This window comes from Macaca thibetana, chromosome 15 (assembly GCF_024542745.1).
Source record: "Macaca thibetana thibetana isolate TM-01 chromosome 15, ASM2454274v1, whole genome shotgun sequence".
Lineage (NCBI taxonomy): Eukaryota > Metazoa > Chordata > Mammalia > Primates > Cercopithecidae > Macaca > Macaca thibetana.
Window position 1 is genome coordinate 48,271,641 of NC_065592.1, and position 121,896 is coordinate 48,393,536.

The window sequence follows — 121,896 nt, forward strand, 5'->3', positions numbered from 1 at the left end:
GACTGACTAGTAGATAAGGTACCAAGCTACCATGTGGACTACCCACCCACTTGCTGTCTCCCCTGCCTTTCAAAAGTACCCACTTTCTGCTCCAAAAGTGAAGCAGTACCTTTGAGGCTGGAAGCCCATACTTCTTCCCCTAAGCTAGCTTTGGAATACAAAGTCACTTTCTTTATACCAGACCTCGCTCTTGTTAACTGGACTCTACAAGTATTGAGTGACTAAACCTGTGTTTCAGTTACAATTACTTATAATACTTAATACAATGTCAATACTCTGTCAATAGTTGTTATGCTGTATTGTTTAAAATTCATATTACTTTTTATTGGTTTTTTTTTTTTCCTGAATAGTTTCTATCTGTGGTTGGCTGAATATGTAATTGTGGAACCCACAGATACAGAGAACTGACTATTTGCCCTTTTTATTTTACCCTTATAAAGTCTCATTCTCTCACAAATATACATGGGGATTTTCAGAGGCTATACGATGTGTTACACTATCGTGGAATGCAGAGCAGTTATAACAATTCTGCTGTCATTTGTGAAGCAAGACATTAAAGACATTTACAAAAATGTAAAACAATGGCATTCTTCTCACTAATTTTTTAATAAGTACATTGTTACTTTAAAATTTTTAATTTCTAATGCAGTAAACATCAATAGATTTAACCCACATAAACAAAATCTCTTTGGGATCTCCAACAATTTTTAAGAATTTGAAGATTTCTTGGAAGCAAAACTTTTGAGAACTGCTGCTTCAAGCAGTCCTAGTCCCTTTCAATGGAAAATGTACATGAAAGATCACAATCTAAGAACAAAAGATGCTCATGATTACTGGTTTGGCAATTTCTTCTAGGCCATTATCAACAGGTAGAGCTAAGACAAAATGATATACATTTTTTAAGATAAAATACAATATGAGTTCATACTGATTCTTTCTGTTCATAATTTAAGACTATAGGATTTTTACTTAAACACATATAATTTATATACATATCTCCTTTCTCCCATACCAAAAAATACCAGTTTTTAGAGTACTCATGTAAACAGTTATTTTCAGTGTCAGATTAACAATACCACGATCAACACCACTATCCCCGATATGATTACTTAAAACAGGTTAAGATTTTTTTAAGTTTTTCTTTGTCTTTGCAGGTTATCTCACTGTAGATTTACAATAATTCAATGGTTTAAATTTATAGTTGATCTTTGAAAAAAACAGGTTGAACTTCAAGGGTCCATCATATGTGGATTTTCTTCTGTCTCTGGCACCCCAAGACAGCAAAACCAACCCCTCTCTTTGCCTCCTTATGATTTTCTTAATAACAGTTTATTTTTTCTGGCTTACTTTATTGTAATAATATAGTATATAGTACATATACAAAATGTGTGTTAGTTGACTGTATGTTATCAGTAAGACTTCTGGTCAACAGTAGGCTATTAAGTTTTCGGACAGTTGAAAGTTACATGTGGATGTTTGAGTGTGCCGAGTGGAGGGGACTGGCACTTCTAACCCCATAATTGTTACAAGGGCTATTGTATTTAGAATGATGTGTACCTTTGAGATTATGCCACCAAGTGGACCAGTTAGAGCTACTGGTTTTTACTTGATTTTTTTATGGACTGCTTTTTGTAAATTTAATTTTGTTTTATAATGATATTGCTAAAATTAAAATTTTAGAAAAATTAAATTTAGCAGAAATTAATTGAGCAATGACTAATTTGAGAATCAGACAGCCCTCAGAACAACAGGAGGTTCAGAAAGTATCGTTCCACAAAGAGGCCAGGCAGCACTCATAGAAAAAAAACAGAAATGAGATACGGAAACAGCTTGATTGGCTACAGGTTGGCCTTTGCCTTATTTGAACATGGGCTGATCAGTCGACCACCTGTGATGATTGACTGAGACTCAGTTATTTGTTACAGAAGTATATTCCTAAGTTAAGCTGTGAGTTAAATTGCATACTAAGTTGGGTTGCAGTTCATTATATAAGGGCTCAAAATAGGGAGACATCTTTAAGCTAAATTTAGTTTCACAATGTGAAATATTTACTTGGTTCTAAAGTCAAATGTATGAAGTAAGATGTTTCCAGAGATGTCTAGATTCTATCCCTGTCTCCTCTATCCTATTTATTTCCTCCACCATAGGTAACATCTTAAAAAACCTCAATTGTTTTCTTTCCCATTATTTTGAAATTTTAAGAAAATATGTATATATATTGAAATTACCACCATCTTTCTCTTTTTGGGTAAAAGCATACTGTATAAATTCCTATCCATTTTTTTTTTCACTTTATAATGTATCCTGGAAATCACACCACAGATGTATATAGAGTTCTTCCCCATTACTTTTCTCAATTATATTAGCATTTCATTGCTTTGTTGTGTGAAAGTTTTTGGGAAGCCACTGTTTTGGACTAGCCTCATGCACTAGGCCCCAGCAGACCAGACCAAATCAGAATGGAGTCGTTTGTGCTAAGTACAACGTAATCAAACTGAACTTTGAAATGGGCCAGTTTTCCAAAAAATGGGAAATTCCCCTAAGCCTGAGTCAGTGAAACAAGGAAGTTCCTTCTGCTTTAACTCTAAGAGAAAAATAACTTTGAAACGACGAGTCTGCTTTTTGTTCTGTTTCTGCTTTCTTCAGCCCCTATTTGCCAATAAAACCAACCGCCTCTGCTCAGCTGATCAGAACACTCATTCTACTTTATAGAATGGGGTGTTTTCTGAGTCTAGAATCACAAATAAGAGTCAATTAAGATTTTTAAACTAATTCATTGTAACGCTGTCTTTCGACTGTTGTACTATAATTTATTCAAGCATTCCTTTATTTAGGAATTTGGGGGTAATTTCCAATATTTTGGTATTACGAATCATGCTGAATAGTCGTGCATGCCCTTTCATATTTTCACCACACGTATTTTTGGGTGAAAGCATGAATGCATCCATGCAATTTTGCTAGATATTAAGCTACTCTTTTCACTATTTCTGTACAGATGGAGGGACAGATGAGACAGCTGCCTGGGGCACTTCAGCAGTTACTGGCACAGCTGGGATTTGAACTTGGATGTTAACTATTTTCATACACTCTCTAGGTCATTCCAAGGTGGCAGAGACAAGCAAATAATTTCGTATCTGGACAGCATATTCACTGAAACACTTATGCGTATCCTTCCTGCTCCCAGCATACAAGTTCTTCCTTAGCAAAACCTCCAGTCCTCTAATTTAGCATACTTTCGTCTAATCTGTCACTTTCCTCAGGCCTCACAACTAAGAGCACTCCTCGTCCCCACCCGGTAATAATCTGGTCGGGTATAGCGGCGGTGGGCGGAGAGAGAATTGGAGGTGGAGAGCTTTGCGCATGCCCGGACACTTAGGACTCTGGGGCCCCTGCAGAGGCAGGACCAGGATGTGACGTAATAACCGCGCGCGGCGCCCGGCGTTCCCACAAGGTCGCTTTGCAGAGCGGGAGCGAGCTTAAGTAACTAGTCCCTAGTTCGAGGGTGGGTCGTGTCCTTTTGCCTTGGTACCAGCGGAGACATGACGGGGTATACTCCGGATGAGAAACTGCGGCTGCAACAGCTGCGAGAGCTGAGAAGGCGATGGCTGAAGGACCAGGAGCTGAGCCCTCGGGAGCCGGTGCTGCCCCCACAGAAGATGTGGCCTATGGAGAAATTCTGGAATAAGTTTTTGGAGAATAAATCCCCTTGGAGGAGAACGGTGAGTGACAGACCTCTCCGGTCCCCCCTCAACACACCCCACCGCGGCCAGCAGCCCGGACACTGAACGTCCGCTCCCTGCAGCCACACCAAGGACTGATAACCGCTCCGTGCTGGGAAACACTGGCCAGTCCCGAGAGCGCTCCTGGAGTCCCGGGAGGCAGGAGTCCGGGAATATGTATGGCTTTGAGAGAATCATGCCTTTTATTGTCAAGTACAGTGAGACGGGGGCGAATTTTAATACTTAGGTTTTCCAGGACGCTGCACATTTGGTTCTCTTTTGACTGTAGAAATCTTCCCTCAGAATAATAGCCAAGGACTCGCTAGAATTAAAATTCTGTGATTTAAGTATTTGAGGACACTTGTCTAACTTTTAAGTGTGACGTTCTAGAGATCAAGTAACACAGTATCCAACTACCAGAGGGCACAGCCAGCCCTTAGCTGGTAGTACAGCCCCATGTGATCCCCGTAAAAGACAGGGTCCTGTTGGGATGCCTTGTGAGTCACATTCAAGAGCTACCTTTCTAAACTACCGTTCTGTACTTTTAACACAGGGTTTCGTTAAAAAATGACATTTTGGACTTTGAAGAAAATCACTCATTCAAGAAATTTATTTTCAAGGCCTCTGGGTATTTTCTTGAGGTCTGTTATGGGTGATAAACATCTCAGAATTGCTTTCAGTTACCTACAACACTTACTGATAATAGTAGTAATAATACTAAGTAGCACCTGGGTGCTTGCTGTGTACTTGGCACTCTACTGAGGGTTTTACAAATGTTACTTCATTTCTTTATTCCTGCAAGGTAGATATTCCTAATCCTCACTTTAAATGTGAAGAAACTGAGGCCTATAAAGATTCAGTGATTTGCCGGTGGTCAGGGAGCTAGGAATTGAAGGAGTTCATATTGAAATCAACATGTACCTATTTCTTACTGTACTACAAAGTCTAGTGCAATAGAATTGTTGAAAATTTTTTCTGAGAAAGTGGTATTGGATACTTATTTATGGTGGTAAAATTCAACTCTTCTCTCACCCTTTGTATCCCTGACATTATCGGGATATTGGCAGTCACTGATTTAAGTTGACATCCCATCCATCAGCCAGTGATAAAAGGAAGTAAATAAATTATCATGTGTTGAAATTCACCTTACCTTAATGTATTCTTTTATAATCATATCTGTTATAATTCTTAGATTCTTGATTGTCCCTTCCTTGAATGGATAGGTGTTTTGTAATCAAATTGGAGGACATGGGAAAGTTCCATTTTTAGTTCTTTTTTAAAATAGTGTTGCAGAGGGCATTTTGGAGTGAGTTTGGGACACCCATTAGTATGTAAAATGTCCTTTTTCCAGCATTGGTGTTGTCAAGGTTTTCTGCCTTATACTTAAAATAATATGAGTGCCATTGATCAATAAATAAGGGAGATGACTATACCTGAAAAATTATGAGGTTTGATTACTCTGGTTAAATACATTAAAATTATTATTTCATTAATTTGCTCTATTTTATCTTTAACAAACTTATAATAAGGGTATTTTTTAAAGTCTTTAAAAAATCTATAAATGCCTTGCTATAGTCTTGCAAAATACTATTTAAGCATTTTGGTCTGGACTTTGTAGGTATCTTCTAGTGGACTCTGCATTTACTAAGAATATTTGAGTAGATGAGGTTACCTACAAACTATAAGAAAATATGTACCATTTAGAGTTTTGTAAAATAATAATGACATTGTTACATCATTGATGCCTTTTGTTCTGCCATAAATAGGAAAAATGGGATATGTTTATTTTGTGTATGTGTTTTTTCCGCCAGGTCCATGGGGTATACCAAAAGGGTATCTTTATTTTCACTCATATACTTGTACCTGCCTGGATTATTCATTATTACCTGAAGTATCATGTGTCTGTAAGTATGTCCTCTTCAGAATTTATTTTTATATTGTCCAAAATTATTTTCTATGTGGATATCTTACCCTACTTAGTGGAAATAATCTGCCACTTATAAATGGATTTTGAAGTACTTTGAATTCTCTTAGGTAAAAGGTTTAATGAAAGTTACGTAATTGGGTATAGTTTTTTAAAAAAATATTGTGACTAGTTTACAACTTGGAATGGATTTCCTCATAGAAATTGGTATTTAAGAGATAAGAATGTAGTGACCTAATAATACTAGGGTAAATTTGGGGTCATGAATAGGAAAGGAGAAAAGAATTTCTGCTCCTTTTAAAAAACCTATATCTGGTATAAGATAAAAATTCAAAATAGACAAAGCTTATCTTTGTCATCATCCCATTTCTGTTTCCTTCATTTTATCTGATTCTTCACAACTTTTATTTATTTAGAACTCAGGATGTCCAGATGCCTGCACTTTTTCACTGATACAGATCTTGCATGGGCTGATTGAACTCAGCCAGTCATGGTATTTTAAATGCTCAGTCTGGTGCAGGGTGTTGGATCCCAGGCAGAATGAGAAGGGCATACATTTTGGGAAGTGGCGTGGCAGAGGGAGCAGTGGAGTGTTGGAACACAAAAGAGTGAGGAGGGCATTTGTATACCAAGAGAGGGGTGTTAGATCCTGAGTGGGTTGCAGGGGAGAAGGGTGAGTACGTCTGTTTGGGGGGCAACAGTGGCAACAACCTAGTATGGGATATTAGTACCTGAGCAGAGGGAGGAGGACATCTGGAAGAAGGATGGTATGAGGCAGTGAGGCAAGTGGTAACTTAGAGTAAGATGTCAGAACCTGAATGAGGTGAGGCAGGTATTCATGCTGGGATGTGGCTGTGGTGACAGGAGATGGCTTATATATAGGGAGATTGGTCAAATACAGGCATACCTCAGAGATACTACAGAATTGGTTCTAGACCACTGCAGTTCCAAAAGTATTCTTTGGTTCTAGACCACCAAAATGAGTTACACAAATTTTTTGGCTTCCTAGTGCATATAAAAGTTATGTTTACACTGTGCTGTAGTCTCAGTGTGTAATAGCAGTATGTGTAAAAGAACAATGTATATGCTTTAATTTAAAAATACTTTATTGCTGGGCCATGTGCGGCGGCTCCCACCTGTAGCCCTAGCATTTTGAGAGGCCAAGGCAGGAAGATTGCTTGAGGCCAGAAGTTCGACCAGCCTGGGCAACATAGTGAGACTCCATCTCTACAAAAAAAAAAAAAAAAAAAAGCTGGATGTGGTGGTCCACACCTGTAATCCCAGCTACTCAAGAGGCTGAGATGGGAGGATTGCTTGAGCCCAGGAGGTCAAGGCTACAATAAACTGTGATTGCACCACTGCACTCCAGCCTAGGTGCCAGGGTGATATCCTGCCTTAAAAAAGCAGGCCGGGCACGGTGGCTCACACCTGTAATCCCAGCACTTTGCGAGGCCGAGGCGGGTAGATCACGAGGTCAAGAGATAGAGACCATCCTGGCCAACGTGGTGAAACCCTACCTCTACTAAAAATAAAAAAAAAATAGCTAGGCATGGTAGTGCGTGCCTGTAGCCCCAGCTACTCGGGAGATTGAGGCAGAAGAATCACTTGACCCTGGGAGGCGGAGGTTGCAGTGAGCTGAGATCGTGCCTTTGCACTCCAGCCTGGCAACAGAGCAAGACTCCGTCTAAAAAAAAAAAAAAAGAAAAAAAAACTTCATTGCTAAAAAATGCTAACGGTCATGATCTTTTTGCTAGTGGAAAGTCTGCTTCGATGTTGATAACTGCTGACTGATCAGGGTGATAGTTGTTGCAGGCTGGAGTGGCTGTGGCAATTTCTTAGTATAAGACAACAGGCTGGGCACGGTGGCTCACGCCTGTAATCCCACCACTTTGGGAGGCCAAGGCAGGTAGATCACGAGGTGAGGAGTTCAAGACCAGCCTGGCCAAGATGGTGAAACCCTGTCTCTACTAAAAATACAAAAATTATCTGGGCGTAGTGGTGGGTGCCTGTAATCCCAGCTACTCAGGAGGCTGAGGCAGGAGAATCACTTGAACCGGGGAGGCAGAGGTTGCAGTGAGCTGAGATTGCACCACTGCACTCCAGCCTGGGCAACAGAGCAAGACTCCATCTCAAAAAAAAGAAATTATATATATATATGTATATTTGACAACACTGCTGAGGTTTGCCACATCTATTGACTTTTATTTTCATGAAAGATATCTCTGTAGCATGAGATGCTGTTTGATAGCATTTTACCCACAGTAGAACTTTTGGAGTCAGGCCTTTGAAACCATGCAGCTGCTTTATCAACTAAGTTTATGTAATATTTGAAATATTTTGTTGTCATTTCAACAATGTTCATAGCATCTTCACCTGGAGCAGATTCCATCTCAAGAAACCACTTTGTTTGCTCATCCAAAAGGAGCAACTTCTCATCTATCAAGCTTTATTATGTGATTGAGGCACTTCAGTCACATCTTCAGGCTCATTCTAATTCAAGTTCTTTTTTTTTTTTTTTTTTTTTTTTGAGACAGAGTCTGATTGAGGCACTCACAGTCCGCCTCCCGGGTTCACGCATCTCCCGAGTAGCTGGGACTACAGGCGCCACCTCTAATTTCTAGTTTCTTTTGGTTTCGATATCCACCTACATTGATCCTTCCCGTCTCGGCCTCCTGAGTGCTGGGATTACAGGCTTGAGCCACCGCGCCCGGCCCTAATTCTAGTTCTTTTGCTATATCCACTACATTGAGAGTTCCTTCCAGCACCGGTCTTGAACCCCTCAAAGTCATCCACGAGAGTTGAAATCAACTTCTTCCAAACTCCTGTTCATGTTGAAGATACTTTGACCTCCTCCTATTAATCACAAATCTTCTTAATGGCATATAGGATGGTAAATTCTTTCCCAGAAGATTTTCCATTTACTTTGCTTTGATCCATCAGAGGAATCACTATCTTTTTTTTTTTTTTTCTTTTTGAGACAAGGTCTTGCTGTGTCACCCAGGCTGGAGTGCAGTGGTGCCATCTTGGCTCACTGCAACCTCCGCCTCCCAGGTTCAAGCAATTCTCCTGCCTTAGCCTATCAAGTAGCTTTTGAAAGAAAGTGAGAAACACGCAGCTCTTCCTTTTATTTGAACAGTTGGAGGTCATTGTAGTATTATTATTTGGCCTAATTTCAATCTTGTTGTGTCTCAGGGAATAGGACGGTCCAAGGAGAGGGAGAGAGGTGGGGAATGACCAGTTGGTGGAACAGTCACAACATACAACATTTACTGATTAAATTCACTATCTTATATGGGTGTGATTGTGTTGCCCCTAAAATTTATAGTAGTAACATCAAGAATCACTGAGTGCAGATTACCATAACAAATATTAATATAAAATAATGACAAAGTTTGAAGCCAGGCGCGGTGGCTCACACCTGTAATCCCAGCACTTTGGGAGGCTGAGGCGGGCAGATCAGCTGAGGTCAGGAGTTCGAGATCAGCCTGGCCAACATGGTGAAACCGCATCTCTACTGAAAATACAAAAATTAGCCGGGCGTGGTGGTGCACGTCTGTAGTCCCAGCCACTCGGGAGGCTGAGGCAGGAGAATACCTTGAACCTGGGAGAATGAGGTTGCAGTGAGCCAAGATCCTGCCACTGCACTCCAGCCTGGGTGACAGAGCGAGACTCCATCTGAAAAAGTTTGAAATATTGGGAGAATTACCAAAATATTGCACAGAGATGGGAAGTGAACACATGCTCTTAGAAAAATGGCACTGAGTTTCCGGGATTGGGGCCCGGCCCATGCCAGCTTTGCAGAGCACACCTGGTGTAGACCCCAGCAGCCAGGGCCACGACCAGCTTGAGCAGCTGGCCAGCAGGGGCCACTCCCTGCAGGGCCTAGAGGCCTTGAGGACATCTGCAGTGCTCCAGAAGCCCAAGACCGTGACGCTGCGGGCCCTGTGCAGCCAGAGGAAGTTTGGCGTGGTGGGCAGGAGCTGCAGGGAGGTGCTGCGCAAGGGCTGCCTCCGCTTCCAGCTCCCTGAGCATGGCTCCCGGCTGTGCCTGTACAAGGATGGCATGGAGCTGACCAAAGACTACTTCCCCAGCGTCCTCGACAATGCTGAGCTCCTGCTGCTCACCTCGGGCCAGGCCTGGCAGGGATATGTGAGTGACATCGGGCGTTTCCTCAGTGCTTTTCTCGAGCCGCACGCTTGGCTCATCCAGGCCGCCTGACAGCTACTGTGTGATGAGCAGGCCCTGCAGAGGCAGAGGCTGCTGGCCGACCTCCTGTACAACATCAGCCAGAACATCACAGCCGACACCCAGGCTGAGGACCCGCTGTGGTTTGAAGGCTTGGAGTCCCAATTTTGGAATAAGTCTGGCTATCTGAGATATAGCTGTGAGAGCCAGATCCGGAGTTACCTGAGAGAGGTGAGCTCCTGCTCCTCCATGGTGGGTGCAGAGGTTCAGGAGGAATTCCTGCAGGTCCTCTGCTCCATATGCCAGAAGCTCCAGTCTGTGCAGTGCAATGGCATCTACTTCGACAGAGGAGCCAAGGGTGGCAGCCATCTCTACACACTGGAAGGCTAGTTCTCCTGCCAGAGTCCCTTTGACATGGATGGCTGCTTGTCGAGATACTCCATCAACCCCTAAAGTAACAGGGAGAGCAGGATCCTATTCAGCACCTGGAACCTGGATCACATAATAGCAGAAACGTACCATCATTCCTACACTGGGTGGAAGCAATTAAAGAACAAGATGGAAGAGAAATGGACTAGGAATATTTTTATGGCCTGCTTTTTACGTCAGAGAACCTAAAATTAGTGCACATTGTCTGCCATAAGAAAACCATCCAAGACCAGCTATGACCTGAACAGAATCTACAAATCCGAGACAAGGTTGAAGAGGAAATGGCCTGTGCGAAAGTGCCAGTGACACGTACACACCACATTCTCGTCTTTGCTCGAGGCCTGACGTGGGCATAATGTTAACAGGTGCCTTTTTTTTTTTTTTTTTTTGGTCCAGTAGCTCCTGGAAAAAAACCTTAAAAAATATTTCCAGCAAATCTGATTTCAGTACATTTCTGAATCGTTGTTTGTTTGTTTTTTGTAGCTGGAGTTTCACTTTTGTTGCCCAGGCTGGAGTGTAGTGGTGCGATCTCGGCTCACTGCAACCTCCGCCTCCCGGGTTCAAGTGATTCTCCTGCCTCAGCCTCCCAAGTAGCTGGGATTACAGGCATGTGCCACCATGCCTGGCTAATTTTTGTATTTTTAGTAGAGACAGGGTTTCACCATGTTGATCAGGCTGGTCTTGAACTCCTGACCTCAGGTGATCCACCTGCCTCGGCCTCCCAAAGTGCTGGGATTACAGGCGTGAGCCTCCGTGCCTGGCCTGAATCATTTTTTATACCTTCTGACAGCCCAACTTCAAGAGGACAGCTTTGGGGTACTCACTGGACGTATGGTGAGTTGTCAGTAGGGATAAGAATTGTCCTGAGCTCAGGAATTCTTCTGTTCTCTGGTTTTACCAATATATGATTTGCGCATGTGGTGTGGTCACTATACTAAAGCGGTGTTATGGCTGAAGTTAGCCACTCTTGTTTGAGGGACAAGTTGTTTATGCATCAGCCGTCTCTTGGGTCTCCATTTCCATGGCACATGGGCAACTCCATCCTTTTTGACTCTTCTAAATGCCCAAAAGAGAGGTGTCATGCTTTGGGGTTAAGATGTTTGTACTCCATAAAGAACATACAAGGACGTTCACTGCTGGCTTTTTTTTTTTTTTTTTTTTTTTTTTTTTGTGAGACAGGGTCTCACTATGTCTCCTAGCTGGAGTGCAATGGCGTGATCTCGGCTCCCTGCAACCTCTGCCTCCTGGGTTCAAGCGATTCTCCTGCCTCAGCCTCCCAACTAGCTGGGATTACAGGTGTCCACCACTATGGCTGGCTAATTTTTGTATTTTTAGTAGAGATGGGCTTTTGCCCTGTTGGCCAAGCTGGTCTCGAACTCCTGACCTCAGGTGATCTGCCCACTTTGTCCTCCCAAAGTGCTGGGATTACAAGCGTGAGCCACTGCACCTGGCCTGCTGAATTGTTTATAATGGCAAAAAGTAGGAAACCTCCCAATGTCTATGAGTAGGGCCATAGCTATTATGTCGAACTACATGAAACTGCTGTTCTTCTAGGCCAAAAATGGTGAGTGATGATTAACTTCATAATTCAACCTGATACGTTTACATAGTGCTAACTATGTTGCAGTTTCAAGCTTTTATGAAGAAAGTGTTTCTATATAGAAACTGGAAGCTGTTCAGTGCAAGGCAGCTGAACCCTGCCCCTGCTCCATTTGTCATAGTTACTATCATCTCAGATAATATGGAGCTCATGTCAGCAGTGCAAGTGGTGGGTGCACAGAGACAATCTGGAAGGAAACATGCTGATCTGAACAGCAGTAATCCTGGGGGACATGCGGGTGGGACTGAACTACAGAGGACTCATTTTCTAAGTCATGTATTTTATGATACTGGAATTTTTTTGAAATGGGCATTTTATAACATGTTATAATGTACTTTTTTAAAAAAGTCATTTTGTAATATTTGAATTTTTACATTTGTTGTATAATCAGGAAAAGCAATAAAGATTTTTGAGAAAAAAAGAAAAATGGCACGGATAGAGTTGCTTGTCTCGGGGTTACTAAAACCTTCTCTTTATAAGAAAACACAATATATGTGAAGTGCAGTAAAGCAAAGTGCAATAAGGTGAGGTATGCCTGTGAGTACATATGTTGATGATAAAGGGACCCAGGATTCTCACTGCCGGAAAAGGGAGTTATGTATGTGAAAAGGAAGAAAAGCTTGTGGTGGTGGAATGGAATTGGAGGTACTGGTGTGAACTCTTGGTTTTTAAAACGTATTGATAGACCTAGAAATAGATATAGATGTAAATGTGGATGTGTGTGTATCTGCGTGTACATATTCTCTAGTTCTGTCCACTGAGAGGGCCTGGAAACATTGCCACTCCTTAGTAATTAGCACACTTAGAAGCCAGGTCTTATTTTCTAAATACAGATATCCACTGAAAGGACCCAGAGCTCAGAGCAATGGCCGATTCCAGGGCGGGAGGAGAGAAAGTATAAGATGAACTTGGAACATATTATTGTGCCAGAAAGTAAAGAAGTGCTGAAAGAATGATGGGAACATATTTCAAAGGACACAGAGTCAGTTTGCAAGGATTCCTACTAGGGCAATTTGAGCATCAAAATAAATAATGATAGTAATAGATGATAGTCACCTGAATAAAATGAAAATCCATGAGTGTAAACTGATATAAATAAGTGAAATAATAAATGGGTAGAAAAGAAAGCTTTTTGATGCAATAATTTGCTGAATGATGGAAAAATTACCATTTGAGAATCATCATAGTAATATTTAATTCAGCTAAGGAACATCAAAAGATGCTAACATTAGTCTGGGCACAGTGGCTAACACCTGTAGTCCCACCACTTTGGGAGGCTGAGGTGGGAGGACCACTTGAGGCCAAGAGTTTGAGATCAACCTGGGCAACATAAAGAGACCCCATCCCCATCCCTACCAAAAAAAAAAAAAATGCTGAGTAGTCCCAGCTATTCAGGAGGCTGAGGCAGGAGGATTGCTTGAGCCCAGGATGTGGAACCTGCAATGAGCTACGATTGTGCTGCCCACTGTACTCCATCCACCCTGGGTGACACAGTGAGACTCCCATCTCAATCAAAAAGAGAAAATTCAAAAAAAAGGAGGATGCTAATACTAAGTTTAAAGTACTTATCCTCAAAGTACTTATTTGTTACAAAGGGAGAAAGAGTGTCTTTGTAGTAGAGAAATCTGACAGATGACACCTTAGTCAAGGGGTCTAAATTAACATTATCGATAATGGGGCAAACTGAAATTATGTGTTACTTGATAGGCTGAAATAAGAACACAGCATTACTTTTGTGATATTCCTGCCAAAGGTGCATAACCTGAATATAATTTATTGATTAAATTCACATGAGGAAACAGAAGATAAACCCAAACAGAGGGGCTGTTCTGCATCATTATAGGCATTATACCTTCAGAAATGTCAAGAACATGAATGTTAAAGAACAGCTTTAATATTGTTCCAGTTTGAGGAAGAATAAAGAGGTATGCCAACTAAATGCAATTCTTCATTAATAGGCATAATTGCATTATCTGTAAGAACAGTGATGGTGTTGGCAGTCAGAATTTTAAAGAGCCTACACAATCAATGGGGAACATGTCATGTAAGGGGATTTTCTGGTAAGTCCAAACAATTATTGAGACAATTGGGAAAATCTGAATGGATTTTTTTAGACCAGGTAGAGATAGTAATGTATGAGTGTTAATTTCCTGATCTTGATAGTTGTATTGTAATTATTTTAAGAATATTGTCTTTGTAGGACGTACACTAGAGTAATAAACTAGTCAGCAATTTACTATAAAGTGATTCAAGGAAAAAATGCTTTTTTTTCATTCTTGCAGCCTTATGTAAATTTAAAATTATTTCAGAGTAAAGACAGAAGTTAAGGACTGCCTAACAAATTATAGCTAATGCAATGGATATTGGCTTTTCTGTTAGCCTATTGACAGGAGAGTGAAACAACCAAAATTTTGGGGGGTTTTCAAAACACCTCTGCCCCCAACATGACTTATTCTCTCTGATTGTGTTCTCTATTGATTGTGTAGGCTCTTTAAAATTCTGATTGCTGACATCTTTGTTCCGTGTAATAAGCAGATTAAGCCCCTTGATTAACAAATACGGAGTGCCTAGCATGTCCTCTTCCTTTATTGCTACAGAAAGAATATACAAGACCAAATTCCTGATCTCAAAGACTTCATAGTAAAGTTGGAAGATAGGTATAATTTGGGAAAGAGTATGGAGGAAAAAAGTTAATTCCTGTTAGAAGCAAAGATATGGAGTCAGTAATGAACGTGGCCATATGTACTTAAGACTGAGGAGCTGATTAGAATGGAAGGTCTGTTGACTAGGTAGTCTGGAACCAATTTCTGGAAGGTCTTGAAAGTTAGATGAAGTTGAACTGCATGTGATAGACAATGGGAAGCTTTCCATTTTTTAATGGGAGAGTGACTTGAATGTGATACATTGAGGAAAATGAAGAAAAACATTGAAACGTAGGGTGAATTGAAGGGAAGAAAGTTCTGACAGCGGGGCAGATCAGCTGGAGGCTGTTGGATTTTAGTAGATGTCAGTTGAGAATCTGGTTAGGGTGAAGATAGCAGGGATGAAGAAGAATAAAGCCAGAGACACTTGGGAAGGAAGAAACACCTGAAGTTGGTGGTTGATTAAGTTGGGGATAAAACCAAAGTTCACAGTCATTTATCACTGTAAAATCTCTAGCCTTGGAAATTATAAGTAGGGTATTGGAAGGGAGGGCTTTCTGATGATAGGACAGAAGTGAATTTTTTTAGGCCGGGTGCAGTGGCTCATGCCTATAATCTAGCACTTTGGGAGGCTGAGGTGGTGGATTGCTTGAGCTCAGGAGTTCAAGACCAGCCTGGGCAACATGGCGGAACCCCATCTCTACTAAAATACAAACAATTGGCCGGGCTTGGTGGCGTGTGCCTGTGATCCCAGCTACTCAGGAGGCTGAGGCAGAAGAATTGCTAGAACCCAGGAGGCAGAAGTTGCAGTGAGTCGTGATCGGGCCACTGCGCTCTCCAGCCTGGGCAATATAACGAGACTCCGTCTCAAACAAAAAAAAAAGAGTGAATTTTTTAGGAGCATCTGCTGCCATGGCAGTTTTGGAGATGTCCAAATGGACATTGCCTGTCTTATGTGTTACAAACATGAGATTATTAGTTCTAAGAGGAATTAGAGTTGGGTTAGGGGATTTTCACATTACAAACCAACACAAACTCTCTCTACAACCATTGAAAAGGGCTAACAATTTATATCTCTAAGGGTCAGAGAATAGTTTAGATTTCTGTTGTTGATGGGCTTAAAAAAACTTTATGTTCATAAAAAGGCTACTTCATTTCATTATACATCTGTTATGTTTTCACTATTTTGGCATGTAAGACCCTAGAGAAGAAAATATATTACTTTCTGTCACTGAAAGTTTAACATCCAAGAGGGATTTTTATGTGCAGAAAGAACTGGTTACAGTGACTTGAAATACAGATTAATATTCAGTTCTTTAGTTTCAAATATAAAACATAATTTTTTCCTAATTCTTTAAATTCAGTTTTAAAATTCTATTAAACTATGCATCTAGTAAAATAATAATCTCCTTTGTTTTTACCGTCTTTGGATTAATTGAAGTTGAACTCTTCTGAAACAATTCCATTTACAAACATAGCCAAATTCTCTTAAATATTTTCAATTGTATTTATACATTTTGTGTGTTCAATTTTATTTTGAAGTATTTATATGGTAAGTTTATGATTCTAAGAAGTAATTTTTTTAACCTGAAATCACAAATCTAAATCAATTATGCATTGTACCTAGAATCCTAAACCTAATTTTTTAAAACCTCTGTTAGCCAGATTATCTTATACATTACAAACTCTAACCAACAGAATGTATGGAATATACCAATGTTTTCAGAACTTTTAAAAGTTGACACATTCACTTATTTATACTCTGGGTTTAACTTCCTTTATCATATCTAAATTTAACTACATTTTTCTGGGATCTAAAAGACATTTTTAGGAGAAGCAAATTTAACAAGCTGCAGTTACTGGGTTGGCAATTCAATATAGTTATGTGGTTCCTTATCTGAGGGTTCACACTTCCAGGTGATTTTTCCTGAGCCATAGATGGACATATTTAGTTAAACATTTTGTGTCAGTAGAGGTCCCAAAGCCACTCACTTACCTTACTTTTTCTCTTGATTTGGGTATGTAAAGGATTGCATCTTCAGTAAGATTGCAACCAGTTTGCTTCAGCTCACTCCTTTGCTGCCTAATTGAATTTTGCATCTCTCAGATGACTTTTCAGTGTCTTTTTGCCTTTTGGCACGTAAAGACATTTTAAAGTCCTCACATTGTATTCTGAGTTTCTCTCATGTTCCAGTTCTCTATGCTTTATATCATGCCAATAATCTTTTAAATTTTGAGCAGTGGTATCTTGTGCAGATGTATATGCATTAAAAGTACATGTATTCAACAATTACTTATGTAGTACCTCTTATGTGCAAGGCACTGTTTTAAACACCAGGATACAGCAGTGAACAGAGCAGATTGAGTTCCTCCCCTCATGAAATGTTTAGTTTTAGAGACTGGTAATAAGTATATAAACAAAGAGGTATATTATGTTATAGGAGAACAAGTCTATAGAAGAAGAATTAAGCAGGGTAAAAACTAGAGACTGATAGGGCTTGCTATTTTAATTAGGCCTCTCTGAGGGAGTGATCTTTGAAGACAAATATAAATGAAATGAGGATACAGGCCAAGCAGTATTTAGGAGAAGAACATTTCAGGTAGAGGAATCTTGAAGTACAAAGGCCTTGAGGCACAAGCAGGCTTGACTGAATTGGCCTCCTAGGAAGGGAGCCACTGTGGCTGTAGTACAGTGAGTGAAGGAGAAAAGACTGGCTTTTTCTCTAAGAATTATGAAACTTTGAGCAGCATGACCTATCTTAAAAGAATCAGTGTACTCTGCCTTGAACTGTGGAGAATAGACTTTTCATTTGCATAGGAGGGCACAAGTGGAAGCAGGGAGGCTAGTAGGTGCTGTGTGGTAGTTGAGGTGAAAATATGATAAGGCTTGGACAATGGTGGTGATGAGAACTAGTTGGATTCAGATAGATTCAAGATAGAATCAACAGGCTCTGCTGAGGAGTCAAGGTTTCTGGCTTTCATAACTGGGGGAATAAAAGTGCCATTTACTGAGATGAGGGACATGGGGAGGAACAGTTTGGGGATGGGAGAAGTTAAGTGTTAGACCTGGTTAAGTTTGAGATGCTTATTTGATAGCTAAGTAGAGATGTTGAGTAAATAGTTGGATATGTGAATCTGGATTTCTGTGAAAGTTTGGAGCTTAAGTTAAAATTTGGGGTATGACCTATTTCTTATTTTCAGAAGAAACTCAACACCATAATTAATACAGAGTTAACTTTTATTACAGGAAAAACCGTATGGCATAGTTGAAACGAAGGCCGGAATATTCCCTGTAAGTCTTAAAACTTCTGATTTTTCTTTTGTTTATTGTTTTTCTCTCTCCTTTTCCTCCCCTTCCAAGCAATTATTAGATTAAAATGTTCTTTCCTTCTCACTTTCAGTTTAAGTCCCTGTTTTGTGTATTCTTGTTAAAAAAAAAAAAAAAAAAGGAAGAAATAGCGTAAGGTAACAATTACAGTTCAAATGGGAAGTGAGCACATTTATTTTCAACCTGCCTGTAAAACGTGTTTTGTGACCTTGATTGTCCTAAAGGGAGTTGAAAGTACCAAAAGTTTTTCACTGTGTCCTGTTTCATGTTGGGTAAAGAGCTTAGGGCACAAGCCTAAGCAAACATCCATGCATGGTGACAGCAACTGAATTTCTGTTATTAATTCAAAACTCTCATGTCCTATGGCTTTGTACTTCATTTTCAAGATTTGACCTTAAGTTCTCCATCTGTGAATTTAATATCCACTAGTGAGTGTTTTAAATTTTATACTATGGGCTGGGCACAGTGGCTCACGCCTATAATCCCAGCACTTTGGGAGTCCGAGGCGGGTGGATCATGAGGTCAAGAGATTGAGACCATCCTGGCTAACACGGTGAAACACCATCTCTACTAAAAATACAAAAAATTAGCTGGGCATGGTGGTGGGTGCCTGTAGTCCCAGCTGCTCGGGAGGCTGAGGCAGGAGAATGGTGTGAACCTGGGAGGCGGAGCTTATAGTGATCCGAGATCACGCCACTGCACTCCAGCCTGGGCGACAGAGCGAGACTCTGTCTCAAAAAAAAAAAAAATTTTTTTTATACTATGAATGTGTGAGCTATAGTACTAATTTGAAATGAGTTATTTTAGCATTAAAAGATGACTCAGTAGTTGGTATTTTTACTAGCCGTTTGTGAGGTTATTATTTAGCATAGTAGAATACATACTATGTTCTTGTCTATTTCTAGTCACAGATGATGAATGAACTATGATAACTCAAAATTCCTTAATTTAAATAACAAAACTTAGTGTGATTCTTGCTTTAATCAAATGACTTAGTCACAGTAATCATCTTTTGCAACAAGGGAATTTTAGGAAGGGCCACCAAAACTGGCCAACTGTCCCAGTTGGAACGCTGCTTTAGAAAATAGTTGGGGGAGTGGCCGGGCACAGTGGCTCATGCCTGTAATCCCAGCACTTTGGGAGGCCGAGGTGGGTGAATCACGAGGTCAGGAGTTCAAGACCAGCCTGGCCAACATGGTGAAACCCCATCTCTATTAAAAATACAAAAATTACCGTGCGTGGTGGCGGGTGTCTGTAATCACAGCTACTGGGGAGGCTGAGGCAGGAGAATTACTTGCAACTGGAAGGCGGAGGTTGCAGTGAGCCGAGATCGTGCCACTGCACTCCAGCCTGGGAAACAAGAGTGAAACTCCATCGCAAAAAAAAAAAAAAAAAAAAAAAAGTAGGGGGGTATCAGGGGCTCACCTGTAATTACAGCACTATGGGAAGCCAAGGTGGGTGGATCCCTTGAGGCTAGGAGTTCAAGACCAGCCTGGCCAACATGGTGAAACACCATCTCTACTAAAAAAAAAAAATACAAAAATAAACCAGGTGTGGTGGTGCACGCCTGTAATCCCAGCTACCTGGAGGCTGAGGCACAAGAATTGCTTGAACCTGGAAGGTGGAAGTTGCAGTGTGCGGAGATTGTGCCACTACGCTCCAGCCTGGGTCACAGAATGAGACTCTGTCTCAGGGGGGAAAAAAAAAAAAAGAAGTAGGGGCCGGGCATGGTGGCTCACACCTATAATCCCAGCACTTTGAGAGGCAGAGACAGGTGGGTCACCTGAGGTCAGGATTTTGAGACCAGCCTGGCCAACATGGTAAAACTCCATCTCTACTATTAATAAAAATACAAAAATTAGCTGGGCATGGTGGTGCATGCCTGTAATCCTAGCTACTGGGGAGGCTGAGGCACAAGAATCGCCTGAACCTGGGAGGCACAGGTTGCAGTGAGCCAAGATTGTGCCACTGCACTCCAGCCTGAGCAACAGAGCACCCTGCCTCAAAAAAAAAAAAAAAAAAAAAAAAAGTAGGGGATTTCTCCTTTTGTTTTATTGTGTAACATTGATGTGTGTTATAGCCTAGATAGTCTCAAAATAGGAAATTATCTTGCTGGTTTTACCAGTTGGGCAATTTATATTTATTTAGTCTTCCATTTATTCCATTTAAATGTTAATTTATTTTGCCATTACTGTTCAAAGGAAAAGGAGAGCTCTATTCAGAAGATCATATCAGGGATCCTGTAGCATTTCTCATATTTCTGTATTTTTTGCCACTGTGGTTCTTCCTGTTTCTGTGCCATGACCCCTTTGAGGAACTGAAGAATGCTCATTGTATGTATGTTTAGAATAGGACAAGTAATAACAAACTTCCAAATCCCAGTGGCTTAACAAAACAGAGGTTTATTTCTTGTTGACATCACAGAATACTGTGGATCAGGTGCTCCTCCTCAATCTTATAGCCGTGCCTCTCGAATATGAGGTTCCAAGATCGTGATAGAGAGGGCAGGATGTGTCAGGGGATGATTTTTAGGGTCTAAGCTTACAAGTAGCTCACATCACTTCTGCTCAAATTCTGTTAGCTAAAACTCACTGTCATCTTCCCAAATATTATCTGTGTGCTCTTTGCTATTTCCCAGGCCCCTGTTCATGGAGTTTCTGCTACATTCCATATTTCTAGTCACCAAACAGCTCTTTGCTTCTTTCTTTACCCATGCATAACACACTTAGTCCCTCTCCTTAGGGATAAATCCCCAAGTCCCATTCCATCACTGTAACCGGCCTCAAATCCATGATCTCCAGATGATGTACATAGTATGTCAGGTTTAGACACGACTTCTGTTGATCTGAGGATCAGTGAACTAAGAGAGGTTAACTATATCCTTGTTCCCCTACCACACCCATTGTTCAGTGGTATAATTTGGATAGCATAGTAGTCACTGATTCTTGGCAATTCTGAAATCTCACTCGTAACCCCTGTGTGTGAGAAATTACTTGAGTGGGCACTGATTTTGTTTTCTTGAAAGAACACCTTTGTCCATAGTTCTTCCTGGTTCCTGGCTCTGTCCAGGGGGTTTGTTCTTTTCATTATCTACCTAGACCACATCTAAGTGGTATTGGGAAGCATGCCCTTCTTAGGTGCCGTAAGGGCTTCAAAATCTGCCACCTGCTTGCAGGAGGTTGAATGCCAGAGGTGGTTTTAATTTCAGACATTCTGGCAGGATTTTGTAAACTATATGTTTGGTTTCTTTGTCCATCCATTTCCCTTAACATTTGGAAGCATGAAAAGAAAAATATTTGGTAGGCATCTAATGTGTTTACTTCTAGTCAGTTTCTCATGCCAGTATCTGTTTTTCCTATACATAGTTACCAGCTTCTCTCATTTCTTTGTCCTTATGCATCTGCCTCTCTCACCTCATTGGCAGCTATGTGGAGGCCATCTGAGGCAGACTGGTTCAAAGGCTACCTTCATTTTAAACTGATCTTTGCCATAGTGCTGTGTCCCTCTGTTTGAATTTTATTGGGCTTCTGTTGCTTAGATCTTTTGTGTTAACTTACTGTTCAGGAATTCTGAAGTGGTCTGATTTTCCACATCACAAGGTCCTGATTTTTTATTTATTTTTAAGATAGAGGGTCCCACTCTTACCCAGCCTGGTTTTGAACTCTGGGCCTCAAGCATGCCTCCTGCCTTGGACTCTCAAAGTGCTGGGATTACAGGCATGAGCCACCATGACTGGCCCGAATTTTTAGATTCTATTAACTTTCTTTTTTTTTTTTTTTTTTGGTCAGGAACAGAAAGTCTCTAGCGTGGGCCAAAGGTGTTCTCTCTTCCTCTCTATTTTTGTCTCCTCTCAAATCAGCCACTTTTTGCCTGAGCAAAAGTACATGCTTCTTAAAGTACATTCCCAAGGCAGCCAATAGGATCCAAACACATACTATAAACTTTTTTTTCTAGCTACTACTTTTAGAACCTCAAGTTCATTAGGCAGTCTGCTTCCAAGTTGTAGGACATATTTTGCTAAATAGTTTGCCACTGCCTTTTGTTTCCATTTTTATCTTTGCTACCAGACTGCTAAGCCAGTGCCCTATAGCTTGATTTTTATTACAGCAGCATTAGTGCCACTTCAAGGCACTGATTTCTGTTGGGATAATGCTGGCTATGAAAACAAATTGTTGCCCAAATGTATAATGGCTTAAACATAATATATTTTTTCATTGGATTATAATCCTGAGCAGTACCAGTCAGGGAATGGCAGGAATTGGGGTGGGGATGGGGACAATTCTACTCTTCCCAGTCATTCAGGGACTGGCAGGCTAACAGAATCTGTTATCTTAAACACATGGCTGAAACTGAAATTGAATAATCTTAAAACTATACAGCTTGTCAGTGGAGGTCCCAAGATTCTTACCACTTGGTTCTGGCTTCAAAGCCCATGCCTTTTTGCCCACACACTATATCAAGAATTGAAGAGACACCTGGACCAGTTACCTAGCCAAAGTTTGTATTCTGTATTCAATATGTAAGCCAATCAGAAAACTGGTGATTGCTTAACACATTCAGTTGCTGGGGGTACATTACCTCCTTATCTGCAACTGCAGATGTTTCCTTGCAACTTCTTTCTGGGGCCTCCATTTATTGGGGCCATACAAAATAAAAGATTATCCCTTTATCCCTTAGAGAACACAATTTTCGTGCCCTTTTCGATTATTTCGTTTCTGAGTGAAAATTTCCCTATTATTTCAGTGTACCTGAAGATTTTGAATACTGATTGTTCAGATTTAGACAGCTTCTACTTTGTCTAGGGTCCTTTTAAAGGGAATGCCAGAACTCAAGTACATTTTCCATGTGAGATGTGATAAACATGGAACAGAATAGAACTATCACCTCTGTAGACTTAAGATTTTTCTCCTAACTATCTTTGTGTTCCTAGGGTGATACAATTCTGGAGACTGGAGAAGTAATTCCACCGATGAAAGAATTTCCTGATCAACATCATTAAAGATTATGTAAAAACTTAAAAGGCTTATGAGCCTAAATTTGTTCCTATATTACCATATTTACTGAATTTTCTGGAAAAGTAACTTTAATAAAGTTTAATCTCAGAAATTGTCATATTTCTTTTCCAGCATTGTACAATTTGAGACTCTTTGAGTAATTTAATAATAAGTAAAAAGTGGACATGCTAAAAAAAATATGAGAGACCACCTACTGTTTCTGGTCATTCTTGACTTGGAAAACAGGGTATGGAAAAGTATTCAGTTACGTACTAGTTTGTTTGGTTTTTTTTCTTATACAATACTTTAATTTGGTATCAGGGTATGCAACAGTGAATTTTCGCAATAAACAAATATAAGAACAGAAATTCCATGCACTTTTGTTTTAAGGAAATCTTTCCGGCTGGGCATGGTGGCTCACGCCTGTAATCCTAGCACTTTGGGAGGCCAAGGCGGGCAGATCACGAGGTCAGGAGATCAAGACCATCCTGGCAAACACAGTGAAACCCCGTCTCTACTAAAAATACAAAAAAATTAGCCGGGCATGGTGGCGGGCACCTGTAGTCCCAGCTACTCGGGAGGCTGAGGCAGGAGAATGGTGTGAACCCAGAAGGCAGAGCTTGCAGTGAGCTGAGATAGAGCCACTGACTGCACTCCAGCCTGGGCGACAGAGCAAGACACTGTCCCTACCCACCCCCCCCCAAAAATAAAAAGGAATCTTTCCGAGTCATTTTTAAAGAATTTAGAAACTTCATTGAAAAGCTTATTTGCTGTTTTGTCATGAGAATGTAAAATACTAAAATTTCTAAGTTAAAAATTTGCATATTAGTGCTTGTTACAAAAGATAATGCAAAAATAAACTTGGGAACTTTGCATTATGAATTTTATTTTTAAATCTACATAAGCATGAGGGAAAGAACTGTATTTTCAAAGAATTAAATCCAGAGGAGTTACAAATTTTCATTCGTCCCAAAGATTTTGTCTGTGTATTTCTTCCTTAGCTGTCGTCTTGCAGACACCATTGAAGCATAGATGATGCAGCCCCAGTTGATTAAAACGATGGCAAGCAGCAACTAAACCAAAAACTGCAAAAGAGGTGTGAAATGTGCCTGATATTTCTGCAAATTTGCATACTAGTGCTTGTTATAAAGGATAATGCAAAAATAAACTTGGGAACTTTGCATTATGAATTTTACTTTTAAATCTACCTAAGCATGAGGGAAAGAACTATTTTCAGAGAAGTAAATCCAGAGGAGTTACAAATTTTCATTGGTCCCAAAGATTTTGTCTGGGTATTTCTTCCTTAGCTGTCGTCTTGCAGACACCATTGAAGCATAGATGATGCAGCCCCAGGAGATTAAAACGATGACAAGCAGCAACTAAACCAAAAACCAAAAGAGGTGTGAAATGTGCCTGGTATTTCCCCCCGCCGTCAGGTTACCCTGTGCCATTGCTAAGGTGGGAATTAAAGTAACAAAGTCGAATAAATGGGGTTCCAGTGGCGGGTACACCCAGCTGCCCTTACGTAAGAAGCGGAAGATCGTATCCTCCAGGAAGAGGCGGAGTCGAGGTGAGGGAGTGAAATGCTTAATTCAGGAATGGATTTTGGAGTTTCTGGGTGCTGAAGAAGTAGAGCCTTTCTGCCTGCAGGCTCAGTGAGTCGACACGGTGGGGGCCCGCGAGCCCCGGGACTTACCACAGAATAAATCCAGTCCAGCGTGCGACGACTCACTGGCTTCATGGTAAGGAGGCGGCAGCGGTTCGCGGGAGCTGGCGGGAGTTGCGGGCCTTACAGTAACCTCCCGGGCGGTGGCTGCCCGGCGGCAGCAGCCATCTTTTAGCCGGGCACGAGCGGCCGCCCACTCGCTTCGTGCAGAGGTGTCGCCGGCCTCTTCCGCCCGGAGTTGGGGGGGGGGGGGCGGGATCACGTGATCGGGGGCCTTGCCCGCCTTTTAGAGGGGAATAAACGAGAAAATGTTAAAAATTGCCTTTTTTTTTTTTTTCCTTTTTTTGCCAACTAGAGAGATAGGAGATAGGCGTACCTCCACTGGTTTTCTTTATAGTTGCAATGCAGTATTAACGCAGGATGAGGTGCTGTCGTGTCCATTGAAAAGTTTATTTGAAAAACAATCCACGTTTTAAATATTACGTCGGGGTCTAAAGCTGGAAGAATTAATGCTTTCTCCCCCGGCTCCCCCACGCCTCTCCGCATCTGATACCACACGATTTAGATGAACGTTCGCCTGTTCATCTTTGACGTAAAAATACCACCCACTCTTTTGTATGTGACAGATCGTTGTGGGAACCCCTGTAAATCGAGCCGTTCTTCACAAATGTATAGCATGATGTATATCTCTAAGAAGAAATATGTGGGATGCGTTACCCGCCATAATGTACCAGTCAAGCAACAAGTGTTTTCTGAGCGTGTCTGAGGTTCTTGAACGGCCGCGCATGAGATACTGAGCCCCGAGCACGGCAGTTTGGCTGGCAAGCGTACCAGGTTCAGCTCTAGAATGTTTGGGACGCTCACATTTGAGGCCTGAGGAGTAGAATCTGGCAACGGGCCGCTTTAGGCTCTAGACGTTCTTTATACCTCGCAGTTATCTTAAAAGAGTTTTAGTCTAGATTTCAGGGAGTGGGAAGGGGAAGAGCGGAGAAAAACGTGGTCTGTTTAGGGAAGAGTCCAGGCCCTGTTTTGTTAGGTTGTCCTGTTTCTCCCCAGCCTGGAGGGGATCCCTCTCTGAAGATTTTATAGGATACTGGTTGGGCTCTGGTTTTGGATCCCGTTGGACTCCCGGTGTTGCTTCCGGGAGGCGTACAACAGGAGGTGAGAGACTTCAACTCCGTGTAACAGTTCCCTTATTTAGACACTAGAGACAATTTCGTAAGTTCCCGCAGAGTTTGGTGAGGTTGAAACGACATCGAACTAGTTGTCGTGTTTGCCGGGTAAGTTAGGGGCGAACATTCAGTCAGTGTCCCCAGCGGCTGAGTACCAGTAACAAGATGGGGAGGGTCGCACTGCCCTCATCCCGGGTCTGGAGCTGCGGGGGAGGGGCCGCGCTTCGGCAGGCGCGCTGAGCCCCGCCCTCGGGGCCGGCGCCCATCTCCTGCGCATGCGTGGCGAAGGCGGGTGTTGTGTTTTGACGCGCCGGGAGCTGGTGGGTGGGTCTCACTCTCTGCCCTGCTTCCGAGCTGCCATTGGTGATGAGCGCTTTGCGTCACAGGGGTCGCAGCCGCCGCTGGGGTCTCCGCTGTCTCGCGAGGAGGGTGAAGCGCCCCCGCCTGCTCCCGCTTCGGAGGGTAGGCGGAGAAGTCGCCGGGTACGCCTTCGCGGATCCTGCCGTCACCGACCTAGCTTTCTGGGCTGCCGGGAGCTCGTGGCGAGCGCCCCAGCCAGGCCTGCGCCGGCATCCTCCGAGGTGAGTGAGATGCGGAACAATGGGACGTGGGGGTCGGAAGGGTCGGATGAGCTGACGCTCCCGCCTGGAGCGGCGCCTCGGGACCCGAGGGCTGCGGGTTTGGCCTGCGGGGCCGTCCGGGCCTCAGCGGGCCAGGGCCAGGGTCCCCGGGCGGCTTCTGCGCGCACCTGTGGATTGGTGCGGGCGGGCGAGGGTTGCGCTTCCCACAAGCGCTCCCGAGGGGCGCGAGCCTGCCCGTGTACTGGAAAGAGCTTGGTCTCAGGGAAAAACGAAAAAGCAATGAAACTGAATCGTGGCGTCACCCTTACAGGATATGTGACCTTGCCTAGGTCCCCTAAGCCCCTGAGCCTGTCTGTAAAATGGGAATAACAATATTTAAGTTCATTGTAGTTATGTAATGCTCATGGTGCCTATCTTAGGTCTGTCTAGTGGCAGTTCTGAACCAAAGCAAACGACTATCACCGTGGCTTTTGGACTCGTCTGTGCTGGGTTAAACATTCTGAGCAGAAATTGCCCGTGACTTGTTCATTGCATCCAGTTACTGCAGCTTTCCTCATGGGTTGCTGATTGTAGGCTGGAAGGGGGCAGTGCTGAGATGAGCCACATAGTGATTTAAGAGGAAAACGGAGTAGACCTTTTGATAGGTAATTTTCAAGATTATTTAAGATAAATTAAGAAACAGCTGCCCGAGATTTTAGTAGTGGTGAGAACTTTCTGGGTTTTGTCCATGAAATGCAAAGAAAGCTATACAATCAGCTAAAATCAATCATGCTTGTCTGGAATGAGTGGTTTTAGAGGAGAACGGTTCCCAACCAATTCTTATTGCAGGAATTGGAATTCAATTTGATAGGATCTGGTCAGCAGATCGCATAACTTTTGTATCTTCTTTTGGAATTGATTAAAATGTATTTCAGAGAGGTACAGTGATTTCTTTAAGGTGGCAAGAGGTAGCGAACCTGTTTATTTTTAATACTTGGGTGATCTATTTCATCTACTCGTGAACGCTGTTTAGTCACTTTGCCTAGAAATATTAAGTATAATAATTATATTAAGTATGATGATTGTTTTGTTGTTACAGACTATCCTCTGTCTGGGCCCTTATAATCAGTTATGGGTGATGAGCTACCAAAATTCACTTCGTGTTCACGTAACATAGAGAACAGTGTTGAGGTCTTACTGTGCACCAAGCACTGTGCTAAGGGTTTTCATGAAATATGTTCCGTCACACAACCACCTTTTCAATTCCATTTTAGAACTGAGAAAACGTGAGATTTTGAGAAATAACTTCCTCCAGATCACACACCTAATAAGTGGTGGTAATTCTCAGCCTTGGCTCTGCGTCAGAATTAACATCACTCCTGCAAATGTAATCAGCAGATGATTAAATTTTATATACAGTGTATGCCATAGATGACTTTTGTAATAAGTCTGACTTTATTTCCACAGAGCAGTTCTACTTCGTTTATATCATTGTGCAGTTTTTCAAATATCCAGTCTCCTGAAATGTAGATTCGAGCTTCCTGATTCTTTATCTCCCCCATCCATTTTCCCTAGATGTGTGTCCGTATTAATTATCTAAAATTTCCCTGAATTGTGACATGAAGGGTTCTTATCCTTGTTAAAACCAGATTTGAGGATTTGGGAAAGGGAAGTTTTGGCTTAATCAGTTTGTACTAAAGATGGTGAACTTCATTTAGGATTTGAGAGACAGTTTAGAAAGTGCGACTGGAGGAACTGATTGTCTCCTGTGAGGAAATGAATAGTCCTAATTCCTAGAGTGCTAGGATGGAGAAACTTTTACACAGGCTTCTTACAGAACCTGAAGCACTGTGTTTTTCATCGGGTCTACCTGATGAAAATTTAAGAATTGCTACTTAAATTCAGAACTTCTCCTGGAAATCAACCACTCTTGTGTGTGTGAGGCAGAGTTTCGCTCTTACTGCCCAGGCTGGAGTGCAGTGGCACAATCTCGGCTCACTGCAACCTCTGCCTCCAGGTTCAAGCGATTCTCCTGCTTCAGCCTCCTGAGTAGCTGGGATTCCAGGCATGTGCCACCACGCCTGGCTAATTTTTGTATTTTTAGTAGAGACGGGGTTTCTCCATGTTGGTCAGGCTGGTCTCGAACTGCCGACCTCAGGTGATCCGCTGGCCTCGGCCTCCCAAAGTGTTGAGATTACAGGCATGAGCCACCGCGCCCGGCCAGCAAATCAACGACTCTTAATCTGTATCTAGTCATCCCAGTTTTTATGCCTTAATTTGTATTTTTAAACAGCTTTGTTAAGATTACATTTCGGGCCAGTCACGGTGGCTCACGCCTGTAATCCCAGCACTTTGGGAGGCCGAGACGGGCGGATCACTAGGTCAGGAGATCGAGACCATCTTGGCTAACACCATGAAACCCCGTCTCTACTAAAAATACAAAAGAATTAGCCAGGCGTGGTGGCAGGTGCCTGTAATCCAGCTACTGGGGAGGCTGAGGCAGGAGAAGGGCGTGAACCCGGGCGGCGGAGCTTGCAGTGAGCCGAGATTGCACCACTGCCCTGCAGCCCGGGTGACAGAGCAAGACTCTGTCTCAAACAAAATAAAAAATAAAAAATAAAAAAAAGGATTACATTCCATCCATAAAGTTCACCCGTTTAAAGTTTGTAAGTCAATTATTTTTAGTATATTTACAGAGTTGTACTACCATTACAATAATCTAATTGTAGAACGTTTTCGTCATCCCAGAAATAAACCTCATTACTGCCCCAGCAGCAGCCACCAACCAGCCTTATTTCCTCTCTATAGATTTGCCTATTCTGGACATTTCATATAAAAGGTATCATACTATATGTGGGTTCTTGTGAATTTTTTTTCATTCATTTAGCATAATAAAAAGGTTCATCCATGTTACAACATGGTACCAGTACTTTGTTCCTTTTTATTGCCATAAAATTCCATTGTATGGATAGACCACATTTTATTAATCTGTTAATCAATTGATGGGTATTTGAGTTTCTCCTTTTGAGGTATTATGACTAAAGTTGCTGTGAATATTCATATACAGTTTTTTGTGTGGACAAGTTTTCATTTCCCTTGGGTATATCTAGGTGTGTAATTGCTGGGTCATAGTTCGACTTTATTTGCATTTTAAAAAACATTTTAATTTAGTATTTAGTGATGATTTTGAAGAGCTAATTACTTATTTGATGATTTACATGCATTCCAATTGTTTGATGTTTCTTTTTATTTTTTAAAATAGAGACTGGATCTCGCTTTGTTGCCTAGGCTGTCTCAAATTCCTGGCCTCAAGTGTCTTCTGCCTTGGCTTTCCAAAGTGATAGGATTACAGGCGTGAGCTACCGTGCCCCGCCTCTTTGATGTTTCTGATGAAGACTGCTTGTTTTGTTTATTTTGAAGCGGGGTCTCATTCTGTCGCCTAGGCTGGAGTGCAGTGGTGCAATTATGGCTCACTGCAGCTTGGACCTCCCAGGCTCAGTTAATCCTCCTGCCTCAGTCTCCTGAATAACTGGGACTACAGGTGTTCCCATCATGCCTGGCTAAGATTATTCTTTTCAGCTAATGATTCCTGTGTAGAAATATAAGAATGAGTTCTAATTTGTTTGTTTGTTTTTTTTAACCTATTGTGGAGGACATTACCAGTCATTCATTCACCTTTTACTGTCAAAGTGGTTAACAGGCTTGTAAAACTAGAGAAGGGAAGGGTAAGGTTTCATTTTTTTTTTTTAATCATACTTTGTTGAGATTTTATTTTATTTGAACTTCAAGTTTACTACCTAATAATTCCCTTTAATACATTAATTTTCAGCTGTAATTTTTATGTGAAATGGAAGTGTTCAGAAAACACTAAAATTCTATTTCAAAGAACTAAGTGAAGATAACATGTATTAACTTGGAATTCACAGGTATTTTTTCCAAGTCCAGTAATCCCTTCATTATATAGAGGAGAAAACTAAAGTCCAGAGTAATGTGGTTTTCTTCACATTAACTAGAGCTCGTTCTAGGTGAAGCCTGGTCTTCAATCCAGATCTTTTGATAACCTCTTCGATTCCCTCCCAACTTTTCTCTATCCCTTCCCTCCACCACACACACAGTCTCTGAACTGAAAGGTTTTTATTTTTATATGTGTGTTTCTTTAAATTTCCTGAGTGGGCAGATTAAAAAATGTTAAAAGTAGAGGGAAATACTGAGAAGATTGTGCAGTATTAGGGTTTTAGAGTGCTTATGAACAAAAAAGCAGTATGATGTATTTATAATTCTGCTTTTCCAGACCTTCCAGGACAGTGATGATTTTTTGCATTTTCAGTCCAGTAAATAGAAGACTAGAAATACCTGAACCCCTGAAGAAAGACTTGTTTAGCATTAATTGATTCTCTATTAAGTTATGGTTCTGAGAAAGCCAAGATGCCCTAAAGTGAGCAAGTTTAATATGAAAACTATGGTGGAATACTTGTATTTCACAGTCATGAGTTTTTGTTGTGGGTTTTGTTTATTGGTTTTTCTTATCTCTTTAGAAAATTACCATTCTGTTATTTGATTAACTTGACCCCAGTTGACTAGTGATGGAACTTCCTGTGATAAAGGAGGTGGAGGAAGATGAATATTAGGCCCCGGGAAACAAAGGGCCTAGTAGTTTTTTGTTGTTGTTTGTTTGTTTTGAGACGGAGTTTCACTCTTGTCACCCAGGCTAGAGCGCAATGGCACAATCTCGGCTCACTGCAACCTCTGCCTCCTGGGTTCAAGCGATTCTCCTGTCTCAGCCTTCCAAGTAGCTGGGATTACAGGTGCCTGCCACCATGCCCGGCTAATTTTTGTATTCTTAGTAGAGACGGGGTTTCACCATGTTGGCCAGGCTGGTCTTGAACTCCTGACCTCAGGTGATCTGCTTGCCTTGGCCTCCCAGAGTTCTGGATTATAGGCATGAGCCACTGCACCCGGCCCCCCAGTAGTCAATATATTCAAAATGGTTAGTATAAAATGTAGCTTTGGGGTTTATGAGATAAAGCTAAAATGCGTACTAGATTTCAGCTCTAGCAAAGTTTTGAGCCAATGTAAACTGATAAAACAAACTAATCTTTAATATTCTAGTCATCCTTATGGGAAAGGATAATAGGGAAGGGGACCGAAAACATGATTTCAAGATATTTTGTGGCCTGACTTTTGGATTAAAGAAAAAAAGCTAAAGGAAGGCTTATTGGGAATGCTGAAAGGAATGAGAGATAAACTGAATATAATAGTGTAGTAATAACAGTAATACAGTGTAGTAATAATAACAGCTAACATTTACTCAGCACCTGCTGTGAGCCAGGCACTGCCTCTTGGCTGCTTTTTCATTTATTATTTAATCTTCACTAAAAGTTTCCTGTGCTTTTTTAAAATTAGCTTTCTAAGGTTGAAAAAAGAATCTTTCACTAAAAACCATAGGATTGGTTTAAACAGGTGAACTTTCTGGTATGTAAGTTATATCTCACCAAAGTTGTTTTAGAAAAGTACATATAAAATACTATCACAGATAAATCAGTAGTCTGTATTGTTAGTGGCATATGTATATGAAAGGTATAAAGCCGTACATAGAAATAACATCAACTGAGGACTGTGGTGTTTTTGTTTTTTGTTTTCTACAGAGTGATAGGAGGGGAAGATAAGGGGCATAAGATAAGTGGTGGATACATGGATATTTGGTACTTTTTTTTGTCTATGTCAGATATTTCTCAAATTGGTTTTAAAAAGATTAGTAGAGTGTTAAATAATATTTGAGAACTTTACTGTGTACCGGGTGCCTTTTCTAAGGGCTTTTTACATCTTCACAAACCCTGTGAGGCAGATTCTGTTATCACTGACTTGCGGATGAAATTAAAGCACAGATATACTAACTGGCACATAATTACGCTGGTAGTGTGGAACCAGAATTCAGTCTTAGGAAATCTGACTTCAGAGCTTATGCTTTAACCACTACATTGCTATGCTACAGTGCCCCTTTATAATACAACAGAAGTAATGGGTCACTTAAGTATTTTCACCAAAATATGTTTCAAGGTCTTTATTTGCATTTTTTGTTGAGACTATTTAGTCATTCGTCTGTTTTCAGGTTACTGATATATTTCTTTCCCTTTTACAGATAATGGCATCAGCTGCTAAGGAATTTAAAATGGACAACTTTTCACCTAAAGCTGGCACTAGCAAATTGCAACAGACAGTACCAGCTGATGCATCTCCTGATTCTAAGTGTCCTATATGCTTGGATAGATTTGATAATGTGTCTTACTTAGATCGCTGCTTACATAAGTTCTGTTTTCGCTGTGTACAGGAGTGGTCAAAAAACAAAGCTGAATGTCCACTATGTAAACAGCCCTTTGATTCTATTTTCCATTCTGTGAGGGCGGAAGATGACTTCAAGGAGTATGTCCTAAGGCCTTCGTATAATGGTTCTTTTGTCACCCCTGATCGACGATTTCGCTACCGTACAACTCTGACAAGGGAACGAAATGCTTCTGTGTATTCACCTAGTGGTCCTGTGAACAGAAGAACAACAACTCCACCAGATAGTGGAGTACTATTTGAAGGGTTAGGCATTTCAACAAGACCTAGAGATGCTGAAATTCCTCAATTTATGAGACAAATTGCAGTAAGAAGGCCAACTACCGCAGATGAAAGATCTTTGCGGAAAATTCAAGAACAAGATATTATTAATTTTAGACGAACTCTCTATCGTGCTGGTGCTCGAGTTAGAAATATTGAAGATGGTGGCCGCTACAGGGATATTTCAGCAGAATTTTTCCGTAGAAATCCAGCTTGCCTTCACAGATTAGTCCCCTGGTTAAAACGTGAACTTACAGTTCTTTTTGGAGCTCATGGATCTTTAGTGAATATTGTCCAGCATATTATCATGAGTAATGTTACTCGCTATGACTTGGAGAGTCAGGCATTTGTGTCTGATTTAAGACCATTTTTACTTAATCGAACTGAGCATTTTATACATGAATTTATCAGTTTTGCCCGATCTCCTTTTAACATGGCAGCCTTTGACCAGCATGCCAATTATGATTGCCCTGCTCCTTCATATGAAGAAGGCAGCCATTCTGATTCTTCAGTCATAACAATATCCCCAGATGAGGCTGAGACCCAAGAGCTGGATATTAATGTAGCCACTGTTAGTCAGGCACCATGGGATGATGAAACTCCAGGACCATCTTACTCAAGCTCAGAGCAGGTACACGTTACTATGTCTTCTCTTTTAAATACTTCTGACAGTTCAGATGAAGAACTTGTCACAGGAGGAGCCACATCTCAGATACAGGGAGTACAAACCAATGAGGACCTAAATAATGACAGTGATGATTCTTCAGATAATTGTGTCATTGTTGGGTTTGTTAAACCACTAGCTGAGAGGACCCCAGAACTTGTTGAACTGTCCTCTGATTCTGAGGACTTAGGTTCTTATGAGAAAATGGAGACAGTGAAGACACAAGAACAGGAGCAATCTTACAGTTCTGGTGATAGCGATGTTAGTAGATGCTCATCTCCACACTCTGTCCTTGGAAAGGATGAAGAAATAAATAAAGGTCATTGTGATTCTAGTACAAGAATCAAATCAAAGAAGGAAGAGAAACGATCTACGTCATTGTCATCTCCCAGAAACCTGAGCTCATCTGTAAGAGGAGACAGAGTATATTCTCCATATAATCATAGACACAGAAAGAGGGGAAGATCAAGAAGTTCAGATTCACGTTCTCAGAGTAGAAGTGGGCATGATCAGAAGAATCATAGAAAGCATCATGGGAAGAAAAGGATGAAAAGTAAACGATCCAGAAGCAGGGAAAGTAGCAGACCTAGAGGGAGAAGAGACAAAAAGAGATCAAGAACTAGAGATAGCAGTTGGTCCAGAAGAAGCCAAACTCTGTCTCTAAGTAGTGAAAGCACAAGCAGATCAAGGTCTCGTAGCAGTGATCATGGTAAAAGAAGATCACGGAGCAGAAATAGAGATCGTTATTATTTAAGAAATAATTATGGAAGCAGATACAAATGGGAGTATACTTATTACAGTAGAAACAAGGACAGGGATGGGTATGAATCATCTTACAGGAGGAGGACTCTGTCCAGAGCTCATTATTCTAGACAGTCTTCAAGTCCAGAATTTAGAGTTCAGTCCTTTTCTGAAAGAACAAATGCTAGGAAAAAAAATAATCACAGTGAGAGGAAATATTACTACTATGAAAGGCACAGATCAAGGAGCCTGTCTAGTAACAGATCAAGGACTGCATCTACCGGGACTGACCGGGTGAGAAATGAAAAGCCTGGAGGGAAACGAAAATACAAAACACGGCATTTGGAGGGTACTAACGAAGTGGCTCAGCCATCTCGTGAATTTGCTTCTAAAGCAAAGGACAGTCATTACCAAAAATCTTCATCAAAATTGGATGGAAACTACAAAAATGAGAGTGATACCTTTTCGGACAGCCGATCATCAGACAGAGAGACAAAACACAAAAGGAGAAAAAGGAAGACCCGGAGCCTAAGTGTAGAGATAGTCTATGAAGGAAAAGCTACTGATACAACTAAACACCATAAAAAGAAAAAGAAGAAACATAAGAAGAAGCATAAGAAACACCATGGAGATAATGCTTCACGTTCCCCAGTTGTAATTACCATCGACAGTGACAGTGATAAGGATTCTGAAATAAAGGAGGATACAGAATGTGACAATAGTGGTCCTCAAGACCCTCTACAAAATGAGTTTTTGGCTCCTTCCTTGGAACCATTTGAAACTAAAGATGTAGTTACAATAGAAGATGAATTTGGTGTGCTGGACAAGGAGTGTGATATTGCTACACTTAGTAACAACTTGAATAATGCCAACAAAACTGTAGATAATATTCCATCTCCAGCAGCTTCAGTTGAACAAACTCTGGATGTAAGAGAAGAGAGCACCTTTGTTTCTGATTTGGAGAACCAGCCCAGTAACATTGTGTCTATTCAAACTGAGCCATCAAGGCAGTTGCCATCTCCACGGACATCATTAATGTCAGTATGTCTTGGTAGAGACTGTGATATGTCTTAAAACTGGCCAAAGCATTTCATTGAGAATTCTGATGGTATAAAAAGAAAAAAGGAAGAATGTCATCTACTGCAGTCTATTTAAAGATGACGTTTGGTGAAAACTCTCTTCCTCACAATATTTTAAGTGATTTTTTTTTTTTTTGGTGTTAATTTGTAAAAATCATTATTTGTTCAAAATGTATGTCCCACCCTCAAAGATATGCACTTTTAAGTGAAGAAAATGATACTGCTAGCAGTTTATTTAAAACTTGGGGTCCTTTTTAAATAAGAAAAATTATATAAATTTTAGAAGTTATTTCATAAAGCCATACGGTATTGACATATTTTTAAGGTAGTCAATGAGTATTTTTGAATTTTTTTTTTTTTTGAGAGTTATTCTGGAAATGTGTTATAAGCTTTGAGAATCCCTTTGGACAGTCTTTATTTTTCTTAAAAATTTATATGATTCAAAACCATTTCTTCAGGTTAAATTGAGGCATTTTAATCTGCACAGTTTATCTTCTGCCAAAATAAAAATTTACTATTTCCTTTATATACTTGTTTATCTGGACTGCTAGTAAAACAAATGTGTATTCAACAAAAGAAAAATAAAACACACTTTCAAACAAGAATCAGACATTTTCCTATGCAGTATTTTTTTTTTAAGTTTATTTTAGTAAAGCTAAAATCTTGAAAGTAGCTAAGGTGAACAAATACCTTATAGTTTTAATTATTTTAGTTTTTTTGAGTATCTCATTTGCTTTTTATCATCAGTAAAAACAGCATTTAACTTGCTAAATATGAAAAATCCTTGTCATACTTATTTTACATTGGTAGTTCTTTTATATAAAGTGGTTATGTTTTCTCTTGTTTTAGGGATGATAAAATTACATCGATGCTGATGTAGGATTGCCACTGAACAGTGGAGCTTGAGTTGAATCTTAATTCAGCCTTCAGTTTGCCTCTGCCTTGTTCCCATATTCATTCTTTATTCAGTAGAAATTGCAATGCCTACTATGTGGCAGGTTCTGCACTAAGTTTTGCTTTTTGTTTTTTTGAGTTGGAATCTGGCTCTGTTGCCCAGGCTGGAGTTCAGTGGTGCAATCTCACTTCACCACAACCTCTGCCTCCCGGGTTCAAGCAATTCTCCTGCTTCAGCCTCCGGAGTAGCTGGGGCTACAGACACGCGCCACCATGCCCGGCTAATTTGTGTGTTTTTAGTAGAGGCAGGGTTTCACTATGTTGGCCAGACTGGTCTCGAACTCCTGACCGTGATCCACCCGCCTCAGCCTCCCAAAGTGCTGGTATTACAGGCATGAGCCACCACACCCAGTGGTTCTGCACTAAGTTTTATCAAGAGAGCAAAGCAGATATGCTCCTTGCCTTCATGGTGCTTATGGACTGTTAAGACAAATATTTATGTAAGTATAACATTATCATATGTTTTCTGAGGAAAAAGTATAATTCCCTTAGAAGTGAATGGGAACCTAATCATGATTGGAAGTAATAGTTGAATCTAGAAAACAAGCCAGCATTAACTGGGGGGAGGAATTGCTGTTGGCAAAGGATTCTCAAAGGCTGATGAAGAGACTAGTATATTCCAAGAACTAACAGCAGGATTAGACAAAGGACAGAGGGTGGGAACAGTCTTGGTAGGCCATGTTTAGAATCTGTTTATCCTAAGGACAGTAGAAAATTGTTTAAGGAGAATCTAAAATTGATGTTGGCAAGTTTTAGGTAAGCTCGGACATTGAGAAATTGTGGGAAGACTATAGTTGATCAAGAAATACACATTTGAAATTACTTTGTAGTTACAGTGTAATTTTTCTTAAGTATTAAAAAAACTATTCCACATGGTAATTTCACATCATGTTTTCCGTTAAATATTTAATGAAAACAATACATGGCACCATCATCCTTTTGGGTGTTGAAGCCAAAAATTGCCAAGTCTTGATTCATGCCTGCCCTTCAGCCCCCCTCATTCAGCTTTCAAATCCTTGGCACTAATGATTTTTATGATATTTCTATTGTGTCTATACCATCCACATCCAATCTGGGTAGCCAAGATCTCTCATCTGTGCTACCATAATGGGTCAGCCTGCATTCATTGTTGGCCTACACCCACTCCTTCCCCCATCCATTTGTGATGCAGCACTGAAAAGATTTTTTTTTCTCTTGAGACAGTCTTGCTCTGTCACCCAGGCTGGAGTACAGTGGCACGATCTCGGCTCACTGCAATGCAACCTCCACCTCCTGGGTTCAAGCGATTCTCCTATCTCAGCTTCCTGAGTAGCTGGTATTACAGATGCCCATCACCACGCCCGGCTAGTTTTTGTATTTCTAGTAGAGATGGGGTTTCACTATGTTGGCCAGGCTGGTCTCGAACTCCTGACCTCAGGTGATCTGCCCGCTTTTGCCTCCCAAAGTGCTGGGATTACAGGCATGAGCCACCGTGCCCTGCTGATCTGTGCCCTGATAATGAAATTTTCATTTCATCCGCTTCTTAAAATCCTTCAGTAGCTTCCTATTTTCTTAGGATATTAAAAGCAGACAAAAAATCCAACAGCGTGATATGGTTTATAGAGTTCTGCCTAATTAGGCTTTGGCCCATCTTCAGCATTTCTGTCACTTCATTTGGGCTCATGCCACGCTAGGCTGCTCCAGGGCTATGGCGGTGCTGCTCTGTACTACATGAGAGCTTTCATTCGTGGCAGTTTTCTTCTGCTGGAAACTGAACTCCACCCTGGCTAAACTAGATTTGTTAAAAGTGTGCCCTCTTCCCACCTCCCCAAAACTGCTTCAGACAACTCCAGGCTCCTTCAGACCACTCATCACAATTAGCAGTTGATTACTAAATGTCTTATCTCCCACCAGTCGGAAAGTTCTGTGAAACTGTATCAGTGTACTGCTAGATTATTTCACTGCTTGACAACCGACATGCTTAAAACACTGAATGAATGGGACCTGGAAAATTTGAAAATGGGCTCAGGCCTGCTATAAACTTTTAGAATAATAGTATATTCTTTTAATATGTTCATCTGAATTCAGTGTCCATGCCATTTTATTTTACCTTGGGTTCTCAGTGTAGTGACTTTGTCATTTAATCTGTGTAAGGAAGTATAAACCATTCATGCTTGCTTACTCATGATCATGATCCTGAGGTTCACAACACGAAAATTTGTTACTACTTTTTACCTCCTAGTCCAAGTAATGAAGTTCAATAGTCCCAAATTTCTAGGCTAGCCGATCTAAAGGGCCTCCCTAATTCATCCAGTCTGTAGTAAAGATGTGCAGTGTGCACAAAGGGGCTTACAGGAGGCAAGCTGACAACCCACACTTGCTGGGAATTCTTCCCTTGTGAAGAATAATTGCAGTCCCCTGCCAGTGTAGGATGTAGACACGCTGAGCAAGCCAGTAGCACATTTCTGGATGCAGAAAAATTTTTGGAAGGCACTTGGGGGTGCTGGAACCCAAGTGTGATCTGGTTTAGGCTGTTGCCACTCCCAGTATTCCCACCAACGGGGGCAAGGAATGGGAAGTGGAGAGGGAGAGGTTTCCCTTTATCAAAACTCTTGATTTCCTCAGCATTCAGTGTGGATGCACCATTTAGAAGAGTATATAGAGTTTAGAGGGGTATAAAATCAAAAGAGTTTTTTGTTTTGAAACTTAATGGGAGGGAGAGAGGAGCCTTTTTTTGGGAGAGAGCCCCTTGAGAAGGAAAGGTTGACTAATGAAACAGTTCCTGAATGGGAAAGATGGTCCAGAGCACAGAGAAATAAAATTAGCAATGGACAAGCAAAGGCAAGTCTTACTATAAAACGGCAGGAGGTAAAAACAGAAAAAAAAGTGTTTGTGGGTAGATGCATTAAGATGAGGTAATACATGCCCTAAAGCCTCTCCTTTGTCTATGAAATAGAAAGAATGCCATCTTCTGAAAAGGTTGGATCATGAGTAGGATTGAGTTTGAGAGGAGTGGAAAAAACGCCCCTTGAAAGGCACAAAGAGAAGGTTAAGAGTCGCTGATTAGTGTTGAGGCCTCACCTGAGATGGAATATTTAAATTTGTGGGACACTATGATTTGTGACTTCTTTTTGTCCCACCAGCATTCAACATTGGAAGAAGCAGAAACTAATGTTGGACCTATAGTATTCATTTAGTATTTGTACTGAGCAAATGAATAAATGCATGGATTTATTAGATGTTCTGGATGTCAGCAGTAAAAGGACGGGCAAAGGAGTTGAGGGATAGAGTGGTGAGAGTAGCAGAATTGATGCATTTTGTTATCTGGGCTGAGTAGGGAGGGAAGTGAAGCTATGAGATGGCCAATGTACTTGGAGAACAGAGAGATTATCAAGGGATTCATTTTCCAATGGGGTTCCAGTAGATACAAGGGCAGGAGTAAGAAGACAAAAATATATATATGTATTTTTTAGAGAGTGCCTAATTGTAGGTATTGTTGGAAGTAGGTGACTAAAATTGAAGCAGGTGGAGCTGAAGGTAACTGGAATTGAGAATAATGATCTGCGAGGCTGTAGGTATATCCTCAACAAGAAAAACATTCTGTGATGGCAGGAGATACAGGGTGGAGAAGAAAATAGTTGTGTTGTGATTATATCTTCCTTTAACTATATTTGTGTTCCTCCACAGCAGCTGGCATGCAGAGAAGATTTAAAATGTGTTGAATAAATGATTATTTCCTCATTCTTGGTTCTTAGTCAAAACCTAAATCAGTTATTAGAAAACTGTGGGATATGGCCCTTTTTAAAAATACAGTAGGATTAGTTGTTACAATGTCACGAAAATTGGTAAGTTCTTTCCTGTTTTACCTACAAAGATATTGGGTGATCGTAAATACCATTGGATCTGTCCTTGAAGAAAGCAAGAGGCAAGGAAATGGAGTTCAAATTAGGCTAAGCTCTGAAGCCAAATTCCTACCTGTAGAATCCGTAACTGTGGTTGCTCCAGAACATTGGGTAATATAATTTATATAGACACAAGGGGGCAAAGTTAGGCATCTTGTACAATTTGCTTGGAGTAGGCTGGTTCCAGCTTATCTGCATGACTATTTGCACTGTAAATAGGTAAATAGTTCTCTCCTGGACAAGGGGATATCCCTTTGCTTTTCTATCTATAAAACTCATTTTTTTTTTTTTTTTTTTTTTTTTTTTTGAGACGGAGTCTTGCTCTGTCGCCCAGGCTGGAGTGCCGTGGAAAACTCATTTATTCATCAGGCATTGAGTACATAGAGTCCAAGAGTATTCTAAATGCTAGGGATATAAGGATGAATAGGATGGAACCAACAGGAATCTTAAAGAAGGTAGGAATGGAACAATCAGATTTGTTCTTAAGAAACAACTAGTAGTAATGTAGCATAAGGTTTGGAGTAGGGAAAGCCTCAGAAAAAGACTTTAAGAAGCTCTTGTCTTGATGCAGTGGTTCATGCCTGCAGTCCCAGCACTTTGGGAGGCTGAGGCAGGAGGATCGCTTGAACCCAGGAGTTTGAAGCTGCAGTAGCTTCAAGTAGTAGAAATATATTTCCTATCTCTAAAATATATCTCAATTAACTTCTTACACTCTCTGCCACAATGTCCTTATCTATGCCTCTCGTCATCTTACTTGAGGGCCACTGCACTCCAGACAGGGTCTCACACACAAAAAAAGGAAAAAAAAAAAAAAAAAAAAAGCTCTGAAAAGTAGCTCAAACCAGGTATCAGAAGGGCCTGTACAAGAACAGGGATAATAAGGATCCAGAGAAGGGGCTAGATTGGAGATTTCTGAGGTACACGAGACAATATTTAGGTACAATTTAGATGGAGATGGGCTGTGAAGGAGAGGGAAAAGTCTAAGATGACCAGACCTTTTTTTTTTTTTTTTCCAAATGAGAGATGCATGGTGATACCAGTATCTATGGTGAGAAATACAGGAACAGGAATAGTCTGGGGAAGAAAATGAGTTCAGTTTGAAACTAAGCAGCCTAGAGTTGTGCTATAGTAGCTGCTAGCCCCATGTTGATATCGAGTACTTAAAATGTGGCTGGTAAAACCTAGGAGTTGAACTTTAAATTTTATTTAGTTTTAAGTAATTTAAATAGCCACTTGAGGCTAGTGGCTACTGCATTGGTCAGTAGAGGTATACAACATTCCCACCATCACAGATGAAATAGAAGATACTCATCAGGAGGAAAATTTCCAGTGGGAATCTGAAAATTGGAGTGTGAATCTTGGAGGCAAGATTGGGGCTAGAGAAATGATTTAGGAGTTGCTGTGAAACAGAGTAGTACTGAGGCTGTGGGAGCATGAGATACTCCAGAGAGAGGAGGTAGAGCAAGAGAAGCAGACATAAGTGAGAATACTAGGGAACATAACATGAAAAGTTGGCTGGCAACAGAAAAGAAGCTTTCAAAAGAGGCCAATAAGCGTTTCCCATATATTTTATTTGCCTCTTCAATTTTATGTTGTGTCTCCTGTATCTAAAACAGTGCCCTCGTCACTATGGAATGTAAACAGATTTTTTGAGAGGTTAATCTTATTTTTAGGTTCTTGGGGGTACCTTACTCTTACCCTCATGTGATCATTATATTAGAAACCGCTGCTTTGGTGGAGCAGGTTAGGCTGCCTCCAAGGAAATCTAGTAGGATTTTTAGACAGAATATATGACCGGGAAGTACCATCTTTAGATTCTACTCTATCAGTCACTCTCCTTTGCTTTCCTTCATGTCCAGTTATGATTTTCCAGATAATGTTTTAATCACTCTCCTTGCAGTACCCTCCAACTCGCTTGCCCTTCTTTCATCGTTTACCTACTTTAGGAGTTGGGAAACGTTTCCTCTAGGGCCATGCACAGGCTGTGTCACATAATCTTTGTTTTTTTCTACACTTTTTTTCAAATTGAGGTGGAGCTTTGCTTTGTTGCCCAGCATGGTCTCAAACTCCTGGGTTCAAGCAGTCCTCCCACCTTGGCCTCCCAAAGTGCTGGGTTTACAGGTGTGAGCCACCATGCCTGGCCTACAACACTTTTTAAATGTTAAAACAATTTTTAGCTTTTGGTCTGTACAAAAACAAGCCATGTGCCAGATTTGGCATGCAAGCTGTAGTTGGCTAACACTTTACCTGGCAAGATCTCAGTCTGGATGAACCCATTTCTTCAGTTGTGCCTACATGCATGCTTCTAAGTATCGTGAAGGAAATCAGTAACTGGTAACTGTGCAGATTGGTGTATATCAGCTTCCTATGCTGTACAACATTAGAAGGCAAGTTTTTGTAGTATTCTTGCTCATTGTATTTCACATAATGGCTGTTTTACACCTTTTTCTCCTCAAGCCTCCTATTTCTCTCTACCACCCATATATTTTAGAGATAGGATTGAGTGACTGGCTGGGCAGTTATGATCAGCACAGGATCAAACACAAACCCTGCCTGTTTACCAAAACCAGTATCTGCATCATAGTAGTTCTTAGAGATACTGCCTGCCAAGATTGTCTTGACTGGCATTCTTGTGTGTCTTCAGTCAACTTGTGGGTCGGCTGCTTTAAGGCTTCAGCTGGGATTACTGGGCTCTATGTGTTTTCTCATCCTCCAGCACATTGGCCTGAGCTTGTTTACATGGTGATCTGACCAACTCATCTAATATAAGCAGCCCCATTACTCATTATTCCTTTATTCTACTTTATTTCTCCTCACTGCACTTATTACTATGTAACATCTACTTTTCTGTCTGTCTCCTGCACTAGAATGTGGTAAGCTCTAAAGCCATATTCTCCACTTTAGTTATGGTACTACCATTCTCCTAGTTGCTCAAACCAGATACCTGGAATGTATCAATTTTTTCTTATTCCTTTCATCTGCCAGCCACTCAATCCTATCTCTAAAATATATCTCAATTAACTTCTTACACTCTCTGCCACAATGTCCTTATCTATGCCTCTCATCATCTTACTTGAGTCACCTCCCAACTGATCTCATTCTGGATAGGAGCCAGAGAAGTTTTTAAAAAATGTAATCAGATTATGTTATTTCTTGCTTGAAACCCTGCAGTATGGCCGGGCGCGGTGGCTAACGCCTGTAATCCCAGCACTTTGAGAGGCCGAGATGGGCGGATCACGAGATCAGAAGATCAAGACCATCCTGGCTAACATGGTGAAACCCCATCTCTACTAAAAATACAGAAACAAAATTAGCTGGGCGTGGTGGTGGGTGCCTGAGTCCCAGCTACTCGGGAGGCTGAGGTGGGAGAATGGTGTGAACCTAGGAGGCGGAGCGTGTAGTGAGCCTAGATCCCACCACTGCACTCCAGCCTGGGCGAAAGAGCGAGACTCCATCTCAAAAAAAAAAAAAAAAAAAAAAAATCGAAAAACAAAAACAACAAAAACCCTGCAGTATGTTCTCATTGCACTTCATTCCTTGCATTAAAGATGCTGCTTACTGGTTCAGCTCCACCGCAATACCATTTACCTCTTGCTCACAGAGTTCCAGCTACAAGCATCTTGCATTTTTCACTTTTTTTTTTTTTTAAACTCTTTTGTGCATTCTGTCTCCCTGTATGGAATACCCCTTTACCTGCCTTACCTCCCTTTTTTTTTTTTGAGACTGAGTCTGGCTCTATTGCCCAGACTGGAGAGCAGTGGCATGATCTCGGTTCACTGTAACCCCTGCCTCCCAGGTTCAAGCGATTCTCCTGTCTCAGACTCCCGAGTAGCTGGGACTACAGGTGTGTGCCACCACACCCAATTTTTTGTATTTTTAGTAGAGATGGGGTTTCACCATGTTGGCTAGGCTGGTCTCGAACTCCTAACTACAAATAATCCACCCACCTTGGCCTCCCAAAGTGCTGGGATTACAGGTGTGAGCCTCCGTGCCCAGCCTACCTGCTTTTTTTGAATAGCTAATTCCTTCTCAATCTTCAGGATTCAGCTGAAATGTGACCTCCTCAGAAAGGTATTCCCTTACCACTGTATTGAAATAGTTTCCTCCATGTCACTTCACATTTGGCAGTTACTGTTTGTGTTTTTACATCTTTATTGTGTCTTCTTCCTCCTTCAATCAGACTCTAAGCTCTTGACAGAGATTTTTTTCCACTTATCTCCATATATCTAGTGTTTTTCACACTACCTGACATACAGTAGATATTCTGTAAATGTGCTGAGTAAATTAATGCCCAGGTGAGGAGACGGTCCAAGACTGAGATTTTTTTTAATTTTTAATTTTTATTTTTAAGTTCTGGGGTACATGTTGCAGGATGTGCAGGTTTGGTACATAGGTAAATGTGTGCCATGGTGGTTTGCTGCACCTATCAATAAATCATCTAGGTATTAAGCCCAGGACTGAGATCTTACCATTCTGTGACACTCCCCTTCTTCCCTGGCCTTGGTCAAATTTTACCTATGAATCTGTCAAATGATTCCATTTCTGGAACTTCAGTTCTTTCAGATATAATCTATATTATAATTGTTGATGTTTTCTAAATCTGTTGTTATTCAGGTATACATTATTTCCCACTAGTAGCATAGAAGGAGGCATGTCTTTACCTTTTTAAAGGAATTTTGGATCTGATTTCTTTTTCTCAGCTAAAACCCAAATCCAGGTATTGGCAGAGTAGCTTGCATGAGATAATTATAAACATAGATAAAACATAAGGGTATAAAGAACTTGAAGGTACTGGAGGGCAGTCAAAAAGCAGAAACTGGAGGGAATTAGACCCTTGAAAGATGGAGATAACACTGTATGAGAACAGTTTCTTTGGCATTTCATCTGAGGGTCATCCCTAGTACATAGGGAGAATAGAATGCAAGCAGAGAGCCACAGTCATTGTTTCAGAAGATGGACCCTGGGGCTGCTGAGTGACTGCATTTTGAGGGAGATATTTCAGAAAGTAGACACAGAAAACAAGTCCTAAAGTTTTTATATAACTTTTACTCAAATCTTTACCTGACCCTGAAATGTACATGTGCAGGAAAGATCCCAAAGAGCCCATGTAAGCAATAGCTGGAAAGCTCAAAGGGCTCAATAGATACATTTCAGCCGCCACCACCACAGGGAATATAGAACTTGGAGGTTGAATCCCACCAACTTAGATGGGTTGAGAAACATGTAGGACTTTTCACTGGAACCCATGCAGGGCCACAGCTTACTGTGGAAGACTATGACTTAGGACTAAGTACTTACCTTGCAATAAGGGCAAAACTTGAAACAGACCTACCACAGTGTATAAATAATGCCTTTGTAAGTTTAAAGTGATTCACTGGTAATTCAGTGGAATGCTAGAACAAAAAGTAATACTCTTGAGAGTAAAATAATAGAATCCAGAGATTCTATAATACATCTATAGCATCTAGTGTAAAAAAAAAATTCTAGACATGTGAATGAACCCATAGTCAAGAGAAAAAGCAGTCACCAAAACAGGTTCTGAGATGGAATTAGCAGACAAGGACTTTACAGACACTATTAGAAATACGTATATGAACTTAAAGGAAAACATGGTTATAATGAATGAACAGATAGTGGTTCTCAGCTGAGACATGAGAAGTAGAAAAAAGAAACAATGGAAATCCTAGAACTACAAAAAACAAACAAACAAACAAACAAAAAACAAAAACCTGAAATGAAAAAGTTACTGGAAGCCTTAAGAGATTGGAGAAGATAGAAGTGAAATGACATTAGATGGAAACGAGTGTTTACCAGAGGCAATGAATAGCACTAGAAATAGCAAACAGCATGGAAAAACAAAAACTATGTTTTTTCTTATTTTACTTAAAAGACAACAAGCTATAACAAGGTTTATAACATTGTATTATTGTAGTATGTATTTTATAACATATATAAAAGTACAGTTTCAGACAATGATAGCAAAAAGGATGGGGTGGAATTATATGGTTGTGATGGTCTTATATTTTACCTAATGTGGTACAATATTAGTTCTAAATAGATCGAGATAAGTTGAGGATACACATTGTAATCCCTAGTGCAACCACTAAATACACACACACATGAATAAAATAATATATAGAGTGTATACAAATATATATGTATATGTGTGTATGGAGAGAGACCTATAGCTAAAAGAATACAAAGAGTTATAGCTAAAAGAAGTTAAAGTTATATTTGATTAATGTACATCAAAGGAGTCCATTTTACTGGATGACACAGCAAAACCCTATCTCTTAAAATTATTGAATTAAAAATTTGTTGTTTGAAAAGATGCAATTGGTAAATCCCTGGCAAGACTGAATTTCTTCTTTCTTTTTTTTTTTTTTTTTTTGAGATGGAGTCTCGCTCTGTCGCCATGCTGGAGTGCAGTGGCGCGATCTTGGCTCACTGCAACCTCCACCTCCCAGGTTCAAGTGATTCTCCTGCCTCGGACTTCTGAGGAGCTGGGACTATAGGCACACACCATGACACCCAGTTAATTTTTGTATTTTTAGTAGAGATGGGGTTTCACCATGTTGGTCAGGATGGTTTTGATCTCTTGACTTCATGATCTGCCTGCCTTGGCCTCCCAAAGTGCTGGGATTACAGGTGTGAGCCACCACGCCTGGCCAAGACTGATTTTTTAAAAAGGCAAAAAGATAATAAGGTCTATCATGAACACCATATGCCAATATATTTAACAATTTAGAGGAAATGATCAAATTCTTTGTGTTATAATATAAACTTTTCCACATTAAAATTTCAAGCTGGCCAGGCGTGGTGGCTCACACCTGTAATCCCATCACTTTGGGAGGCCAAGGGGGTTGGATCACCTGAGCTCAGGAGTTTGAGACCACCCTGGTAACATGGTGAAACCCCATCTCTACTAAAACTACAAAAAAATTAACTGGGTATGGTGGCACATGGCTCTAGTCCCAGCTACTTGGGGGCTGGGGCAGGAGAATCACTTGAGCCCTAGAGGTGAAGTCTGCAGTGAGCCGAGATAGTGCCACTACACTCCAGCTTGGGCTACAGAGTGAGACTCTGTCTCAAACAAACAAACAAAAAAAAATTTAAGGTATTCCAGCAGTGCTTCATAAATTGAGCAGTTACAAACCAGAAGTGGTTTGGGGCTCTGTTAGAAGGGGTTGCAGAGCAAAGAAATTGTTTCATTGGTTAAAGTTTGAGTGTTTGCCTTATTTGGACTATCCAAATGAGAAATTTATGACAATACAACCAATATCCCAGTTAGCCAACTGTGATTGGCTAAACTTAAGTTTCATTTTCCTCATGAGGGTATTAGAGCTACATAAGTCTAATGGCTTACCAATTATTTTAACACTTGAGAAGCACAATTTATCAAAACTGATTAAAGATTAAAAGTCAGAATAGCTTTGTATCTAATTGAGAAATTGAATTCATTATAAAGAATCTTCAAACAAGGAAAATGTCAAGCCCAAATGGTTCTGTTAAACATTTAAGGGAAAAATGATACCAATCTGAAGCAAACTCTTGTTTTATGAGACTGGCATAACTCTGATATCAAAACCTGATAAAGGCATTACAAGAAAATAAAATTATTGACTAATATTCCTCATGAACACAGACACAAAAATATTTATGAAAATACTCATTTGGTCATGATATAGCATCCTTTGTATCTACAACCAAATGAGATTTATCCCAGGAATGGTAGGTTGGGTTAACATTCAAAAATTGATCAATGAAATTTGGTATGTTAACAGAATATATGATCACCTCAATAAATGCAGGAAAAAACATTTGAAAAATTCAACACCCATGCATTATAAAAACTCAGCAAACCAGGAATAAAAGATAACTTCATCAATCTGATAAAAGGTATCTGAGAAAAATTTACAGCTACCATATTATTTAAAGTTATTATTACTACATTGATTATTTCCCCACTGAAATTAGCAATAAAGTAATGGTGTCAACAGTCACCACTTTTATTTTACTTTCTATAGGAGACTCTAGAAGTTACCGTAATAAAGAAAGGAAGCAAAAAGCATGAAGACTGGAAAGAAAGAAGTAAAACTGGCTAGGCGTGGTGGCTCATGTCTGTAATCCCAGCACTTTGAGAGGCTGAGATGGACGGATCGCTTGAGTTCAGCAGGTTGAGACCAGCCTGGGCATCAGGGCGAAACTCCATCTCTACAAAAAAATACAAAAATTAGCTGGGTGTAGTGGTGTGCACCTGTGGTCCTAGCTACTCAGGAGGCTGCGGTGGGAGGATCCTTGAGCCTGGGAGGTGGAGGCTACAGCAGCCTGGTTGACAAAGTGAGACCCTGTCTCAAAAAGAAAAAGTAAAACTGTAATGAAAGGAAATAAAAGGCATAAAGATTGGAAAGGAAGAAGTTAAATTATGTATTCACAAATGACATCATTATTTATCTAGAAAATTTAAAGGAATTTACTGAACAATTACTAGAACAAATAAGTGAAGTTAGCTATGTTGCCTGTTTTAAGGTCAAAAAACAAAAATCACTTGTATTTCTTTTTTTTTTTTTTTTTCGTGAGATGGAGTCTCACTCTCTCGCCCAGGCTAGAGTGCAGTGGTGTGATCTCGGCTCACCGCACCCTCCAATTCCTGGGTTCAAGCGATTCTCCTGCCTCAGCCTCCCAAGTAGCTGGGATTACAGGTGCCTGCCACCATGCCCGGCTAATTTTTGTACTTTTAGTAGAGACAAGGTTTCACCATGTTGGCCAGGCTGGTCTTGAAAGCCTGACCTCAGGTGATCCACCCGCTTCGGCCTCCCAAAGTGCTGGGATTACAGGCGTGAGCCACCGCGCCTGGCCAATCATTTGTATTTCTATACAGTAGCAACAGACAATTTGAAAATGAAATCTTAAAAACAATTCCATTGACAGTATCATCAAATAACATAAAATAGTTCAGAATAGCCAGGTGTGATGGTCCATGCCTGTAGTCCCAGCTACTCTGGATGGCTGAGGTAGGAGGATTGCTTGAGCCCACCAGTTCAAGGCTGTAGCACACTATAATTGTGCCTGTTTGAATAGCCACTGCACTCCAGCTTGGGCAACATAGTGAGACTCCATCTGTAAAATAAAATGAAACAAAACTAAAATACTGCTGAGAGAAATTATAGACCTTAGTAAATGAAAAGACATACCATGCTTATGGATTAGAAGACTCAATATTGTTAAGATGTCACTTCTCCCCAAGTTTATCTGTAGGTTCAATGCAATCTTGATCAAAATCCCAATAAGCTTTTTTTGGGGGGAGGAAGGGGTAATTGACAAGTTGATTCTTATTTCATATGGAAATGCACAGGGATTCAAGGTTGCAGTGACCCCTGTTTGCACCACTGCACTCCAGCCTGGGAGACAGAGTGAGACCTTGTCTCAAAGAAGAAATTTAAAAAAATAAATAAATAAAAAGGAATGCAAAGAATCTCAAATAGCTAATATCTTCACATTGAAAAAACAAATTTGGAGAACTTAGTAGTACCTAAGTTTGAGACTTAGTTGATATCTAAAGTAACCAAGAGACACTGGTATTGTCATAAGTAGTAGAAAGTAGAATATAACAAGAGTCAGAAATAGACACACATACATTCAATGGACTTGGTTTTTTTTTTTTACAAAGGTCCCAAGGCTATCCAATGGCGAAAGGAAAAGTTTTCAACAAATGGTGCTGAAACAATTAGAAATATGGAAAAAGTGAACCTGGACCCCCCATCTCACACCACAACAAAATTATTTTGAGATAGTAATAGACCCAGAAGTAAAGGCTAAAAATATAAATAATCTAAAAGGAAACAATATTTTCATGACCTTGGGGTAGGCAAAGATTTATTAAAGAGGACACAAAAAACAACAGAAGAAAAACCTGAAAAATTGCATCAATATAAGTGTCTGCTCCTCAAAAGACACCTTTAAGAAAATGAAATGGTAAGCCACAGACTGGGAGAAGATACTTCGAATACATATATTTAACAATTTTGTATCCATAATAAATAACTCCTGTCAGTCCATAAAACAAAAAACTCCAAAGTCAGGGAAAAGATTGGAGCAGATGCTTCACAAAAGAATATGAATGACCCCGTGAGCACATGCAAATGTGCCCACCATTAATTATATGGGAAATTAAAATTAAAACCACAATAATATACCATTTCACACCGACCAAGATGGAAGTTAAAAAAAAAAAAAAAAAAAGGCTGACCAATGTGTCTATCTACTGGAGCTCTCCTACTGCAGGTGGGAATGTAAACTGGATATAATCAATCATTTTGGAAAACAGGTGGCGGTTTCCCATAAAGCTAAACATCGACTTACCCTGGCACCCAGCCGACGTGGGAGAGCTGGGTACACCGGTGTACACTTTACAAAACTCATCGAATTGCACACTCAGATTGTGTGCATTTTACTGTATCTAAACGTTAGCGCTATAAAAGCAAAACAAAATATAAGATCATAAAAATAAAAGCAGTTCCTAGGGGTCACCTCCTTTTCCTGGCTTCCTCGGTGCGGAGGGAAACGAAACTAGCGAGAGGCAGCACAGCCTCCGCGGCCCCCGCCCACCGCTAGTTGCACTTTCGATTTTCCTTTTAGTTATTAAGATTCCCATGCAGCTCCGCCTCTCGTCCGGTATCATTTCAGCGGAAAAGCCTTGCTTTCCCCGCTGGCCACGCCCTCCTCCTACCCGGCTTTAAAGCTAGTGAGGCACAGCCGGGCGGGCACGTAGCTGGAAGCAGAGGCTGGCATGACTACGGAGCAGCGGCGCAGCCTGCTAGCCTTCCAGGATTATATCCGGAAGACCCTGGACCCTACCTACATCCTGAGCTACATGGCCCCCTGGTTTAGGGAGGGTGAGTGTCCCCAGCGGCGCCTTCTCGGCGGAATACATCTGAGGACTTGTTTTTCTCTTGCTTCGCTCCCTTCTTTTAATCTATACAGATAGCCTGCCAGACACCCCAGTTTGTGGTAAGATCTCCGCAGCATTTTAGGCTAGAGGTTGCCAGAGTTTGAGGAGCCCTCGGAGGCCTAGGTGGGGAAACTGAGTTCCAGCGAGGTGAAGCGACTTGCTTAAGGGTGCTCATCTATTTAGTTCAAAGCTGGGGAAGAAATGTTCTGTTTGTTTAATTTATTTTCACTAATATTAAAGTCTACTGTGCTTGGCTGGATACTGACAGAGATTGAGAAATGAGATAAGGGCTCTTCCTTAGTATACATTACAGCCCAAGGGATGGGACACAAAGGTCAGATAATTACTGTACTGAGCACAAAATGCGCTCTGAGCTTAAAGCAAGTTGATGCTTACTCTGCCGAGTCTTATTTTCACATCCAAAGAACTGGAAGCTGGAGAGGAGCCGGACTTTTCCAGACGTTAGGCTTTAATACAGGTGTTTCCATCTAGCTTCGGAGACAGGTGATCCTGGGTAATGACCATTTGTAAATTTGTATCAAATTACTTTCTGCTGGCGATGAGCGGAGGCTTTTGGGAAAGAGGTGAAAGGAGGTGGTACTTACAAGATATCGATGAGGCCCGGCGCGGTGGCTCACGCTGTAATCCCAGTTGTAGAGCACCCGATGCTGTTGCTGTTCGGGGTGCCACTATGAAACCCGCACGGACCTAGGGGGACTGAACAAAGGGGGGCAAACGTGGGAATAAAAGACAAGAGACAAAAGGGTATATTTGGAAGAAGAGATCAGGGGGCACCTTGCGTCTAGTGGACAAGGGCCCTGAGCTTTACACAGCCCTCCTTATTTATTAGGCAAAAGAGTGAGAAGTGGGGGTGGTTGACAAGGGGGGGGTGGTTGACGGTGGGCAGCTTGATTCACAGCAGGTTTGCAAGACTGCATTCTTCGAACAATAGGTGCTAGATTTCTCAATAAATAATTTAAAGGAGCCCAGCACCAGGGAGTGAGGCTCTCAGCAAACCTTTTGGTGGCAAGGCAGTGTGAGTTTGCCCACCTGCTGCATTCATGATAAGCAGTTTGTTGTTTGATCATATAGCCTCCAGCGGAATGCTGAGTTGGTCACGGTCCCAAGGGCCTTCAGCTCCCTGCACCCAGCACTTTGGGAGGCCGAGGCAGGCAGATCACAAGGTCAGGAGTTCAAGACCAGCTTGGCCAATATGATAAAACCCCGTCTCTACTGAAAAATACAAAATTAGCCAGGCGTAGTGGTGCACGCCTGTAGTCCCAGCTACTCAGGAGGCCGAGGCAGGAAAATCGCTTGAACCAGAGGCACGGAGGTTGCGGTGAGCCGAGATCATACCACTGCACTCCAGTCTGGGCGACAGCTGTCTTGAACTACCTAATAGGGCGTGTCATTGAAAGCTGAGGAAGCAATGAGGAGCCCAGTAGAAACCGTCCCTGCCCTAATAGTGATTAGTGTGCGTATGTGAATGCAGGTAACAAAATAGTAAATAATAAAGTGCAGCAGTGCTTTGATGGAAAAAAGCTGGGATGTCTACTAGAGTCCAAAGGGCACAGCCAAAGCTTCCCAGATATTTGGCATTTGAACTGAGGTATGAAGGAGGAGAAAAAATTAGCTGGAAGGAGACAATAATAAATTGCAGTTAGAGGGCTCCTTATGTGCAAAGGTCCAAGATGAAAGAGAAACCAGAGTGTTCCAGGTATCCAGAAAATATTAGTATGGTGGCATTGTGGAGAGAGAGGCAGGAGTTGAGAGAGATGAGACTTGAGAGGCAAGCAGAAGTGGGATATGAACAGTTTTGGACTTTATCCACTGAAATGTGATAAGGAGAGGGGACCAAAATAGAATTTGCATTGTAGAAAAACGACTTTGACTTCAGTTTGAGGAATTGCTTGGATAGGTACAAGACAGGGAGAAAGAGAAGGGCAGATGCAATGATGCCAGGACAGCAGAGTGGAAAATCTGGAAGCAGGGAGACCAGTTAGGAAAATAGGAATCCAGAGGAATGGGAAGAAATGGATGGATTCAAGACACAGTTGGAAAGTATAATCAATAGGTCTCTTGGGGAGTTGTGGTGAGGAGGTAAGGGTGAGGACAGGGTGGAGAATGACTTCCAGGTCTCTGGCTTTGGTCCTTGGGTGAATAAATGGTAGTTTCTGAGATAGGAAATGTGGGAAGAGGAACAGGTTTGCAGGAGGAGAAAAATTCGGATTTAGGTATGCTGGGTTTGTATGCCTTGGATACATCAATGAAGAGATGTTCATCAGATTGTTGGCTGCACAGGTGTGGAGTTCAGGAAAAGGGTCCACAGTTGGGGAGACATTAATGTAGAGATCCTTGCTGAAACAATGAGAGTGGGTGCGATTGTTACTGAAGCACCAGGGATTCAGCCTAGGTTCTGTTGCTGCCTGCACAGAAAGCCAATCACTGAGACGACAAGTATCACCAGGGCTTTAATTGGGAGCTGCAGCAGAGGAGGTAGGAGATCAGTCTCAAATCCATCTCCCTGACCCATTGAAATTAGGGGTATGGATAGAAGAAAAGAAATATAACTAGGTGTTGGAAAATGGACTCTGGAGGGGTGAGGAAGCAATCATGAGAAATGAGGGGCCTGGTGTCTCATTGTCCGGATGTGATGATCTGATGAGTTTCAGTTCTTTTATATCTTTTGAGAGGCCTGGGGGTCCCTTTGCTGGGGAAGGAACTCAGATAAAACAAATATAAGTTTCAGCTTTAAGATCAGAAGGGTCAATTTCTGTGTTTATTCGAAAGAATTGTATATGGGACTATTGTGTTGGTTTCAGTCCCCCTCTTTCTATTTATCAATTCCTGGATCATGGGGAATCTGATCCTCAATCTTTCTGGCAGCTTCATGCTGAGGAATGGTGTGGGTGCAGTTCCATACTATGGGTGACCACGTGGCCACCCAGGAATCAAAAGTTAATCTGATACTATAGTTTTTTCTGAGACACAATCTATATCATTACTGTTCCCCACTTCCACCAAAGACATATCACACCAGGGTGGGCCTACCTGCAAAATAAGCCTCAGTTACATATACTTGGCTTATTTACCCACACAAAGTGCAGCAAAAATTATTGTCTATATGGGCTCTCCTAATTGGCTTTGCTGGAACCTCTCACAAGGCCATTTCAGTCAAAGCCCTGGGAAAATAACTTGTTCCTCCAACTGTGTCCCATTATAAAAGAAAACAGATTTTTATTAAATGTATGCAAGAAAACACATTGCCATGAATTAAGAGTATTCACAAATAGTTTATAAATTCTGGAGAAATTAGGGAGAGAGAAAATGCCTTAAATTCTGTTTACAAGGGTATACTCTACTTAATATACTGTATTCTTAAAGGCTACGAAGCTTAAAAGAAAAAAATTCTCCAGATTCTGAAAAACAAAAATTCTCCAGACTTTTTCAAACACAACCATAAAAAATTATTTCAGTCTCACATTAGTTCAGTCCATGCAATCAACTCCTGCTGTGCTTCATATTGGGTTAGTCATCTTTATAAACATGTTATTCTTTTAATTAAGAGGGACTCTAGAAGTTTTCTGTAGGACATTTTCTAGGACTCTAAGAGTCCTAGAAGTTTTCTGTATTCCAGTGGCACAATCTCCAAAGTTATCAGAAATCTGCATTCAAGACTCCTTTTCATGAAGTCCCCTAAATAAATAATCTCTGGACTACATCTGATTATAAGTCACTTTTTGAGAAGAATCGATGCAAAACAACAATTGTGATGACAAAAGTCTTAGGAGAGCCATAAAGACACAGTTGGCAAGGAAATTTTTTTTTTCTGTTGGCATACAACACTTTAACATAATAATCATCATTACTGACACCATATATTAAGACATATCAGAATTTTAGGAATCTCATATAATCCTGCAACACATATTAATAGCACATCTATATAAATATAACCCAAAGCAAGTTAAATACCACCTCACATTTGATAATGCTTCCTATATAATTCTAACATACCAAAGAAGCCTAACATGTCTCTCTTGGACTTCAAGGAAGCTAATATACAAAAAAGTTAGTTTGAGGTAAAAACAAAACAAAAAACCTGAATTTAGAACTTGAAATTTTTGCTGTTGGGAAGTCTGTCAGTTATCAAAGATTTAAGACACTTGATATCACAAAATAGGATCACAGGTCACTATAAAATAGTTATTCATTTAGCCAAAAACATAAAACATTTACCCTTTGATAGGTGACTCAGTTTCCTAAACAATGCGGCCTAATAAAGACAGCATGAGGCCAACTAAATGTCTCTCCCTCTCCTTTTTCTTCCCCCTACAGTTTACTCAAAAGGTAAACAAATATTTTATCTCAATAATATACAAACATCTTATTCAAAAGAGAACATCAAATTTTACCTCTGTATGGTATATTTTTAATGTTAAAGCTAATTTTAATAAAACCTTGTAAACCTAATTTTAATCAGTTTGACTATAAGGTAGGATTTCTGTAAACTTTTTTTTTTTTTTTTTTTTTAGATGGAGTCTTCTGCTCTGTTGCCCAGGCTACAGTGGTGCGATTTTGGCTCACTGCAACCTCCACCTCCTGGGTTCAAGCAGTTCTCCTGCCTCAACCTCCCTAGTAGCTGGGATTACAGGCCATGCCACCACATCTGGCTAATTTTTGTATTTTTAGTAGAGACAGGGTTTCACCATGTTGGCCAGGCTGGTCTCCAACTCCTGACCTCAGCTGCTCCGCCTGCCTCAGCCTCTCAAAGAAGTGAGATTACAGGCGTGACCCACCACACCCAGCCTGAGCCACCACGCCCAGCCTGAGCCACCACACCCGGCCATCTTTTTATAACCTTTTACGATTTCCTATTAAAGAGTAGAGTAATGCTCCAAGAAAACCCTGTTATGACACAGGGGCCCAGACATTGGTCTTGCATCAGTGTGCTTTTGATGTCAATGTTTAATTCATAGAAAAACCCTGAGCTAATTTTATAACTCAAAATCAGCCCTTACAAGTTCACATGCTCACCTTTTCTGCAGTAGTTCCTGGGCCTAGAGGGATTGAATGGTTTTAATTTCTAGCCCTGTGTCTCATGAAAGCAGTTCATTTTGGTTGTCACCTTCTGAGTCTGAAGATGAGGCTTCAATTGGTGTCAATGCTCAAGATTTAGCAGGTATTGGTGTTTTTTGGACCCAGGAGTCAAAGGCCTTTGAATTATTAAATAATTGTTTTCTAAGAATTATTTAATAGGGTATTTTTACGATAGAAAACCCCATCATTCTCTCTAATGTGTCACAAAATAAAACCCTGGGATTTGGTGTCCAGTAGTTACCGTCTGAAACACTTAAACCCATTATACAATCCATTGTATTAAAGTGGTTAGGTTACTCCTTGCATTTATCTGTTAGCATTCTAGTGACAAAACTGTGACCTGGAGCCTCAAAAATGTGGTAGGTCCTGTGCCAAACTTACCAAAGTAAGATGGTTAACTTTTCTTTCCATCATTAAAAAAAAAAATGGTAAATGCAAGTATGAGTTCTGGAAATTCAGTATGAGGATAAATCTTTCATTTAAAAAATATACAACAAAACAAGGACAAAGTGACAGCAAGCACACAGTAATTTCTTTTCAGCTATTTTAAAAGAGCCTCATCTTACATTTCCAAGATTGGTTTCTAGAGGCAGTACTGACAATTGATTTAGGTGACTTACACCACTAGAATCTTCAAACTGGCGCAACACTTGTATGTACATATTTTGTTTTCAAGTATACACATGAAGGCCCATCAGTGATAAACAGCTTAGGATAAAAAAACACTAGAAAGTCTTATAATTTTTTTTATGACTTAATCCAAGTAAATGTTATTTAATCTTAATAATGGTAAACACAACTAAATTAGTTTGAGAGAAAGCCCAATCAATATAATTTCCTTAAAGCCAATTTTTTTCTGAATCTTAAAACTTTGTACCCGTGTAGCAGTTTTGCCTCATGAAAGGAAAAGATCTGAAACCACTCAAATTGTTGATTGAATTGAATTACCTTGGAAATAAACACCATTTAAACATTTCTCTCACCTACTTTTCCAAATAACCAATAATAATGTACTATTTCTGTTCAGAACTTATAAGAATAAACCTTTTATTTTTTGCCAGGAACCTTAAAGTTCTTATAGCTCTCTAGTTCATTAGAGATAAGCAAAACCAAACAAACTTTAAAGGCTGATGTCCACCATCAATTTTTGGAGGCTTGAAAAAGGTAGCTTAGGAACTTTGGATAAGTAGAGCAAATGATGAGTTACTGGAAATGCATAGGAAACAAAATGACTATTCATGGCACCAAATAAGAGCCTTCCTTCCATTAGAAACTAAAAACCATCAATGGTTTTATTAATATGTATATATAAGTAAAACCTAAAGAAGAGCAAACAGCAAATAAATGCAAATTCAAAGAAAAAACAAACAGGAAACCAACCTGAAAATTTTCTACTCAGTTTACCTTGGAGGCTACAGTGTTACCCAGAGCCAGAAAAAACACATGATGAATATTTTGTTCCTGATGCACAATTTAATGTCTTTAAGTTCACCAATACCACTATATATATATAGTACAATTAAGAAATTCACTTTAGGCTGGGCATGGTGGCTCACGCCTGTAATCTCAGCACTTTGGGAGGTGGAGGTGGGTAGATCACTTGAGGCCAGGAGTTTGAGACCAGCCTGGCCAACATAGTAATACTCCATCTCTACTAAAAATACAAAAATTGGCCAGGCATGATGGCACACACCTATAATCCCAGCTACTCTGGAGGAGGCTGAGGCATGAAAATTGTGTGATCGGGAGGTGGAGCCGAGATCATGCCACTGCACTCCAACCTGGATGACAGTGAGAATCTGTATCCAAAAAAAAAAAAAAAATCACTTTAGGTATGTGACCAGTAAGTGATTATACTTTAATAGATAGTATATATACTTTAATAGATAGTATATCTATACAGAAGAGCAAATACAGTGTGAAGCAATGCAAGCATGTAGGGAAATTTGGTTGTTGATATATCTGGCTTCTGTCTGGCTTCATGATTAACTATATTAAGAAAGAACTGCCAAACTGCCAGTGTGTTTCTTTACAATATTTCTTATTTTACTTTCATCAGGACAAAGAACTTTATGAGCAGTGTTAATTAGCCAAATTTCTCCAATATTCTATCTGGTTTTAAGAGAGTATTATTTAAACCTTTTAAATTTTATATTTTCGCTGTCTGTACATACAGATAGACACACAAAGAAATAGGAAATAAACTATATATGACTTACACCATCTATGATATGCTTGGACTTTCTGATTTGTCCTGGATTTTCCTTCTTCTTCTTCTTTCTGTTTTTTTTTTTTTTCAGTCATTTAACTTTAGGACAAAAAAATTTACCATTATAAGATGCTTTGTCATACAAAATTATTTTCTTTATAACCTTCCTTACCAAAAATACATCTTCATACTCATAACTTTCTCCACATCTTTCCTCTACTTCTTTTCTACATTGTTTCATAAGTAACTTTTGAAGTCCATAATTTGAATTATTAATAGACTTTAGATGACTTCTGAGTTATATAAAATTATTTTTTTCTGAATAAAAACACATTGTCTTTTGCACATTTTATATATAGAATTACATATGAACTAGAATTCTTATCCTTAGTAACAACCTTAAATTTCAGTAAAAACCCAGGAAGCAAGAAATCTTGAGCTGCCTAGCACATGTTAGTATTTTATAGATGAGAACCATCCCACAATTTTTTAGAAACATGCTCCCCACATCATAACCTTTTCTTGATTGGAAATGACTCAAACATCCAATGATTATATTTCTGATTATGCCAAAATTCATCTACAGCACTTGACCATTTACATTTTATTTACTTTTAGCAGTTTATCTAGATTATTTCTGTATCATTTCCTTGTTGACCATTTTATAACCTGTGAATGTCAGGTGTTCACCTAAATAAGGACCTTAAAAATAACTGCATGGGCATTGTTATTTATCAATAACTCAGATGATTCAGCTGTTTTCATTAAACTAACTGTTAAATTAGTCTTATAAAGAATTCACACAAATATTCACTGGGTTTATAGCTTTATAACCTTCTGCCAAACTCTGATACCTCACATTATCTAGCTGAGACAAATATAAAACCGAGACAAAAATATATGCTGACAATTCTGAAGACATTTCTATTTTTATTTTATCGAAAATTTAAAAGACAGCTTGTTTAATAAAGATTTACTTAAGTCAGTAAGTATAATCACTTACTGGTCACATACCTAAAGTGATTTTTTTTTTTTTTTTTGGATACAGATTCTCACTGTCATCCAGGTTGGAGTGCAGTGGCATGATCTCGGCTCCACCTCCCGATCACACAATTTTCATGCCTCAGCCTCCTCCAGAGTAGCTGGGATTATAGGTGTGTGCCATCATGCCTGGCCAATTTTTGTATTTTTAGTAGAGATGGAGTATTACTATGTTGGCCAGGCTGGTCTCAAAACACTTTGGACTTAATTTATGAGCACTCTTTTATTTATAAGCCAATTTGGTCTGTATAGTGTATAACATAGTTAATGTACATCTAGATAAACACATCTAAACATGTATACACACGCAAAGATTCAATAGCTTTTACCTTGGAACTCTAGCCATGAGATAGCAATACAAACTCACCAGTCTACAACCAAGTCCCCATATGGCTAAACTTTGTTTGCTCCAATTGGTAATCCAGTGAAGGCTGTGAACCACAATTTTGGGTAAAGCAGTTTCCATGGCAGTTCGATTTTTAGAAGCTAGATTCCAAAGAACCCTGGGGCCAAACAGCACTACAGAAGAACGTCATGTTGCAACTACTCACCAGGCCCAACCCTGCTTAAAACAGCGGCATAAAATACACGGGAAATTTGGCTAATACCCAGAATACATGGGACTCCACCTGGCTTTCCCATTCAACAGCCAACTCCAGATTCCAAAGAATATTTGTTTATTGAATTCTAATTTCCTATTACTAAATTCACACACACACACACAATCACCAAAACACAATCCAAACTGCTGTAGCAATAGACAAGCCCTCACAGTGTTCAAACTGAAATAGTCGAGGTGCGTTTCTGTCTCAATTGGGCTTTATTAACCTGCAAACAGAAATTTCTTAGGAGTTTTCCAAATTGAGAGGAGCTGATCCCACTGTCTGGTACCCAAAAAAGACACTAACTTGGCCAGACACAAACACAGCAATTACAAACATGCTCCCTAGAGTATCATACTGAAAGAGTCAGGGTGCTTCCCTTTCTTAGTCAGCTGGGCTTGTTTAACCTGCAAATGGAAGCTCCTTTTAAAATTTCCCAAATTGAGAGGAGCAGATCTTGCTGTCTGGGCCAACAAAGGACACTCACTTATCCAGATGCCAACGTCACATTTCAAAGGTTGTTCTTCCTAGCAATCAGGAACTCAGCTGGGGCTGGTAGCAGTGGGGCCAGAGAGCCCAAAACTCACTTCCAGCCAAAATTAGGTGGGCAGTTGCTTAGGAGGGCTTCTGAGACTCCTGGACCACAGCAACCCAGCCACAAAAATCTGTTACTGAAGCACCAGGGGTTTGGCCTAGGTCCTCCTGCTAGCCACACAGAAAGCCAAACAAGGAGACAATGAGTATTGCCAGGGGAGAAGGCTTTAATTGGGAGCTGTAGCCAAGAGATGAGAGATTAGTGGATCTCCGATCCACCTCCCTGACCCACTAAAATTAGGGGTTTATATAGCAGGGAAGAAATGTAATTGTGTGGGAAAACAAGAACTCAGGAAGCAATCATGATGAATGAGGGGCGTGGCCTCTTATTGTCTGGATGTGATAATCTGGTGAATTTCAGTTTGATACTTTTTGAGAGGCCTGGTGGTCTTTCTCCTGAGAAAGGATCTCAGATAAAACTAGTGTAAGCTTCAAGCTTAAAGACCAGAAGGGTCAATTTCCATTTATCTGGAATAAATGTCTATGGGACTGTAGTCAGTTTCAAGATTGCTTTTTGGAGGGTGAGTAGAAAGAGCCTGGGATGGAATCCTGTGCAAGCCCTCATTTAAGAGATGAGCAGAGGAGGAAAAGAGACTGGGAAAGAGTGCCACATAATGTGGGCAAGGAGACATCACGAAAACCAAGGGAGAATGATGCTGAGAACCCAAGCTCTGTCAGAGCTAAAAAATCTTGCCCTTTACTTTGGCATTATTGACTTCTGGGGCCACCCACAGGACTAGTTTCTGTGGAGTAGGGATGAAGGTACAGGTATAAGATGGTTGGGAAACTAACTGCAAGAGTAGACTGAGGAATAAATAGAGGTCAAGGAAGTGGAGAAGATAAATGTAGGCAGTTCTTTTGAAAATATGATTCACAAATTAAAAATTACAAGGGAGGTAGTGCTTAATAGTATCTTCACACAAATCCAGTCTATACAATTTGGTTACAATGTGGGTTCCAAGAAAGGAGAGAAGACAGAAGCAAATATAAATGGAAAAAATAGAAAATTTCATGTGTCTAAGAAAGAAACAGCACTTTGTATGTGAGTTTAATGAGAAGGGAATACACTAGGATTTTCATATTTCTGAGATGAAGAAATAATCATGTAAGCATTCAGGAAAAACAAATAAGGTTTTTTGGGTTTTTCTGTTTGTTTGTTTTTGTTTTGAGACGGAGTCCCTCTCTGTCACCCAGGCTGGAGTGCAGTGGTGTGATCTCGACTCACTGCAGCATCCAACTCCCGGGTTCAAGTGAGACGGAATTTCACCATGTTGGTCAGGCTGTTCTCAAACTCCTGGCCTTGTGATCCGCCTCGGCCTCTCAAAGTGCTGGGATTACAGGCATGAGCGACCACACCTGGCCACAAATAAGATTACTCAGGTTTCTTCTACTGAAATCAACATCAAATTGGTCTCTGACTTCTCTGCAACTCTAATGTAACTAAAGAGTAAAACTGTGTGCAGAATTTAAAAGGTAAAACAAAGTTGCCCCTATTTTATATTTAGCCAGGTATTTATATATGTAAGCAAGAAGAAAACATTATTATATGTGTGGGGTCTCATATATATTTCTTACAGAAATTACTGGAAATGTGATTCCAAACAATGAGAACTGAAAAAAATTAGCTTAAAAAAAGAAGTTCTTGTAAGGCAAGGATTGGTTGTGAATGTTGAAACTAGGCATGTAGAGTTGATTTTAAATAACTTTATAAATTTGTCCACAAAAGTAAGTGCAATAGTCAAGCATTTTTTAAAAATTATACTTTAAGTTCTGGGACACATGTGCAGAACGTGCAGGTTTGTTACATAGGTATAAATGTGCCATGGTGGTTTGCTGCACCCATCAACCTGTCATCTCCATTAGGTATTTCTCCTAATGCTATCCCTCCCCTGGCACCTCACCCCCCGACAGGCCCCAGTGTGTGATGTTCCCCTCACTGTGTCCATGTGTTCTTACTGTTCAACTCCCACTTATGAGTAAGAACATACAATGTTTGGTTTTCTGTTCCTGTGTTAGTTTGCTGAGAATGATGGTTTCCAGCTTCATCCATGTCCCTGCAAAGGACATGAACTCATTATTTTTTATGGCTGCATAGTATCCGTGATATATATATGCCACATTTGCTTTATCCAGTTTATCATAGTATCCGTGGTATATATGTGCCACATTTGCTTTATCCAGTTTATCATAGTATCCGTGGTATATATGTGCCACATTTGCTTTATCCAGTTTATCATAGTATCCGTGGTATATATGTGCCACAGTTGCTTTATCCAGTTTATCACTGATGGGCATTTGGGTTGGTTCCAAGTCTTTGCTATTGTAAACAATGCCACAAGACACATACATTTGCATGTGTCTTTATAGGAGGATGATTTACAATCTTTTGGTATATACCCAGTAATGGGATTGCTGAGTCAAAGATTATTTCTGGTTCTAGATCCTTGAGGAATCACTACACTGTCTTCCACAATGGTTGAACTAGTTTACACTCCCACCCACAGTGTAAAAACTTTCCTGTTTCTCCACATCCTCTCCAGCATCTGTTGTTTCCTAACTTTTTAATGATCGCCATTCTAACTGGCATGAGATGGTATCTCATTGTGGTTTTCATTTGGATTTCTCTAATGACCAGTGATGATGAGCATTTTTTCATGTGTTTGTTGGCAGTATAAATGTCTTCATTTGAGAAGTGTCTGTTCATATCCTTCGCACCCACTTTTTGATGGGGTTGTTTCTTTCTTTAAAATTTGTTTAAGTTCCTTATAGATTCTGGATATTAGCCCTTTGTCAGATGGATAGATTGCAAAAATTTTCTCCCATTCTAAAGGTTGCCTGTTCACTCTGATGGTACTTTCTTTAGCTGTGCAGAAACTTTTTGGTTTAATTAGATTCCATTTGTCAATTTTCACTTTTGTTGCCATTGCTTTTGGTGTTTTAGTCATGAAGTCTTTGCCCATGCCTACGTCCTGAATGGTATTGCCTAGGTTTTCTTCTAGGGATTTTATGATTTTAGGTCTTACATTTAAGTCTTTAATCCATCTTGAGTTAATTTTTGTATAAGGTGTAAGGAAGTGGTCCAGTTTCAGTTTTCTGCATATGGCTAGTCAGTTTTCCCAACATTTATTAACTAGGGAATCCTTTCTCCATTGCTTGTTTTGGTCAGGGTTGTCAAAGACCATATGGTTGTAGATGTGTGGCATTATTTCTGATGCCTGTTCTGTTCCATCGGTCTATATATCTGATAATCTGTTTTGGTACCAGTACCATGCTCTTTTGATTACTGTAGCCTTGTAGTATAGTTTGAAGTCAGGTACCGTGATGCCTTCAGCTTTGTTCTTTTTTGCTTAGGATTGTCTTGGCTGTGTGAGTTCTTTTTTGGTCCCATACCAAATTTAAAGTAGTTTTTTTCCAATTCTGTGAAGAAAGTCAGTGGTAGCTTGATGTCGATACCATTGAATCTATAAATTACCTTGAGCAGTATGGCCATTTTCATGATATTGATTCTTCGTATTCATGAGCATGGAATGTTCTTCCATTTGTTTGTGTCCTCTTTTATTTTGTTGACCAGTGGTTTGTAGTTCTTGAAGAGGTCCTTTATGTCCCTTCTAAGTTGGATTCCTAGGTATTTTATTCTCTTTGTAGTAATTGTGAATGGGAGTTCACTCATGATTTGGCTGTGTGTCTGTTCTTGGTGTATAGGAATGCTTGTGATTTTTGCATATTGATTTTGCATCCTGAGACTTTGCTGAAGTTGCTTATCAGCTTAAGGAGATTTTGGGCTGAGACTATGGGGTTTTCTAAATATACCATCATGTCATCTGCAAACAGATACAATTTGACTTCCTCTTCTCCTAACTGAATACCTTTTATTTCTTTCTCTTGCCTAATTGCCCTGGCCAGAACTTCTAACAGTATGTTGAATAGGAGTGAGGAGAGAGGGCATCCTTGTCCTGTGCCAGTTTTCAAAGGAAATGCTTCCAAGTTTTGCCCATTCAGTATGATACTGGCTGTGGGTTTGTCATAAATAGCTCTTTATTATTTTGAGGTATGTTCCATCAATACCTAGTTTATTGAGAGTTTTTATCATGAAGGGCTGTTGAATTTTATCAAAGGCGTTTTCTGCATCTATTGAGATAATCATATGATTTTTGTCATTAGTTCTGTTTATGTGATGGATTATGTTTATCGATTTGCATATGTTGAACCAGCTTTGCATCCCAGGAATGAAGCAGACTTGATTATGGTGAATAAGCTTTTTGATGTCCTGCTGGATTCAGTTTTCCAGTATTTTATTGAGGATTTTTGCTTTGATGTTCATCAGGGATATTGGCTTGAAATTTTCTTTTTTTGTTTTGTCTCTTCCAGATTTTGGTATCAGGATGATGCTAGCTTCATAAAATGAATTAGGGAGGAGTCCCTCTTTTTCTATTGTTGGGAATGGTTTCAGAAGGAATGGTATAAGCTCCTCTTTGTACCTCTGATAGAATTCAGCTGTGAATCCATCTGGTCTTGGGCTTTTTTTGTTGTTGTTGTTGTTGGTAGGCTGTTACTGCCTCAATTTCAGGACTTGTTATTAGTCTATTCAGGGATTTGACTTCTTCCTGGTTTAGTCTTGGGAGGGTGTATGTGTCTAGGAATTTATCCATTTCTTCTAGATTTTCTAGTGTATTTGAGTAGATGTGTTTATAGTATTCTGTGATGGTAGTTTGTATTTCTGTGGGATCACTGGTAATATCCCCTTTATTATTTTCATTGTGTCTATTTGAGCCTTCTCTCTTTTCTTCTTTATTAGACTGGCTTGTGGTCTATTTTGTTAATATTTTCGAAAAACTAGCTCCTGGATTCACTGATTTTTTTTTTGAAGGGTTTTTTGTGTCTCTATCTCCTTCAGTTCTACTCTGATCTTAGTTATTTCTTGTCTTTTGCTAGATTTTGAATTTGTTTGCTCTTGCTTCTCTAGTTCTTTTAATTGTGATGTTACGATGTCAATTTTAGATCTTTCCTGCTTTCTCCTGTGGTCATTTAGTGCTATAAATTTCCATCTACACACTCCTTTAAATGTGTCACAGAGATTCTGGTACGTTATGTCTTTGTTCTCATTGGTTTCAAAGACCTTATTTATTTCTGCCTTCATTTCATTATTTACCCAGTAGTCATTCAGGAGCAGGTTGTTCAGTTTCCATGTAGTTGTGCAGTTTTGAGTGAGTTTCTTAATCTTTAGTTCTAATTAGATTGCACAGTGTTCTGGCAGACTGTTATGATTTCCACTCTTTTGCGTTTGCTGTGGAGTGTTTTATTTCCTATTATGTGGTCAATTTTAGAATAAGTATGATGTGGTGCTGAGAAGAACGTATATTCTGTTGATCTGTGGTGGAGAGTTCTGTAGATGTCTATTGGGTCAGCTTTATCCAGAGCTGAGTTTAAGTCCTGAATATTCTTGTTAATTTTTCTGTTTCGTTGATCTATTATTGACAGTGGGGTGTTAAAGTCTCCCACTATTATTGTGTGGGGGTCTGTGTCTCTTTGTAGGTCTGTAAGAACTTGCTTTATGAATCTGGGTATTCCTGTATTGGGTGCATATATATTTAGGATAGTTAGCTCTTCTTGTTGCATTGATCCTTTACCATTATATAATGCCCTTCTTTGTCTTTTTTGATCTTTGTTGGTTGAAAGTCTGTTTTATCAGAGACTGGGATTGCATCCCCTGCTTTTTTTTTTTTTTTTTTTCCTTTCCATTTGCTTGGTAAATCTTCCTCCATCCCTTTATTTTGAGCCTATGTGTATCTTTGCATGTGAGATGGGTCTCCTGAATACAACACACCAATGGATCTTGACTCCATCCAATTTGCCAGTCTGTGTCTTTTAATTGGGGCATTTAGCCAATTTACACTTAAGGTTAATATTGTTATGTGTGAATTTGATCCTGTCATTATGATGCTAGCTGGTTATTTTGCCCATTAGTTGATGCATTTTCTTCATCGTGTTGATAGTCTTTATGATTGGTATGTTTTTTGCAGTGGCTGGTACTGGTTTTCCTTTCCATATTTCCATAAATATTTCCATATTTAGTGCTTCCTTCAGCAGCTCTTGTAAGGCAGGCCTGGTGGTGACAAAATCTCTCAGCATTTGCTTGTCTGTAAAGGATTTTATTTCTTCTTCACTTATGAATCTTAGTTTGGCTGGATATGAAATTTGGGTTGAAAAATCTTTAAGAATGTTGAATACTGGCCCCCACTCTCTAGGGTTTCTGCAGCGAGATCTGTTAGTCTGATGGGCTTCCCTTTGTGAGTAACTCAACCTTTCTTTCTGGCTGCGCCTAACATTTTTTCCTCCATTTCAACCTTGGTGAATCTGACGATTATGTCTTGTGTCTTGTGGTTGCTCTTCTCGAGGAGTATCTTTGTGGTGTTCTCTGTATTTTCTGAATTTGAATGTTGGCATGTATTGCTAGGTTGGGGATGTTCTCCTAGATAACATCCTGACGAGGGTTTTCTAACTTGGTTCCATTCTCCCCGTGACTTTCAGGTACACCAATCAAACATTGATTTGGTATTTTCACATAGTCCCATATTTCTTGGAAGCTTTGTTCATTCCTTTTCATTCTTTTTTTCTCTAATCTTGTGTTCATGCTTTATTTCATTAAATTGATCTTCAATCTCCAATATCCTTTCTTCTGCTTGATTGATTCAGCTATTGATAGTTGTGTATGCTTCACAAAGTTCTTATGCTGTTTTTCGGTTCCATCAGGTCATTTAGGTTCTTCTCTAAATTGGTTATTCTAGTTATCACTCCTCTAACGTTTTTTCAAGGTTTGTAGCGTCCTTGCATTAGGTTAGAACATGCTCCTTTAGCTCAGAGGAGTTATTACCCACCTTCTGAAGCCTACTTCTGTCAATTTGTCAAAGTCATTCTCTGTCCACTTTAGTTCCCTTGCTGGTGAGGAGTTGTGATCCTTCGGAGGAGAAGAGGGGTTTTGGTTTTTTGAATTTTCTGCCTTTTTGTGCTGGCTTTTCCTCATCTTCATGGATTTATCTACCTTTGGTCTTTGATTTTGGTGACCTTCAGATGGGTTATCTGTGTGGATGTCCTTTTTGTTGATATTGATGCTATTCCTGTCTGTTTGTTAGTTTTCCTTCTAACAGGCCGCTCAGCTGCAGGTCTGATGAAGTTTGCTGGAGGTCCCCTCCAGACCCTGTTTGCCTGGGTATCACCAGCAGAGGCAGCAGAACAGCAAAGATTTCTGCCTGTTTCTTCCTTTGGAAGCTTCATCCCAGAGGGGCACCTGCCAGATGCCAGCTGGAGCCTTCCTGTATGAGGTGTCTGTTGTCCCTGGTAGGAGGTGTCTCCCTGCCAAGAGGCATGGGTGTCAGGGACCCACTTGAGGAGGCAGTCTGTCCATTAGCAGAGCTCAAGCGTTGTGCTGGGAGATGTCACACTCTCTTCAGAGTCAGCAGGCAGCAACATTTAAGTCTGCCGAAGCTGTGCCCACAGCCACCCCTTTCCCCAGGTGCTCTGTCCCAGGAAGATGGGAGTTTTATCTATAAGCCCCTGACTGAGGCTGCTGCCTTTTTTTCAGAGATGCCCTGCCCAGAGTGAAGAATCTAGAGAGGCAGTCTGGCTACAGTGGCTTTGCCAAGCTGCAGTAGGCTCCACCCAGTTCGAACTTCCAGGTGGCTTTGTTTACACTGTGAGGGGAATACAGCCTACTCAAGCCTCAGTAATTGTGGATGCCCCTCCCCCAACCAGGCTTGAGTGTCCCAGGTTGACTTCAGACTGCTGTGCTGGCAGTGAGAATTTCAAGCCAGTGGATTTTAGCTTGCTGGGCTCTGTAGGGTTGAGATTTGCTGAGCTAGACCACTTGGCTCCCTGGCTTCAGCCCGCTTTCCAGGAGAGTGAATGGTTCTGTCTTGCTGGCATTAGAGGTACCACTGGGGTATGAAAAAAACTCCTGCAGCTAGCTCAGTGTCTGCCCAAATGGCCACCCAGTTTTGTGCTTGAAACCCAGAGCCCTGGTGGTGTAGGCACCAGAGAGAATCTCCTGGTCTGCGGGTTGCGAAGACCATGGGGAAAAGCATAGTATCTGGGCCACGGTGCACCATTCCTCATGGCACAGTCCTTCGTGGCTTCCCTTGGCTAGGGGAGGGAGTTCCCAGACCCCTTGTGCTTCGTGGGTGAGGTGACACCCTACCCTGCTTCGGCTCGCCGTCTGTGGGCTGCACCCACTCTCTAACCAGTCCCAATGAGGTGAACCGGGTACCTCTGTTGGAAATGCAGAAATCACTTGCCTTCTGTGTTGATCTCTCTGTGAGCTGCAGACCAGACCAGAGCTGCTCCTTTTTGGCCATCTTGCCCTGGTTCCTAGTCAGGCATTTTTTAAGAGAGGATTTTCATATAGTAAAAAAAAAAAAAAAAAATTTAAGTAAATAATTTGGTTTAAAATTTTAGATTGAGTCTGTAAGGAGCTAGGGAAAATTATGAAAAATAAGAGTTAAATCCCTTGCCTCAAAAGGGGGAGACTTAAAATATTACCATTTTCCACTTGCTTCTGTAGTTTTAAAAAGCTATATGAATGGTTACAGATAATGATACAATTTAAATGATGTTGTATATGTTTTGTTGTTCTTGAAGGAGATAGGAAAGGGAAATATAAACAAGATAACGCAAGGAAAACTAGTTATATCAGCTATGGCCATGTAATTAGGTCAAACATCTTTTAAATAGGTGTAAATGAGTCAGAAAGCAGAATCCAGGTTTTGGTCATCTGCCAGAGACCCGTGTAAAGTCTAATAACATAAAAAATGAAAACAGGGGCCAGGCTTGGTGGCTCATGCCTGTAATTCCAGCACTTTGGGAGCCTCAGGTGGGAGGATTGCTTGAGCCCCAAAAATTGAGCCTATGGTGAGCTATGATCATGCTGCTGTACTTCCGCCTGGGCAATGGAGCAAGACCCTGTCTCAAAAATAAATAAATAAAAAAGAGATAAAGAAGGGACAAAAATATATTAAATAAATGCATACAAAAAGAAAGCAAGAATTATACTTAAATCGCACTAGTGGAAGGTATTAAGATATCACAGTGAAGAATTGGTACACATAAATCTTTGTTTATTAAATATTAGAAAACATCAAGAAATGGGAATTAATAAGATATCTTTATTAGTACTGCTAAGTCAGATAAATGATAAAGGTATAAATAGGCCGGGCGCGGTGGCTCAAGCCTGTAATCCCAGCACTTTGGGAGGCCAAGACAGGCGGATCACGAGGTCAGGAGATCGAGACCATCCTGGCTAACACGGTGAAACCCCGTCTCTACTAAAAAATACAAAAAAACTAGCCGGGCGAGGTGGCAGGTGCCTGTAGTCCCAGCTACTCGGGAGGCTGAGGCAGGAGAATGGCATAAACCCGGGAGGCGGAGCTTGCAGTGAGCTGAGATCCGGCCACTGCACTCCAGCCCGGGCGACAGAGCGAGACTCCGTCTCAAAAAAAAAAAAAAAAAAAAAAAAAAAGGTATAAATGATCTGTTTAATAAGGTTAATTTAATGTCTATGTTTTCCATTCTGTATCATATAAAGAATATATCCTTCTCCTCCAATTCTTAAAAAGCTTTGCCAAAGTGATCCTATATGAGTTACAGATAAATATTTAATAAATTCTCAAAGTATAACTTTTATGAGTTTTATTTTCAAGTTTGTAGGCTCTGTGACTCTGGGCAAATGTCTTAACTCTTGTATGCCTCAGTTTCCTTATTTGTAAAATTAGAATAACAACTACGTTTGGGTGTTTTGGAAATTAAACTGCATGGCATTAAATTACAGTTAGCTATTATTCTATATCCCAGAAATTAATCATAGGTTTAAAAAAGTATCAAATAATTTCAAAGTAACATTCTTTTGAGTAACTCCTAACAGAATGAGAAAATGTAAACAAGTATAGCTACTTTCAAAAGTAAGCATGGCAATCAGCCAACACATTATATATTTTAAGATGTAATATGCTTTTAATCAGAATTTATAGCCTAAATGGATTTATTGGTATTTCAAAAGAATGAAAACTTATGAATTAATTAATTTGACAGAAGTAATTGCAAAAAGAACAGCCAGTTAACTCCAAAGACAGCAAACTGGCTAAAATAAAGAACAAAAACAAAATTACCCCAAATTACCGGAACTAACAGAGTTCATTCAGTCTTGTTGCAATAGATACGTAAAATAAAAATGGAGGCCACGCATTTTTATCTACTGGAAAACAAGTGAGATTATACTAGGAAAACAGTATTTTCATATACTGGAAAAACAAGCCAGATTATATAACATCTACCTAAATGCATAAAAGATTCTTATAAATCCAATTTAGAAAAAATATGAATGTCCCCTCAAAACTAGCTGTGAGACATGAACAGGAAATTTATTCAGAAAAAAAAAAAAAAGACATTGGCCAAAGGTGGAAGAAATGCCACAAGAAATCATTAAAAACAGTGAAGTTTATTTGTTTGGTCTGTTTTTTTCTCTCAGTTTTGCAAAAGTTATGAAGATTGAGCACATTCAGTGCTATTGAGGGAAATATCATTCATACACTATGGATGGAGGGTAAGTTAGTACAGTTTGGAAGGTAGTTGGGGAAAATGTATTAACATTCATTCATTCCTTCATTGATGCATTCCTTCATTTATGGATTGATTGATTGATTGAGACAGAATCTCACTCTGTCGCCTCGGCTGGAGTACGGTGGTGCAATCTCAGCTCACTGCAATCTCCACCTCCCAGGTTTAAGCGATTCTCCTACCTCAGCCTTCTGAGTAGCTGGGATTACGGGTGCAAGCCACCACGCCTGGCTAATTTTTCTATTTTTAGTAGAGATGGAGTTTCACCATGTTGGCTAGGCTGGTCTTGAACTCCTGACCTCAAGTGATCCACCTGCCTTGGCCTCCCAAAGTGCGGGATTAGAGGCATGAGCCACCGCGCCTGGCCTCAACATTTAAAAGCATATACCATTAAACTGAGGAATTATACTTCTGAGAACTTATTCTAGGGAAAAGTTGGTAAAGCAGGTAAAGACAGATGTGTCTGTACTAAACACATTTTAGTTACCTATTAATAAGGAATACATTAAATTATACTACACTTATGTGACATAAAACTATGCAGCCACTAACAGTTGATGTAGGTACATATTTATTAATAGGAAACAACATCTGTAATCCATTGAGTAGAAAAGAGCAGATTTGTTAAATCTTATTTATTTAAAACTATATATTTATACACATAATCAGATACATAGAAGGATGGTTTCTAGAGGTTGTTACATGTGATTGAAGACAGTCATACATTTAACAAAAATATGCTGAAATGATATGAAGAAAACTATGAAGTCCCTGAGGAGAAATCAGGCTCTGATTTGATTGAGGAAGAGACAGCCTACGTTTCTGCATGGGGACTATAGGTTTGTAAACATGTCAGTTCTCCCCACGCTAATTTATAGAAGGCAATCACAATAAATATACCAGAAAGTAAGTTAAAAGAAAAAGCACGCTGAAGAACTTCTTAATTTTTAATGTGAGTATATATTAATGTAGTATAATTTAATGTATTCCTTATTAATAGGTAACTAAAATGTGTTTAGTACATACATATCTATGTCTTTACCTGCTTTACCAACTTTTCCCTGGAATAAGTTCTCAGAAGTATAATGTGAAAGATACCCCTGAGGTCTTCTTTTGATTCCCTCTGCAGAGGCAACCATTGTTACGAAGTTGATTTACATTTTTCTTACTTATGCCTTTTTACTTTATAATGTGCATCTCTGTCCACATACCTTTTGGGTTCAACTCCTTTTTCTATTTTCTATTAGAGTGATCAAGTTTTTCTCTCTTCCCTATTTTTTTCTAGGCTGCTTTGGAAGCTCTAGATTCCATTGGTTAACTTTAATTGTGACACATATATCTATTATATATAATAGATATATAATATAATATATAATTATACAAAAATATGTATGTTATATAATATATAACAATATTATATATTATAATAGATATTATATACTATATATGCTATATATAGTATATATTATACTATATATAATTTATTATATAATATATAATATATGTAATTATATATAATTAATATATGTTAAAATTATATATAATATATTAAAAATTATAAACTAAAATATAAATTTAATTTATATTTATATAAAATAATAATTTATTATAAATAAAAATAATAAAATAATTTTAATTTATATAAAAATATAAATTTATTTTAATTATATATAATTATATATTATATAAATATATAATTATTTATTTATGTAATATAAATATATTTATTTATGTAATATATATTATATTATATAAATATATTTATTTATATAAATATATTTATTTATATTATATAAATATAATTTATTATATTTATATTTTATATAATTATATAAATTATATATAAATATATATATTATATATATATAAATAATATAAAAAATAAAATATATTATATATATTATATAATATAATTTTATATAAAATAAATATATTAATATATATTATATAAATATAATTATTTATGTAATATAAATATATATTTATATTATATTTATGTAATATAAATATATTTATATAATATAAATATAATTATGTTTATGTAATATAAATATTTATTTATATTTCTGTAATATAAATATTTATTTATATATATATATATATAAATATAATTATTTATATATATATATAAATATAATTATTTATATAATATAAATATATTATATATATTTATATAGATAATTATGTATAATTAATATATAATATATATATATATATAATATAAAAATTATATAAATTGTAATAAATTATACATTTAATAATTTAATACATCTATATATATTTAGTATATAAAATAATATATGATATATGATAATATGATATAATAATATATATTATATATGATATTTATATCAGTATTATTTTTTATACTAAATATATATATTTTATATATTTATTAAATGTATTAAATGTATAATACATATATATGTTTTTGAGATGGTCTTCTTCTGTTGCCCAGGCTGGAGTGCAGTGGTGGGATTTTAGCTCTTAGCTCACTGCAGTCTCCACCTCCGGGGTTCAAGTGATTCTCCTGCCTCAGCCTCCTGAGTAGCTGAGATTACAGGCACTGGCCACCATGCCCATCTAATTTTTGTATTTTTTTAGTAGAGACAGGGTTTCACCATGTTAGCCAGGCTGGTCTTGAACTCCTGGCCTCAAGTAATCCACCCATCTCAGGCTCCCAAAGTGCTAGGATTACAGGCGTGAGCCACTGTGCCTGGCCGTGACAAGTATATTTTATCAGTGAGGATTTGGTCAGGGACCAGAGACACTAATGAGTGTTATGGCTGGATATAAAACTTTTGATTCATATTTTTTTGCCATCCGTGGAAAGCAAAGGGAGCTTATCCACACTCTCCCCATGCCCACATCTAGCATCTCGTTTACTATAACCCTCTCTGCAATCAGATATTGTGATTACTGACACTAGTTACTTCGTGGAAAAGGAGCACTGAAGCCATGTTTCTCCTGGAGAACTTGCATGGTTCCCTGGAAGCTGCAGGACTTTTCTTACTCACAGGTTGTCCAGGATGTTTCAAGGCAGACCTGGGTGTGTGTGTGTGTGTGTGTGTATGTGTGTATGTGTGTGCATTTGAGATGGAGTCTTGCTCTATTGCCCAGGCTGGAGTGCAGTGGCACGATCTCGGCTCACGGCAACCTCTGTCTCCTGGGTTCAAGTGATTCTCCTGCCTCAGCCTCCTGAGTAGCTGGAATTATAGGCACTGACAACCACGCCTGGCTAATTTTTGTATTTTCAGTAGAGATGGGGTTTCACCATGTTGGCTGGTCTCAAACCCCTGACCTCAAGTGATCCACCCACCTCAGCCTCCCAAAGTGCTGGGATTAGAGGTGTGAGCCACTATGCCCACCCTCAGATTTTTTATAATATTTTGGAGTCAAAGGCCAAGTGTGATTCTGGAGAGGCACCAGGTGGGCACTATTCTGAGTATCCATTCCTTTGGTAGCACTTTCTGGACACATGCATGAGCCAGGTACTGTGCTGACGATTACAAGATAAATGTTCCAAGTCACAGTCTCAGGTAGAAGACAGGCCCACATTTACTACGTACCATGCAGTGTAAGTGCTTTAGTCAGTAGTCAGTAAAGAGCTTTAGTCGGTAAAGAGACTGAGAAAGCAGAGAAGGGATCAAGAAATTCTACCTTGAGAAGCTGAGGTTGGCATCACAGTGGGCCCGGGGACAGCAAAGGCAGTGGGAAATACTGTTAAAGATGAGGTTTTGTCTGCATTGTCGATGCTTTTGAGGAAATTGTCACTACTCTGTAGCAGCAGATATTGGGGCCAGGTAGTGGGATGGGCCTGACCACATGCAAAGTAAATGTGAACTGCCCAGGATACTGCAAGGCAGTTTATCTGGGAAGGCGGTAGCTGTGGCTGGGATAAATTTGCGTCTCCACGTGGAATATCTGTAATGGCTGGTAGCATGTCAAAAGGAAGCTCAAGCAGCAGGGAGGCCTGGGAACAAAAGTACAGCTGTAAGGACTGGGCTTAGGAACAGAATGAACTGACTCAATGAAATACGGTAGGATTGTGGGTCCAGGGAAGCTGGGATAGGTGACAAGATAGGTTGCTGTTACGAGTTGAATTGTGTCCCCCCGACCCAAAAGATATGTTCAAGTCCTAATTCCCAGTACTTCAGAATGTGATTTATTTGGAGATTGTGTCTTTACAGAGGTAATTAGTTACGATGAGGTCATACTAGAGTAGGGCAGGCCCCTAGTTCAATCTGACTGGTGTCCCTCTAAGAAAACAGCCATGTGAAGTCATAGAGACAACAAGAATGCCGTGTGAAAACATAGGCAGAGACTGGAGTGATGTGGCCACAAGCCAGAGAAACGGAAGGCACAGTTGGAGGGAGCATTGTCACAAGCCAAGGAATGCCAGCAGCTACCAGAAACTGGAAGGGCAGGGAATGCATTCTCCCTTAGAGTCTTCAGAGGAAGCATGACTCTGCTGACACCGTGATTCACAATTCTGGCCTCCAAGAACAGAGAGAATAAGCTTCTATTGTTTAAACCACCTGGTTTGTCCTAATTTGTTATTGCAGCCACAGGAAACTCATACAGAAGGCTAAAATGAAAAAGATGATAAGAAGTATTGGCAAGGATGTGTAGAAATTGGAATCCTCTTAGATTACTTGTGGGAATGTAAGATGGTGCAGCTCCTTTGGAAAATGGCTTGACAATTCCCTACAACGTTAAAAACCGAGTTACCATAAGAACTAGAAATCTCACACCTATGTGTATACTCAAGAGAAATGAATATATACATCTTCACATAAAATTGCTCATGAATGTTCATAGCATGTCTATTTGTAATAGGCAAAATGTGGACACAACTCAAATGGCCACTGAGGAGTGGATAAACAAAATGTGGTGTATCCATACAGTGGGATATGATCTGGTAATAAAAAGGAATGAATAATAACATGCTACAACATGGTTAAACCTTAAAAACATTATGCAAAGTAAGACAGGCCAGACACAGACTATGTATTGCATGATTCCATTAATATGAAATGTGTAAAATAGGCAAATCCATGGAGACTCAATTTGATTAGTGTTTGCCCGGGGCTAAGGAGAGGGAAAGTAGGGAATGACTGCTAATGGATATAGGTTTTCTTTTTATAGTAATGAAAATGTACTAAAATTAGATAGTACTAATGGATTCACCGCTCCAAAAACCATTGAATTTGATTTTTTGAAAGGGTTGATTTTATTGTTGTCAAGACAGAGACCTTGGCAGAGATGCCTTTAAGTAGAGCAAGATTATAAGGCTTTCCTTCTTCTCTTCCTTCATTCATTAAACATACCTTTGTTTACCGTCTAGTATGTGCTAGGTCTTCTTCTAATCTATGAGGATATAGTGGTTCACCAGCCTGACAACTTGCTTACTCCCATGGAATTTGCATTCCATCAACAATTGAAAAAACCCCAGAAAATTATCAAGTATTAGGTCATACCAAGGTAGCATTTTTGTTACTACTCCTCAGGTATGAAATTAGTGTACAAAGTTAGAATGACCACCAGCAGTTGGTAGATAGTTTTCTCCCAAAAAGACCATGAAAATATCCCTTACTTACTTCCTTCTCCTTTGCTTGTCCTATTTCAAGACAAGTTTTCACTCTGTTTCCCAGGCTGGAGTACAGTGATGCCATCATAGCTTACTGGAACCTTGAACTCCTTGGTTCAAGTGATCCTCCCACCTCAGCCTCCAAAGTAGCTGAGACTACAGGTGTGAGCCACCACACCCAACTAATTAAAAGAAATTTTTTTTTCTAGAGGCTGGGTGCAGTGGCTTACACCTGTAATCCCAGTACTTTGAGAGGCTGAGACAGGAGGATAGTTTGAGGCCACCATGACTTCTCCCTTTTTGCGGGGACATTTTTTTACACATCTTCAAGAAATTCCTTTTCTAGAATGTGTGCTCAGACCTCCATACCAAACTGGAAGTTTCCAGAGAGGATGGGAAGAGTGGCTTGGTGAAGAATGGGCATAGTCGGCCTGGGCAGAGGTTTTGCTGCTTCTCTAAAGATTCTTCCAATGCTGTGACTTGTTACAGTTCCTGTCACTATTTGGGAAGGTCTCGTGATCCTTTTCTGGTTTTTCTTCTAATGATTAATAATTCTGCAATTTGATGAGTCATTTTTGCTTCTGTTCGTAGAAGAGGTGCAGTATATTCAGGCTGAGAAAAACAACAAGGGCCCAATGGAGGCTGCCACACTTTTTCTCAAGTTCCTGTTGGAGCTCCAGGAGGAAGGCTGGTTCCGTGGCTTTTTGGATGCCCTAGACCATGCAGGTTAGTTCATTCTTTTTAATCACAAATCCCAAATCTTTTTAATCACAAATCACAAATCATAAAACCTTGCTGCCTGACAATACTGTAAAAGTGAAAAGCTATTAATTTTGAAGTATCCACTTATAGTTCATGCCTCTTAGTCTGAGGCAATGTAAAGACTGTGTTTAGGCAGATGACATAATTGTTTACCTGAAACATCCAGCAAAAGAATCTGCAGAGAGATTATTGTTACTAATGGAAGAGTTTTGCAAGATTATTTGGATATAAAACTAATACACAAAAATTAGTTGCATTTCTGCCCAATGGAAGCAAATAAAATATGTAATCCAAAATGAAGTATCATTTTTAATAATAACAATTGTAATATATTTAGGAATAAATCTAACAAAAGATGTATAAGGTCTGAATGGAGAAAATGGTAAAATGTTATTGAAAGATACTAAAGAAGTCCTGAATAGAAAAACATACCCATCACATAGAGAAGGAGGCTTGAGATCATAAAAAATGTCGGTTCTCCCTACATTGATCTGTATATTCAATATAATTCTAATAAAAATCCTACATACTTTTCAGAGTGTGGCAAGTTGATTCTACAATGTATATGGAAGAATTACGACCCAACAATAGTCAAGACACCCCTAAAGAAGACAAGTTCAGTAGATTGGGGCTTTTCTACCTGTCAGCATTTGTTAGAAAGCTACAGGCATTGAGACAGTGAAATGTTGGTTCTGGCACTGACAAACTGACCATTGAAACAGAATAAAGACCCTTTAATTAGGCCCATGTCTTTATGGAAACCTGATATATTAGACGTCACTGAGAAAGGAGGATTACTGGGAAAGGAGGAGCTATTAAAAAAATAGCGTTGATAAACAGAATAATATTAAAAACCAAACAAACTCAAGCTGGACATGGTGGCATGGGCCTGTAGTCCCAGCTACTCAGGAGGCTGAGGCAGGAGGACTGCCTGAGTCCAGAAGTTTGAGGCTGCAGTGAGCTATGATGGTGCTGCTGCACTCCAGCCTGGGCAACATAGGGAGACCCCCGCATTTAAAAAACAAACCCTGGGCCCGGCGTGGTGGCTCACGCCTGTAATCCCAGCACTTTGGGAGGATGAGGCGGGCAGATTACCTGAGATCAGGAGTTTGAGACCAGTTTAGCCAACTTGGCAAAACCCTGTCTCTACTAAAAATACAAAAATTAGCTGGGCGTGGTGGTGGGCACCTGTAATCCCAGCTACTCTGGAGGCTGAAGCAGGAGAATTGCTTGAACCCAGGAGGCGGAGGTTGCAGTGAGCTGAGATTGCATCATTGCACTCCAGCTTGGGCAATGAGTAAAACTCCTTCTCAAATTAAAATAAATAAATAAATAAATAAACCCTGTATTTAAAAAACAAACCCTAACTTTCATGCCCAGGTGGATACAAATAAATAAATACATTTGTATTCCTTACATCAAGTTTATCAAAAACACAAGAAAGTGAAAAAACAAAACAAAACAAATCACAAACTCTGGGAGAAGATATTTTCAAAATATATAATCACTAAAGGATTAGTATCTAGAATATATTAAAAAGGTCTTAAAATCAATTGGAAAAAGAAAACATAGAGCAAAAAATTTGGACAAACATTTCAATGAATACGAAGAATGAAAAGTAAATAAATGTATGAAAAGATTCTCAGCCCAATTAGGAATTTGGGAATTGTAGATTAGGAACACAGTGAAATAACATTTTATAACTACCAGACAGCAAAACTTAAGTCCAACAGTGCTAAGGTTAAAGAAGATATTTAATGGAAATCTTTTTTTTTTTTTTTGAGACAGAGTCTCGCTCTGTTGCCCAGGCTGGAGTGCAATGGCACGATCTCGGCTCACTGCAACCTCCGCCTCCTAGGTTCAAGTTATTTTCATGTCTCAGCCTCCTGAGTAGCTGGGATTACAGGTGCCCACCACCATACCTGGCTAATTACTGTATTTTTAGTAGAGATGGGTTTTTTTGTTTTTTGGGTTTTTTTTGAGATGGAGTCTCACTCTGTCGCCTAGGCTGGAGTGCAGTGGCGCGATCTCGGCTCACTGCAAGCTCCGCCTCCCGGGTTCATGCCATTCTCCTGCCTCAGCCTCCGAGTAGCTGGTACTACAGGCACGCACCACCACGCCCGGCTAATTTTTTGTATTTTTAGTAGAGACAGGGTTTCACCATGTTAGCCAGGATGGTCTCGATCTCCTGACCTCGTGATCCGCCTGCCTCGGTCTCCCAAAGTGCTGGAATTACAGGCGTGAGCCACCGCGCCTGGCCAGAGATGGGATTTTGTCATGTTGGTCAGGTTGGCCTCGAACTCCTGACCTCAGGTGATCCACCTGCCTCGGCCTCCCAAAGTGCTGGGATTATAGGCGTGAGCTACCGTGCCTGGCTGGAAATCTTAAATATCATTATATGGAGTGTAAATTGATACAACTATTTTGAAAAATAACTTGATATCACCTTGTAGAATTCAGCTCTCATGTATCCTTCTATCCAAAAGTTTCACTTTTAAGTTTGTGCCCTAGAAAAACTTATACATATATTCCAGAATATGCATATAAGAGTGTTCATAGTGTAATTGTAGTAACAAAAGCAAGCAAACAAAACTGGAATTTAGCCTGATGTCTTTTAAGAGGAGAATGTATACATAAATTTTATAGTATTTACACATGGTCCATTAAACTACAATGAAAAGGTGTGAACACATCTATAGATGACAACTCAGGTGAGTTGTAGAAATGTAATGTTAAATTTTAAAGAAAGAGAAACTTACATGGCATAGGATATAATATTTATAAAGCTCCAAAAAGCTAAATTTAACATATTGCTTAGGGAATCAAATATATGCAACTATAAAAAAAGTAAAGTATTGATATATTAAATACAGGAAAGCAGTGACTTTGGCAGGGAGCAGAGAGGTTGGAAAGAGAAGGCACAAAGTATTGGAATATGTTGGGTTTTTTTGTTTGTTTGTTTTTTGTTTTTGTTTTTTTGAGGCGGAGTTTCACTCCATAGCCCAGGCTGGAGTGCAGTATTGCAATCTCCGCTCACTGCAACCTCCGCCTCCTGGGTCCCGGTTCAAGCAATTCTTCTCCCTCAGCCTCCCGAGTAGCTGGGATTACAGGCACATGCCACCATGCCCAGCTAATTTTTGTATTTTTAGTAGAGATGGGGTTTCACCATGTTGGTCAGACTGGTCTTGAACTCCTGGCCTCAAGTGATCTGCCTGCCTTAGCCTCCCAAAGTGCTGGGATTACAGGCATGAGCCCCTGCACCCAGCCGGAATTTGGTGGTTCTTAAATTGGATAGTGGGTTCACATATGTTCCTTTTCTTGTTACAGTCTTTATTATATATGTTACAAATATTCTGGTACATGCATCAAATATTACATAATTTTTACATTTCTGTTTTCAGAGCTATGGCGCTTTCTATCAACAGAAGAATCATGAAGTTCATAAATTTGGAAAGGAGAGCTTTATTTTTCATAAAGGGTTGGCAGTCTGTCTGCATGGTGGCCATTTTGACAGGCTGGGAAGTGTAGCCTCCTGCCAGAAGCGGGAAACAGGCACTTTGAGGGTGGGAAGAGTGAAACAGGGATTTATGCTGAACAGGGTGACCAAATACTCAGTAAGCTGCAGGAGGAGTCATGAATATGAAAGTAGAAGAATGCACCTGGGCAGCTGAGTTCATGCCTTTCCATGGCACCCATGTTCAAAAACTGGCAGTGTTAGCATGATCCATGGGTGGAGTTTTTGGCCCTCTGATGTCAGAAGGTGAAGCAGAGGACATGAAAACTCTCACTGCACATCCTTCATAGACTGGCCAGACCCACTCTATGGTTGGTGGTCTCTTATCAGGAAGAAATGCTGGTTGGTTGTTGTGTTGAAACTGCTAAAGGGAGGGGCAGTCAGGAGGTTGGTTGAAATCAGCAAAGGAGCAAGTCTTTCCAAAGGGCTGGTTTCTGTTTCTCTTCAGAGAAAGCACTATTTCTCCACTTTGGGGATATGATTAATCTGGATATTGTAAATTATTTTAACCCTTACCAACCTGTTAGGTAAAAATAGTACTTTTAATGGTTTAGTATTGGAAGTCCTAGCTGGAGCAGTTAGGCAAGGAAAAGAAAGACAAGGTATCCAAATTGGAAAAGAAGAAGTAAAATAATCTGTTTGCAGATGGCAGAATTTTTTTTTTTTTTTTGAGACAGTCTCGCTCTGTCGCCCGGGTTGGATGGAATGCAGTGGCGCGATCTCGGCTCACTGCAAGCTCTGCCTCCTGGGTTCACGCCATTCTCCTGCCTCAGCCTCCCGAGTAGCTGGGACTACAGGTGCTCGCCACCACACCCAGCTAATTTTTTGTATTTTTAGTAGAGACCGGGTTTCACCGTGTTAACCAGGATGATCTCAATCTCCTGACCTCGTGATCTGCCTGCCTTAGCCTCCCAAAGTGCTGGGATTACAGGCGTGAGCCACCATGCCCGGCCAATGGCAGAATCTTATATGTAGAAAACCCTAAAGATTTTAGAAAAAACTATTAGAACTAATTCAGAGAAGTTTCAGGACACAAATCAACACCCCAAAATTAGTCACATGTTTATGTATTGACAAATAATCCAAAAAAGAAATTAAGGTAACAATTCCATTTATAATAGCATCAAAAAGATTAAAATACTTAGGAAGAAACCTAACCAAGGAGATAAAAGATTCACACCCTGAAAACAACAAAATATTGCTGAAAGAATGAAAGATAACACAAATAAATTGAAAGACATCTCCATTCATGAATTAAAGACTTAAGATGCCTATACTACCAAAAGTGAACTGCAGATTCAATGCACTCCCTATCAAAATCCCAATGGCATTTTTTTTTGTAGAAATAGAAAAATGTATCCAAAATTTATAGAGAATCTCAAGGTATCTCGAATAGGTAAAATTTTGATAATGAAAAATAAACCAGGAGGCCTCACCTCTCCTGATTTCAAAGATTTGCAAGGTGGAAAAGGTCTGGATTTTTGTTTTATAACAAAATGAATTTAACACGACTGAACTGTACATTTAAAAATAGTTAAGATGGTAAATGTTTTATCTGTTTTTTACTACAATTTTAAAAAAGAATGAGGTTGAACATCTTATGTATGTTGGCCATTAGTATTTTTTTCTGAACTTTCTAAATATGATTTTTAAATAAATGTCTTTTAAGGGCATGTGGAATAATATTAAGTAAATTTCCCATTTACTTAATATTATCTTAGAAAAATTAGAAGGAAAGTTCCTTAGGGTCAGGAATTAAGGTTTATATTTCTTTTTGCCTTCTTTACTGCTTTCCACTGAGAAGATACTTAATAAACCTGTTGACTCTGACTTTTTAAAGACAAATTAGGGATTGTAGGTGAAGTCCATGGGGCACTTTGTAAGAAAGATTTTGTACTAAGATAAAAATGTAAGACTTCAAAGTTGTCCTTAGTACTTTTTCCCAATAGATAATAAATATTGCTAGAAGGCCTAAAAGTGTTGGATGACTGAAATGAATACTGTTTTCTTTTTGAAAAATCAATGACAATTGGGGGTAATTTACAGATATTTTTTGAATTCTACCACCATACATTCAAACATGATTTCTATGATACTAATCTCAAAGTATTTTTCAGTTGGTTTCATAAAAGTCCACATTTTTTTCATTCTTTTCAGGTTATTCTGGACTTTATGAAGCCATTGAAAGTTGGGATTTCAAAAAAATTGAAAAGTTGGAGGAGTATAGATTACTCTTAAAACGTTTACAACCAGAATTTAAAACCAGAATTATTCCAACAGATATCCTTTCTGATCTGTCTGAATGTTTAATTAATCAGGAATGTGAAGAAATTCTACAGGTAAGTTAATATAAAGTACTAAAATTGGGGGAAATAATAATAACATGGGAGGTGTCTTCTGTTTTCTATACTGTTTTAGACCTGAGAAAGATCATTGAAACCCACAAAAGTACTCATAGAATAGTACCTTTTTTTTTTTTTTTTTTGAGATGGAGTCTCGCTCTGTCACCAAGGCTGGAGTGCAATGGCATGATCTCGGTTCACTGCACCCTCTGCCTCCTGGGTTCAAGTGATTCTCCTGCCTCAGCCTCCTGAGTAGCTGGGATTATGGGTGCGTGCTACCACGCCCAGCTAATTTTTGTATTTTTAGTAGAGACGGGGTTTCACCATGTTGATCAGGCTGGTCTCGAACTCCTGACCTCGTGATCCACCCGCCTCGGCCTCTCAAAGTGCTGGGATTACAGGTGTGAGCCACCGCGCCCAGCCAGAATGGTACTTTTAATGTGAACTGAGTAATATTTATGTCACAAAGTTTTTTTGAAGTTTGCCCTATTTTCAGTTAAAATCACCACAGTCTGTGAACAGTGTTTTATGCAAATTTAAATTGAACAGTTGAGCAGATGAGAAAGGGCTACAGACTCTAGCAGTTAAGTGTTTAGACTCTGAACACAGATAAATTTCGTTAGAATCATAGCTCAACCACTTACTAGCGGTATGATCTTGGGCAAGTTACTTAGTTTCTCTGAATATCGATCTGTTTCCTTGTGTGTAAAATGGAAATAATAATGGTACCTTATTAATATGGTACTTTTATAAGGGTAATGAGATATGTAAATGAGATAATATATATAAAGTACTCACGTATGTCTTGCACAGAGTGTGTGAACAATAAACTTTAGTTATTATGATTAGTAAAAGTCATACAAATTCCTCAACCCTGAAAAAAAAATTGTTAGTATTTTGTTATCTGTTTCCACATATTGCTATATGCCAATATACCCATGTTGGGAATGGTTGTCAAATGATTATTTTCCTCATATTGCTGATGAGGACAGGTGTAAGAACTCAGAGGCGATGAGAAGGCTTGGCTTGACACAGTGACATCTAGTGTAAAGGAAAGGATGAAGGAAAAAGTATCTTAAAAGATGTGTTGGACGGGGAAAAAATTGTCATGAATATGACCCATTGAACCGTAATGTACAATGGCTTTAAGTCAGATAGTATGTGAACTGACATTTCTTCAGTCAAAACTGATAGAGGGAAAGCTTTTGAGATAATTGATCAATAAACTACAGTTGCTTTGCTTAGATTTGCTCCACTAAGGGGATGATGGCAGGTGCAGAGAAATTGGTGGAATGCCTTCTCAGATCAGACAAGGAGAACTGGCCCAAAACTTTGAAACTTGCTTTGGAGAGAGAGAGGAACAAGTTCAGTGAACTGTGGACTGTAGAGAAAGGTAAGACACTGTACCCTCCTCACAGCTCTACTTAGGGCTTCGCTCATTCCAACTGGTCTCTCACATCCCATCAGAGGCGTTTTCCCCTCAGCGAGCCAGAGCTACATGTCTAGTGTGAGACCAGCAGGAAGCTGCATTCTGGGAGGGAGGCACTTACTTGCCTACAAAGTTAGTTTGGTTGTATATAACCCCTAAAAATGGACTGGGGAAAACCACTTTCATCCAGAATTAGCCCATCTGGCCCAAAGGATTTGGGGAAGGCAGAATCCGAACTCCCAGTCTAAGTTTAGATTATCAGAGAAATAGCTTGAGAATTCTAGAGTGAAAGGTTCAAACTCCAGGACTTACCCCCTTTTCAGAGTAGATTTCTTGATAGACATTGCCTGGTTCTCTTACTGGAAGTCATCTGGAACTGAATCCGACAGGTGAAAGAATTGGTTGTTGATTAAGTGTCTGAACCATCATTTGGTTTCTTGAAGCTAACGCTCAGAGCGTTGTTTCAAAGGCTGAGTTTGGTAAACATCTGAATATCTGGTCTTAGCTTTCCTAGGCTTCTTTGGATCGTAAGTTGTTTCAGAAACTGTCTGTATAAATACACATCTGATTTACTGGGTCAAGAGTCAGTCAGAAATGGAAGACACGAATGTCTGCTAAATCATGCTTCTATTTTTTTTTTGGTGCATACGAATCCCTTGGAGGTCTTGTTAAAATGTGGATTCTGACTCAGTAGGGCAATACATTCCACACTTTGAGTAATATAGCTCTAAATTACATTGGAGGTCAACTCCAAATTGAGATTTGAAACTCAAAGTGATTCTTTTAACTGTTTTAAAAGGTGAAGAGGAGTGGTTGTGAGAAATTTTAATAGAAGTTAAAAATCTTAGTGTTATGACCTTTTTGTGGAGCTTTCACCATCAAAACTATAATCAGATTATGTGAAGATTCTAAGACTTTTTTGGTCTTACAAAGGTATAAAAGATGTTGAAACAGAAGATCTCGAGGATAAAATGGAAACTTCTGACATACAGATTTTCTACCAAGAAGATCCAGAATGCCAGAATCTTAGTGAGAATTCATGTCCACCTTCAGGTACCTGGCATTGTTTGTTCTTTTCCATAATGGTGCTCTTCTGGTATTTGGTGTGGGGACACGTTTTGCAGTACCCAAAGTCACAGCCTTGTGAAAAGGCTTGTAAGGAAAATTAAGAAAGAAAAGAGAATTTATGTTACAATAGATACTTTTTCTATATTTGGAATGCCATTCTTTCCTTCCAGTTCTTCCACTATCTTTTTTTTTCTTCTTTTTACTATCTTTTTTTCTTCTTTTACCACTAAGAAAGTATGTGCATGTCTATGGTGGAAATGCAAATAGAGTCTTCACCAAAACCTGATGATGTCTATGAATTCCCAAATCAGCCTTGCTTTCTAAAGAAATACTACTTCTATTTCTGAGCCACTTGCTCAATTTCCTTTTAGGACCCCTGGGCTGCCCTGCAAGTTGATGAAGTTAGTGTGTTACCCAAATGCACCCAGCTGAGAACTGAGTAGCGGCTGAGATCCAGCCTGTGCATTTGCCACACAGTGCACTGAGGGGCTGTGTCCTCCAAGAGAAGCTCCTTTTTCTCATTTACACAGAGGCACTGTGTAAGTTAGCTGTGGCCCTGTGAGGCCCCCATATGCTTCTTGAAGCATATTTTCTTGATGGCTTTATGACACCAGAAAGTTGTATAATATGCCATAGTAAAAAGTTATTTATAAAAGAGTATCAGGAAGGAAATTAGGATTAATAATGAGTGATGTTAGAAGAAAAATGATATTAGGATAACATCATAAAGAGAAAATGTGCAGATTGCTTCTGCAACTGAATATTACAAGTATTTTTGTTTTGTTTTGTTGTTGGTCATTTCAGAATAAAATCTGTTACCCCTTGGAAAAAAAAAGAAGAAGAAATAATGAATATGAGTTGCTTTGAATTTTCTGACATGTGAAGATTCTTGCATGTCTTTTGTTGTTTTTTGAGATGGAGTCTCTCGCTCTGTTGTTCAGGCTGGAGTGCAGTGGCACAATCTCAACTCACTGCAACCTTGGCCTCCTGGGTTCAAGTGATTCTGCCTTAGTCTCCCAAGTAGCTGGGACCACAGGCATGTGCCACCACATCTGGATAATTTTTGTTTTTTGTTTTTTGTTTTTTTTTGTAGAGATGGGTATTTCACCATGTTGGCCAGGCTGTTCCCAAACTCCTGACCTCAAGTGATCCATCCACTTCGGCCTCCCAAGTGCTGGGATTATAGGCATGAGCCACTGCGCCTGGCCCTTACATGTCTTTTGTGTGAGGTTAATTCACTTAACCTTTTAGAAATTCTCCCTTTCTCTAAAATGGGCAGGTTAGACTCAGTAGATAATTTCCAAAGTCTTTGCTAGCTCTTAACATTTTATATGCCTACCTGTTATTGAGATAAAGCCTTTGATTATTTTTTAAAACTTCTGGTTGTGTCGAGAGAAAATATCGTTTGAGAACCTGAAGAACGACAAAGTGTTATTGCTCCTTAATAAGAAATTGCTTTGAGAATCCAGTGTTAACAGTTTGGTTTTCTTCAAATATCTTGGGAGGATTTGTTGCTTTTTTCCATACAGCATTGCCTTTAGTGGACAGGTTGTCTTACCCTGAATTGGGCCATTCTTGCTTTGGTTTCTCTTGTTAGCCTTCCATGATTGTATAAAAAATAATTCATGGTTTGTTTTTTTTTTCCTTCTTGCCATCAATACTTGGTCACTGAGAGAATTCTGTACTTCAAATTAGTGGAAAAGAAAGAGTGGTTACCAAGAGAAAGGATTCTAAACTTTCTCCAGTGAGGCTCTTCTTGCTGGAGTCAGAATTTGTGGACATTAGACTGTAGCTATTACCGTGATTCCTCAGAGCAGGAACTGTTTGGTAATTTTGCTCCTTTTGTATTCCAGAAGTGTCTGATACAAACTTGTACAGCCCATTTAAACTGAGAAATTACCAATTAGAGCTTGCTTTGCCTGCTAAGAAAGGAAAAAACACAATAATATGTGCTCCTACAGGTAAGCCTATTGCCATTACTTACATTGTTTTTCTGTTTGCTTCCTTTTTTGTTGTTGTTGTTGAATACTGGGACAGAATGGGCAAGTTTCAGTTTTTTCCTTGTTCCATATGTCTTTTGAGAAAACTGTCGTACTAATGTCCTTGTGTATTTTATGGGACATGAGAAGGTAAGAAAAGTGCCCTCTGTTAGCTTGCTTTTGGGTCTTGGCTGTTTGCATGCACCTAGGAAGTAGCTTGATATTTTTTAGTCATAGTGTAAATTCTGTAACTGTTAACCCATCTAAATTATCAATTAATTAGTCAGCTCAGTAGTATTAGAAGAGCCAAAAATAAATGCCTTTCTAGAGAAATATCTAATATATGAGTTACATGTTTTCTTTTTTTCTTACATGTTAAAAGGTTGTGGAAAAACCCTGGTTGCAGTCCTTATATGTGAACATCATCTTAAAAAATTCCCACCAGGACAAAAGGGGAAAGTTGTCTTTTTTGCAAATCAGATCCCAGTATATGAACAGCAGGAATCTGTATTCTCAAAATACTTTGAAAGACTTGGGTAGGTATAATAGTTGCTTCAATTTCTTTTTCTCCAGCTTTGTGTTAATTGATGTGTTTTCTGTTTGGTTTTGAAAAACAACAATAAAAAATTATATTAGATTCAGCTTTTATATAATCCAGATGTAATTCCTTCATGGATTCAAGTCTTTTTTGTTAGATGTACCAGAAAGCTTAAACTCCCCTGGTTTGCCCTTGTATGGGGAGTAAATGACTTCAGGGATAAATCTGATGTTTATGGGACACGTTTAACTTCTTTAATGATTTTATAATTTATTTGATATTATTCTTTTACGTACTCTTTTCTCAGTGACTTAATATATACTACTATAAATTACAACTAGCTTGGATTTATTGATCACTTACTATGTGTCAGGCTCTGTGCTAAGGACTTGCCTACAGCTATACTCCTTTTGGACTCAGGGAGAATTTAATCAGTTGATGTTCTGAGCTAGCATTTCATATTTGTGGTTCCTTATTCACATCGTGATTGGTAATATGGAATTTCTGTCATTTCCCAGGTATAGAGTTACAGGCATTTCTGGAGCAACAGCTGAGAATGTACCAGTGGAACAGATTGTTGAGAACAATGACATCATCATTTTAACTCCGCAGATTCTTGTGAACAACCTTAAAAAGGGAACGATTCCATCACTGTCCGTCTTTACTTTGATGATATTTGATGAATGCCACAACACCAGTAAACAACACCCATACAATATGATCATGTTTAATTATCTAGATCAGAAACTTGGAGGATCTTCAGGCCCACTGCCCCAGGTATCTCCAAAGTCAGACGAATACTTCGGAAGAGCTATAATCTTCCTAACTCCTATTTTCTTACTCTTGTGGCCACATTGAAGATGTCCTTCTCAAGTCCCGAGTCCATATTGTACAACTCATTATGAATTTTGTTTCCTTTACTCATTTGTTCACTTAGTAAATATGCATTATGCGCCTCCATGTGCTATACACTGTGTTAGTAAAAACAAAAAAAACAAAAACCGTACTCCAGCAGGAAAGTTATATGAGGGGTTGTGGAAACATGGTACCGTTTCTCAGACATCTCATGATTTTGAATGCTCCTTACAGGTCATTGGGCTGACTGCCTCGGTTGGTGTTGGGGATGCCAAAGACACAGATGAAGCCTTGGATTATATCTGCAAGCTGTGTGCTTCTCTTGATGCGTCAGTGATAGCAACAGTCAAAGACAACCTGGAGGAACTGGAGCAAGTTGTTTATAAGCCCCAGAAGTGTAAGTTGGATCCAGTAACAAGCCCTTTGAGATTTTGTTACTCTCTGCTACCTCTGGTTCAGAGCCATCTAGACGAACACTGAACTTTGACTCTTTCTCTGTTTAGTAGAAAATATTTAACCCCAAACTTGAGTAATAGTCACATTTTTAGCCTCTCTAACTGAGCTCTCATCCCAAGCAATGGATGAACCTCAGAAGTGGCCTGTAGAGAGTAAACGTTCTTCCTCTTTGGTTCCAAAAACCTCTTATAAATGTACTAGCAATGCAAAAGAGGTGATGAGAGAATTTAGACATCAGATAGCCAAGAGCTGGGCTCACTCAGCCTTTTCCCATGCTCTGTCCCTGTGTGATCATCACTGTTTGAATATGTATTTGATCATTTGAGTTGAAATGGAATGATCTGAATTCATTATGTCACTCCTCAAAAGATCAGAGACGATTTTTTAATAAGACTAACAACTGTTTATTGATGTTATTATTATGCTAACCCTGCAAGGAAGAGAGGGATACAGAAAATATATATGACTTCACCCTTGCTCTCTGAGTAGTACGTGACTGTATGTCTGAGGTAGAACAAATAGACCTGTAATAGAGAGTGGTATAGATAAGTTGCTTTTTGAAGGCTGCTTGTAAGTAAGGAGTTTGATGTACCCAATCCCAACTTTTCAGTGTCACATATGAATTTCTTTATAATCCGGTTCCTCCTGCCCCTCTGAGCTTCATCGCCTTCAAATATTCATAAACCCAACCATGTTGCATTCCTCTGGGCTACTCAATCATGCCGTGTGCTTTCTCTCTCCAACCTTTTGTCTGTGCTTCCTTTGTACGTCACTGCGCTTTTTTTTTCTTTGCCAAGTTGTGATGGAATATATATGACTACTCTTGCTTTCTTCTTTCTTCTTCCTGTATTTATTCTACAACTCTGACTTCCCTGGAAGAATTAGGTATTACTTTCCTTGTGTTTTGTGACACTTTGCGTGTACAATTTCTTTTCTTTTTGAGACGGAGTCTCACGCTGTTGCCTAGGCTGGAGTGCAGTGGTGCAATCTCAGCTCACTGCAAGCTCTACCTCCTGGGTTCAAGTGATTCTCCTGCCTCAGTCTCCTGAGTAGCTGGAATTACAAGCATGTACCACCACACCTGGCTAATTTTTTGTATTTTTAGTAGAGACAGGGTTTCACCATGTTGGCCAGGCTGGTCTTGAATTCCTGACCTCAAGTGATCCACCCTCCTCGGCCTCCCAAAGTGTTAGGATTACAGGCATGAGCCACCACACCTGGCCACACTTTACATGTACTTCCGTTAGAGAACTGCTATGGTTAGTTAGCCATGTATATTTCTCTCCCTTAAGATCACAGCCCTGTATGGAGCATGAAGTGTGTTCTTTCAACTATCTATAATCAAAGCATGGCACATTGCAGGCAATTAATAATTAGGCTGAAATAATACACTGATAAATGGAGGATCAGTGTGAATACCGCTGGGGGCTGTGGGAGGAGGGAGAATGTCAAAGCACAGAGACAGGGTTAGATTTTGGCACTTGCAGAGACATGAGAGATGCCAGCCTCATCAGAGAAGAGGTAACAGGACAGCCACAGTAAGAAACTGGTTAGGCCAGGTGCAGTGGCTCACACCTGTAATCCTGGCACTTTGGGAGGCCAAGGCGGGTGGATCACCAGTTCAGGAGTTCGAGACCAACCTGGCCAATATGGTGAAGCCCCGTCTCTACTAAAAATACAAAAATTAGACAGGCGTGGTGGCGGGTGCCTGTAGTTCCATCTACTTGGGAGGCTGAGGCAGAAGAATCACTTGAACCCGGGAGACGGAGGTTGCAGTGAGCTGAGATCGCACCACTGCACTCCAGCCTGGGTGACAGAGTGAGACTCCGTCTCACTCAAAAAAAAAAAAAAAAAGAAGTTAGTTAGACCTACCCCATGAAAGACAGATGTTAGAATCAGTACAAGAAGCAACAGGGAGCCATTGCATTTTGAGCATTTGTTATATCATCTGGACCACCTGCCAGTGAGCCTGGAACCTTAGGTTTTTCAGAGGAAGTATCAAAGGCAGAAAAAGGTTTTAGAGATACCTACTTTGAACTACAGTCTGTCCTTCCTGAAAATATACTCACTCTTTTTTCTTTTTTTTTTTTTTATGTCTCTAGTTTTCAGGAAAGTGGAATCACGGGTTAGCGACAAATTTAAATGCATCATAGCTCAGCTGATGAGGGACACAGAGAGTCTGGCGAAGAGAATCTGCAAAGACCTCGGTGAGATAAATCTCATATTTTGTGTTCTCTCCACTTGGGAATAGCCATTTATTGTTCACTGTGGTCTTTTTGCATTCTCCTTAGTTCAGACAATGTCAAGAGCATATCCAGAGATTGTCTTCTTGATTATAGGTTATTTGGGAGCCTTATATGTCTTCCTTTATTCTTTCTTTTTTTCCTTTTTAAATCCAAAATAAGTTCATCCAGACACACGCACCTGAAAAATAACCATACTTAAGTCAGTTCATTGCTTTCTCTACCTTCTAAATTAGCTTTCCCTCCTGACTTTCCTGTTTACCTGAATGAAACCCCCATTCCTCTGCTGGCTCAGATTTATACCTAGAGGCAATCACCTCGCACGTTTCCCAGCACTAAAGGAGTGCGACTAGAGATGGGCCAGGGGAAGACAGTGAAGGGTCTGGATTTGAATTTTATCCTAAAAATAATGGGGAAAAAGTGAAGATTTAAAACTGATTAGTGATGTAATAAAGATACCAGTGAATGAGAAGGACCAAAGAGAGGCAGTGGAGATGGACTGGAGAAGGAAGGAGACACATGTGAGATGCTTCTAACTTGAGTGTTATGATTGGATGGCTAACTGGATTCGGGTGGGGATGAGAAAGGGGAGGGAGGGGCTGATTCCCCCCCAGGCATCTGGCTTAGGCCCCTGTATGAATGCCAGTGGGTGGTCCTGGTACCAGGACTAGAAGCATTGGCAGGTACAAGGTGAGTTTTGAGCTTTAGAGATGTTAAATGTGACGTCTGTAAGACACCTCATGGAGTCTCTCCTTCTCTCACACGTATTTTGCTTTTCTCTCCCCTTTTCTTTCACAATTGCTATTATAACTGTTCTAACAGCCTCCTAGCTGATTTTGCCCACCTCCGCTCTCTCTTCCATTCAACCCCTCATGAACTAGTCAGTCTTCATGAATACATTTTATCATGTCCCTGTCCTGCTTAAAAACCCTTTGCCTACAGGATAATCGTCACGCCTCTAACCTGCAGTCTGAGCTCTGCCTGAACAACCAGGTTCTACTTATCTTTCCAATGTTATATTCTACTACTTCCCTACCTGAATCCTTTTGATTTAGCAATTTCCTGAATGTGTTCATGCATATGTTCATTCGTTTAGTACTAAGGAATGTGCTAGGTGATGGGAATACAGCATGAACCCAAAGACACAGCCCTGGGCCTCAGGGCATTTCTAGTCTGATGGTAAGGCCAAAATTAGATAAATAATAATAATACTAAAGCAGCTGGTGTGGTAGGGATAATAAGGTGTGTTTCAGGCACAGGGAATAGCATATGCAAAGGCCAGGACACTAGAAAGGGTATGGGGACTTCCATTAGTCCTGTAGAATGCTGAAAGGAGAGTGGCTGGAAATGAGAAGCAAAAGCAAGCAGAGGCCAGAACATGGGGAGGAGCCTGTGAGCTGGAGCAGGATTTTGGCTGCAGGAACCCACTAAAAGCTTTTAAGCAGTGGGGTGGAATGGTTTCTCATCTGCAATTTTGCAAACTCCTCTAACCACTGGGTAGAGAATGGGGTAGAGGGAACAAGGCAAGAGGAAGGGAGACCAGTTTGGAGGTTGTCATATTATCCAGCAGCACAATGATGTGGTTTGAATTGAGGAAGCAGCAAAGGATGGAGAGATGGTGACGTGAGTTTCTGTTTTCTTACTCCTCCCACCTCAGGTACCCTGCCTTTTTGCCGGTCTGAATACAGTTAGCTGCTTATTTCTAAATTGCTTAGGCTATTTTTACACCTACCCAGGTTCAATCAGTACCCGTTGGCTCATCATCTTTACTGCTGGCTGCCTCGTTGTAGCTGCAACTTGGAAAGAATGTCAATACTACTTGTTTGGGTAGCCTCCTTTGTTCCTATTATTGAAAATGAGTGAGGGGAAGAATTTAACCCAGAAATATAGCTCTTGCCTTTTGTTGTACTGCGCTCTTCACGAGGAGCCCTGGCGAACTGATACCAGAGTAACTCACAGACTCAGCCGCTTGAGAACACAGCCATAGTCTCCTCATCTTTTTATTCCCAGCACCCTGCACAGAGCCTGGACCACAGCAGACGCTCCAGCTGTAAACCAAGCCGCTGAGGCTTATCCTAGGAGATGCACACAGACAGATGCATCTGTGATCAGTGTCTTTTGAGGGCCGATTCTGTGCTTGGCCCTGAGAATGCTGCTCTGGAGAACAAGAGGCCCAAGTCCACAGCAAAGCAGAATATAGGGTGTACTGAGTCCTCAATCTCCTCCTTGATTTTTTTTGTTTTTAAGAGTCTCACTCTGTTGCCAGGCTGGAGTACAGTGATGTAATCTCGGTTCACTGCAACCTCCGCCTCCTGGGTTCAAGCGATTCTTCTGCCTCAGTCTCCCAAGTAGGTGGGACTACAGGTGCGCACCACCACCCCCAGCTAATTTTTGTATTTTTAGTAGAAACAGGGTTTTACCATGTTGGCCAGGATGGTCTCGATCTGTTGACCTCGTGATCCATCCGCCTGGGGCTCCCAAAGTGCTGGGATTACAGGCATGAGCCACCGCGGCTGGCCAATCTCCTGCTTTTATATATCCTCCTCTAATGAAGCTCTTGAGACCTGTTATTTTTACTTTGTCATTTTTAAAGGCAAAGTTGGGTTTTTCATGTCTATTGTTTTATTTCTGGGCTGCTTTGGTTGTCATCTCATAGAGCCAGTAGAGCTTGGGCATTGACACATGTGGGTTTGAATTCCTGCCCTTTGTCCACGTACTTGCTGTGTGACTTCAGGTAAATTACTTATTACTTGGCTTTTCTGAACTTCAGTTTCCCAATATGTGAAATGTAATACGTATCTCATGGGTTGCGAAAATTATATAAAATTATGAATGTAAGGTACTTTGAAAATTATATAAAATTATGAATGTAAGGTACTTTGATTCTTGGTACATAGTACTCAAGAAACAATCAAACACACACACACACACACACACACAGATGCACTGCTTAAAACTCAAGGGAGGGAACAAGGCAAGAGGTAGGGAGAACAGTTTGGAGGTTGTCATACTACCTAGCAGCACAGTGATGTGGTCTGAATGGGGGAAGGAGCAGAAGGATGGAGAGATGGTAATGGAGTCACATGAGTTTCTATTTTCTTACTCTTCCCACCTCAGGTACCCTGCCTCCACCTTTTCACCAGTCTGAATCCAGTTAAATAGTTTTAACTAGACTACTTAAGACTATTTAATGGAGGAATACCCTGTTTGCAGAGAGTAAGAAAGAAAATTAGGCCGGGTGCAGTGGCTCACGCCTGTAATCCCAGCACTTTGGGAGACCAAGGCAGGCAGATCACCTGAGGTCAGGAGTTCAAAACCAGCCTGACAACATGGTGAAACCCTGTCTCTACTAAAAATATAAAAATTAGCCAGGCTTGGTGGTGCATGCCTGTAGTCTCAGCTGCTTAGCAGGCTAAGGCAGGAGAATCGCTTGAATCCGGGAAGTGGAGGTTGCGGTGAGCCAAGATCGTACCACTGTACTACAGCCTGGGCATCAGAGTGAGACTCTGCCTCAAGAAAAAAAAAGAAAAAAGAAAATGAAAGGGTGAGGCCTGTTTATAACCTAAATGACCATATGACACAGTGACAAACTTTTTTTTTTTTTTTTTTTTTTTTTTACAGAAAGCTTTTCTCAAATTCAAAATAGGGAATTTGGAACACAGAAATATGAACAGTGGATTGTTACAGTTCAGAAGGCATGCATGGTGTTCCAGATGCCAGACAAAGATGAAGAGAGCAGGATTTGTAAAGCCCTGTTTTTATATACTTCACATTTGCGGGTATGTTCCTCCTTTTAAGAGTCATATTCTGGTCGCAGCACCTACTGGGAGTGGCACCCTGGAAGCCAAGATAACAACTTCTTATCCTGTCCTCAAGAGCTTGCTTAGGAACCTTTCCAGAAAGTTCTTATGAAGCAAACTCCAAAAGTTTTCCCATTCAGCAGCATCTCAGTTTACTTTCTGAAATTTCACACTGCAGGCAACAGGACTGAAATAAAGGCTCAGATTCTATGCCTTGCCTCTAGCATTAACTGACATGGTTGGAAAAAATTGGGTGATGATGAGAGAACATTATTCCAGATACAAGACCAGTTCAGTGACAGCCATCTTTAAAGCTCAGCAAGTGGAAAGTTCTGTTGCCATGTCTTGAAGCACACATTTCTTCACCTTTGGTGACTCACCATGCTCAGAAATCAGGTTCTCTGGCTAACCAAGAAGTTAAGGAACTACAGCAACAGCTATCACCTCTGCTTATCCAGCCATTGAAAATATATTCAAATGCATTCAATTAGCATGCATTTGTAGGATTTCAGTTAGCTTAGTTGAACATTTGATGGAGGTGGTCAGGGCCATCATTTTGGAAGATGCAATGAGAATGTAGTGATGGCTTCAGATGTAAATAGAAATTAAGTGAAATGTTGGAATTATGAGGCAGGTTGATGTAGAAGTTGATTTACTTTCATTACTGTTTTTTAATTTGGATATGTGTTTTTCATGTAGTTTTTCTTTTCTAAGGTAAAATTCAATAATCCAAAGTGATGATAATTAATGTTACTAGCTAATTGAGATTTTTTTTTTTTAACACTATTTGGTTCAAAGATTTTGTTACAGAACTGTTAGAGGCCATTCATTTTTAAAAAGCTAAGTTGGAATAGATTTGAAAAGTTTTCTTAAAACTAATTCTTTAAATACAATGAATTGAACCTGAGTACAGTGAATGTGTTGGCATTGGAAGCATATTGAGACAGTTTTTACTTTCAACAGAAATATAATGATGCCCTCATTATCAGTGAGCACGCACGAGTGAAGGATGCTTTGGATTACCTGAAAGACTTCTTCAGCAATGTCCGAGCAGCAGGATTCGATGAGACTGAGCAAGATCTTACTCAGAGATTTGAAGGTGGGTGGTGTTTTCAGAGGAGGAAGCCACAGTAGCATTCTTGGTGATTGGAATGGCAAAACAAACATGTATTGTATTTAATATACATAAACTTGGGGATGCTTAGGGAGTTGTCCTGGATGTAGGAAGATGGAGATGGTAGGACTATTTAGGTTCAATGAAATCTAGTACCTATGGGAAGAGTCTGTTTCTTATACCATTCCCTATTTAGAAGAAGGAAAAACAGGATTTGCAAAGGGTGTTTCCCATATGGTTCACAGACAGTAGCATTCTTTTTGTTTAACGTTCTTTTTTAGTAATTTTATAAAGGTTTAAAAAATATGAAAAAGTGTTTTATTTAAAAAATATGAAAAAGTGTTTTAATGATATTAAAAAGACTATAATTTATGTATACTTTTGTTTTTTTTTTTGAGATGGAGTCTTGTTCTGTTGCCCAGGGTCAAGTGCAGTGGCTCAATCATGGCTTACTGCAACCTCTGCCTCCTGGACTCAGGCAATTCTCATGTCTCAGCCTCCCGAGTAGCCAGGAATACAGGTGTGTGCCACCACACCCAGCTAATTTTTGTATTTTTAGTAGAGATGGAGTTTTGCCATCTTGGCCAGATTGGTCTTGAACTCCTGACCTCAAGTGATCCACCCGCCTCTGCCTCCCCAAATGCTGGAATTACAGGCATGAGCCACTGCGCCTGGCCTATATATATTTTTACATAAAGAGGAAACCAAAATGGCACATAATCTCACCGCTGCATATGATTAAAAAATAGATATTAAACAAAAAAGCTGCTTCTCTCTGTTTTGAATTCTTTCCCCAAAGGTAATTACTGGTAATTTGGGGTTTTTTGGCCTATACCTAAGTATTTACTTACTGGTAAATACTTACTGTATATACTTACTGGTACATACGTGTAACCAGTGCTTTGCTGGTAAATATTTAACAACTCACTAGAGAAAAAAATGTATGCATGTATATGTACAAAAGCTTATTTTTTTTTTATATAGAGGAGGTATGCAACCCACAATTTATAAATAATAATAAAAATAGACTATTCTTTATTATAAAATCCACATAGCCAATTAATTCTCATAGAATGCTTTTGGTGGTTTTTGCAGATTTTTTGTATACATGGCCAACCAAGGGTTGCAATGACAAAGAAATGTGGTTCTTTCTGATATGGTTATTAGTATATAGTTTCATTAATATTAGAAGATGAAAATGAAACAACAAAGGTGTATGTTGGAACTTCACTCATTTGCCAATGATGCAAGCAATTTTTTGCTGAATTGTATAATAGTTTTTCAAAAACCGGGAGACTGTTTCTCCATATTTTGTGCTATTCACAATGTAATTGCTAAATTTAATCTGTATTATCATTTTTTTATCATGTTCATAAGTCTAAACTCTCAACATAAATTAAGCATGACATGGTGGCTTACATTTGTCACCGTGGCACTTTAGGAGGTTAAGGTGGGTAGATTACTTGAGCCCAGGAGCTGGAGATCAGTCTGGGCAGAATGGCGAAACCCCATCTCTACAAAAAATACAAAAATTAGCTGAGCGTGGTGGTATGCTCCTGTGGTCCCAGCTACTTGGGAGGCTGAGGTGGAAGGATCACCTGAGCCTGGAAGGCAGAGGTTGCAGTGAGCTGAGATTGCACCACTGGACCCCAGCTTGGGTGATAGAGTGAGTCCTTGTCTCAATCAATCAATCCAGCACTGATTTTTTGTGTTTTCTTGATTTCCATGGTATAACTGCTTCCACTGTAGTGAATTCCAGGCTACCAACAAGATGTCATTGAACTAGTGTTAAAAAGAGATGAGCAGCACATCATTCTATAGTATTTCTACCGTACAGATACAATAGATGTAACTAACCTCAAAAGCATAGATAATTGAAAAAAGTAATACAATTTAACAATTGGCCAGGCATGGTGGCTCACACCTGTAGTGCCAGCACTTTGGGAGGCTGAGATGGGTGGGCCATCTGAGGTCAGGAGTTCAAGACCAGCCTGACCAACATGGTGAAACCCCATCTTTACTAAAAATACAAAATATTAGCCAGATGTGGTGGCGCACACCTGTAATCCCAGTTACTTGAGAGGCTGAGGCAGGAGAATCGCTTGAACTCAGAAGGCAGAGGTTGCAGTGAGCCAAGTTGTACCACTGCACTCCAGCCTGAGTGACAGGAGACTCCATCTCAAGAAAAACAAACAAACAAAAAAAACAATAAAACAGAAACCACAATTGATTCCCATAGTCCCATAGTCTGGTATGATCTGGCTATAACACATCCCTGTTTTATAACTATATGTATTTTTTTTTCTTTTTTCTTTTTTTTGAGACAGAGTATCATTCTCTTTCCCAGGCTGGAGTGCAGTGGTGAGATCTTGGCTCACTGTAACCCCTGCTTCCCAGGTTCAAGTGATTCTCCTGCCTTATCCTCCTGAGGAGCTGGGATTATAGGCACCTGCCAGCATGCCCAGCTAATTTTTGTATTTTAAGTAGAGACGGGGTTTCACCATGTTGACCAGTCTAGTCTTGAACCCCTGAGGGTGATCCACCCATCTCAACCTCCCAAAGTGCTGGGATTACAGGTGTGAGCCACCCCACCCAGCCTAACTATATTTTTAAAGATGGGACCATACTGAACATAGTGTCCTTACCTTGATTTTTTTTAACCTTAAAATATTTTGGTATCATATATATCATGTACATAACTCCCTTATTAATTTTCACAGCCACATTTTATTAATATTAGATGCATAGCCCATGATCTATTGAACTGTTTTCCTATTGTTGGGCACTTAGGTTTTCTGTTTTTCTTTTATACCTTAAACAGTGGTACAGTGAAATCCTTGGAGACCTCTTCCATAATTTTCTAAATATAACTGTGTCTCAAACTTCTTAGATGTGGAATTATTGGATCAAAGGATGTGTGTGTATTATGTTTTGATAGATATTGCCAAATTGCCTCTTAAAAGGTTGTACCAACTTAAATCAGTAGTTATTACTCAAAACATTCTGGTCAAAGATGTAGAGATTAACTGTTTGAACGATAGCTAAAGGTCACAGTGTGTTCTAAATTTTTAGAATTTATTAGCCATTTATAAAATTTATAAAATGTTTCCCATTTGCAGAAAAGCTGCAGGAACTAGAAAGTGTTTCCAGGGATCCCAGCAATGAGAACCCTAAACTTGAAGACCTCTGCTTCATCTTACAAGAAGAGTACCACTTAAACCCAGAGACAATCACAATTCTCTTTGTGAAAACCAGAGCACTTGTGGATGTAAGCTTTTTTTCTCCTTGTAGATAACAAACGGACTCAGCACTGTTCATTGAAAAGATTGGGCTGGGTATGGTGGCTCACGCCTGTAATCCCAGAAGTCTGGGAAGTCGAGGCAGGAGAATTGCTTGGGCCAAGAGTTCAAGACCAGCCTGGGCAACATAGTGAAACCTCATCTCTTAAAAAAGAAAAATTAGCTGGTAGTGTGCACCTGTAATTCCAGTTACTTGGGAGGCTAAGGCTCGAGGATTGCTTGAGGCTGCAGTGATCATGACAGTGTACTCCCGCACTCCAGCCCGAGCCACAGAGGTAGAACCTGTGTCAAAGAAAAAAAAAAAGCTGTTTTCTCTCTACGGTCAGGAAACCATATATGTGTATGTGGGGGTCTGTTTTGGGGTTCTCTATTCTGTTCTGAATATATGTTTATCCTTACACTAATACTCCTCACTGTGTTTTTTGTTTGTTTGTTTGTTTCACTTAGAGACGGTCTCACTCTGTCACCTAGGCTGGAATGCAATGGCACAATTATGGCTCTCTGCACCCTCAACCTCTCAAACTCAAGCGATTCTCCCACCTCCGCCCGCTCTCCCACCATGCCTGGGACTATAGTCATGTGCCACCATGCCCAGCTAATTTATTTATTCATTTTTGTAGGGATGGGGTCTTGCTATGTTGCCTAGACTGGTCTTGAATTCCTGGCCTCACATAATCCTCCCACCTTGGCCTCCCAAAGTTTTGGAACCTGGCTTCGTGCTGTCACTATGTTAATCACTCTAATTATAAGTATTGATACTTGTAGAGCAAGCATTTCTTCCTTTCTTTACTTTTTAAATTTTAGTCATTTTATGGGTAGGTAATGATACCTCACTACAGTTTTAATTTGCATTTCACTAATGAGTAATATGGCTGAACATCTTTCTTCTGCTTATTCGCCATCTGTATCTGCCTTGGTGAGGTGTCTGTTCAGATCTTCTGGTTTGAAAAGATTGGTTTATCATCTGATTGAGTTTTTGAGAATTCTTTCTATAGTCTGACAAAAAAGTCCTCTGTCAGAAATGTGATTTGCAAATATTTTCTTCTGGTCTGTGGCTTGTCTGCTTATTCTCTTGACAGTATCTTTTGCAGATTGGAAGTTTTGAGTTTTGACAAAGTTCAGTATATCAGTTTTTTCTTTTATGGGTTTTTGCCTATGGTGGTATTATCTCTAAAAATCCTTTGCTTACCTAAGGTCACAAAGATTTTCACTATGTCGTCATCTGGAAGTGTTACAGCTTTACATTTTACATTTAGGTCTGCAGTCAATTTTAAATTAATTTTGTATAAGGTGTGAGGTATTGGTTGAGATGCTTTTTTTTTTTTCTTTTTGTATGTGGACATTCAGTTGTTCCAGTTCTGTATGTTGACAAGACTATCTTTTCTTCATTGAATTGCCTTTGTAACTTCTGAAAACATCAATTGACTATATTTGCATGGATCTGTTTCTGGATTCTCTATTTTGTTTATTGATCCATACATATACCTCTTCACCCATTCCATGCTGTCGTGATTACTGTAGCTTGATAGTAAGTCTTGAAATGGGGTGATGTGAGTCCTCCAATTTTTTTTTTAAAGGTTATTTTTAGCTATGTTCCTTTGCCTTTCTATATACATTTTTGAGGCAACTTGTCCACATCTATGAAAAAGTCTGCTGGGATTTTATTGAATCTGAACATAAAATTGAGGCTGGGCATGGTGGCTTACACCTCTAATCCCACCACTTTGGGAGGCTGAAGCGGGCGGATCACTTGAAGTCAGGAGTTTGACATCAGCCTGGCCAACATGGTGAAACCCTGTCTCTACTAAAAATACAAAAATTAGCTTAGCGTGGTGGCTTGCCCCTGTAATCATAGATACTTGGGAGACTGAGGCAGGAGAATCACTTGAACCTGGGAGGCGAAGGCTGTGGTGAGCTGAAATTGCACCACTGCACTCCAGCCCGGGCGACAGAGTGAGACTTGGTCTTGAAAAAATAAAATATTTTAAAAAATACATAAAGATAAAATTGGGGGAGAAATGACATCTTGACAATATTGAGTGTTCTAATCCATGACCATAGTATATCTCTTTCTTTATATGGCTTCCATATTAGTTATATAATGCCGAGGAACAATTACCCCAAAACTGAGTGTCTGGAAACAAGAAACATCTATTACCTTACAATATCTATGAGCCATGAATCTGGAAACAATTTAACTGGGTGTTTCTGGCTGAAGATCTCTCATGAGGCTGTAGTGAAGGTGTTGGCCATGGCTTGACTCAAGGCTTGACTGGGGGAGGTTAACTTCCAAACTCCTCTCATATGGCTGTTGGCTGAAGAGCCTCTGAGTTCACTCATGTGGGTCTCTCCACACGTCCACCTCACAGACCAGCAGATGGCTTCCCCTAGAAAGAGTGATCCCAGAGATTGAGATAGAGGGTATCTAATTTGGAAGCCACAGTCATAACTTCATCTTGGAAATGATGCCACATTGCATCTGTTGTATTTTATTCATTAAAAGCAAGTCAGTAAGTCCCCTTCACACTCAGGGGAGGGGATTACACGAGGATCTGAATACAGAAGGTGGAGATCATTGAGGGCTACCTTAAAGGTGGACTAACCGGATGTTCTTTGGTTTCTTTTATCAGTGTTTTGTCATTTTCAGCAGATTCTGCACATATTTTGTTAGCCTTATACTTAGGTATTAATTTTTTGATGCTATTATAAATGGTACTTTAAAAACTTTTTTTTTTTTTTTTTGAGACAGGGTCTCACTGTCATTGCCCAGGCTGGAGTACACTAGTGTGATCACAGCTCACTGCAGCCTCAACTTCCCTGGCTTAGGTGATTCTCCCATCTCAGCCTCCCCAGTAGCTGGGACTGCAGGTGTATACCACCACACCCAGCTAATTTTTATTTTTATTTATTTATTTAATTTTGAGACAGAGTCTCGCTCTGTCACCCAGGTCGGAGTGCAGTGGCACAACCTCGGCTCACTGCAGTCTACACCTCCCGGGTTCAAGTGATTCTCTTGCCTCAGCTTCCTGAGTAGCCGAGACCACAGGCGTGTGCCACCATGCCCAGCTAATTTTTGTATTTTTAGTAGAGACAGGCTTTTGCCATGTTGCCCAGGTTGGTCTTGAATTCCTGACCTCGTGATCCACCCACCTCAGCCTCCCAAAGTGCTGGGATTACAGGCATGAGCTACCGCACCTGGCCATCTCTAAGACATTTTTAAGAGAAAAAACAAAAGTTCAAAATAGTGGGTATGTAGAATAAGTGAGTTTAGCGTGATTGCAGGACATGAGATCAATATACATAATTCAACTGTATTTCTACATACTAGCAACAAACCACTGGAATTTCAAAAGTTTTTAAGTACTGGACACAGTGGCTCACACTTATAATCCCAGCATTTTGGGAGGCCGAGGCAGGAGAGTCACTTGAGCCCAGGCGATAGACCAAGATTCCATCTCAAAAAAAAAAAAAAAAAACACCAAAAAAGTCTTAGAGATTAAACCATATCAGGTCACAGAGATCTATGCCATTTTAGTTAATTATTACATAGAGTTCAATTCCAAAATGCTTTTTTTCTCAGGTTTGTCAGTCTGAAAACTGCACATATACTAACTTTAAATTTTTTTCTTTTTGCATGTATTTCAATATTGAATTAGTACAAATGATTTATAAGGAGTGTCCAATTGATAATTGCTTTTCATTTTCAGGCTTTAAAAAATTGGATTGAAGGAAATCCTAAACTCAGTTTTCTAAAACCTGGCATATTGACTGGACGTGGCAAAACAAATCAGAACACAGGTATTTATATATAGTGAATTAGATTTAGTGGATTATGCATTTAAGAATATGTGTGTGTGTGTGTGTGTATATATATTTCAAATTCTGTTTTAATATATTTCAATATTAAATATTGAATATTTAATAAATATAAATTTTAATATATATTTAATATATATTTCAAATTCTGTTTTAATGCTTGTATCAGTCAAGGTTTAACCAGAGAAGCAAAAGCAGTAGGTGATTATACATATATATGAGAGGCATGTGTCTCACATATGCACACATACAGAGATTTCTTGCAAGGAATTATTTTACACAATTGGGTTGGCAAAGCAAGTCTGAAGTCTGTAGGACAGGTAGTCAGGAAGGGACTATCAGGAACAGACTACAACCCCACAGGCATGAGCTATCTGGAGTCTCTGAGCTCGGAGAAGGCCTAAGCTGTCTTTTAAAAGGCTCACCTGATTAGGCAGGCCCACCTGGAATGAACTCTCTTTCTATTTGACTTAAAGTCAACTGATTAGGGACTTGAATCACATCCGTAAAATCTCTTCAGAGCTGTAGCTAAATGAATTACTGGGAACTGTTGTTTGGCCTAGCCAAGTTAATGCATCAAAAAGCCATCACAATGCTCAAACGCCAAAAACCACTCCAGTCTCTTTCCTTGTAGACATTGCCTCCTCTCATATGTCCTACAGACAAAGCCAGGGATGTTTTTTAAGTCATGCTTGAGTGCATTATTATCCTGCTCAAATTTTCAACCAATAGATTAAGATTAACTGGAAATAGAAATGTTCTGTTTCTGTTTTATTGTTATTCTTTAAGCAGTAGATATGCATAGCTTTCATGTGTATTATGTATTTTACAATTTTAAAAATTCCAAGCAGACAATTCTGAAATCCAGCTAGAGTGATCAAATGATAACAGGCTGCCTATGTTATTATCTGGGAGGATCCTAGGTGGCCTGCCCTCATCCTGACCACCTCACAGCTGTGCCCCCCACCCCTCAGTGACTGGCGCTGACAAGTCTTCCTATTTAGTGTTGTTTATAATAAGCACCCTCCCATGCCCACCCTGTCAGTCCCCAGTTATCGCCCTTGCACTTTCCCTTCATGTAATTTTTAAATATCACAAATATGAAAAGTAGATTTGGGTCTTAAAAAGTGGCTCACCAGGCTGGGCATGGTGGCTCACGCCTGTAATCCCAGCACTTTGGAAGGCTGAGGCGGGCAGATCACGAGGTCAGGCGATCAAGACCATCCTGGCTAACACAGTGACACCCTGTCTCTACTAAAAAAAAATACAAAAAAATTAGCTGGGGCTGGTGGCAGGTGCCTGTAGTCCCAGCTACTTGGGAGGCTGAGGCAGGAGAATGGCGTGAACCCGGGAGGCGGAGCTTACAGTGAGCCGAGATTGCGCCACTGCACTCCAGCCTGGGCCACAGAGAGAGACTCTGTCTCAAAAAAAAAAAAAAAAAAAAAAAAAAAAAAAGTGGCTCACCAAATGAAGTCTAACACCGTATTCTCGTGGTTGGGATTCAAAGTTCTCTGCGATCTGACTCCAACATGAGTCCTACTTGATTTTCAAACTTTGTTGTTTCTCCACACATAGACACTCAGGAAATATTTTCTTATTGGTTTGTTCATTTATTCATCCATTCATTCAACAACATTTATTTATAACTTATGCTGTGCCAGGCATTGTGCTTCTCCCATGTAGCCTTCCCCAACCTCCAAAAACTGGTAGAGATCTCCTTCTTCCACATTCCTATAGCATCCTTTCTGTGCTCATCACACTCAATTATAGCTTCCTATTTATATTTTTCTTCCACAAAATATGAGCTCCTTGTGGATAAAAATGGACCTTTTAATCATTATTTTTATCTGACAAGCCATAATTACTGAATAAATGTTTGACTGAATAGATGAATAAATTAAGAAATTAATCACGTATGATGTCTGTTCCAGAGATGCTCATTGTTTAGTAGATGATGATGGTGAAAATAAATTGTTTTGGCCATAGAAAAATATATCTCAAGATTTGGGCTGGAAATACATTAGGAAAAAATTGGAACTTTTATTTATTTTATTTTATTTTTGAGACAGAGTCTTGCTCTATTTTCCAGGCTAGAGTGCAGTGGCACGAACTCAGCTCACTGCAACCTTCCAGTTTCAAGCGATTCTCATGCCTCGGCCTCCCAAGTAGCTGGGATTACAGATGCATGCCGCCATGCCCAGCTAATTTTTGTAATTTTAGTAGGGAAAGGATTTCGCCATGTCGGCCAGGCTGGTCTTGAACTCCTGGCCTCAAGTAATCTACCACCTTCGCCTCCCAAAATGCTGGGATTACAGGTGTGAAACACCGTGCCTAGCCAGTTGGAGCTTTTATAAATTCTGTTAACTGTGAGGTGGAAATCACTGAAGTATTTTCTTCACTCAGTTTATCAGTGTGAACTCCATAGCTTTTATCGAATGGGTTAAACTTGATTTACCAGGTAATTAAGACAATTTTAGCTGAATTTGTTTCTGGTCTCATCCTCTTCCTTGCACAGTTAAGCTAGAAGAATTGTGAACAGCTTTTTTATAAAAAGCTGCATGTAAATAAGCAAAAGTTCAGTTTGCTAAATTTGTATATTTCCAAATTTCCATTTCTTAATTTCCTGTTTTGTGAAGAAGCAGGTTATCTAACATCTTCATGACTTACTTTCTTCATCTGTCAAATGGAAAAATAATAAGAGTACCTAGCTGAGAGGGTTAATGTCATTAGCAAAATCTGGCTCACTGCCTGCTTATGAATGACTCTTGAGCTAAGAATGATTTTTGTTTGAAAAGGAATATTTTATGACATGTGAAAGGCTTGTGCAATTCACATTTCATTGTCTATAAAATAATCTTTGGGGGGAACACAGTCATGACCATTCATGTATGTGTTGTCTGTGGCTGCTTTCACACTATAATGGCAGTGTTGAGTAGCTGAGACAGCATGGCCTGCAAAGCCTAAAGTATTTACTATACATCTAGCCCTTTATGGAAAAAGTTTGCCAACTCCTGGTTTAGAACAATGCCTGGCATATGGTGAGTGTTCAATATATGTTAAATGTTAGCTATTATTCACATCCAGAAGTTTTATGTAATGGTCCACAATGTTCATCATTTGTTTGGTTTTGGTTTTACTGAGAATACATGGATTCAAAAATAACAGAAAGTACGTATCTTTAAAAAAAGTATTCTGGATAAAGCAAGATCAAAAGTAAAATCAAAATAATGTTTAGAGATTGATTTTTAAGCACCTTTCTGAAAATAAAGCTGCCTGCATTTGAATTTTCATGACTTTGAATAGTAAATAATTCAAAAATCACAAGGGATCTTTTTCCACAAACTCTGAGTCCACTGCCAGCTAGGTAATGGAAAGTAATACACATTACCTTCCTCTACCTGCCTGAGGTGGGTCTGCCCAGTGAGCAGTGAGTGGAGATCAGGTGATTCTACTAATAGACAAACGTAGATGTCTTTAGGATCCACACAGTTTGAAGTGTGCATATTGTTTGAGCCACCATTTTGGGTGTCCGCCATGATCACACAAACTGGGTAATTATCACATCCGAACTTCACACCGTATTCAGACAATTTAAATTTAGCCTCCACTATCATAGGATATTAGAAGGCAGTATGTGGTTGTTTTAGTCAAGATGCTTTCTTTTCCCCAATTAACAGAAACCCACTTAGGCTAGTCTAAGCACAAGGGGGTGTAGCTGCTACAGGGATAATTGGGTCTACCATAGAACTCACAGTCCGGAAGTGCACTCGGGCTTTGTGGACAATTGCAACTGGGACTGGAAATTTTTCTGAATCCTGCACATCTGCTTCATAGTTTCCTTTTACAGATTGCTCTCTCTGCTTCTCCATTCATGACTGCCCCACACCTTCCTGATTTACTACCTGTCTCCAAATCCCAATTTCAGATTCCAAGAGGGAAGAATTGCATTGGCCCAACATAGTTCAAATGTTTATTTCAGTCCAGTAGCTGCAGCCAGGAACAGGCTGTGTGTAAATCAGGGTAATCTGATTGCTCTAACAGACAACCCCCATGATCTCAGGGGCAGGGCAAAATAAAAGTTATACCTCACACTCACAGGTGTAGGGAGGTAGGGGTGGGGGCTCTGCTCACTTACGCTCCCAAGTATAGATAGGTAGGGGTGGGGGCTCTGCTCCATCCTCTTCCACTTACTGTAGGGACCCAGGCTCTTTCCTTATTATGGCTCACAGGGGGTCTCTAAGTCCTCTACTGTGACCTTATCATCCATTGATGAGAAATAACAAGAACATGGACAATTTTTAGGGGTCTGGTTTGGAAGATACACACATGACCTCTGCCTACATGCCATTAGTGACAGGTTAGATTGGGAAGTATAATTCAGCTGTGTGCCCCCAGCAGGAGAAAGAAACAGGATTGGTGAGCAGACAGCATTGCCTTTTTCATAGAGAAACATAATACAACTGTATTGTGGGTGGGTGTGGCAGAAAATGATTTAGTTTGTGTATGGGGAGGCCGACACCCCAACAGTGCACACTATTAGGGTCTTAAACTGAAGTTCAAGGTCCAACACTGCTGATAGCTAGCTTGTCAGCTTACCTTACTTCTGGAACCTCAAGCCCCTTCATTTGTGTCTTTATTTTATTTTTTGAGATAGTCTCATTCTGTTGCCCAGGCTGGAGTGTAGTAGCGCCATCATGGCTCACTGCAGCCTCAACTTCCCTGGCTCAGGTGATTCTCTTACCTAAGCCTCCTGAGTAGCTGGGACTACAGGTGTGTGCCACCATACCCAGCTAATTCTTAAATTTTTTTGTAGAGATGGGTTCTCCCTGTGTTAACCAGGCTGATTTCAAACTCCTATGCTCAAGTGATTCACCTGCCTTGGCCTCCCAAAGTGTTATGACTACAGGCGTGAGCCACGCCTGGCACGGCCCTCATTTGTTAAGGGGAATCGGAACACTTACTCGTTGACCTATAGGGCTTTATGATGATATCACTCTGGTGAGAAGACGTGAAAATGTTTTGTCAGCTATAAATTCTTACACACATGTAAAGGTGTTACAATTAGCTGTTGATATTTCTGCAAACAAGTGTGTTTCTTAGATAATATGGCTAAAGCCATACAACCAATAAGTCCCCCAGAGCTGGGATTTGAACTCAGTCTTGTGGCAGAGTCTAAGCGTTAGATGCCACCCTAAATGTCCCTTCTGAAACAGCCATAGAAACAGACCCCACTGCCTAGGTGTGTTGTGAGATCATGGATATAAAGTACTTATCACAGTACTTGGCATGTAATAAGCATTCCATAATTAGTAACTGTTTTTTTCAAGGGGGAAATTCCCTCTTTGGTGAGTTGTATAACGCCCTCTTACTCTGACACAGGAATGACCCTCCCAGCACAGAAGTGTATATTGGAAGCATTCAAAGTCAATGGAGATCACAATATTCTGATTGCCACCTCAGTTGCTGATGAAGGCATTGACATTGCACAGTGCAATCTTGTCATCCTGTATGAGTATGTGGGCAATGTCATCAAAATGATCCAAACCAGAGGTAAGAGAAGCTTTGAGACCATTCCTACATGGATTCTGTTTTGACTGATTTGTAAGTGTATGTGTCATTCTGGCCTTTCTCTTTACTGAGCCATGGTTGAGTATGTAAACAATGGCACAGTGCACTTTAGTATCATTGGCCTTCGAGGTGGCTACAGTTTTGTTCACTAACATAAACTCTACTTTGATTCTTACAATGATGCTGCTCACTTGCCTGGCATTGACTGATATATTTATGGAAGAATAATTCCAACTTGGATTGAAGCTTTGCCAGTCAACCTGTAGACCTTTCATGGTGGTGCTGGTGGGCTGAAGGGCCCCCTGTATTCAAGAAGGGATACTCCACAGTTCTTCTGCCCCACCTGGACTAGACTAGTCTCCTAACTAGTCTTCCCTCCTTTTTCCTTTTCTTCTTCCAATTTCCATAAGTACAGCTATCATACTAATTTTCCTGAAAAACAGCTGTGATCATGTCACTTCCTTGTATTGAAACGCCAGTGGTTCCCCAATTTACTTGATGCTAAAGTTTCCAAAATCCAGCACCCATTTCTTTCCAACTTTATTATCCATTCTTCCCTTTTGTTCATTATCCACTTCCGCCAACCTGACTTCATTTATTGCTTGTTGAAGGAACTGCTCAGGTACTGCTACTCTTCATTTTACCTCTTCCCCTGCCTCCATATCATCTGACCCTAATCCTCCTAGCTGGTAAAAATCTCTCTTTGGAATATATAAAGCCTGTAACCCTTTATATCTATCTTTGTAATAACACTTAAAATTTTCCACCTATGTTTTGCTGGTTATGAAGAGATCTTATTTCCTCATTGTCTAGAAGGTTCTCGAAGGAGGGCCTGTTTATTGCTCATCTTAGAGCCATCACAGTGTCATACTGGGGGTTCATGTAGATAGGTCTTGCTCTGTCACCCAGGTTAGAGTGCAGTGGTGTAATTCTAGCTCACTGCAACTTCAAACTCCTGGGTTCAAGCAGTGCTGCCTCATGAGTTCACTCTTTAATAGCTCAACTTTCCTGGGAAGTGGGATTCAGTGAACCAAAGTTGAATTTTAGGACTACCTCTATCTGTTTACCTATTTGCAGATTATATCAGAGCTTTAAGTCAAAAACACCAACTAAAATATTTATTTTCTGATAGGCAGAGGAAGAGCAAGAGGTAGCAAGTGCTTCCTTCTGACTAGTAATGCTGGTGTAATTGAAAAAGAACAAATAAACATGTACAAAGAAAAAATGATGAATGACTGTATTTTACACCTTCAGACATGGGATGAAGCAGTATTTAGGGAAAAGGTAAGTCTATGTTATTCTTTCAGCATCTGACTATAAATAACTATCAGGGAAGGTGAGGATGGTTGGTACCTTTTATCATATTGCTTAGAGTGTTACAACAAAAAGTTTATACTTAGCGAATATTAACTTCATTCTGTTTTTAAGTGTCAATGAGTTTAGATTATATTTAATAGTGCTAATAACTGAAGTTATGTTTTCAGATCTAAAAGGCAAATTGAGCTAGGATTTCTGTAGTTGACAGTTCATCTCAAGGACTATATCCTAATACTGAAAACAACAGCTCTTCTTAGTCTCTTCCTTAAATCTCTCTCTCTCCAATGAGTCCTCAGAGAAAAGCTCCTAGGTCATGATGCAGGTATTGGAATGTCTTTTTATAGCTGTGGACAATCATATATACCTTGGAGTGGCATACCTATTCAGATCAACTTCTTAGTGTAATAACCTTCATTCCATTGTAATTTCCATAACACAGAAGCATGAAATCAGATTGGAGAAAGTCAAGAAACACATACCTACACTTTCTCCAGACCCATTGCAGAGATTTACATAGGCTCAGAATCTCTGGAAGCATGGTCACTGCAGGGCTAGGGGAGAGCTTTAACACTAGAATCCATGGTTCAAATCCCAGTTCTGTCACTTGCAAGATGTGTGACCTCAGGCAGTTGCTCTGTCTTTTAAATAATCGATCTCCTCGTGTAAAAAGTGGGGGACATAATAGTATTTAATTCCCAGGGTGGTCATGAGGATAAATGAGATGTATGCATTGTATCTCTTAGTGCCTGGCATAAAATACATGCCCAAGAAATGAGAGCTGTTATTGGATAGACATGTGAGACATAGTTTAACTTCATGAAGATGAACCTTACAGTTTAATAGACCAACTCCATAGTGTCTATAATTTTAAAAAGTCATAATCTCTGTGCTCCAAAAAGTATTGACAATCAGTTATCGAAAGCAGATTAACACTTTAGTACACAAATCACAACTTTGTCAGTGTTTACTAATCTAAAAAACATTTTTCTTCCTAAAGCTGGGAGATTAAGTTATCCAGAACCACGTCTTCCACATTTTCAGTGAGGAGAATTGCAGGGAAATTACGTAGTTCCTCCCTTAGTTTTACTGGGGATGGGATTCTCTTTTCACTGAGACACCTTTCCATTTTGTAAAATATATTGCCAAAACATGTTTTAAAACCACGAGTTTTAATAACCATGGCATAATGTTTATCTCTTCTCCTAGGTGACAGGCTACTTAGACTCATGTGACAGAAGCAATAGAGTAAAAGTCTGTTGAGGAAGAGAGAGGCTAGACCAGATGTAGGCATTCTTTTGTAGCCAGCACACCAGGATAAGGAGTGGGGTGAGGAGGAAATGGGTTACATATCTGTTGAATCAGGCTGTGTAATAGCATTTGGGGTTCCCCTAACACCTACAGACATAGGCAGAGATGGTAGGGAACAAGAAGCCCTATAACCAGTGTAGCTGGGAGTTACTGGCAGCCGGGAGGCCTGAGTTGTGTTGGTATCCCTGTCCTATAATACATGACCAGGCCCAGCTGCCCTGTTCAAAGGGGAAGGATTTGCTTTCAAAGGCTTAGTAAAGGCCGGGTGCGGTGGCTCACGCCTGTAATCCCAGCACTTTGGGAGCCCGAGGCGGGTGGATCCCGAGGTCAGGAGATTGAGACTACGGTGAAACCCCATCTGTACTAAAAATACAAAAAATTAGCCAGGTGCGGTGGTGGGTGCCTGTAGTCCCAGCTACTTGGGAGGCTGAGGCAGGAGAATGGCGTGAACCAGGGAGGCGGAGCTTGCAGTGAGCTGAGATCACACCACTGCACTCCAGCCTGGGCAACACAGTGAGACTCTGTCTAAAAAAAAAAAAAAAAAGGCTTAGTAAAAGTATAATGAGGTAGGGAAAATCTTATATTCTTAAAACTAAAGGGAATTATGGTTCTAGGGGTGAGCCCCCCTTTTGTGGGTGCTTTGATAAGGGTTTGGGGTTTGGGTTTGAGCATCCTGGTCCCTATATATGGGTTTTAATGGAAGGAAGGAACTCTGCAGAAGAGAGGGCAAAAGCTTGGAGCTCTTTAGGGCAATCTGCAAGAACAGGAAAGGGAGACGGAGGAGCAGAGAGTACTGGGAGACTGCTTTCTTCCCCAGCGCCCCAGCTGTACTGTCCCTTGTCTGCGTGTGGCCTGCTGTCACTAGAGCACTCCCCATCCCCCGCCCCAGAATTCTCTGGTCACTCTGCAGCCATCTTAACATGTAGACAGCCCAGAGGTATCCAAGAACTGATTTCCATGGTGGACGCTTCAGGATTTGGTGGTGTTTCATTCTGGAGGAATAAGGATGAAGGGTCTGGCAGTTGTGGTTGTGAAGGTTTATTTGAAATCAAAATGAGGAAGCTGCTTTTCTTTCCTCATGAAGCAGAGAACAAAGATGGGATGAAAGAAAGTTCATTTTGAACAAAGAACTTCCAACATGCGTACCCATGACTACACATAATTAAGATAGTTTGCTTTTCTCCACCTCCGTGTGGAGCTAGGCTTCTTTTTTTAGGTTGTATGGGTGAAGGTCAGTATGCCATAGACTTATGATTGGTTGAGCCTCTTTACCCAGTTATTGATTTTTACTTAGTTTTAAGTATAGCTGTAATAGTTTTAGCTTATTAGGATTTATACCTATTGCCTAGAGTAACACTTAAAATATTTGAGATTATTAGTATTTAATTGAATTTCAGTATATAATTGAATACCATTATAAGTGAATTTTTTAAAAACTTGGATGCCTGAAAGGCAAGGTTATATTTTCACCTTCTTTCCTGGTAACCTCTATTCTGCTTAAGTAGTGATTAGAACCATATCTGAAAAAACTAATTAAAAAAGAAAATTAAAATTGCTCATAGGAAAATGTGTATCATATAACCCAGGTATTTCAAATCTAGAAATTTGTCCAAAGGGAAATAATGGGATATAATGTAGCAGTTTTACAACAGTGAAAAATTGGATTAAAAACAGGAGGCCTGAACACCCTTTATTTTTACAAAAATAATGAAGATAATTTCAGGTGGGATGGGGCAAGAAGTGGGGAAGGGGAAATCACGTTTGGTTTTTAGTTTTAAAATTATTTATTTCTTATTTATTTTTTTGAGACAGGGTCTCACTCTGTCTCCCAGGCTGGAGTGCAGTGGCGTGATCTTGGCTCACTGCAATCTCAGCCTCCCAAGTAGCTAGGACTACAGGTGTGTGCCACCACGCATCATTAATTTTTGTATTTTTAGTAGAGATGGTCTCTACAGCCCAGGCTGGTCTTGAACTCTAGACTCAAGTGATATGTCAGCCTTGGCCTCCCAAAGTGTCGGGATTACAGGCTGGGATTATAGGCATGAGCTACTGTGCCCAGCCAGTATATTTGGTTTTTTAAATCAAAACATTCTAGGTCTAGCTGGGCATGATGGCTCACGCCTATAGTCCCAGCTACATGGGAGGATCATTTAAGCCCAAGAGTTCAAGTCCAGCCAGGGCAACGTAGTAGGAATCTATCTCAAAAAGCGGGGGTAGGGGAAAGGAAGCCGGGTGTGGTGGCTTACACATGTAATACCAGCACTTTGGGAGGCCAAGGTGGGTGGATAACCCGAGGTCAGGAGTTCAAGACCAGCCTAGCCAACATGGTGAAACCCCATCTCTACTAAAAATACAAAAATTAGCTGGATGTGGTGGCACCTGCCTGTAATCCCAGCTACTTGGGAGGCTGAGGCAGGAGAATCACTTGAACCCAGGAGAATCACTTGAACCCAGGAGTCGGAGGTTGCAGTGAGCTGAGATTGTGCCACTGTACTCCAGCCTGGGTGACAAAGTGAGACTGTCTCAAAAAAAAAAAAAAAAAAAAAAAAAAAATCTAAATTTTTTTTTATATAAAGCAAATTTGAATTTGAAGTGGTATGGGAATCAGATTATCTATGTATGATCAGTAACCAACTAAAAGATATAAGGGGGAGGGAGATTTCCATTCACAGTGACAATAACTGCAGCTCATGCATGTAGAACACTGACTCTCCACTAGTCCCTGCAAATGCTTTACTTACATCAATAGGCTTTACAGCAATCCATATAGTAGTGCCTCCTATGTCATTTTATAGGCAGGAAACTGAGACTTGAATAGCTTCAGTGCCAGTAGATCACACAGCTAGTTCATGGCAGAGTTGGTAGAGCCCATCTGTTTAACCATTACATCTACCAGCCTAATCAGAAAAGTTTGAAGCAGAAATGAGGACAAATAAATTTTACTGGGAGATATTAAGATAAAAGAAATGCCATGCTCTTGAATGACTGAATATTTTAAACATGTGCATTCATCCCAAATTCGCTTATTCATGTATCACAAACCATATTGAAAGCATAAATATACTTTTAATTTGATAAAATGGTTCTAGAGTTTATATAAAATAATAGATGAAAATAGCTATATTTCTAGAAAAATTAAAATGGGGGTAGCTAGTTGTTTTGTATTGATAAGGCAATCCCTAATGAATGGAGATTGCCTTATCAATACAAAACTACAAGCCACCCCATTACAACATTTTCATGGCTCTTAGCATAAGACTAGCCTAACAGAGGGAGGCAACGCTGATGGGCATTTACCCTGTGCTGGGCAGGCCTGAGCAGTCATAAGCTCATGTTATCTCCTGACAGTCCATGAAGCAGATGCTATCGTCCCATTTTGTATGTAAAGAAACGAGGCGCTTCCCCAAAATGACGTAGCTGCTAAGTGACAGGGACGCTATTTGCATCTAGGCTGTCTGGATCCACCTGGGACACTTGAAAGCATAGTCTGATATAGAGAGGCGCCACCATAAACCAGTGGGACGGACAGAATCTTCCATAGAAGACATGGAGGAAATCTGTGTTCTTTCTTCCTTCATGATGTTTCAGGGTTCCTTTTATCATTTCTTCTGTTTAGAAAACTTCCTTTAGCCAATATTTTAGGGTAAATCTGCTGATGACAGATTCTCAGTGTTCCTTCATCTGAGAATGTCTTCATTTCTTCCTTATTTTTGAAGGTGGCATCTTGCTGAGTCTAGGGTTCTGGGATGGACTGTTCTTTTCTTTCAGCATTTAAAAAATATTGTGCCACTTCCAGGTAGCCTCCATTGTTTCTAATGACAAATCTCCTGTTATTCAGACCGATTTCCCCCTATGGGTAAGATGTCTTTTTTTTTTTCCTCTGACTGCTTTCAAGATTTTTTTCTTCAGTTTTCATAAGTTTAATTATAACATGTCTCAGAGTGTTTTTTGAAGGTGTTTATCCTGTTTGGAGCTTGTTCAGCTTCTTGAATCTTGGTTGATGTAGCTTGTTAAATTTGGGATATATTTGGCTGTTATTTCTTTGAATACTTTTTAAGCCCTGCTCTTCTCTCCTTGCAGAACTCCAGTGCCATGACATCGTTTTTTATAGTCCTACAGGTCCTTGAGACTTTGCTTCCCCCGCCGCCCAGTGTATTTTGTTGTTGTTTAGATTGGGTAATTTCTGTTGTACTTTCAGATCACTGACTCTTTTCTTTGTCCCTTCCATTCTGCCACGGAAAGCCCATCCATTGACCTTTTTATTTTGGTTGTATCTTTCAGTTCTAAACTTTGTCTTCCATTTCATTGTTGAACCTTTATGTTTTCTCTTTATGTTTCAAAAGTATTTATAATTGTCCATCGAAGCATCTTTATTAGGGGCTTTAAAATCTTTCTCATCTCAGTGTTGGCATCTATGATTTTTTTTTTTCATTCAGTTTGAGATCTATTTATTGGTATGAAGAGTTTTATACTATCATGTCCATGGTTCTAAGTTGGACCATGTTCTTAGCCAAGGACTAGATTTTGAATTAGAATACAATCATACTACACATATGCAACAATATTCCCTGTGGCTGAAGGGGAGAGAGAAAAAAGGTTTTAGATGTTGAGGGCTGTATTAGTCTGTTTTTATGCCACTGACAAAGACATACCTGAGATTGGGAAAACAAAGAGGTTTAATTGGACTTACAGTTCCACATGGCTGGGGAGGCCTCAGAATCATGGTGGGAGGCAGAAGGCACTTCTTACATGGCAGCAGCAGGAGAAAAATGAGGAAGAAGCAAAAGTGGAAACCCCTGATAAACCCATCAGATCTCGTGAGACTTATTCACTATCATAAGAATAGCACAGGAAAGACTGGCCCCCATGATTCAATTACCTCTCCCTGGGTCCGTCCCATAACACACGGGAATTCTGGAAGATGAAAACAATTCAAGTTGAGATTTGGGTAAGGATACAGCCAAACCGTATCAGGGGCTCTTCTGCCTGCTGTATCACTCATTGGGTTTGTGCCTGCAAATGGATATAATTATGCCTGAAACAGTGCATATTGTATATCTGGTACAGGTTTTGCTTTTTTTCAAGTTTTGCAAAACACTGAAGTAGAAAGCATGGTTCACATGACTATTCTATGGACATCTTTAGTGCTTTTATGAGCATTTTTGATGAAGAAATTGAAAGACTAGTTGGAGGCCACAATTAAACATTGACTAATATTAAGTTAGGAGAACCAATAAAATCTGTGATTTTACCAAGTCAGGTACCATATGTTCATGGAAGTTGTATATGAATGATTGTATATGTGCATGTATATGTATATATCTGTGCCTGTTTCTCTCTATATGTGTTATACTCAAATTATATTTGAGGTCTTTATTTTTGCATTAGATTCTGCATATACAGACTCATGAAAAATTAATCAGAGATAGTCAAGAAAAACCAAAACCTGTACCTGATAAGGAAAATAAAAAACTGCTCTGCGGAAAGTGCAAAGCCTTGGTATGTTACACAGCTGACATAAGAGTGATAGAGGTAAGCTGCCTTTTTACAAAGTGCCTGGTCATGTTTTAGCACTAGCTAAAGCTTACTGTCGGTGAAATATTTATAGTAAAACTCTATTATTTCCATTGCTATTGTGGCCATGATCTGTGTATTTGAAAAAAAAGCTAAGAAGTGAAAAAGAAATACTAAATGTTCAATAATAAATAGTTTTTGGCCAGGCATAGTGGCTCACACCTGTAATCCAAACACTTTGGGAGGCCGAGGTGGGTAAATCACAAGGTCAGGAGTTCGAGACCAGCCCGGCCAACATGATGAAACCCTGTCTCTACTAAAAATACAAAAATTAGCTGGGCGTAGGGGCAGGCGGCTGTAATTTTAGCTACTCGGGAGACTGAGGCAGGAGAATTGCTTGAACCCAGGAGGCAGAGGTTGCAGTGAGCCGAAATCACGCCATTCCACTCCAGCCCAGGTGACAGAGAGATTCCGTCACAAAAAAAAAATAAAAAAAAAAAAAAAAAAGCTGGGCATGGTAGCAAGAGCCTGTAGTTCCAGCTACTCAGGAGGCTAGGTGGGCTGATTGTTTGAACTTGAGAGATCAAGGCTGCAGTAAGCCATGATTGCACCACTGCACTCTAGTCTGGATGACAGAGTAAGACCCTGGCTCAAAAAAAGAAAAAAATAGTTTTAAAACATTGCTGTACAGCCACTTAATATTACACAGCCATTTAAAAAAAAGCCATTAAAGTGGTCAGGCCGAGCATGGTGGCTCATGCCTTTAATCCCAGTACTTTGAGGCAGGTGGATCACCTGAGGTCAGGAGTTCGAGACCAGCCTGGCCAACATGGCAAAACCCTCTCTCTACTAAAAATACAAAAATAAGCTGGGCATGGTGGTGGGCACCTGTAATCCCAGCTACTCAGGAGGCTGAGGCAGGAGAATCACTTGAACCCAGGAGGCGGAGGTTGCAGTGAGCTGATGTCGCACCACTGCACTCTAGCCTGGGTGACAGAGCAAGACTCTGTCTCAAAAAAAAAAAAAAAAAAAAAAAAAAAAAGTCATGCTACATGCAATGAAGTGTCCTGGATTAGCTCCTGGAACAGATAAAGGATATGACTAGAGAAAGAGTGGTAAAATCTGTAGTTTAGATAATAGTAATGTACTGATGTTAATATCTTGGTTTTGACAAATGTATTGTGGTATATGAAATGTTAGCATTTGGGGAAACTGGGCAAAGGGTATGCAGAAATCTTCTGGGATATCTTTGCAATTTTTCTGTAAATCTAAAATTGTTCCAAAGTAAAGTTTATTTTAAAGATTATGAAGTTTATGTAGTATAATGAAAAACTGCTTACAAACTAATGTGGAAAAAAGTAACCAGAACACAAAATTATAAAGATGCTACTTTATAGCTGTGTGAAACAGCAGCAAATACCATTGTCACTGTCAAGAAAAAGTCAAAAAACTTACCTTTCTACAGAAAAACAAAGGCTAGGGGAACTATACCAAAATGTATTAATATTTTGGTGGTGAGATTCCATGATCTTTTTCTCTTTCCCTAGTACTTTATGTTTTCCAAACATTCCTTTTGGGCTATGGATCACTTCTATAATGAAGAAAATATATCCTTATTTGTAAAATGTGACATCTGAAGGTTGGCTTTCTATTGCAGCCTTATATTTTGTTCTTAAAACTTTCAGAAAAAGGGTTAGAAAAATCTCCAAAGAGAAATGTGGGGTATAACTGTCTTGCATGTGGGGTTACGGTGGAGGGGCTGGGCTGGCTCAGATGAGGAGTTATTACTTCAGGGTGTTCCATTCATCTTCAGAAAGCAGAAATCTCTCATCAGCTCAGCTGTTTGGGCAAAAAGCATATTAGGAGTCATATTGCTAAGTTCCCTTACCTTTCTAAGTCTGCTTCTTTAGCGTAAAAGGTCCTTTTAGCTCCAATTTGGGTGATTATTCTACTAAAAATGGCCCTTTTAGACCCTATGTTTTCCTGAGGGACTAGTATGTTGGATCTGCATTTGTTTGAGCCGTTTACTCTAAAGTTGACTCTAGGTGGGGCCTGTGAACACGTTAGTCCCTGACCTTCTTCAATTGCACCTTGACCTTGGTCATTTTCCCTGTATCCTTTGGATTGTGCCTGCTAGGGCCACTGGTGAACTTCAGCTTCACAGATTTTCAACAAACATCGCTTGTGTTTTTGAATAATAAGTATCTACCTTCAGAAGCTGGGTTACCTGGGTCTTTCTTAATCTTCCTCTCTATGAGGTGCCCAGTGTCCTCACTTGCAACACTACCCTGCCTGTAGAAGGGAGTCAGGTGCATGGATCGTCCTCTGGACTTTAGGTGAATCCATATTTGTTTTCCTCCAATTGTAAAATAAGTGAGACCCACCTATTCTTCATCTCAGATTATTGTGGAGTTCTCTTTTTTTTTTTTTTTAAATCACAATTATGTACTGGTTCTAATGTTCTCTTTTGTGTGTTATTCCATCCCTTTATCTGTAGGAATGCCATTACACTGTGCTTGGAGATGCTTTTAAGGAATGCTTTGTGAGGAGACCACATCCCAAGCCAAAGAAGTTTTCAAATTTTGATAAAAGAGAAAAGATATTCTGTGCCCGACAGAACTGCAGCCATGACTGGGGAATCCATATGAAGTACAAGACATTTGAGATTCCAGTTATAAAAATTGAAAGTTTTGTGGTGGAGGATATTGCAACTGGAGTTCAGACACTGTACTCGAAGTGGAAGGACTTTCATTTTGAGAAGATACCATTTGATCCAGCAGAAATGGCCAAATGATATCAGGGCCTCAATCTTCAGCTACAGGGAATGAGTAACTTTGAGTGGAGAAGAAACAAACATAGTGGGTATAATCATGGATCGCTTGTACGCCTGTGAAAATATTTTTTAAAAATATCTTTAACAGTTTGTATTATATTATATATGCAAAGCACACATGAGTGAATCACAGCACTGAATATTTTGTAGGCCAACAGAGCTCTTAGTACTTGGGAAAAATTTAAAAGCCTCATTTCTAGCTTTCTTTTTAGAGTAACTGCCAACAAACACACAGTAATCACTCTGTACACACCGGGATAGATGAATGAATGGAATGTTGGGAATTTTTATCTCCTTTTTTCTCCTTAACCTACTGTACATTGGCTTTTGCCATTAACAATCTACTGAAATTGTTCTTTTGAAGGTTACCAGTGACTCTGGTTGCCAAATCCACTGGGCACTTCTTGACCTTCTATTTGACCTCTGCACATTTGGCCCTGTTGAGCACTCTTCTTGAAACTGTCCCTGGGCTCTTCTCTCTTCTAGTTCTAGTCTAGTCTTTTTTATTGAGTCCTCCTCTTTGCTGATCCCTTAAGGGTTGGTAATTCCAAGGGTTCAATATATATACATGTATATACTGTAAATATGTATATATAACTATTATACATACATACAGGTATGTATATGTAATGGTTATATGTACTCATGTTCCCTGTGTAGCAACATGTGGTACGGCTACACAGAGAACATGAGTACATAAAGCCATTTTTATGCTCACTACTAAAAGCTGTCCACTCTAGAGTTGCTGTATGTAGCAATGTGTGTCCACTCTACAGTGGACAGCTTCTAGTAGTGAGCATAAAAATGATAAAATATTTCTTGAAAACTTAGTTTACTATATATCTTGCCCTATTAATATGTTCTCTTAATATGTGCCATTGTTCTCTTTGACGATTTTCCTTTAATGGTTGATGTTCAACACCTGGACTGAATGTCTGTTCTCAGATCCCTTGGATGTTACAGGTGAGGCAGTCTGACTGTCCTTTCTACTTGAAAGATTAGAATATGTATCCAAATGGCATTCATGTGTCACTTAGCAAGGTTTGCTCATGCTTCAAAGAGCTTAGTTTGCGGTTTTTCTAGACATGGAAGCAAGTGCCTGAGTTCCCTGGAGATCAACGGGATGAGGTGTTCCAGCCGCCTCCCTCTCCATGCAATCTAGTGAGCAATGGTGCAGGCAGGGAGCCAGAGAAACTTGCCAGTTATATAACTTCTCTTTGGCTTTTCTTCATCTATAAAACAAGGATAATACTGAACTGTAAGGGTTAGTGGAGAGTTTTTAATTAAAAGAATGTGTGAAATGTACATGACACA

The 121,896-nt window shown here is 39.9% G+C and overlaps 4 protein-coding genes and 1 pseudogene across 8 annotated transcripts; 4 read left to right on the forward strand and 1 right to left on the reverse strand.

The window, feature by feature from the left end:
* The first annotated feature begins 3,431 nt into the window (after positions 1–3,431).
* Positions 3,432–22,933, forward strand: NDUFB6 (NADH:ubiquinone oxidoreductase subunit B6). Its single transcript, XM_050760861.1, has 4 exons — positions 3,432–3,719; positions 5,531–5,623; positions 17,747–17,791; positions 22,758–22,933. The coding sequence occupies exons 1-4, from the start codon at positions 3,540–3,542 to the stop codon at positions 22,824–22,826; spliced, it is 387 nt and encodes a 128-aa protein (XP_050616818.1). The 5' UTR covers positions 3,432–3,539; the 3' UTR covers positions 22,827–22,933.
* Positions 8,363–15,881, forward strand: LOC126937405 (DNA fragmentation factor subunit beta-like; annotated as a pseudogene). Its single transcript, XR_007719719.1, has one exon. The product of XR_007719719.1 is annotated as a DNA fragmentation factor subunit beta-like (transcript).
* Positions 22,934–23,687: 754 nt separating the features above from the next.
* On the reverse strand, positions 23,688–24,771 carry SMIM27 (small integral membrane protein 27). 3 transcript variants are annotated; one of them, XM_050760874.1, is made up of 3 exons: positions 24,518–24,771; positions 24,030–24,200; positions 23,810–23,906 (listed from the first exon to the last, which is right to left on the reverse strand). In XM_050760874.1, the coding sequence occupies exons 1-2, from the start codon at positions 24,560–24,562 to the stop codon at positions 24,078–24,080; spliced, it is 168 nt and encodes a 55-aa protein (XP_050616831.1). In that variant the 5' UTR covers positions 24,563–24,771; the 3' UTR covers positions 23,810–23,906; positions 24,030–24,077. The 3 variants fall into 3 exon arrangements, with proteins under 3 accessions (XP_050616832.1, XP_050616831.1, XP_050616830.1); XM_050760875.1 differs by lacking the exon at positions 24,030–24,200 and having other exon boundaries at positions 23,688–23,894; XM_050760873.1 differs by lacking the exon at positions 23,810–23,906 and having other exon boundaries at positions 23,991–24,200.
* Positions 24,772–24,835: 64 nt separating this feature from the next.
* Positions 24,836–35,908, forward strand: TOPORS (TOP1 binding arginine/serine rich protein, E3 ubiquitin ligase). 2 transcript variants are annotated; one of them, XM_050760751.1, is made up of 2 exons: positions 24,836–26,240; positions 32,359–35,908. In XM_050760751.1, exons 1-2 carry the CDS (start codon positions 25,935–25,937, stop codon positions 35,296–35,298), a joined length of 3,246 nt encoding a protein of 1,081 aa, XP_050616708.1. In that variant the 5' UTR covers positions 24,836–25,934; the 3' UTR covers positions 35,299–35,908. The 2 variants fall into 2 exon arrangements, with proteins under 2 accessions (XP_050616708.1, XP_050616709.1); XM_050760752.1 differs by lacking the exon at positions 24,836–26,240 and adding an exon at positions 26,438–26,884.
* A 13,252-nt stretch (positions 35,909–49,160) lies between these two features.
* On the forward strand, positions 49,161–120,659 carry RIGI (RNA sensor RIG-I). The gene is made up of 18 exons (XM_050760754.1): positions 49,161–51,033; positions 77,419–77,553; positions 83,261–83,442; positions 84,691–84,838; positions 85,808–85,927; positions 87,796–87,903; positions 88,304–88,457; positions 88,978–89,236; positions 89,549–89,711; positions 91,873–91,977; positions 95,635–95,792; positions 96,777–96,912; positions 100,047–100,195; positions 103,934–104,024; positions 109,422–109,592; positions 110,743–110,894; positions 117,624–117,767; positions 120,247–120,659. Exons 1-18 carry the CDS (start codon positions 50,928–50,930, stop codon positions 120,541–120,543), a joined length of 2,778 nt encoding a protein of 925 aa, XP_050616711.1. The 5' UTR covers positions 49,161–50,927; the 3' UTR covers positions 120,544–120,659.
* The last annotated feature ends 1,237 nt before the right edge of the window (positions 120,660–121,896 follow it).

Coding starts and splice junctions, on each gene's coding strand:
- NDUFB6 (XM_050760861.1), top strand. CDS start 3,540: ATGACGGGGTATACTCCGGATGAGAAACTGCGGCTGCAACAGCTGCGA. Junction 3,720..5,530: donor AATCCCCTTGGAGGAGAACG/GTGAGTGACAGA, acceptor TTTTTCCGCCAG/GTCCATGGGGTATACCAAAA. Junction 5,624..17,746: donor ACCTGAAGTATCATGTGTCT/GTAAGTATGTCC, acceptor CTTTTATTACAG/GAAAAACCGTATGGCATAGT.
- SMIM27 (XM_050760875.1), bottom strand. CDS start 24,562: ATGAAGCCAGTGAGTCGTCGCACGCTGGACTGGATTTATTCTGTG. Junction 23,895..24,517: donor TGGACTGGATTTATTCTGTG/GTAAGTCCCGGG, acceptor TTTTTGGTTTAG/TTGCTGCTTGCCATCGTTTT.
- TOPORS (XM_050760751.1), top strand. CDS start 25,935: ATGCGTGGCGAAGGCGGGTGTTGTGTTTTGACGCGCCGGGAGCTGGTG. Junction 26,241..32,358: donor CTGCGCCGGCATCCTCCGAG/GTGAGTGAGATG, acceptor TCCCTTTTACAG/ATAATGGCATCAGCTGCTAA.
- RIGI (XM_050760754.1), top strand. CDS start 50,928: ATGACTACGGAGCAGCGGCGCAGCCTGCTAGCCTTCCAGGATTATATC. Junction 104,025..109,421: donor CAAAACAAATCAGAACACAG/GTATTTATATAT, acceptor ACTCTGACACAG/GAATGACCCTCCCAGCACAG. Junction 109,593..110,742: donor CAAAATGATCCAAACCAGAG/GTAAGAGAAGCT, acceptor ATTTTCTGATAG/GCAGAGGAAGAGCAAGAGGT.